Source organism: Thunnus thynnus, chromosome 1, assembly GCF_963924715.1.
Source record: "Thunnus thynnus chromosome 1, fThuThy2.1, whole genome shotgun sequence".
Taxonomy (NCBI): domain Eukaryota; kingdom Metazoa; phylum Chordata; class Actinopteri; order Scombriformes; family Scombridae; genus Thunnus; species Thunnus thynnus.
The window spans coordinates 23952771-24084219 of record NC_089517.1 but is presented as its reverse complement, the minus strand read 5'-3'; the positions used below and the strand labels follow the sequence as shown (position 1 = coordinate 24084219).

At 40.2% G+C, this 131449-nt stretch overlaps 8 protein-coding genes across 19 annotated transcripts; 4 read left to right on the top strand and 4 right to left on the bottom strand.

Annotated features, from left to right (window-relative positions):
* Positions 1-12643: 12643 nt before the first annotated feature.
* dld (deltaD) lies at positions 12644-21541 on the bottom strand. The gene is made up of 12 exons (XM_067591909.1): positions 20990-21541; positions 20517-20819; positions 19641-19701; positions 18439-18696; positions 16851-16911; positions 16588-16718; positions 16300-16469; positions 15968-16184; positions 15693-15866; positions 14852-15590; positions 14461-14692; positions 12644-14345 (listed from the first exon to the last, which is right to left on the bottom strand). The coding sequence occupies exons 1-12, from the start codon at positions 21041-21043 to the stop codon at positions 14340-14342; spliced, it is 2406 nt and encodes an 801-aa protein (XP_067448010.1). The 5' UTR covers positions 21044-21541; the 3' UTR covers positions 12644-14339.
* Positions 21542-24920: 3379 nt separating this feature from the next.
* On the top strand, positions 24921-45876 carry fam120b (family with sequence similarity 120 member B). Of its 3 annotated transcripts, XM_067591887.1 has the most exons (16): positions 24921-25026; positions 25138-25209; positions 29548-29667; positions 31468-31658; positions 32059-32192; positions 32288-32410; positions 32749-32940; positions 33481-33739; positions 33844-34027; positions 34373-34474; positions 34873-35045; positions 37238-37330; positions 40332-40538; positions 40700-40820; positions 44997-45285; positions 45380-45876. In XM_067591887.1, exons 3-16 carry the CDS (start codon positions 29550-29552, stop codon positions 45408-45410), a joined length of 2217 nt encoding a protein of 738 aa, XP_067447988.1. In that variant the 5' UTR covers positions 24921-25026; positions 25138-25209; positions 29548-29549; the 3' UTR covers positions 45411-45876. The 3 variants fall into 3 exon arrangements, with proteins under 3 accessions (XP_067447988.1, XP_067447979.1, XP_067447996.1); XM_067591878.1 differs by lacking the exons at positions 24921-25026; positions 25138-25209 and adding an exon at positions 29156-29244; XM_067591895.1 differs by lacking the exons at positions 24921-25026; positions 25138-25209 and adding an exon at positions 29249-29380.
* Positions 45877-66600: 20724 nt separating this feature from the next.
* Positions 66601-69231, top strand: LOC137184316 (uncharacterized). The gene is made up of 2 exons (XM_067591864.1): positions 66601-67049; positions 68085-69231. The coding sequence occupies exons 1-2, from the start codon at positions 66708-66710 to the stop codon at positions 68412-68414; spliced, it is 672 nt and encodes a 223-aa protein (XP_067447965.1). The 5' UTR covers positions 66601-66707; the 3' UTR covers positions 68415-69231.
* A 1026-nt stretch (positions 69232-70257) lies between these two features.
* On the top strand, positions 70258-92938 carry rufy2 (RUN and FYVE domain containing 2). 5 transcript variants are annotated; one of them, XM_067591807.1, is made up of 20 exons: positions 70258-70548; positions 72904-73201; positions 76979-77152; positions 77338-77455; positions 78933-79034; positions 79292-79415; positions 80405-80469; positions 80574-80639; positions 81583-81652; positions 81907-82008; positions 82193-82309; positions 82414-82506; positions 83518-83592; positions 83698-83795; positions 88123-88242; positions 88672-88801; positions 88901-88995; positions 89498-89546; positions 89814-89894; positions 90156-92938. In XM_067591807.1, the coding sequence occupies exons 2-20, from the start codon at positions 73126-73128 to the stop codon at positions 90297-90299; spliced, it is 1899 nt and encodes a 632-aa protein (XP_067447908.1). In that variant the 5' UTR covers positions 70258-70548; positions 72904-73125; the 3' UTR covers positions 90300-92938. The 5 variants fall into 5 exon arrangements, with proteins under 5 accessions (XP_067447908.1, XP_067447899.1, XP_067447917.1 ...); XM_067591798.1 differs by having other exon boundaries at positions 83518-83598; XM_067591780.1 differs by lacking the exons at positions 70258-70548; positions 72904-73201 and adding an exon at positions 74531-75262 and having other exon boundaries at positions 83518-83598.
* A 134-nt stretch (positions 92939-93072) lies between these two features.
* On the bottom strand, positions 93073-102571 carry hnrnph3 (heterogeneous nuclear ribonucleoprotein H3 (2H9)). 3 transcript variants are annotated; one of them, XR_010928651.1, is made up of 12 exons: positions 102433-102571; positions 100875-100967; positions 99474-99629; positions 98969-99112; positions 97505-97643; positions 96538-96737; positions 95801-95896; positions 95269-95384; positions 94860-94995; positions 94673-94758; positions 94426-94482; positions 94225-94246 (listed from the first exon to the last, which is right to left on the bottom strand). XR_010928651.1 is itself a non-coding variant. In XM_067591830.1 (11 exons), the coding sequence occupies exons 2-11, from the start codon at positions 100960-100962 to the stop codon at positions 94167-94169; spliced, it is 1212 nt and encodes a 403-aa protein (XP_067447931.1). In that variant the 5' UTR covers positions 100963-100967; positions 102433-102571; the 3' UTR covers positions 93073-94166. The 3 variants fall into 3 exon arrangements, 1 of the variants encoding a protein (XP_067447931.1); XR_010928652.1 differs by having other exon boundaries at positions 94673-94755; XM_067591830.1 differs by lacking the exon at positions 94673-94758 and having other exon boundaries at positions 93073-94246.
* Positions 102572-103517: 946 nt separating this feature from the next.
* On the top strand, positions 103518-109392 carry LOC137184311 (phenazine biosynthesis-like domain-containing protein 1). Its single transcript, XM_067591851.1, has 10 exons — positions 103518-103795; positions 104029-104128; positions 105852-105950; positions 106210-106319; positions 106528-106557; positions 106741-106829; positions 107144-107235; positions 107576-107659; positions 107942-108004; positions 108212-109392. Exons 1-10 carry the CDS (start codon positions 103712-103714, stop codon positions 108322-108324), a joined length of 864 nt encoding a protein of 287 aa, XP_067447952.1. The 5' UTR covers positions 103518-103711; the 3' UTR covers positions 108325-109392.
* On the bottom strand, positions 109114-121405 carry dna2 (DNA replication helicase/nuclease 2). Of its 4 annotated transcripts, none has more exons than XR_010928644.1 (26): positions 121036-121405; positions 120424-120480; positions 119186-120152; positions 118926-119043; positions 118454-118603; positions 118102-118285; positions 117638-117786; positions 117218-117340; positions 116692-116938; positions 116450-116564; positions 115908-116064; positions 115490-115681; positions 115134-115376; positions 114927-115040; positions 114611-114720; positions 114174-114283; positions 113889-114017; positions 113441-113533; positions 113028-113221; positions 112716-112805; positions 112217-112430; positions 111870-111959; positions 111568-111753; positions 111323-111469; positions 110611-110770; positions 109114-109540 (listed from the first exon to the last, which is right to left on the bottom strand). XR_010928644.1 is itself a non-coding variant. In XM_067591750.1 (25 exons), exons 1-25 carry the CDS (start codon positions 121063-121065, stop codon positions 110717-110719), a joined length of 4263 nt encoding a protein of 1420 aa, XP_067447851.1. In that variant the 5' UTR covers positions 121066-121405; the 3' UTR covers positions 109701-110716. The 4 variants fall into 4 exon arrangements, 2 of the variants coding, with proteins under 2 accessions (XP_067447851.1, XP_067447868.1); XR_010928645.1 differs by having other exon boundaries at positions 109114-109283; XM_067591750.1 differs by lacking the exon at positions 109114-109540 and having other exon boundaries at positions 109701-110770.
* Positions 121406-125586: 4181 nt separating this feature from the next.
* On the bottom strand, positions 125587-128764 carry LOC137184258 (zinc finger protein OZF-like). The gene is made up of 2 exons (XM_067591738.1): positions 128500-128764; positions 125587-126827 (listed from the first exon to the last, which is right to left on the bottom strand). The coding sequence occupies exons 1-2, from the start codon at positions 128660-128662 to the stop codon at positions 125878-125880; spliced, it is 1113 nt and encodes a 370-aa protein (XP_067447839.1). The 5' UTR covers positions 128663-128764; the 3' UTR covers positions 125587-125877.
* Between the last annotated feature and the right edge of the window lie 2685 nt (positions 128765-131449).

Below are 131449 nucleotides of genomic sequence, written 5' to 3'. Positions count from 1 at the left end.
CTGACCTCTCAGGATCACACGTACACAAAAGACAGAGAAGAGAGATACACACACACACACATAAACCCAGATACCTACACACACATACCCAGATATACATCCACACTCAGCCGGCAGCTGTCCTCACTGACTGACTGTCCCAGATAGAGACGGAGAGGAGAGAGGAGGAGAGAGTGACAGCCAGGCAGGCAGACAGGATTGTTTTCTCAGGCTGTGTGAGTAAGTCTGATTTTTTTAAAACCCACGTGTCACCCAGCAGGGAAACCAACACACCACAGCAGACCCTCTTTTCCCTTTTCAAACATCTTTTCCCACTGTAGATCATTGAGGAGGGAAGAACATCTCTTGTCTAAAACCGCTGTGAGGGCTGAAATATACCTTAAAGTGTCTTCCCTAAAGTCTGTTACATTTTTATTTTACTGGTGTGTCGTGTTAACCTTCATTAGTTATGTTTCCATCTAAATGCAGTGCACATTTTAGGAGAATTGCCAAAACAGTAGTGTTTTTTTCTCATTATCTACCCTCATGTAAATCTGGGAGAGGACATGACATCATCATGTAATCAAAAGAGGACCTGTAACTTTTTTAGTAAGAAATAATAGTCATTGCTGCCTCCAACCCAAAATGTTGCTTCTGTTTTTTGCTGTACTAGAGCTCCAACACTGCCAGAAAGACGAGAGGAAGATGCAAATTCCGCTTAGTGTCTGTTCTCAACACCTCTCTGAGTGTTTGAGGCCTTTTCTTGAGTTTCTGATCAGTTTTTATCATGTGAAAAGTTACGTATATTGTTGTGATGTTTTAAACAACGTACTTGTTTATGTGAAAATGCTTTAAACTCCATTACTGAGACATGTTTCAACTTTAATCACAGACAATAGCTGAAATTGCTGAAATTCCAAAACCACAAACATCAGCCAACAGTCGAGCGGCTTTCTGCTGTTTTTTGGTGGCATCGTTGGTTGTTTACAGAACAAAACATAAAAATGAACAGTGCCAGCGAGTCAAGATTCCCCAAAAAAAGGTCAAACGCCTGTGATCACATGACCGTCAAACCTCAGCATTTTTGCAAAGCCGTTTTTTTTTTTTTTCCCTTTTCCTCACTGCACTGCGGCAACAGACAACTGTTTTCAAGTTCATGACTTTGAAGAAGCATCTGGTTTTGGTTGTTGAAAATACCAGCTTAATATGGATGGAAAAAAAATAACATTGTTAATATTTCAAATGTATCTACATTTGTGTGGAAACAGCCTCACTTGGATTTTGCTTCCCTTTTTGTGTTATACTCAAATCTCAAGGTTTTAAAATTACATCACATTACAGGAAGCTTTTAACTTTTCAAGTCTGAAAATGTCACAAAAACGTGTTTAGCTGACATAAATGTCAGTTTTAAAAAACAGTCAGTCCAGTATTATATACAATACCAGCTGAAGAACATGTGTGGATATAGATTTGTCCTGTGACACCTGAATGCATCCAGTAACCCCCAGATGTCCTGAAAACAGCACACCTCCCTCCTCTCAGCTCAACTATTTGATCCTCTAAGTATCTTTTCAGTGAATGGCGGCTAAAAGTAGAGGACAAAAAGAGAAAAAAAAAAAGAGTAGTGAGAAGAAGAGAGAGGGAGAAAAGGAGAAGAGGAAGAGAAGAGAGAAAAGGAAAGAGTTGAGGTGAGAGGAGAAGGAAAAAGAAGAAAAGAGGTGAAGAGGAGCAGAGCAGCAGCTGGCAGGTGTCAGGAGTCACAAAGGACCATCTGTCCATCCAGTGCCATCTCCACACTCACACACACACACACACACACACATGCACACACACACTGCATTAAACTTTGCTCATCACAGAGCAACATGCCAACAGAAAGGAGCCACTTACTCTCATTTCACCTCATTTGTCTTTTTTAGGTTTTCATCTTTGTCTACAAATTAAAGTTTATTTACACAGTTTACTCTTTTTCACTGACAGATTGGCTGACGGTGTGAGTGTTAGTTGGATGTTTACAGTAACAAACAAACTATGAGTTCCAGTTTGAATACTTTTTGCATCTACTCTCTCATCTACCTGTCTTTAGAGACTGAGCGACAGCGGCGAGCAAGTCCAGAGAAGCTATGATGGTAGTGTGGCAGAACTGGACTCTGTGTTTTTGTGTGTGTGTGTGTGTGTGTGTGTGTGTGTGTGGTATATTGCTCTGAACTCAAACTTCCTCAACTACTTACCCAGACTGGCATGCATACAGGCAAACACACACACTCACTGTGCTGACCTCCGACCTTTCACCTCAAACGATCTCTCTCTTGGGAGTTTTTAAGAGTGTGAGGAGCGCCTGGATGACACATGTTAAGACCTCCATACATGTAGCAACTAAATTCTCAAGATGGAGATGACAGTGGAGCCTGAGAGTGCGGAGAGTGAACTGTACCTACATGTCTTTTTATACGCTTTGTAGTTTATAGTATACATGAACACCTGAACGTCACACCCATATGTGATCATTGAAGACCTGATTCCAAACACCTCTGTGTCTCTCAAAAAGACTCACAACACTGTAAAATGCTCCCTTAAAATATTCTTCTTCATTTCATATCAAAAACAGTGAAACGTTTCAAGCCTACATGGACTCTTCGTCAGGTATAGAGACATCAAATTGACTCAGGTGTGTGTCATTGAATACCTCCTAAAGGTGTGACTACAACCTTGGAGTTAGAGCCCATCTTCAAGCCAGATATACAAAGAAATAAGACAGAAAATGAGAAAGAAAATAAGAAAGAAAAGAAAGAAATAAAGTTAAAGAATTATAGAGATAAACAAAATCACTGAAAACATAATCAAAATATAAAGTCATACACAAATATTACACTAAACTCATAAAATCACATTTTCCACCAGTCCCTCTTTATTCATGGAGGCTTTGTTGGGTTAAAACAGGAAAGGTCTATCTATCTATCTATCTATCTATCTATCTATCTATCTATCTATCAGTCTTCTGCTTGACTAAACTCTATATGTGTGATGTTTAAGTTATTAATTCTGTCAAAGAGACTCTATTTAGGAGTTTGGTGTGTGAAAGGTAAATCAAGTGTCACAACAAGACAATGGATGATACACTTGTCAGACAGACAATGTAAAAGAAAACCTACCAAACTAGTTTAAAGAGGCAACCCCTCTGCTGAAGACAACAGTAGAGATCTGTTGTTTTTAGGGCAGCTCGGACGTCATTTGGATCATGCTCTGTTGCTCCCTCTCTTCTTCCTAAAACACATCTTTATTTCATTCTGTCTCTCTTCCTCTTTTTCACTCTCGCCACCAGCTCTCCCCCGCCTCTCTCCTTCCTTCCCCATCCAGCAGACAGAGGGCGGATGCTGGCAAACACTTCCTCTCTCCACGAAGTTACTTCCTGTCTCTGGAAATCCATTTCCTGTCCGCAGCTACTACAGCAGCACTTAAAGCATTCCTCAGGAGTCTCTCTATCACACACACACAATACATGCATTTAAAGATTGTGCCAAAGACTGGTTTGACCAGCTCACATTATATGTGTGTGTGTGAGTGTGATATGTTTTCCTTTGACTCAGGGTCATTAGTGTATGTTAGTGAGGGTCCTCTTGTCAGCAGTCTTCTCCTGTAACTCAGATATTTGTCTCACAGGCCAGTCTTTCATTATAAGCGTTTTTCTGCCATATGTAGGTTAATGTTTAGATCATTTTGAGCTGTCTGAGACACTCTAACATCATTTCATTTCAGTGTTTGTTGTGCTGTTCAGAGAACGATGCTGCACAGGTAAGCAGACCAGAGGGATTATCTACAGCTCATAGTCTTGCGGCCAGGGTCTGATTTGAAGAAAAACGCTGACAACAAAAAACTGACAGTGAAGGAGAGAGAAATTAAGAATTTGCAATGATGACATGAGGAGAATATGTGAGGATCATAAAAGAAAGAATGAAAAATAAAGAGTTCTTGGCAGGAAACAGGCATGGTTTCCTGTGGCGTTAATGCCGCTAGCCTGTATAACACATACACAAGGAGCTCCCCCAAAACACACACACACACACACATACACACACACACACACACACACACACACACACACACACACACAGTCTTGTTTCTAATCAGTGGCAGTATTATCTAGCCTTACAGGGGGGAAGTGTTTATATTTGTCTAGAAGGCTGGACCGCAACTCAGGGCTGGAAGTGACACACACACACACACACACACACACACACACACACACACACACACAAAGGTACTGTACATAGCCACAAACATACACACATTAACGTACACATACATCCAGACATACACATACAGTATCAAGTTAACAGCATCATAAATACACATACAGTCTTCCTCACATCGTGCTCTTCTTTCTCCCTCCTCCTCCTATTTTCTATTTTTTTCTCTTTTGTCTCTTTCTCTGGATCTTCTCTTCGCCATCCTACACACACACACACACACACACACACACACACACACACACACACACACATGCACTCGATTTATATCCAAGTTGTGTGAATAGATAGAGATTTTCCATAGCTGCACTTGAGTTTATTTGGCCTTGATGGTACAAAAAGCTAAACAAATATTTGGTTTGAATCTAAAGCTCAACTGAAGTGCAGCGTCAGACAGGAAACTGTCTCCTGTAGGGAATTATTACTCTGCCTCACTGACATTTTGGGGGATTCAGCAAAAAGAGTATGTGCATGCCATCATCTTTGTCTTTCCATTAAATCTAAAAAATAACAACATACTTGATAATGATTTTCTCAAGTCAACATTATGTTCAACATTTTAACTTTTTGACTTCTGTTGCCTATGTTCATTCTCTGCCATAAATTAGCAAACGTAAACAAATTCAGAATGTCAGAGGTCACTGTATAGTTTTATAGGCTACGGTAAGATCTACGAATGCAGAATTTTCTAAAATTAATTTGCATTAGGTATGGCAGGAAAGATTTGTTTTCACTGAACACCAAATGGAGAGAACATTTTGTGAACATTGGACCAAGCTTTTGTTTTTGCGTTGCATACAGACAAAAAATAATTGTGTAAAAAATATGTTTTTATCAACTGGAACAAATTGAGCAAGCCAAGGCTTGTACAAAAGGCTGGAAATATGTTGTTATAGACTGAAACTCTTTGCCTGAATGTTTCCCTCTGTCTGCCTCACTCTCTGGTTTCCAGGTTGCTCTGCTGCCGACTTATCTAAAGGATACACAGAGGATAAAACAGCATCAAAAACTGATCAGAGATGTATAATAACTTAATTTATACTTCATGTGACATGGCTATATGAAAACAGCCTCACAAGCTCCACAATACTTACAGAATATGTGATAGAAACTGAATTATCAACATATACCAACGTGCCATGATCGTGTCCAGGATAGAGTTGAAAGTATTCAGTGTTTACATGATCCAACTGACACGCAGAAAAGTGTAATATCAGAGTATTTGTGCGCAAGGAAACACACCCTACAGGAGGGTCTGTTTGGTCTTTCTAAGTTGTACGGCTGCTGGTGTGTTTGTTCATTGTTGGTCCAGCCTCCTCTCTCCCATCTGCTGCTACTCATTAGCATGGAAACAGGACCGGGAGCGTTTTCACACATACACACACTGGCCATTAATCAACCAGACCAGACCAGGGTCCATTCCCACACATACACACCACACAGATGAAGACAAAGACCATACACACAGACACAGCACCTAATCACAGAAACATACACACTTTACTAGATCTCGACCACACCTCTTGTCTCAGTGGATCAGACCTGGCAACCCAAATTTTTGTCTATCGACTCGTATGACTCTGAGGGATGACTGTTCCCCCCGTGGCACCGTCAGTGAACACAAGGAGATTTGTTCCCATCAGCTGTTCTCTTTTTTTATTGTGTGAATCTGGTGTCTAGTTGGTCTAGCCGTCATGAATGGCCACATTGAAGAGTAGAGGGTAACTACAAGAACTCACTACCTCATGTAAATGTGAGAAGGCTAACCAGAAAACCCTGATGGGGACGGTGCATAAGATACCAAATTACTTCCATGTTGCGAGGAAGGAACGAGATCTGACCCTGAATTTAATATAAAAACAAAACGTGGATTTGATTCATTACAGGAAGACGTGAAGATGATAATAGAGGGCATAAAACATGAAGCACAATCAAAAAGAAACTGATGAGAAAAAAAGCAACAAAAAGTTAAGACAAAAAGAGGTGACACTGGAAAAAATTACAAATATTAGATTATTTAAAAGTCTCAGCTTTTACTATCCAAAGTTTTCTCTGAGGTAAACTGTGATGTTTATCTTGTGAAGATCTCCGAGTTAGATGTGCATTAACCACGATCAATGTCATTTTACAATCTTATTGGTAAGCAGACAAAATGACATTGGTGATACAATATTTTTTTTGTCAGTTTCACAAGTTTTTTGTGGCATTTCATGTCTTTTCAGGATGTGAGGGAAGAAAAGAGATGAGCAGCAAAGATCCCTGTTTAGACTCAAACCGGGTTTATTGCAGTTCATGTCGACATGAACAGCAGTCTGGCCAGGAATAAATAAAAGCATAGATAACATACAACCAAATGCTTGAACATTGACATGTTCTTCTGTTGTGACAAGACTGAAAGTGTTTCTTTACCTGCTAACGGGGAAATTCAAGTCACTTTTTGCTTACACCTCTAATGTCAAACCAGCTCAGACAGAGTTAACACAGAGGAAACTCACTACATGAAGACAATGTGTTGGTTTACAAATGAGATATCACAAGCTCACTAACAATGTGAGCCTCTGATGTTAATATATCTATATTTGGATTAAGGTTGACAGATAGAGGACAGAAAAAGTAATGAGACAACAGAGACTGTGTGTCAAATCAGTTTCCAGTGATGTATAAGCACTTTACGGACCCTTATGGCTGGTGTGATGAAGAACCATCCCAGCTAAACGTCGCTCTGGGTAAAATCCATCAGGTGTCTGAGAAAGCAATGACATTTTTACTTTAGCTGCTGGCAGGTTCCATAAACTTCTCACTTTTCCATTTTAGAAGGTGAGTTATTATTTCATCTTCAGCCACATACCCATAAATCTTACTGATACTTCAATACAGTTTATGTGCCAAAGTGTGTGTACATTGTGAAAACACGTTTATCAAACTGAAAGCTTTTTCAACTGTGGAGAAGTGTTGCTCTCACATGCAGAACACAAAATTACACAAAAACTGATCGAGATGGATGACAAATGAAAGTAAAAATTAAAATAATGTGACTTAGCAACATGTTTGGGCACCGTGAGCCTCCAGAACAATATCAATGCTCCTTGTCATAGATTCTCCAAGTCTCTGCATCTCAAGTAGAGAGATGAAGAGCATTTTTTCAAAGATATTCCCTAATTTGGTGTTTTGATGATGGTGTTGGAGAGTCCTCTCTTTTACATCTGCTCACAATCTCCCACAGGTGTCACAGGTGAGTTGAGATGTGGTGACTGGGAAGGCCATAGCAAATGATCTTCAAACTCATCAATGCTGATGCATAAAACATCTGCATTTAACTCAGTTTTTCAGGTTTTTACTTTTGTCAACCATCTCTGTGTGATATTGCCATATAATGTGGTAAACCTGTTTTCTCTAATGTTGAAGGCACAAGAGGGACAGTTAATGGGGGAATCATGAGTGTAAGGGTCAATTTTAAAAAGGAAAATCAGAAACATTGTGGTTGTGAGGCAGAAGTCTGATCTCAACAGTGTCGGGAAATATCCCACACCACCGCACCAGAGAGACTGGACCACAATAGACAATAGAGAAGTGCAAAGGTCGGACAAACCTGCTGTGCTCTGGACTTTGTCCTACTGAACAAAGCAGCAGCATCATTCTGCCAAAAGCAGGTAAAGCTGTTGTGTCTTCTCACCTGCTGCTAAAGAGTAAAACACAAATCAAACCCATCCAGAGAGAGAGAGAGAGAGAGAGAGAGACATCTGCTGTCTCTGTCTCTCTCTCTCTCTCTCTCTTCTCCTGTGTGTCCTCTTTGGCAACATCTGCTTCCTCCACTGCTCTTTCCCATCATGCAGTGGGCGTGTCCTTTGTGTTGCCCCCAGCTTCATTGTTCTAGCCAATCATTGTCCTTGCCAAGCTGTTCCCACGATGCACCAGTAATGACCAGAAGGCACTGATGGGAGCTGGTGTCTCTGAAGGAATGACTCTGGCTTTACAACCACTTTAACCCCCAGGGAGAAATGACAATAAACAAAATAAAAACAAAAACAATGCTCAGACATCTTCTCGAAGAGAACCGAAAAATGTGCTCTGTTGTTATTGCATTTGACATCCAATAACAGCATCAAAACTATGATTTTAATAAAAGATATATATATACATTCATGGCAGAAAAGGACAAAGAAATTTAATCGAGTCATGTTCTGCAGATATTAAGGGTCAGAGGAAAGAGGAAGAAAGAGGAAAAGGGTAAAGGAGGGGGAGAACCAGAAAGTGAAAGAGAGAGATGGAGCTCTGGGAAAAGATCAGAGCCTGGTCCCTGGGGAGCTGCGACAGATGAAGTAGCTGAATAAGCTGTCTGTCATTGTGTGACTCGGGCTGCTGTGGTCACTTCGTTTGTTCAAACTCAACAATGGAGGATGGCTGAGAGAGAAATCTCTGTTTTCCCACAAGATTTAGCCCCAAAAATCTCTAGTCAGTGATGCTCTGTGTGGGGATTTGGACCCGGTGACAAATTGTAATGCTAATAAAATACAGAGTGGAAAGAGGTTTGGAGTCAGTGTTATGATGCTGTTTCTTTTGTTGTGACAGAAACGACGAATCAGCAAAAAAGGCCGAGGACAAGAAGCAAAGAAAAGGCTTGAAATTTACTCTGTGATTACACAAATTGAAAAAGACTTTCATTGAATTTGAATCTTAAACTTTGGTAAAGAAAGCAAATACAACACAGCCAATCAGACACTGAATCACATTTCTCTTGCAAAATCACAAATTAAACGGGGGAATAACATGCATACTGTTTACTGAGTTACACATTAAATAGATGTCTGTCTATATACAGTAATGCTGACACTGTGAACTGAAGCTATTGTACAGCAAACCTCCACTGACCCTGGTGGTTTGGTCAATAAAGTAAAGTGAGGTTAAAGTTTAAAAAGCTGCATTAAATACTTTGTTGTCATTTATTTAAAGTAGCAGGATGTCGATAAAATACTGTAGGAAGAAATGCTGCTGTGACACCTGATAGCCTGATGAAGTCCAACTTACTATAAACTCATACATACAGTAAACACAATCATTTCAGTAAACTTCATATAAGCATCTGTGTATATTTGGATGAAGTTGAGAATGAAATGCATTTTATTTTATACTGCCCTTTTTATCATGATCTTAAACTTTTCCTGAAAATGCCTGCTGGACATCTCAGTCTGTTTGACATGACATGATGATTACAGTACATGTTCAGTTGTGTGACATAGCTCAGTTGTTGTTGCAATAAATGCTACCGTCAACATATGAGAGCGTTGTATGTTTAATTTGTTAAGTTTATATCTGATATAATAAGTTTCACACATATGTGTACAAGTATCGACTAGCTTTCTTTTTGTTTAGTCTGTTGGTAAAGTTAGTGATGTCTTGTAAGCCCATGTGAGTTTGACACCTTTGGGTGTTTTACACTTGAATATTCCCACATGTCAACTGGATTTATTTCAAGTTCCCACAGTAAATGCTTTGTCATGTGCATATATGTGCATGTGTGTTTGACAGGTGACCAGTGTGTGGACAAAAGAAGGGTCAGTGGGGAAGTGTGAGCTCCTTTCTTTCCCCCTTGTTTCTCTCTCCCCAGCAAAATCTCTCTCTCTCTCTCACACACACACACACACATAGGAGGAGAGGAGAGGAGAGGAGAGGAGAGGAGAGGAGAGGAGAAGAGAGGAGAGGAGAGGAGAGGAGAGGAGAGGAGAGGAGAGGAGAGGAAAGGAGAGGAGAGGAGAGGAGAGGAGAGGAGAGGAGAGGAGAGGAACGTATGAATGGACAGATTAATCAGATTATAGCACAGACACACTTAAACAGCCTGTTCTCTGGATTAGCTACGGTCCTGCCTACTCCCTGTCAGAATAACAAGTGTGTGTGTGTAGAGGGAGAGAGGGGAAGAGAGTCAAAGAGACAACATATTTTCATCATATATATATACTACAAGTGGAAGTTGTGTTCACTGCTGATGTTGTTTCTATGTGCTGTTGTTAATATGAACACTATCTGTGTTTGCATCACCTTATAATGGGCATCTTAAATCCTGCAATAGAGGAGTATAATCAATGATGGAATGACTCAGATATTCTAAAAAGTTAACAACAGGATGGAAACAAAGTGTTTGGCTGAAATGTGTACAAAGAAGTATCATATGAAACAGAAAAGCAAGTCCATGTGAATATGTGACTGATCTAATATACACTTCTATATATATTTCACCATGAAGAAGTTTCGATTTCCCCCTCAGAAGTTCAAAGAGTGCTGTTCTTTATGTGCAGCAGGGAAGCATATGGCAGCCAGTGACCAGGGCTTTGTCTGACTATTGACACCAGAGAGATGCAGAAAGGGAGGATGCGAGTGTGTGCGACTGTTCGGGGCCGGAGGACAGCCTAACAACAACAAAGGACCAGCTTTAAGCCTGTCTCCTGTGATTTTCCAACTCAGCGAAAAGCTATTGTGGCGCTGAAAAAAAGTTAAGTTAAAAAGCTTAGCATGGTATGTGCTAACAACTGCCTGCCGCTTGTGTAATACAAGCAAATACTTTTTGAGCAGTCACAGTCGCAGTCTTTGGAGGGGCGACCGTCCCTCTGCTAACAACCACTGGGCAGGTCACTGCTTCTGTCTGATGGTCTGTGCAGATAATTTACATATAATGTGACTTAGCAATTAATAAATCAGTCAATTAATTTATCTAAAGTGTCTTTTCTAGCTGTATTTCTCATTATTTGACTCTAACTTGTGTGTGTGTGTGTGTGTGTGTGTGTGTGTGTAATGTGCCCCATGTTGACACTTAATACAGTTTGTTCTCTGTAATTGAAGTAAAATTTTGATCTGTCATCCGATTTCTCCCTCTTCTGTGTGTTTATATGAGACTGCAAACCAGATGAGTTTCTTTGATGACTACTTCTACACTCCCAGTGGTTGCTAAATGGAACACACACACACACACACACACACACACACACTCACACTCAACGTAGTCAGGCAGGGGTAACCGGGACTAAATCCAGACTGGTGGTTTTTCTCCCAAGCTATAAATACCCCTCTGCTTAAAACACGATCACACACACACAAAACACACACAAGCACTGATACTCATGTACAGAGGCTCATAAAAAAACATTCATTTGCTAACAGACTAATATATACACACATATGGAGTCGTGCACATATAGACTCTCTCTCTCTCACTCTCTCTCTCTCTCTCTCTCTCTCTCTCACACACACACACACACACACACACATAACACACACAAATACTCACACACAAAGAGATGGCTCTGGCCTCAGAGAAAGCTAGCTAAGCGGTCTATGATTATGGGGTGTGTCTTTGTCTCATTTAGTGGTTCCACAAGGAGACAGTCTTCTGCTGCGTCAGACGAACACACGCGCACACGCAAATACCAATACACTATCACTTAGCACAGATCCCTCAGCCTGAATTTGTTAGATTGTCCTTTAGAGGAACTGCAGATGTAAAAAAAAATGGCTGTGTATGAGAGTAATCTTTTGGCACAAGGCTTACTCTGTCAGCCACAACTTGTGCATTGTAGAAAACTAAATTCAGAACATCTATAAAGTGAAACAGTAAGTTAAATGAAGTGCCAATGTTGGCATAATCAATGTATTCCTTTCTTTAGTGCATGTGATCTTAAAGGATGACTCCATCTGCGTTTTTTTCTGGGTTGCTCAAATGGAAACGCCCACTCAGCTGTTAGCAAAAAGCAGTGACATAGGATAGAGGGTTAGAGCGTTGACGCCACCCCACACACACGCAGTTCGCTCACTTGCTGTAAGTTAGAGCACGAAAAATTTTCCAGATATACTACGAGTGATGTTGCAGCGTTGAGTCTGAGTGTGTGAGATGTTTATAAATGCACCAGACGGAGTGGAGGGACAGACAGCTGCTGAGTGCTCTGGAGGAGAGAGCCGGGAGCAGAGCCGGAGCTTCGGGACGAATAACATCCACGAGTCACGTCGGATTCTGCTCTGATGCAGAGCTGTTTACTGGCGGAAGGAGAGCTCACAGTTTATTTTTTAAACTTTGAGCAGCAGCAACTGTGAGAGCTCAGTCCATCTCTGTGGCTACTGGCTTGTTGGACTCAGGGGTTTACATTGGTTTATATGTAGCGACGTCATCATGCAGAAACCTACATCAGGTCACGAGGGAAAAAGTTTTTCGAGGGCTTAGGAAAATAGCATTTTGATGCTAAAACATATGTACTTCGACCAGAATTTGAATTTTTCGATTTGAATACATATGGAACACTAATGTGAAGCTACAAAATGATATAAAAACCTAAGACAAAAAAAAAACAAAAAACCTGCCCTTTAAGAAAAAAAACAACTAAATATGAATATCACTCAACACCAGATATTTCATTCCTCTTTATTTTGGAAAAATATTGCGCTGTTTTCCAGTAATAAAAATGACAGGCTCTGTACATACGACTTCTCTCTTAAATACAACACAGTCACAGTGGTCTCAAGTGCCTAACACATACATGCATACATACTTACATACATTATCTGCCAAATAAAAACAATCCAACTTAAATTATAACAGGTTTAACAAAAAAAATCACAACAAAATGGGAACACAAATAATTACATAATTAAGTTAAAAGAATACATCTTTCTTTAGATAACAAATAAAATAAAAACAGGAAACAAAATGATCCTAACCAATGGCAGGCAGGGTTATGGTGTCCTTCAATTGGCTAATAGTGGAAGACTGGGGGGGGTGGGGGGTGAAGGGAGCGGGAGTGGGCAGTGCATACATTGACACCACACACAGGCATCACCTCCTCTGTACACACACACTCATACACACTCATACACACACACACCTCCATAGTGCAATGATGTCTTGGCAGTTAAGACTAGTCCTTTATAGCTCAATTTGGAAACCCGACAGCATCAGAGGTTGGGACAGTTTTGCAAACTATGCAACGATTTAGACAATTTTGTCAAGCAATGGTTGGCAAGTTGGAGGAAAACTGAACTGATTTCAAACAATGAATCCAGGAAAGCCTGTAATTGGATAAGCAGCCGAAAAATGAACCTAAAATGACTGATAAATTCATAATTACACTTCCCTTACATTGTGTTTGATTAGTTTCACTAACTTCCCTGTTGTTTGCTCTCTAATGTTGAATGTTTCCCAAGTCGGCCTGCCCAAAACATTGCCCTGTGTATCACAACCTTCAGGGGTCAGGGGCCAGTATGGCCCAACAGGATCCATGTTGGATCGATCTGCAGTCACTACTGGAGTCTTCAGTTCTCTTATTTCTGCTGAGAACCAGCTCAGCCAAAACTGTCTCTGTCAGTGCTGCAGAGTTAAAGATGTATAGCTGCTGTCCAACTGTTTTTTTGTTTTTTTTTTTTAAATTTTCTTGTTTTGTTGGGAAAGCTCGAATTGAGATTTGAGGACTTCTACAGTTGCTTCATCCTCTACTCTGCAGCACTGCGCAGAACATGAACTGTCCAATACCTAAGACAGCTTTTACACTGCATTGTAAAACCACAGCACATAACAGTACTACAACAGTACTTGAAAAGTTCTCAGTACTCCAAAGGTACTACACTGTTCATTCAATCAGTACTCCATGGTACTACAATATCATCTGTCAATACTCCGTTGTTTATCAGGAGAGAAGAGTTCAAAGGATTTGAATCCATCCTGGTGCGAGCAGTAAGTCTTTCTGTTGTTCAGCTGACAGACATGAGCATCTGGAGCAATCATCATTTGACTGCATGAGTACTTGTTCAGCACTGTTTCTGTACAAAGTTTTGTACTAGTGCGAGTGCTAGTACTAAGTCTTCTGGTACTGGAGTCAGCATTAGACCTACATCCATCGAAGGTCAAAAATGTCCAGTATTCACCCGTAGTACTATTGTAGTACTAAGTCCGTGCCAAGAGGGTACTGACTCTGCGCTGGCTCAGTAGCACCTTGGCTCAAAGTCCTCCGGTAAATCCCAGGGAACAGCAGCAAACAGCAGGAGTAAAACCTCCCGGAGACAAGCTGAGCTCTACTGCTCAGGGCTGGTGGGGACCACCATCAACCAGAGGAAACTGGTCTGATCTGGTCTGGACTGGTATCATACCTGCAAAACAGAAAAAAAATGTCAGTATTTAGTGTGTTTTTATATGCATGTTCATTATTATTATATCCATGATATCAATATTATCAGGTAATTCTATTTATGAGTTGGTTCTCACCTCTGTGGCGATGATGCACTCATCTTTCTGGTCCGATATAACGTAGACGGACTGGTATTTGGTGTCGGTGGTACTCTGGTACCTGCTGTCACTGGGACAGTGGTATTCAGCATCACTGGTTGACTGGTATTTGAGATCACTCGCTGCGTGATAGTTCAACTCGCTGGATGACTGGTACTTTGCTTCGCTGCAGCTTGGTGACTCTTCTACTTGTTGCTTTTCTGATGCGTCACTGTGGAACAAAGAACACAAACTGATTCAGAAATGCTGTCCTGACAGTTGCTTACAATGCATTTAGGCCAATAAATGTGCATTTTTACACCTGCATTTCTCACTAGCTTACTTTCTAAGTAGTATAGCATTGTAAGAACATATTTTGACAGCTATGTACCTGTTTTGTCTCTTCCTGTATCTTTCCTCTGTGTCAGACTCATCCGGCATTTCACATTTAACCTCTGGCTCGTCGTGCTCCTCCTCTTTACACAGTGACAGCTCCTCTGGCCGCAGCTCATGGACCAGGTTATACTCCACGCTGGGGTAGCGAGTCTTAAAGCCGTTCTTTTCTGATCCGCTGAGTCCATTGAGCCCACTGATCCCACTCAGACCACCCAGTGACCCAGCGAGCTCCGAATGGTAATCCGCTTTCTTATTGGTGTTTTTAATTGACGTAGTCATCATAGCGCCCAGCTCCTTGTCGCTGCGGAGACAATTGTTGGTGGTCGTCAGGTTATTCATCGTCTCGTGGCTGTCACTATGGACGCTGTCACCATGGTGACTGTGCCGCTCCTGCAGTTTGACCCGAACGTAGACCACCAGCACGGAGCAGCCGATCAGGATCACAAGAACAAGGAAGACACCGGCGCACACAGCCGTCCAGGGGAATCCGCTATCATCATCTTCCTCATCTTCAACAATTTCACTGTCTGGGTAAGAATATCGCCTGTCCGGTCCATCCACCACTGGCTGACCCCTGGGGACCTCTGGCAAGAGGAACTGGCAGTTGCGACCGCCGTAGCCAGGCACACAGGCGCACACATAGCGGCCGCCACGCTCATGGCAGGTGGCTCCATTGTGGCAGGGGTTGTGAGAGCAGCGGGAGATGGGGGAGCTGCAGTTTTTGCCTGTATAACCTGCAGAGAGAGTAGAGTGTAAGAGTCTAGAAAAAAACTAATAGAAAAGTACAGAAATGATGCAAACATAATCCCAGAAGACTTTTTCCAGCGCTGTCATACCTGGAGGGCAGGTGCAGGTGTAGCTGTTTGCTCCCTCCTGACACGTCCCGCCGTTCTGACAAGGGAAGGACAGACAGTATCCAGAGATGCTGCTGCTGTCCTCACAGTTCTGACCTGAAAATCCAGTGGGACACTGACAGAGGTAGGAGTTCACCAGATCCACACATTCTGCGCCTGCAGAGGGAAAAGAAGGAGGACAGAGGGTTAGTCCCTGGATGTTTTGATTCTAGGTTTAGGTTTAATCGGTGAAGGTACAAACGCAGAGCACAACCTACCATTTAAACAGGGGTTGGAGGAGCAGTGGTCAATTTTCTTCTCGCAGTTGAAGCCAGCGTATCCCATCGGGCACTGACAGAAGTAGCCACCGTCAGGGTTGTCGACACAATGGCCGCCATTGAAGCAAGGCCCATCTGCACAAGTGTTGGCACTCAACTCACAGTTGTTGCCATAGAAACCAGGTGGGCAGGTGCACTTATAGCCGTTTTCATCGTCCTATATTGGAAAGAATGTAAACAGTGGTTACTTACAGGCTCGTCTCCGTGAACATAGTTTGTTTTTATTCACACCCCCCTTCTCTCTCACTCTTTATCTCCTGATTGATACTCACAATGCAGCTGCCTCCGTTGCGACAAGGGTTTCCAGAGCATTCATTGACCTGGATCTCACAGCTGGCACCTGTATATCCAGGTAGACAGGAGCAAGTGTAGCTGCCCTGGCCGGTGTTGGTGCAGGTGGCTCCATTAAGACAGGGTTTATGGTGTGTACAGTAGTTCAGATCTGGAAACAGCAACAATAAAGAATATCTAATAAAATATTACAACACACTTTAAATGTGAATATATGAAACAAAGAGGGCTAATTGAGTTGCAACAAAGTAGTAACACAGTAAACTCACCCTGGTTGCAGAAGAGCCCGCCCCATCCCTCCTGGCAGTTACACTGCCAGGGTTGTTGGCAGGTGCCATGGAGGCATCCTGGGTAACGGATACAGTCATCACAGTAACGCCCACTAAAGCCCACACGACACCTGGGAACACAACATTAAATAAGTCCTGTTAATAACAAAACCAAGGTATAAAGATCAGTAAAATTAATTTATGAACATATCTGAGCAACATGTAAGATGTGAAAAATGAATTTCCATTGTTTCATGACTTACTTGCACTCTCCGGGTTTATCACAGAAGCCGTGTTCTTCATCACAGCCAGGAAGACAGATTGCTGCAGAGAGGGAAAATAATGACAGGTGAATCATGGGAAAACTAGTGTTGGAAACATACGTTTGCCTTCCATCAGTTTCCCCATTCACACAGGGACTTTTCAAACTGCTACCTGCCTTTCAAGTTGGCGCCCCAGCCTCCTTATCTGTTTGTCTGACTTTCAGGCTGTCTGGTAGCTTTCCTATCTGTGCATTTTGTTCACCTGCCCACCTGTCTGTCTGTCTGCAGTCTGCATTCTCTATCTCCAGTGATATAGGCCCAATAAAACACAATTAATAGCACTTTTGATGTGTGGGCCCTCAACTAGGAGTCCTGTGACCCATGTTTGGTGCTTAAAGACACTCAGGGCCAAACTGGAAACTGATCAACTCTGGAGGATAATCAGGGTCATAAGGTCATTCCTGATTCTTATCAATACAACAGGCTGCAGTGTGTTGGTGTCTTCAGTGCTGCACATGTTGCTGGACTTTTTACCATCCAGATTTAGCAGCTACGGCAGCTTTGGACACCAAAGGGGGAACCAGCCAACAAGCCCTCTCCATTAACATGGTTGCTCTCCAACACAAAAGCGCCCCACACAAAGCCTCCTTTCTCCCCTTGACTGTGGGTCAGAAGTCCCTTTTCTCACCCTTGGCCCCTCTCCTCTTCTCCCCTCCTCCCTCTGATCCTCCTCTTCTCCCTTCCTCTTCCATCCTCCTATCTGCTCTCTGCTCCTCCTCTCCTCTTCACCATTTTCCTTTCCTCCCTTTCCCTCCTATGCTCCTCCCGTCTCTCCTCCCTCCCCTTCTCCCCCCCCCCCCCCAGGGCCAGCTGGTCTGTGTGGAGCTAACCACCAGACAGCTGCTCCATTGTCTCCTCTCACAGAGCAGCTGCCCCCTCCACAACAATACACAACCCCGCTCGGCCAATCACCAGCCCGAGTCACAACAATACAGGACCCCCACTTGGCCAATCGGGGAGGAGGTTTGGGGCGAGGAGGCCCTATAGGTCTAATGGAAGGCACGCGGCGTGTGAATTACTGAGGAGCCACTGCGGCTCATTAGAATGGAGGCCTCTGGTGCTATGGGATAACTAACTGACGCCTGTTGCACACGGGCCCCGCATTAGGAGGTGGAAAAAGTCCCTAAACAATAAAGATAGGCAAGTGACTGTTGGGGAAATTAACTTTGAAACTTCAAACTCTCTTTAGTTTTGACAGTTATATAATGACTTTTTAAATGGATAGTGACTCAACTCAAAAACTGATACAAAGCATGCATTATTATTGCTCATGTATTGAGGCAGTTCACTGGGATCAGATGCTCTATGTAAACATCAGCACCTATTACTCATGTGTTTCTCCTTTAGCTTATCTATCTCACAAGCAGCTGTCAGTGAATTTAAATATTAACTAGTGCAATACTTCTGAGGTGAAACAAGTGTGTTTTGCCCCTTTTATCTCCCATTTATGGCCCTTCCGCCCATTGCTCCATACAGCCTGAATGATAGTATTGGATCAATAAACAAAAACAAAAAAAAAACAACTTACGTTCAGTGCAGTACTGTCCCTTCCAGCCAGAGTTGCATATGATCTCTCCACGCTCGCCGCAGGTAAAGTGTCCGAAGGCATCGTCTCGGGGCCGACAGAAGACAGAGCATCCATCTCCGTAATAGTGCTCGTCACACAGAAAGCGGTAGGAGTAACGCAGCTCCGTCCTGCCAGCTGTCTGCATGTCCTTGGACCATTCTTCTCCCACAGTCAGGTGACGCTGAGTGGTGATCCTACTGATCAGACGCTCTGGATTGTCTGGAAAAGTCAATGACGTAGCTTGTTATAAATTGTGTGTTATTACTGTTGGTGTTGTACTGCAGAGTAAGGTGCACATGAGACCCTGTAATTGTCATAAACTATTAGATTTGTCCCTTTTTTTAACTTTGGATTTCAGATCTTTACATTCTTTCTGATGCTTGGCCTTCTATAAAAAGACAACACACACACACAGTGATATTTCTGGAGACATGTCACTGGGTAGAGACATAGAAGCCAAAAATATATAAAAAAAAAACTTTCCAATGGTTCCAATGCAAATCAGCCATGGATACTGCTGTCTGAATTAGAAAATAATAAATAAGTTTTGAAGTGTGCCCTTCCTCTAGAGGAGTTTATTTTAGCTTTTCCATTATCTCCACCACACACACAGATACAGACACACTCCCGTGTTGTGGTCAGTTAGTCATCGTTATAGCAGTGATAAAAGCAGGACATGCTGATAACAACAGCAAATATCTCACCACAGGGACAGATTTCAATTGGCACCTGTAAAACGTGTGGGTGGCCTTTTCCCCATTTCATGTTAAGGAAACCTGCAGGTGGTTTCTTTAGCATTGTGACAAACAGTACAGAGACTGTCTTTATCATCATGAGTCTCAAGTAAATCTGATAAATCTTAATGCCCAAATAATGACAGGTTGCTTGGATATTTTGAAGACCAGACACCTGAATGTAGAGATCAGTTAACATTGCATGTCTATGTGTGGAAAGGAAGTAACTATAATTTTCTCTTTATAAGAGCTTCAGCATAATTCACTAACACGCAAGACACTCAGTATACTCTGTGTTTCGTTGTTTAGCACTAATGACTGAGCACTAAGTGAAAAACATGCCACTGAAAGAAAACGAGGCCACCACTAGCCTTCTGGCCTGTGTTTGAGTTACACTGCTGTCTTTCTGCTTCTCTGGCTGTCACCCACCTGTTGTCAGGTCGTCCAGGGAGTCAGTGTGCAGAGCTTCAATGATCAGTGAAAACGTCCCCTGAGGAGAGACAGAGAGAGAGAGAGAGTCAACAGCTGCTGGGCCTGAAGGTTTCCCTCCCTCCGCAGGGCAGCAGAGGGCCATTAGGAGGCCTCCCAATAAACTTCACAGCCTAATTCCCGTGTTGATTAGGGGCCTAATAAGGGCTACTACCTGCTCCCTTTTCACACCCCTGCTACTATCACACTCTGACACCGCCGTAAAACCAAACGAGGCGGAATTTCACGCTGCGCTGCCAATGATGTGCCAACTCAGAGGATGTTAAATTTCCCACCACGCCTGGTCGGAGGAGAGAGGCGTTTGGTGAAAACACCCCCCTCCGTCCCTCCACCACACACACACACACACACACACACACACACACACACACACACACACACACACACACAAAACAGTCATACACACACACACACACACCCTCCTCCCCTCCCCGTTTTATCCTACCAAAGAGCACAGAAATACTACAATAGCCCCTCTCACACACTGCTGACAAAGACCCTCACAAGTGTTGAGTTTGGGAGCATCTGTTGCGTTTTGCACTCTTCAAAGCTAATATGTCCCACTGGAATAAGACTATAATAACTTCACAGTCTGCCCATGGTTTTCAGTAGCTATTCCTTAAAATGTGACATTAATCATAATACAGACCGCATGACACAATAACACAGTCAAACTATTAAACTATTAAATGCTTACAGAGCTTATATATGCACTTTTATTCATTTATTAAGTGGTGATTTATTAACTGGGAGATGTCATAAAATAAAGCATGATAATTAGTATTGCAGTTAATATATGTATATATGAACGCTTACCGGCCATGTGAAGCCGAAGTTAAAGCGGACTGGGTTGGTGAAGCTTTCCGCGTTGGTCTCCGGCACCTGGAAGGAGTTGGAGCCCAGGACGGGAGTCACAGCCCCGCCGTAGGTACAGGGGGGCTCGGGGGAGACGCTGGCCTGGTAATGCTTCAGACAGATCCGAAAGAAAGTCTTGCATTCGCACTGCTGGTGGCCCTGCGGATGAGCCGAGCCTCCCGGGCAGCAGTTGGCGTTCCCCGTCACCCCTTTCTTGTTAAGAAACTCCTGCAGCTTCAGCTCAAAGACTCCGGAGCACAAAACCTGTGGAGTGGAGGTGACACACAAACACAATCAGCCCCGTGTGTTTTCAGACCGGTAATTTTAGGATGTTTGTGGAAATATAAAGATAATTACAAAGTATTTGAAAAGTTTTTTTAAGTATAAAAACAGCGCGCGTTTTAATACACCCTATTTATAATAATTAGACCTACCTGGCAGGTGAGTAGAGAGAGAGTGACAACCAGGAGCAGACACAGGCGTCCCATTGTGTTGACAGCCCTTCAACAAGCAGTGAAAGCTCCACAGGTCCGTGTAAGCCCGACTCAAACAATCATGGAGAAAGTTTAAAAAGCTTTCCGTTATGTCACAGTCAAGGTGAATTATTGACGCGCAGGAGAGAAGATGGATTCACAGAGAGTTTTCCTTACAGGTCTTCTGCCCCTCTATTTTCCCATATACGAGGCACGGGTTTCTGACAGGATGGAGAAAAAAAAGTTTTACAGTGTAAAGTAATCCTCAACAGAAGGATCCCCTTTGAAGAAGCGTGAATGAAAATCCCCGATGGAAAGAAAGAAGAGTTAATTCCAATCAATCGGTGTATCAGTGCGCAGGAGGAGAAAGAGGCAGCTCTCGATGGCCTTGTTTATTTTTCCACTTGATTGATAATGATATGCTGATCCGAAAAACAGAAAACGAGTCTCCGTCTCTCTCTGCCTCTCTCAGTTTAACAGTGCGTATGTCTGATGGGTGTCCTGCCCTGCACAGGGTTTTATACCGGGCTAGCAGGCGAAGGGTAATAAGATGCAAATGAGCCCCTCTGCTCCTCTTCTTCCCCTCCCTCCACCACCACCACAAGTCCGCCCCGGGGCCATCACAAAGAAAGAGGAGGGGGGAGGAGGGAGGGAGGGGTGGTAGTGGGGGGGTGCGCACAACTTTTCTAAACCCCCCTCTCTTTCTCTCAAAGGGACAGACCAAATGGCTAGTGAGCTGTTAAATGTGCAACAACCCCTTGCTTCCCCTGATGCCTCCCTCCTCCACAGCACAACACGCAGGGCCCAAATTTACATTCCGACAAATTCTTTAACCTCTGCACGAAATCCTCCACATCGCAGCATCAAGTGATTTATATACGCCGCAGCCGGTGCGGACGGTGGCTTCTCATATTTGGGGTTAATGGTGAAAGCCTCGGCTGGCCTGCTCCCCTGTTCCCCAGCCGGCCGGCCAGCCGCCCCAACTGCGCTACAACGACCATCTGCTCCGCCACATTCCTATGGTGTTACCCCTGCCGTGGTTTTCACATGTTCACCCCCCTAAAACAAGTCGATCTGTTCGTATGACCTTATCTTTATTTCTTGGCTAATGTCCTACACCGCACCTCATGAAGTGCGCACTCATCATTAACATATTATGTCATCTAACATGATTGGAAATAACGTAATATAACTAAAGTCTGTCATGTCTGGCATAAAAATGCAAGACTTTTGATCACTCAGTTCATGCGTTTTCCCTTAAACATAGCACCCTATAACTTAATAACATCACTTTGACGTTAGTCGCATTAATATAGAGTCCACCCCATGTCCCATAAAACCGACTGTATGTTTATAAGGCGATCACTTCCCAAATTCCCATTGATGCTCTCTATTTTTACTCCTAAATTATATTTTGAACCACTTTAAGTAGATGAATCCCTGCTTTATGTGTTTGAGAGTAAAACATTATATTTACCAAACCAAGTGCGCAAAGACGCACCAAAATAACCCCACATGGCCACAGGCCAATACACCTACACCGTTTTCATTGCATGCCTGTGTATTTCCCTTACTCGCTCTTTGGTAGAGGCAGTAAAAAAGACTTGGTGGTGTGTCACTCGCGTGGCTGTCATTAAGGGACTTTGTGAGGAGAGGGAGGGGGAGGAGGATGAGGAGGAGGGAAGGCATAGAGGGAATAAAGTTTTTTTCTTTGTGCTTTCAGCTGTATGGTAATTGGGCCGGCAGCACCTGCTCTCCCACAATAATACAACACCAGAGAGAGAGAGAGAGAGAGAGAGAGAGAGAGAGAGAGAGAGAGAGAGAGAGAGAGAGAGAGAGAGAGAGAGAGCATGGCTTGTTGCGTAAACAGTAATCTTACAATATGTTTGATGATAAAGTATCTCAGTTCCCGCATACTGCATACAATCACAGCAGATAAAACGCGATAAACTGCAGCTACATTACACTGACACCACACATGGCTCCACCGTCTAATCTGCGTGTCTGTGTGTATCCGCAGAGAAATGTGGGCAAGAATTCGCACTTGTTGACACGATGTTAATATGAGTTTATCTCAGGCTGTGAAATAACTGCTGAAGAAGTTGGTATATGATTATTGTCCACCTTTCTCCAAACATAAACATCTGCCATGATCAAACCAATCATCTCCTCTTAATGTGATTATCTCTGCAGTTATGAGGTTATGATTTATAGCAGGTCCTGTCAATTAATTATAAATTGAAATCTAATAATTCACAAATCTAAAGCAGCTATTTTATAGTCTAGGCTTAAACACAATTATTTACAAACCATTGAATATATCACAATGGTAATGTGTTTATGTGACCTGTGGCTGTAACACTGCAACAAGTACTTGATCTATTTGTCTTCACAAAAAGGAAATGAAAGGCTAGAAGGGAGTTGCTGATTAGACAGGACAGTTAGCTGATTTGGTGCCACTTGTTGTCAGTCAAGTCAGCCACCACAACAGCTATTAGGACCCCATTTGATTTCTTTATTAATGTGTCGGTGAAGGCAGTGATGCTTAATGTGCTGCCTGAAAAACAAGAGGCTCTACTGCAGAATACCACAGATATTTTTATGTGTACACATTTAAACACGCGCGCGCACACACACACACACACACACACACACACACACACACACACGCCGTGGGGAGGGTGGGGGGGGGGTTCTTAATTAACAACTCTAATTGAAGCTGCTGCCTTGCATTATTTGGCCTGCTGCTGTCCCAAAACAAGGCCTTCATTCACAGCGCACAACTTTATTACTGCGGATAAACCTTCAATCCATATTATCCTCATAAACTGATGATTCACTGTGCTCATTTGTGCCTTGCTGTGTTTTACACCTGGTGTCACTGGAGACAGTTTGGTGACCAACAAGTTGGCTGTAATTCCTCTCTGGGTCAGAGTACAGATAAATGAGAGGCCTTTGCCTAATGTGTCTGCGTGTCCATGATGTGCTCTTTACACTCTTTGAGGCCGATTGAAGGACCTTAACCTTAAGCTTTAACACTATTATCCTTGGCTGCCACGGTCTTTCGAGATACCCGTATGTGTGTTTAGCTATAGGACGCTGCTCATTTCATTTAACCAGTTGATTTCAGCCCCCTTCTCAATAGCCGACAATGCTCCTATGTGGCGTGGCGTAAAATCCCTCTCTCGAAGCCTTTTATTAACACTCATCCCGACTTTCAGAGGTGCCCTGTGCTCTTTCTCTCCCTCTCTGTATTAGGCCAATATACTATCAGTCATTCATCACCATGACTTGGCACACATTTTCCGATTACGCCAGCAAAGCGTGACTGAAAGGCATGGTGAGATGGAAAGTAACCCCCCCCCCCCCCCACACACACACACACACACACAAACACACACCTCGTTCACCAGCATCAAGACGACATTTTTCCCTAAAACATAATTTATGCCACGAGATTCTCTAATTGTGTCTTAAAGGAAACAGCAGAAAGTAGGAACTCCTCCCCTCTGATCATTGTGCGTGTGTGTTTGTGTGTGTGCATGTGTGCGTACGTGCGCATGCGCGTGTATGAGGTTAAAAAATTGTTTAACTGGAGGTCGATTGTTTAACTGAAGTGCTTTCCTATTGTCTATGTGTGTATGTGTCTGCGTGTGTGCGCGTGATCGTGTGTGTGTGTATGTGTGTGTGTGTGTGTGCGTGTGTGTGTGTGTGTGTGTGTGTGTATGTGTGTGTGTGTGACCAGGAGCTCTGTGACACGCAGGGGGACAACAAAGGGAGAGGTCTCGCGCCCCGCCGCCCATTCATCCCTTTCTCTCGCGAAGTAATTCCCATTGATTCTTATTGAACGGCGAGTCGCGAGCCCCTCGGGGGAGAGCCGTGTGATTTGTGAAGGGTCGCGAGGACAAGACACGCCCCTCCTCGAGCCCCGGCCATCTGCTCACCAAACACCACAACACCAACCAACCTACCAAATGGCTTCCCTCATCTCTACCTATGTAAAGTCTCTTCATTTCTCTCTTTCTGTCTTCTTCTGTGTGTCTCAGTGAATCTGCTTCTGCTGACTGTCATCTCTTTTATTTCTCTCCATTCTGTCATTTCCAAACTAGAAGCCTTTGTAGGTGAAGCTACTAGTTGCTCGGTGGGTTCCTGGGCCAAATCACAGTGGAGGCATGCAACGGGTATGAGGTGGCCATATGGCCAGTGTGTGTGTGTGTGTGTTTGTGTGCGTGCCAAGAAATGGATGGATGGCCGTCGTGGGAACCTCCACATCATCACCATCACATCAACACACACACACACACTGGACACACACACTAACCATTGCACATAGCATGGCAGCCTTTGGTCTGGTCAGTTATAGCAATCAAAGTTCACAGGGAGCTGGAAAGAGGCACAACTCTGGATCATTCAATTTGAGCCAGAACAAATGTAACTCCTTCTATGCTGCAGGTTCCCACATGCACGGCAGGAGAACTGGTATGTTTTAATTAGCTCTGGTGCTCAATGAAATGTTTAATTTGTGCCTGGGCTGAAAGAGTTTTAGTACGGCTGAATAGAGACCAATATTCAATTAGTTGAAGCCCCTGAGCTAGTCAAATTTATTGGATTCATGCATTCGTTCCATCACATCATGTTGAGAGGAGCAGATAGATAGATAGATGGATAGATAGATAGATAGATAGATAGATAGGTGCAGGTGCAGATCCTGATGTGTTGAGGATCTTTCCTGTGCTGATTATAATGATAAAAGGAGAGTCGTGTGGCTTGATGGATCAGACTCCCCCAGCAACAACAACACTGTGATGTCAGAAACTTGAGACTCACGTGCCCCCCTTCCCAATCAGAGCCACAAAGACCCGGGGCCGCCTATACCTACCATCCCAGTCAGGAATGTAGCAGCTTATGCCACCTGTTAGCCTGAATGTGAGACACAAACTTAAATTACACCTGTGTTATGTTTTGGTGGTCCTGTGTGAGTCATTGTTTACCATTTTATGAAAGACAGAGGGTCCATTTAGTGGAAAAATATGGATGTAATCTGTAATAAGATGAGGTATTTTTACCTTTTGAGCTTCAGTATCTTCAATATTCCTTTTGAATTGTTTCAATGGTTTCAACACTAGATGAAAACATTTTTTACACTTGGACATCAGATATTCTGTATTTTCCAGTGCTTCATTTAAGTTTGTTTACATTGAGAAGAGCTTAAACTATTAGTCAGTTAGGCCTCATCAATTAGTTAATTGACAGAAAATTAATCGGCAACTTTACTTAGTTTTAGCTTCTCAAATGTGAGGATTTTCTGCTTTTATTTGTCTTTTGTGATATTACATTTTTGCATTTTGGACTGTCGCACTAAACAAGTAATTTGCTGATTCAACATTTATAGACTGATATCCTATAGGCTATTCATTGATTCATCAAGAAAATAGTAGGAAGATTAACTGATAATGTTGAGTGAAATATTAAAAATTAGATTTTTTGTTTCATGGCTGCACCATTACACTGAATGAAACATCTCTAGATGTTTTATGCATGGTATTATATTACATTTCCCTGAAATTCAGCATAAAATATTCTTGTTTGTGATTGGAGTTTAAATAAAGTTCTGTAGGTTTTAACAGTGCTTCGCCACATGGTGAATCTGCTTTTGAAGATGATGATGACCCGTGACGAACACAGAATTTGAAATTCCCATGAGACGTCCGGAGCATAATGTTTGATTTGAAACCAAAACAAGCAAACAAACAAACAACAACCCCTGTATTTTGAACAAATCACACTCTCCCTGCTCCCTGAGATCCCTGCCCTGTGGCCCCCTGGGGGTCCTTGGCCTTTAGTTTGAGAACCAGTGGCCTCCAGCAGCAGGATTAGCCAGGCCAGCTGCCCAGAGAGACCCTGGACGCTGACACCAGGCCTGACCCCAGGGTGGCTACTATCAGGGACACTGAGGGGATTTGGACAGCACTTGGTGCGTATATGTGTGTGTGTGTGTGTGTGTGTGTGTGTGTGTGTTGTTCATTCAGTCGGACAACTGTTGAGCCAGTACAGATTTGGGCAGCGGTGTTCTTTGTATGTGTGTGTGTGTGCTTGTATGGTCAATTCTTTCCGGGGGTTAACTGCTGATCCAGTACAAATGGGAGGTGCTGGGGGGTAGGGCTGAGGGCAGTCGTGTGCTCCTGGAACATCTGCCTCTGTTTCTCCTGAGTCAAGCTTTGGTCAGGAGAGGGGAGGGGTGGAGGAGGAGGAGGAGGAGGAGGAGGAGGAGGAGAAGGAGGCAACGGCTCCTGCTGATCACACATGCTCCTTCCTACTATTAGTTATTTGTGTCCACATAAAGAGGATATATGAAGGGACATGGATGTATATGTTGCTACATACAACAGTATATTTGTGTTTTTATGTATCTATCACTAGTGAGCACATTTGTGGGCACATTTTCATTTTGATATGCAACATGATAGCCTGGTTACAGACATCTAAATTGACGCCCACATCTATGATTTTATTCAGCAATTCAACTAAAGTGAAAACAAAATGAATTTCCAACACTTTCAGTTCAAAACCCTGATAATGCAAGTCAGAAACTAACTAGCTTAATGTCTTCGCTGCCCACAAACAATAGAGGATTATTTTCATGCTTTCTGGCTCTAAGGACGATACTTTTGGTCGGCGGTCATGAGCAGGCTATCCCCCTTTGTCCAACCACGTCACTCCTGGATGAACTCTCTAAACTTACATATCACACAGCATTTATTTTAATGTCAGTAACAGTAGCTAGGTGGTGGTGGCTGGTAAATTGGAAGATAGACCTAAATTATCCATCAAGTGCAGCTCCACTCTAGAAAACAACACCCTTTTTCTTCAGTACCTACCTCAATCCTGATCACCAGCCTTGAATTCAACACATAACTGTATAACACACAATAATCTACCTACAGTACAGTATGTGCCACTATGTGCTTGGATACGTTATAAAGTTATTATCATCTGTTCTGACCCTCTCATGCCTCTTTTTTGTCTTGTATTGTTACACACTAAAAATCACTTGGTCACGATTTGATTTTTAGTGTGTATTGTGTTGAAGTGTCTGTCATGTTGTTGTGCTATGTACAGTGTTGTTGTTTACGTAATTCAGTCTTATTATGGCGACATAGACCTAAATCTGAGAAATCACCTTCAGCTCCTCAGTTCATCAGTTTTAAACATAAATCTGTAGCTATAAGACAAGTGGGCGAAGAGAAGAATAGGTATTGCAGCTGTTGATTCAACATCTGCACACATCCAGGGCAGCTGTTTCCTAGAAGCATTCTTAAGGCTAAACAATGGAAGTATGGTCATTTTAGCCGTAGCCGCTATTGGGAAACATGGGCCAAATATGTTGGCCAAAATGTGGTCTTCATGAGTCCAGTGGCCATAACTTTCCGGTGCACACACAGGAGGCAGATTTACAACACAGCTCCTCCTCTCCTTGAAGATCAGTTGACTGGGAGGGGTGGATTGTCTTCCCAGTCCACAGAGCATCTGGCTGAGGAACGACAGATGCTGACAGCTGGACTGACAGCCAGCATATGTCCCTTTCTTTATTTAGCTCAGACAATAGAGTGGAAGGGACGGGGGTGCTTTGTGTTGAATGTAGACCTAATAGCTTGTGACTCCAGAAAAGAGAAGAGCCCCCATTCTCCAGGAGAGCCCAGAGAGCAATTAGCCAGTCTCTGATCCTGGCCTGGAGAGTTTATGGGAAGACTGAGCCTACAAAACCTCAATGGTCCATTCTTATTCATGCCATATTAAGGTGTTTATTTTTTAATTACAGCAGTATGACTAAACATTAAAACTTATATTAACGGTAAATGTTTTATTTTTGGTCCTCGTAGTCTTATATTTGAATGAATCACTAAGATGACTTCCTGAGACTACTATTATATATAACCTAAGATGATGGTCGTGGTGGCTCATGGATGTATCATAAGATGTATTATTATTATTATTATTATTATTATTATTATTATTATTATTATTACTAATAGTAGTAGTAGTAGTAGTAGTAGTGGTATTATAATACATCCATGGGTGGACTCCATGCGCCTACCAGCACGTGTGTTTTGTTTTGCAACGTGATGACGCCACGCGTAGATGACAGGAAGTAATTTGCATAACAACCCATGAACACAACCAGGATACAAGCCGCTCGATTATACCGAGAATTTAAAGTAAGTTGTTAGCTGTGTAAAGCAATATTTGGTAGTAAATGTATTTGCAGACACAACTTAATACATAACGTGATGGTTTGCAACGGCGAGACCCGGAGCTGTGCAGGAATCAATGAGTTTAGCTGTTAGCATTGAGGTTTGTTCTCACTGAAAACTGAATAACCAAACAGAGGGTGATAGGAAAGATATGAGGGAGCAGACACAATATTCTGGCATCATTTAGCATCCTGCCACCTTAAAAAGTTTATAATGAACGAGTCTGTGTCGTTGTCTCACCCTGTCTCTCTATTTCTGTTTCTGTAGATATGGGAGTGAAAGGTCTTCAGCAGTTTGTGGACTGCTGCTGTCCAGAGGCCCGTGTGACTGTGAACCTGAGAGAGATGGCCAGACAGCATGCTGCCCAAACCACAGATCACACTACCAGTTGAGTTTCTTCTGTGAAAACCGATTGTACTTTTCAAAAAACTGGGGAGGATATTGATCAAGCTGATATGAATGAATGTGTTTACCTCAAGCAGTTTAATCTCTACTGTACAAATGCAGGTATATACTACATTCAACTGACTACCAGTGTTTGTATGCCTTGTACTATTAATATTATAACATTACTAAGAGCATCTTTATATGTGCTTATTACTGTTAGTCAATGTTAAACTGTTTACTCATCGCAACGTCACTTTATATAACACACTGCATCAATGGCACAAATGTAAATCTGTATATCTACATCTTGTGTATCGTAAGCCTGTCATAGTAATTTACATCATACACATCAGCACTTAATGAAATCTGAGTATATTTCGAATTTATACTTAAATATTACTTTTGGTGATCAGCAGCAGTTTATTATATATACATATATATTTTCTAAAATAGCATCTCCCTGGACACAGACTCTTTGAACCTCTCCCCTCAGGAAAAAGACTGAGAGCCATAAAAACGTCATCCACCAGCAGACACAGGAACAGCTTCTTCCCAGAAGCTGTTGCTCTTCTAAACAACTGTGCTGTTATCAAACTGGACTTTACATTTCACAGCCCTCATTCAATCCCAGCATTGGTCACTTTAATATATTTAATCAAACTGGACTTTGTACATTGTACATTGCATTCAACCTCGACTGTCACATAATTAAGTATTTATTGCACATGACACATTTAATTTTTGCACTTGTCATCACTTCTTGGTTCGTAGCACAGTCCATATTTCCTTTGTACAGTCAGTATTTCGTTTCAAGTTTTATATCCCATTTCAAAACTATTACTTTTCCATTCTGTTTTCATTTACTTTTGGTACTACTTTGTTTATTTCATTATTATTATTACCTTACTCTTGTTCTATTTTTATTATTCTATGTTGCATTTGTTGGAGCAAACGCTAAGACACATTGTTTGTATGCTTGCACACTTGGCTAATAAACAGTTTCTGATTCTTATCAATAGTGGTAATATTTACCACCACTTTACATCCAGTATTCCTAATTATAAGCCTGGAAATCACATTTGCATGGCAATGATATGGGTAAAAGGACCAACCCTGCTGTTGATAACAGACAGACATACATCAGTAATTTTAGTAGTTTGATAGATTAAAGTTGTGCTAACATGGATGCAGATCAAAGTGAAACATTGAGAGGCAGGGCTAGCGGCCCAACATTAAAGGACAGGTTCACAATTTTTCAAGTCTAACACTGAAATAGTTTTTTCTTGCCATAATCTTTCATCCTGTTCATACTGACTGTTAGAAGATCCCTTCATAATGCACTTACAATGTTTATCTGAAGGTAATATGAAGCTTCAGTCATCCAAATTAGTCAAATCAAATAGACATCTTTCAACGTTACAGCCTTTTTAGTGTCAAAGTCCCTCTTTTTGTTACTATACTTCCACAGCAGCTCAACAGGGAAACACAAAGAAGGAATATGATGCTATAAAGACTGTAAATGTGGCAGATATCCATCTGATATGACTAACTCAGACTGCTGAAGCAGCAGTATGAACAGAGGAAAACCTCTTTCAGTGTTTATTTGGACACCTGACTGTTGTTTCAAGACAGACTTGAAAAACTGTGAACCTATCCTTTAAGGAAAAAAAAAGAAGTTTGATCAGCTGCACTTTGTTTAGCTCATTTGTTGAATTGATTAAGTAATTTATGGGATGTTCGTTGGCTCAGAGTGGGTTAACATGCAAGCCCACATTTGTATTTAACTCTCATGTACTGTAGGTCCTACACTCATTGTGGATGGTATGGCCTGCCTGCGCCACTGGTACTCATGTAAGGACTGGGTGTGTGGGGGGCAGTGGAGGGAGTACATGGACGCCCTGAAGAGCTGGGTGGAGAGCTTCACCTCAGCAGGTATTAGACTGGTCTTCTTCTTTGATGGAGTGGTTGAAGAGAAGAAGAGGCGGGAGTGGGTGAGGAAAGAAACACTTTCTTTAAGCATACATATTTAGATTTTTGTGTTTAACACGCCTTTAAATTGTGTCTACTGAAAGACTGTCAGCCCATTTCTGTCTTCAGTTACAGAGTTCTTTCTTTAAGCAGATTAAGCAGATTAAGCAGATTAAGATATCTCGATTGTATTTCACCTTTAATATAAGGTGCCTACTTGATGTCCTTGAGAACATGCCAGCTCTAACATTTTGGTCATGTTTTTCCGTATCTTCTTGCCCACTTGAATAGCACAAAGCAAAGTGAAGTCATACCCTGTGATTTCACATAGTGACCTTTGAATTAGTAGATTTTACGCAGCTAGTCTTGTGAGATTACATTCACAATCTCTTGTATACAAACAACATCTTTTCCCGTCTACAGGTGAAGAGGAGACGCAGAGTAAACGGGGAGGTGTGTAAGGTATTTCGTCACATTAAGGAACATGGAGAGCAGCCTGGTGGAAATCTCTTCGTTCTTCCTTCTGGCCTGGCAACATTCACACCCTTTGCCCTCAGGTCAAATTTTGGTTCTTGTTATTGGTGTTAATTGTCTCTAATAATGTCGCTCAATATTAATTTCTTCTTATTATAGATTTCATTATTGCTTGCAGGTCGCTGGGTCAGGAAGTGTTTTCCACAGTGCAGGAGGCTGACTATGAGATCGCCAGATATGCCTGTCGTCATGGCAGCATGGGCATTCTGGGACAGGACACAGACTTCCTCATATATGACAGGTTTGTTAAAGTTATTACGTTATAATGTCTTTTTAAATCAGAATAAGTAAAAGCAAGCTGTTACCAAAACTGAAGAGTGTCCTTCTTTAGGGATCAGAACTCTGATCTCTGTTACGGTAAATCTGCATGTTAAATTATACAGTCAAATACTTAAACCCTGTAGAACTGAGTTACCTGCAGAATGACTTATCCTACTTACTACTTACAGCTCAAGTGCTGAATTTGATTATAGATTGTGGTACTTCATAACATTGATAAGTCATGGAAAACTAATTAAATTAAATTGATAAAATGCGGATAAAATTCCTGATCCAAATGTGTAATTTTGTCTTTTGAAGTGCTCCTTACTTGTCAGTGGCAAATCTGCGGCTAGAAAGTCTCACCACTATCCTATACGACCGACAGAGGCTCTGCCGAGCCATTGGACTGTCTGTTACCCAGCTACCACTGCTGGCATGTCTCCTAGGAAACGATGTGGTGTCAGAGGAGCGGATGCAGCACATCAGGAACAATGCCATGGCAACATACAGGTGTCTGAGGTTTTGGTTTGATTTGCTCAATATTAATATTGTGTAATTGTAATAATGTGATCTCTGAATATTTAATTAAAAATGTAATTCCTCTTACCTTCCATGTAGATTTATAGATATACATATACACATACATATATACATACATATACATATATATATATATATATGTGTGTGTGTGTGTGTGTGTGTGTGTTTGTTTTCCTGCTGCTTGGGTGCTCAACCAAAAATAGCTGACTGAAATCATTTTCCGAGAACTTGTTTCAAACAAAACAAAAATTGTTTTTGATAGCCTTAATCAGAATACTTTAACTTATCTGTTTATGATCTGTGTAGTACTTAAGTCAGCTTTGTGCTCTGTCTTCATTTTTCATAGTTTAGGAAATAAGGAGTTGCTAAACCACAGTTGTTTACTTCGGTCTGCACTCTGCTGACTAAAATCACTGATCTCAGCTTAATGTGACGGTGAGCCAAGTTGGTTAAAGATCTGATGAGAACTTCTGTTGAATTCACAGTAAAGCTAAGTCTTCTGTCTCCCAGGGAAATGCATCCTGCTCCGCTCTCTGGAGCTCCTCGGGGGCAGATGGTGCTAGCTGTATCCCAGCTTGTGAGTTCTTTGTGGGGCAGGGAGGAAGAAGAGTCCAGACTTATTCCTCAGTCTCTGGACTTGTCAGATCCAGACAGAGAGCTCCTGGAGAGGGGCGTTCGCTCCTACTCACTGCCTGAACAGGAAGCTTTTCAGCGGGATGACAGCTTTCCCTCCGCCTTTGAGAAATATGTCAGTCCAGAAATATTAAAGGTATGTTCTGTACCACATACGTGTGTTGTTGAAATCTCTTCTGTTTTGAGAGAGTGCCAAATGCCAGATTGGCTAAATATGTCTTTCTTTGTGGTTTTCTCCAGGCGTGTAGAGAGAAGCATGTAGCGGCAGAGGGTTTCATGGTTTACAATGTTGTGTGTGAGGGAGTGGTTGAATGTAGCAACAGTCTGGAGGATGAAGAGGACAATGAACTGCTGCCTCAGGCCCTCGTCTACAAGTCCTGCAGACAACACATCTACAGTCTGCTGCTGCTGCACAGGCGTGATGGTAGGACAGCAGACATACAGGATGGGTCACACACACTCATACACAAACGTTTGTTGACATAAACGCACACATGCTGACACACACATTCTGGAAACCCCATATGCACAGTCAGAAAATCACAACACACATGTAAATGTAAACATACACTGCTGAGGAGAAAGTAAATTTCAGTTGATGGTATACAAGCCCTGCAGACTGTTCACATACACATGGACATACACATATATGCACACTTCGGAGGAAATACACGCTTGGCAGTGGAGTTTGTGTTGTCACCTTTTTATGTTGTGCAGTGAGGAGAAGTCAAACTAAGTGTAACCTTGACTGTTATGTGTGTGTTTTCAGACAGCATCGAGGAACCTCCAGCAATCAGGGAATGGTTTGTCTACCCTGGAAACCCTCTGAAGGAACCTGACTTGGTCCACCCCGTCCCAGTTAGCCTCCCATGTACTGTACCTGCTGGTTTCTCAATATACTAGTCTCTGTATTCTTAGGCTCAGGTTAGGATTTAACTCTAGTTAGGCCAGCTGATGCAAGTTAAAAAAATGAGGAAATAAGGTCTTTTTATACAATTTCCCTTGTTCGGATGATGATAAACTGTTCCAGTTTTGGGTAGTGCTCTGCAAGTTTACAATGCTCCAGGTAACGAGCAACAAAAGTAGTCATGTGGTTTCCCTGGAATGATGTATCCCTCTCTAATGAGCAAGTGGTTTCAGAATATTTGCCTCTGGATGGAAAAGACAGTGAAATCAAGCTTAATATGTTTAACACATTACAGACATCTGGTCATGTTAGTGTTTTCAAGGCCAAACACCAAAGTATTGTGTCTGTGTCTGAATTTGTAGGCCATCAGCCCAGTCTGGACTTGTTGTGGTTCGGCACTGGTCCTGACATTTCTACTCTTCGTCTGGTGTCCTTCTTTTCAATTTTTGACTGCCAGGAGTTCTCTGAGTTGTATGGAGCTGTGGAAGACTCTCTCCTGGCTGCTCTCTGTCTAGTCACCTACATAGCCCTCCAGGTAATGTTAACTTTTTATGGTTTGATATATTTTAGCACTTAATGATGAAAGAAAACAGATGTCATAAGTCAAACTCAAATGAATGCTGAGGAGAGCATTTATTGAACCAAAGTCACATTAATTAAACAGGAAAAGGTGGACACACTTTTTCTTAAGTCCTCATAAAGATGAGTAAGACGGATTCACATTCCCAATCAAAGATTTGTACATTCAGTCAAATGTTTTGATCATTAGACTTATTTCCTCTAACTAAATGTATAAAAACAATCACAAATGGCAAATTAATTTAGTTTTATTTTATTTTAATTGAAAAGACATACAAGTGATTTTCTCTGAAGTTACTAGTACTTATTTCACGTGCACAACCTTCTTTTGAGTGATATTTGATGTTCCAGTTGCAGAAAGCATGAAAACATCGTTAGTAACGGGCAAGTTGAAAATGATGACGTCTCCACTGTGTTTGATATGTCTCTCTTTTGGTTTTCATTTGCCCAGCTGCGTGTTTTGCTTCGGCACCAATGAATAAGTTAAGCTGTTAAATGAAACGGTTGAATACAATGCATTCAGTTTGTATTTAGGCATTTCAGCCAAGATAATGGCAGCATATGTGGAGTAAAGCTATACTTGGTGATTTATGTAAACAGAAAATGAAAGACCAAATGTTATTTGGTGACACTTAAACATACAAGTCAGCTTTTGATTTGGGATTAGCATCTATAACACATATACAACAATTATTCTGCTCTTTTGTCAACATGTGATGTGAAGTTAAACATCTCTTGTTGACGGTCTGTTCTGTGTTGTTTTGTCATGGCTTGATGGTAACCATTATCACCCACTGAGTGCCCAGTTTAGCCACAGACACCGGTCTTTGCAGCTGCAGCTCTTACGTCAACAACTGCTCTGATAACCACCCGAGGGCTTTGAACAGAGCCATTTCTTAATTCGCCTCACTACATTTCTGTTTTTATTTTGGGCGTAAATTTTAAGCTATAAACATTTTTGATGTGTGTAATCCTTATGTAACGCCTCATGATTGCTTTTCAGAGTATGTGAAAAAAGAGCTTTTGCTTTTGTGCGTTTTGCATGGACGTCATCTGAACTCCAAAACAACAGAGATCACAGGATCACTTGGACAAAAGTACATGCGTCATTTTGCTGAAGATAAACAAAAATTATACTTAGAGTTTATCCTCATTTAATCAACTTCGCTATGAACAATTTGAAAAGGAAATGTGAATGAAAATATTGTCTTGAGCTTTCAGACGTTTTGACTTTCTTTGCATATTTAACAAGAGTGCTTCAACTTAACTTTAACATCTTTGTGTTGGGAAATGTATAAAATGTGTTTGCTTAGTTTCTTTAGATTTCTTTTTACAATGTTAGTGCTGTCTCCTTCTGTAAATCCCATTTGTAAAAAAGGATGACAGTTCCTGCTTTCTGATGCTTGTTCTCTAAAATGAATAAGTGAATGAATGACGAGCAGAAAAACATCTCATTCACATTATCCTTCCCCGCTTAAAGATGTTTTAGCTACCAGTAGGCTACCAGAAATTTTTTAATCAAACAAATCTATTCGCCATTCAAAAGAAAAATTGTGAAATGGCTTATGAAATGACCACCTTTTCTTTAAATCAATGAAGTTATGCAAAGTACCTGATGAATTTGTTTGATTAAACACTCATTACAATTGAGTACACTATTAGCTTAAAGGCAAATTAGATAACTGCAGCTTCCAGACAGATTTTTGGACAAACTGTCAGACGGACACTTTTAACCGGTTGTTTAAATGGACGAAGGACCAACAGACAGGCTGAAGAGCAGCTTGTTAGATGGACCGTTAGACGAGTAGACAATCAAAGATGAGCAGACAGGCTGACAGACAACAGTAGCTGTTGTTGTCTGATCACTGCTGCATTCACATTCACTCGCCACTCTTCTATTTAAATAGCTTCAGGGTTTGTTTGTTTTGAACACACAACTGGGCAGCCTTGTTTCTGCAGTCAGCATTGTTTCTTTCTCTGTTGAATTGTTGCGCAGAGAGCAGACAAAACAAACTGACCCACATAGAAGACACACTGGGATGTGATTGAATTGGCTAACCATATATTTGCCTCTGTGTGTGTGTGTGTGTGTGTGTGTGTGTGTGTGCGCGCTTGTGCTTGTGTGTTTGTGTATTTGTGTGTGTCCAGGTACCAGCTCTGTCTTTAGAGGACGTGGATGCTTACCTGAGTCAGGCTGTGTGTCTGAGACTAAAATCCCCTCAGGAGCTTCAACAGATCAAGGTCAGCTACAAGCACAAACACACAACACATACTGTAAACAAGGTCAATCATTCTTTTATTTTTAGTGATTTCAATCAATCATAGCCAGATTTTGTAAGACAACCAGATTTCTTTTTTGTAATTTTCACCTCATTTTTATGTCCTAGTGCACCAAAAAAATGTTGTGTTCTCTGCTGTTTACAGTACAGCTCAGAAAATGTTTCCAGTAATTAGAAAGTGAAGAGAAAAATGGAGAGAAAACACAGTTAAGCTGCTGAATGAGAATCTGTTGAAGAAAACAAACAAACAAACAAACAATTTTGGTTTAACTGTGTGATGGTATTTTTGTATTATAGACTTTTCAAATATGATTTTCACCAAATTCTTTATATTTCAATATGAACATGGATAAATGTCCAGATTTTTTTAAAAATAAAGGCTAAAATAATGAGACCTTCACATATTTGTACAAACACAACCTCAGTGTTGATGTGGTTAAACAGATTGAAAGAATTTCTGTGTTAGAAAACATCACTGATGTAATTTATTAAAGCACATATGTGACTTTTAAAACAGATGTTTTCAATAATAGCTGATGGTTAAATAAATATAATCAACTGATTTAATTGTAATTAGAATTTCTTTGGGTTTGATTTATCAAAACAAGCAATTTGAAGACATCAACCTGAGCTCCGAGAACTTTTGATGAACATTTTGACATATTTGAAAAATGATTAATCAGTTATTCAGAAGAAATAACTGATTAATCAATAATGAAAATAATCATTAGTCGCAGCCCTGATCTAGACAGCGCGGTGACTGAAACCAGTGAGGCACCGATACTTCTATCTTCTCACGGTGAACTCGGCTGATGAGACTTGTGAGCTCCCAGTTACCAGAATCAGAGAGTCAGCTTTGCTTTTCCATTCTCTGGGAAAATGGCCGTGCTGCTTGCTGCCTTGTTGTAGCCCCATTTATTTTTACTGCTTAATTACCATACTTACGTCTAGTAATTTGTATTTTTGCTGCTCGTCTGTTTTCTACACAATAATTAGGGCTGGGCGTTGATTTGAATATCCTGTCTGGGAGAAGTTCAGTGCTGCAGGAGGGGAGTCAACTGAGTGACACATATATAAAACACATAATATACGCACATATGCACTGAGATGTGGGTTATCAAACTGTCAATTTTAGGTTTTTGATTGTGTTTTCATTTGCACATGCGTGTGTGTGTGTAGAACCTGCAGAGAGATACAGATTCACATATATACAAGAGCAACGTCCACACATCAGGATATCACAGTACAAATTGAAAATCTGCCTTTTTATTCCACCAAAATGCGCAAAATAGTTTTTTAAAAATGAAAGTTAATTTATTAGAATGCTGTGTATATGTGTGTGTGTGTGTGTGTGTGCTCAACTGAGTGAAAATGAGTCACAACATTTATTTGTGTGTGTTTAGGGGAAAGGGGTTGTGGGGAGGTTTTGGGATGCGTTGGTTTTGTTGCAACATTCCTCCCCATGGGACTGTGATTGTGGTGTGTGTGTGTGTGTGTGTGTGTGTGTGTGTGTGTGTGTGTGTGACAGAGAGAGTGTGCTGGCGACAGTCGCCTGTCTGACGCTCACCACACAGATCTATTTACATCAAACACACTCCGCCCCGCTGGACACACACACACACAAATTCTTGTGCGTCTGTGTTTCTGTCTTTTGTCTTTCTCTCACGTTGTGTGTACTCATATTCTACTACTTTTTACACTCAACCACTTTCTCTTTCTCAGTCTTTCTTCACGTTGCTCTTTATCTTTCTCTCTCTCTCTCTCTCTCTTTGTGTTGGTTTGTTTGTGTGCACCGTCAGGCTTTTGTGTCTCTGTCCAGTGGTTCATTGTTTTCAGAAGGTGAAGCTGTGTTTGACTGGAAGCAGGTGGCAGGCAGGGCTGTATGTGAGTGTGTGTGTGTGTGTGTACACGTAATCACTGTTATCAGTGCTATCTTCCAGAGAACAGGTGAGAGCAGATAGCACACACACACACGGAGAACAGCTGCCTGCTGTTAGCGACTGCTGTCATTACTTTAAGCTTGTATATCATCCTCTTTTTATTTGTCGATCTCATCCAGTTTCTTCTCTCTGTTCCTCCCCTTTATGGCCATTAACAGTTTCCTTTCCTTTTATCAATCAACTCATACTAACACAGCTGATCACTTCTGTCAGCTAAAGATAGCTAGTTAGATAGCTAGCTAGCGTAGAGTAAAGTGACGAGAGGTGACGTGAAGTGGGTGGTCTGACTCTTTTATAGCTCTGTTATTTATGTGTCAGTGCTGAGCAGATGATGTTGTGCAAATTTGTGTTGGGAAACACCAATTATTTCAGCAGCTGTGAATAGAAGTTTAAGAAATGTGTTCCAAGTGGTGACACTGAGCATATTGAAGAAACAGATGGTTTTCTACAGCAGAGCTCTTTCAATGATGCTGATATTTGTAGAGTGTTAATTGAAGTCAAAGTTACTATTAATACCTCAAGCATTATGTCTCAATTCAAGCTCTATTAATATGAATAGTATGATGATATTGCCACTTTGTCATCAAAATGATACATTTTATTTAAAGCTCAGGAAAAAAGCCAGCATGTGCATCTTGAGTTAAGTTTTTTTTAATCAAATCAAGATACATATCTTGTAATAATAGTGTACATTTATTGATTATATTTGTAAACTGGTCTGTCTCCATGGACAGTGCAGTGACTGCCTGTGTGGTCCGTTACTGTGGTGGACTGAGGATCTGTTTTTTAGTTTGTGAAAATTTGAGGTGAAGGAATTTATTGTCACATGTGGTGGAGTGAAGTGTGACTTGCTGGCAGCTCAGAAGAGTCACTACTGCTGCTGCTGCTGCTGCTGCTGTGTCATCTGCAAATTTAAAGTCCAACAATTTGTGACAGAAGATACAACAAAGCACCAGGCCTCGTAATAAAGATGTGCTACCAACCAAATGTGAACCCCAAACTTCTTTCTGTCTTGGCTCTCAGCTTCCTGTCCTCTCCAGTCGGGCAGTGCAGCTGGGATCGCTCTATGTTCGAGGACTGAGCCACCTGCTGGGTGCAAACTCTGCCAGCGGCTGCCCGCTGCCCAGCGCTGCCCTGCTGCCTTGGCACAGCTTCGACGGACGGCTGTTCCACTCAAAGTACCTGCTGGCACACAGCGGCGCAGAAGACACTGTGCTGTTGGACAGCGATGTGAGTGGAGACAGAAAAACAAAAAGGGGAATGTGTGTGTCAGAGAGAAAAGTGACAAAGTTGTCTTCTGTCTATTCTATCATACATGAATAAGATGATTTTGAGTCATGTGTCTTAATCATGAGTAAGTTAAGTGAGTTACTGTCTGCCTCTCCTTCCAGTCTTCCTGTCTGTCTCTGTTTCTCCACCTGAGAGAGAAACTTACAGAGGCTTGCAGGAGGAGAAGCAGAGTCCTGCAGTCCAGACCCAGCCCAGAAGCCAGATACAGAGACAGACACACAGGTGAGATATCTGACTGACCGACTGATACACATCACCCACTGACCACTTCAGCCACCTGCCAAGTGAACTCTCTCCTCCCGCTCGTGTCTGGTGTTTGTGAGCCATTATTTGTTCTGTGGGTCGCTGCTCGTATATATTTATCCGAAACAATTTACGGTTCTCCGTTGTTCCGGGTAGCATAATTATGCTGCCATTTTGGCGAGGGCTCTTTGAAGAAAGAGTGTTTGATCTTGAGACTGTCCCGGTTAAATAAAGGTCAGAGAGAGAAAAACATTTTGACCTGAATTAAGAAATTTTATGGTGTCTCTAGGGCGCCCTGGTGGACTAGTGGTTAAGATACAGACCATATAACCACAATAACCTCGGTGCAATTCCTGCTTGGGACCTTTATTGCATGTCATGACTTTCTCTCTTCCTATGTTTCCTGTCGTTATCTATACTGTGAACTATGCAGTACAAAAGAAAAATGCCAAGAGAAACATCATAACAGCAGAGTAATGATGTTTCTATTATTTTTAAGGCTCCAGTAGTTCAGTTTTTATTTTTTGGAGCCAGTCTTTGTTATTCAACACTGGCCAGAGCTCAGAGAACTGAAGAGAATCCAGTGATCTGAATGGCAGAAACACACTGTAGCTCATATAAAAAAAAAAAACTGATGAAAATACTCCTGGAGCCAAATGGAGAAGTACCATTTTAATCTGACAGTTGATCTGTGGTTGTAGTTCTCTGGTGCCCCTCACAGAACCACATTACCCAGAGGGCCGTGCTGTAACGAGCTCCATGTGTGCTGTGGCCTTAACACATACCACGCTGTGTGTGCACACACGCACACGTGCACGTTTGGATCCGAGACTTGCTTTGTCAGTGCGCTAGTAATAGTAGGTTTCTGTTTATAGGCTGGGAGAGCTCTATTTTAAGACACACAACAAGACTAACTGATTACAGGCTTCTCTCTCTGTCTCTCCCCTCTTTCTGCTCCCCTTCCCCTCAGTTGTTCCCCTCTGTTTTACTCTTCATCCTTTTATTTTCTCCGTCCTTCCCTCTCCCCCTCTCTTGATTCCCCTTTTCATGTTTTGCTGTTGTTCTCTGAGCCTTCAGAGTTCAGACTGGAGATACATGCAGTCTTCACCATCTAACACACCTACTGAACTGGTCATGTTGCCTGTCAATATACTGTACAAAGGTCTTCGCTGTAGTGTGCAGGATATTCTATAGTTTTCTTACTATCAGCAAATCCCTCCACAAGTCTGTCTCTCAATACTTTCCAATGACTCTACCTTCAGTCCCTCTCAGCTCCAAACAAACTGGTTTCTACTGAAGTTGTAAATCTTAACAAACAGTCACAAATATATATTTTAATTTCTAGAAAAAAGGCTCAGTAATTTCCTAAAGTAGCTGGACACTGTAGTTTTTAGCAAAAGTTACTCAGAAAGGAGTGAGTTGTGTATTTGCTTGGTACTTTCTCAGGATGCAGATTTGGTGTACTGACTAGTATTTATGGCAGCAGAACAGTGTGTGTTGGATTGACTCAAAATAAATGACAGTGCCCATGTTCACTGTAGTGAAGGAACATGTCACTTAGTGCAACAGTCTTAGTCACTGATGTGTTTTTAATCATTTTTGGACAGAAATGAAGTTCTACAGTGCAGAGGAATACACTATATCAGGTTTCAGCTACAGGATTTCAGAAAATACTGAAAATTGCCCATCACAAGATCGCATAGTCTAAGTTGACGGCTTCAAATGCCTTTTTTAATTCAACTGACAGTCCAAAACCCAAAGAAATTCAATTTGTTACCAGAGACAAGCAGCAAACATCCACATTTAAGAAGCTGGAACCAGTGAATTTTTGGCTCTTTTACTAAAAAGATTTCTTAAACAATTAATCAGTTACCAAAATCGTTGCAGATTTATTTTCACTGGATTCAATAATCAATCGATAAACTAACTGTTTCAGCTCCAGTCTTCACACAGGATTTGCTGACAATAAGAAAAATATAGAACATCACCAGATTTATCATTTAAGCAAAGCCCCGCTCCCTGTCGGTACAAGACTTTTCTGTAGTTTACAGACTCCATCCTGCTCAGTGGTCAATCAGCGAGGACGAGTCAGCAGTAGCTCATGAAATGTGAACCCGTAGTTTCTATTCAACCCAGTGACTTATAAACCTTTTATATCAACTGTTTCTAAAAAGCGACTGCATGCCATGTTGGCGCAGAGTCTTCGATTTGCGCCGAACTGTCTGCTTTTTGCCCAAGTCAACCCCTGTGGGTCTCATGAGGATGTTTCTGGTTTTATAGATGGAAGGCTATACACTCTTTATACCTCAGTGTTTCATTTCTGCCAGACGCAGACAGCAATCATTACTACAGAACTGTGGGGGATATGGAGTGTGTGTGTGTGTGTGTGTATGTGTGTGTGAGAGAGAGAGAGAGAGAGAGAGACAGAGAGAGAGTATGTGTGTGTGCGTGAGAGTAGTGGTGGCGCTATGTGGTATCGTTGAGGGCCCGGTTTGGTTTTTGTTTGGAATCAGGCCTGATGTTTAGTCTCCTCAGCAAATATCTCCTCTGCCTGCCTGCCCTCGCAATTACACTTGAACAGTGAATCCAGTGTAGTTGCTCTCCCATGTCTCTACAGTTTATTTCTGTCCAAAAAAGACACAAAGTAAATGAAAACAACCTCATTTTCAGATTTACTCACATTTTTTGGTGGAGTATATTTTACTCTGCTCTGACTGAGAGCGGTGATGTACCTCTAATCTGTCCTCCGATAAATTAACTGTTTACTCTATCATAGAAATCTAATCTCTCTAATCTTATTTGCCTCCCTCTTTTGGTTTAATCTGAATCTAAATCTTGAGTTTTCCAAAAGACATAACAACGACAGAAATAGACCTGGGTGCTTGTGGCCTGCTTGACACATCGCTGGCTTACGCATGGCATGCTTTCATCTGCTTTTTTTTCTGCATTTTCACACTCAGTCAGTGGGTTGATGGTAGGATGGCGGCCTGATTTGGCCTTGAAGGCTAGAGCTCCCTTCTGGTGAGATCTAAAGTTGGACTTGATGTCTTATTTCAAGCACTTTGTAATTGGCTAAAAATCTGCCACATCTGTCAAATCTCCTTAAGTGAAAAGTACATCAGGGGCGTTTCTGAATTTGGTGCAGCGGTTAAACAGGAGTCAAGAAACATTTCGCTCATTTTTATGACCCATAATTGAGCAAATGTTACCAACTACAATAATCTAAAACATCATTTTGGATGAAAACAATACAAAAATCTGTTTCATCTTAGTTTACATGACAGTTTGACAAGGAGATCTGATGGCATCCAGCTTCATGAGACTTTTTTTTCTTTCTTTGAATAATTCAGCTTTCAACACTGGCGACGTTTGTCAGACTCAATGACTGCATATGTCCTCTGTGATTGTTTTGTTTTTTGCTTTTCCGTGCGGGTAGCCTTGAAATGATTGTGGACAGACTTAAAAGGCAAGCTGTGTGTGTGTGTATAAAAGAAGAGGGAACAATTGCAATACTTTTTGCATTGCATCATGGAATGGGGCATTTAACCAAGATTGTTGATTGAAAAGTCAGTGCTGAAGTATCAAACATAATTTATCACTTATGGATTCCATCAAAGTTCATTTTCAAACATGAAAAGGTGATCTATAATTCAGCAGAAAAACTAACATCTTATGGATGGACGCTGTGTACCTGAGACTGAGAAACTGAATCCAAGTGATAGTTATATTAATATCACCTCTAAAAACCTGGTTCAAATGTGATTTTTTTTCTCTTTAACATTAAATATTCATGACTAAAAAGTGGCAATCAAAGTCACAGCTCAGACAAAAAAACATCCTTAGTTACAATTCATTAAGGAGTCAACACTCGGGTTGCACCCAAGATGTAGAGGTTAAGATGTCGACTATAAACCACAGCGTTCCTGCTTTGACTCCAACTGGGGATCTTTGTTGCACTTCTCTCTCTTTCCTCTCTTGACGTCTCGCTGTCTAAAAAAAAAACAGAAATACAGAAACCTCTCATAAAAAAATAGCCAAATTTGAGGTAATTCCAGCTGAAAGAGTGTGTTGATGTAGGAGTTATTGCTTATTGCAAGAATCTGGTTGATAAAATCATTTTTCAGGGCCTTTAAATATTACTTTTCTCACTTTTAGGTTGGTCTTCAGGTGGCGGCGAGAGCTGGAGGGAGATGACAGGAGGTCATCGAAGTGGAGGAGATTGGAGGGAGAGAGGAGAGTCAAGACAAGACCATGGATATGAAAACCGAGAGCACATGTGGGAGAGAGGAGGACACAGAGGACAAGGGATGAGAGGAGGTCAACATTTTCACCCTCAGTCTTATCCTTACTGCAATGATGGAGGTCTCCAGAGCACGAATCCTCCTCCGAAACAGTCCAGAGGCAGATCGTATCGCAGCAGAGGGAGATACCAGCTGGCTCCGAGGTAACACCAGTACCCTTTTCTGTTCTTCTCTCATGTTTCTCCTGTTCTTATGTGTTGTATAATGTCATGTTTCTTCTCTCTCCTCTCTCCTCAGATGGTCGCAGCCTCCTGGTCCCGGAACATAAACTCGACCCTGACAGAGAAGAGAGGAGTAGAGGATTAGAGGGGAGGACTTGAGGAGTTAAGAGGATGGGAAGGACCTGATGAAAGGAGTGAAGGAATCAAATTTCTCTGAACAAACTGATTAGTGAATTACCCGTCAAGAATAATGTTTGTCTAACGGATGCAGTAGATAGAAAAATGGGGATTAAGAGGAGGCAGAAAGAAGAGATTAAGAATACTTTGTGTCATTTGCTAGTTTTAACCCTAAATTTGTCTTTTTGTTCATCGTTTTAAGTCAGTCACAAGCCTCCTCCTTCATCTCAGGGAGACTACATTTCTCACTGTGACAGAAATGAACTGTACGAAGGAGAACCCACCAAACAAACACAACGACCCACTTCAAACATGCACTGAGAAGTGGATTAATGGTTAATCCTCAAGCCTGTTTTTTCCTCTTATCTTTCACAATAAAAAGCAAAGATCTTAAGAGCTGTGTGTATCCAGTGCCATAATCCTTTTAAAGTAATGGTTTTAACTAGAGAAACAGTCATGCTGGTATCGAATATCGGCTGAAACAGGACAGCAGCACCAGAGATTTATACACTTCTATAATCTGATACCAGGAGTCATGAATGACATGTCAAAAATTAAGTAAAGCAACCGAAGTTTCTGTTTATTCAGATACAAAAGAAAGTTGTCAGTAATGGACTCTAATGGGGTTATACTTGAAACACTTTGTTTTGTGCTTTGTGCCGACCAGCCCTGCATAAATAAACAATACTATCCTTGTTTATAGAGGCCTGGGGCCTGTTTCAGAAAGCAGGTTCAGCAAACTCTGATTCTAACCCTGAACTCTGAGTTGATGAACCTCAAGATAACTCAGAGTTTTCACTAAACCTGCTTCCTGAAACAGGCCCCTTGAGTTGCAAAAATGTTATTCTGATAATAGATTTTACTCTTCGGTAACGTTTGATACTATTTTTAAGTGTCTTTCAAAAGTCAACATATGTTTTTAGCCAGAAAAAATCCCCAAAATATCACACATGTCACCCTGAATTACAGTAATATAGATCAATAGGTCAGTTTCACAATACTACAGTTGTATTTGTTGTTGGTAAACTCAAAAGACAGGAGTGCTTTCTTTTGTTGTCGACTCATCCTTTCTAATGTGAGCAACCAATATTTTACACACAATAAAACTTTGATCTTAAAGACCTGAGTCCAGTAAACATGACTAATAGAAGCAGATTCCAACATTTTACTCCAACAACGCATTTGAAACATCACTGCAGTTTGAAGCTGACCTGAAGTTAGCACTCATTTTCACCACCTGTGATAATAGCTTAAATTATTTTCACACTCAGTGAGGACAACACCGACCGTATTTAGTGAGTGGGGGTCAAATTGCTATGGCATCTGTGTGTGTGTTGATAAGGAACGTGTAGCCCATGTATCCAGGCTGACTGCCTTCCTGTAGCACCGTGAACGTTGTAAAACCCACCAGAGAGGAAAAGGATGCAGAGAAAGTTCCTCCGTCTGAGTGTTCTCATTCCTCTGTGTGTGTGTTTGCTTATACGCAGAGCAGAAAGACATTTTAGGGATTTTCTCAACAAATGGAAACTAATAGGGGGAAATCAGAGTGTTGATACAGTGACGGTGAGACTGTGTGTAGTTCAGTTGTCAACTCATCACTAAGAGCTACATACAGGCTCATCACAGATTCAGATCCGCTGTCGTCATTATTCCATCGGTGAATGCTTGATTTTAAAAGAAAATAAAAACCATTGAGGCTGCTTGTTTTTGCAAAATATGAAGGATGCATCAGCTGGTGACTTCTCACAGTAAGCTTGAGATGTACATGTTCATCAGCTGAAGGTTCCTGCTGTTCACACTTTGTTTTTCAAGTAACACTTCAGGGTTTTGCAGGTTTTGCAGCCCTCAGACGTCTTAAACTTACTCGGCACATGGTCAGTGTTTATCGTAATAATCTGTCATGTAGTGTTCCTGTGTTGTAGTGTTTTCTACTGTACTGTTTTGGCCCTTTTATAGTTTTTATAGCCTAATTGTACATTTACTTACAGACTGAAATAAATGCAGCATTTTGAATTTCAATTTAACAACGATTAAAAACATCAGTATGCAGCAAGTGCTTTATTTATGGAACCAAACAAACCTGCATTAATACTTTGAACTAAAATTGTCAGCAGAAAAATGCACCACTACCTTGTGGAAGGAGAAAAAAACATTCTCCCTCTTTAGACTTTTTTAAACATAAAACCCGCAACACTTTGTGTAAAGCAGAGTGTTTATTTTAGCCAGTGAAGAATGAAAGTTGAATGTTTAGGCCAACTTAGATACTTAAAAGATGTTTACATATTCATACATTTCTATGTCTAAGAATATCTTAACCTTGAGTGAGCTGTATCTGTTAATGTGACTGCATTATATTCACCCTTTAACTGCAGGAGAAGAATTATAGAAATGTTATTAGTGTGCTTGAAGGCAGATTGCCAGAGTGCCTTTTACAGAGACATGACTTGAAGTTGTTGTCAAACATGCCAACATGTAAAACTGCCAGTTTCTTTTCAGAGTACATACATGTGTGGAAAGAGTTGTTGATTCATTACTCAGGGTATGACTTAAAATAAAATTGCTGAAGTTTTAAAGGGTTAGAGAGACAAGACATTAAACAGCACAGTGATTCTTAGAGTCACATGTAAAAACCTTTTGTAAAGGGATGTGACCACACCGTCCACTCCCCGTCTTTCCTCTTAGTCCACTCGCAGCAGAGCCTCAGAAGAAACAACAGCCAGTGTGTGTGTGTGTAGTTTTTGGGTTTGTAATTGTGGTTAGTAGATTGGCTGTGTGTGTGTGTGTGTGTGTGTGTGTATGTGTGTGTGTGTGAGGAGGGGGATAAGGGTGGGGCACGCAACACACATCCATAACTTGAGTCCACTTGTCCCTTCCAGATAATAACAATAACAGGAGGAGGGATGTTTTCTGTGGTGAAGAGGAAGCGAGGGATGGAAGGTTAAAAAGAGAGGAAGAGGGGGAAAAAAGAAAATGGAAGATGGAAGTGGAGGAGTGTAAAGGAGAGATTAGAAATAAACATTAAAAAGGTGGGTGAAGGGGAGGGAGGGAGGAGCGGGTGATGGAGGACTAAGAATAGAAAAACAGGATGAGAGGGAAGAAAGCGCAGAAAAGAGAGGAGGGGAAGTTAGGAGAGGAGAAGATGGAGGAGTTAAGAACCCAAGCGTTTTGAGTCGGGAGTCTTGCCTCAACCACAGGAAACACTGCTGGCTGCCTAACAGATCAGTTTCCTGCATGTGTGTGTGTGTGTGTGTGTGTGTGTGTGGTGGAGGTCTGGGCGTGGTCCCTCCAGCAGCAGGGAGACAAACAGACAGTCAAACCCCCTTTCGAGGCCTCCTCCCTGGGATTGGCTCAGGCGTCTTTCCTCTCCGGTGGCGGTCGTTCAACAGGCTGGCTACTGTTATTTGTCTCACGTTCTGTCTTATCTAAACTTTCTGAGGCTTTTCTCACACCATGGTCGGTAAACCAGGCACCCATAAACATGTTGGACCAACAGGATTCGATTTAAATTCTTGTGGTGGCCACAATAGGCGGCACCAAAACAGATCCCATTCTAGACCACAAAACCACATCAACAGACGTTATCCCAAACAAATATCCTCTTCAAGGCAAACAGGTGTCACATGGGAGCAGCGCTGTGTTGTACTGGAGGAAGGCGTGCTCATTTCTGTCAGATGTGTTGCTTTTTTCTGTAGGAATTTGTCCTCTAGATTATTTTTGCAATCAGTGTTTATTCGTCTCAAGCAGCCAAAATACACAGATGTTAGCTGTAACTGTTACATTAGCACTGACTGTGTGTGTTTGGTCACAATTCAGACTCTTAAAATAATATCAAAACCTTCCAGTTGGACCCTGTTTTCTTCTTACTTTGTACGTTCATGAAGAGCAGTCAAAGTTAACAGAGTTAGTGGAGATGCGTCTTCACCTTAATATAAAGTTCAAATACTAAAATTCACCTCTATTCATTTTAACACAACATTAAACTTGCATTATATGATTGTTTTCACCACTCTTGGGCAGCAGAAACAAGGTGTGCTTATTATACTGATAGATTTAGTTTATTTGTCCAACTTAAGTTTTTTTTTTACACTTCCACCAGACACAGATCAACATTATCATTCATTCAGAGTTGTGTCTCTGGCTACCTGCTGAATATAAGTCCAATAGTCTCTCTCCTTTTAGCTCTGTTTTTGGTCTCCACCCACTCCTGAGGGAAATATGTGAGTGAACCAAAACAATAAACTTGTGGGCCATAAATCCAAAACAATGAGCTGAAAATGATGAAATGCTCCGTAGAGCTGAGGGGAAATACAGATGTATTCATCACTACTAAGTGGCACCTGTCACATACACATCGCCATTTGATCTATTGTTGATATAAAAATGTTGATTATAGTAACTTTAAGGCTGTTTATTATGAACAAAAATGCATCAGCTCCTGTGAGGTGTATGTATGTATTATCTAGTACTACACCAGAGATGAGAATACGTTTAGTCATAAATTTAGTTTAATCCTTCTCACATCCTGTAAGTGTCAACTACAGCACTGGAAAAAATCTTAAGTTAATATTTCACTGTGAAAAAGCATCACACAGCGCTTTAGAGTCTTACGTGTAGACCTCTTACCTCTCATCACATTGACTGATATGATATGTTTGCTCATGATATGTATACTCTCTTTAAAAGCAGGGTTGTCAGAGTGAGTGACGTGAGAAGGATGAGGTGGATGACCCTCCCTTGTTTGTTCAAATACTGTTTAACATCCAATTACAGTATTTTCAGAGCAAATGTGAGACACCAATTTGTCTCAACCACAACACCACTTGTTAACACATGAGCAAACCAGCTGTTATAGAGGGTAATTCTTATTATTAGATGGTGAATAACACGTGCTTTAGTAAGTTAACAAGTACTTCCAGACAAAGTGCTGTTATGTACAAACCTCCAAATTGGTGTTTTGATGTCCTCACTGTTACTTACAGAGTCAGCGACACGATCACAAGGGAAGAAATGGTTAAAATATATCACCAATAAAATGCCTCTTCAGTATGCCAAACTGTAGTTGCATTCAGATACACATCCGAAGAATGAATGGCCGTTTGTTTTCTTGTCGGTGTGTGTGTGTGTGTGTGGGGTGTGTGTGTGTGTGTGTGTGTGTGTGTGTGTGTGTGTGTGTGTACACAAAGAAATAATCTTGGCGACAGAAACGGCTCTGTTATTCTGTTGTTGTTGTAGTCGATTTTACAGAGGCACGCACCAAAGTGTCACAAGAGTCCAAAAATACACAGAGAGCCATAGTGACCAAATATAACTCTTCTGTATTTACAGCACAGTCTATAAATATGAACTGCTTTCTTTAGCTGAGGCCAATACACAGAGGGAACAACTCCCAGACTGTGTGTGTGTGTGTGTGTAACCAACCAATACTAGCACTCCAGGCTCCAGTCTAATGGCATGTAGTTAGTGGAGTTGGATGGAGAGAGAGGAGGTGATTATAAAAGGAAGACTGTAACAGAAAAGGAGAAAACTGAACAAACACACACTGACAATAGAGAGCAGATGAGAGAAACTGGACTGAATAACTTCATCAGCTTCCGTTACTGAAAATGTGTTGGGGATTAATCTTATCTTCTCTCTGTTTCTCCCTGCTACCTTCTTTCTTTATTCTACTTCTTGCCCAGAGAAGCTCCAAACTGAACCACCAAGCGAGTACGAGGCTGACCATGAAGGCTAACCTTTCACACTGTCACTTTTTTCTAGGTTCCTAGAGTTTGTAATCACAGCTGATGGTACTTTATCAGACAAGAATGAAAACAATTACTAAAATTATGTATTGTTTTTTGTTTTGATGCCATTCTACACACGCACCATCTTGACAGGGTCTATCAATACTCACCATGTGTGTTGTATCCTATCCATACTGGCTGTGAAGAAAAACCTTTCAACTCCATTTAAATCTGATATTCTCATGTATGTTTGTTCATCCCAGCAACAAACCTGCATGATCTCTCCTCCTTTGACGAAGCAAGGAAACACAGTCTTTGGAAATGGAAAGAGATACTTTGGACAATACTAACATGATTTGGCTAACTATAGGTAAAGTAGGAATAATTGCTGTAACCTTTCAGCATACATGGTATGTTGTGTATTGTATTAAAGGAATACTTACTCTAATTCGTTTTCTACACCTACCAGCACATCTACAGCTTACTAGTTAACACATTTATACATTAACAAATATGTGGAAACAACAGTTTGTGGTTTTAGAGGGAGTTTGGTGCCAAAAATATTTCCTGGTGATCAACATCTTTGTCTTTTTTATCACAGTGTGGTTACCAGGCAACCAACGGAGATTCTGCACAAGACTACCGGGTGGATAGATGACCGGACAGTTTGTTTCAAAATATACTTGAAAAAAAAAAACCATATCTTTTGATACCTGCAGGAGGACTCTGCTCTGATCACTGTGTTGCTTTAGCAGAAAGCACAGTAGATAACTATCAACAGTGCCATGTGTTCAAAGCTCAATATTTTCCATATTTTATGTTTCTGTTAATTGTATGAGCTCTTGTAAATGCTTTGTGGGATTGATCGATCAGGTTGAAGAGCAGTTTTATCTCTTGTAACCACAAGCAGCCTTCAGGAGCTTCTCTTCTGTTCGACAGCTGAGTTTAACTTAAGATAATGAATCCCTGGATGCTGATTCAGGATTCATACCCAAACCTGAATCTAAGCAAAAGACAAAGGTCAACATCAGCACTGAGTTTGGCTCCAGTGGTGTCCTGTCCCTCCCTCTTCCTCTCCTCCAATCAGCTTCCTCCCTCTCTTTTCTCATCCTCCTTTATCTCTTTTCACCTCCGTCCATCCCTCCCTCGCTCTTTTGCTTTTCGCCTATCTCTGTCTCTCTCCTGCACAGCCCCCTCCTCCCTCTGCTCTCTCCTCTGTCTGTCCTTGAATGAATGCTCTCTGACTAGTGGAACATATGCCGCTGGTTGTTCAATACCCTCCCTCTGAGCGGAGGCGCATCCATGCGTGTGTGTGTGTGTGTGTGTGTATGTGTGTGTGTGTGTGTGTGTGTTCATTGAAACATATGCCTCCTGTTGCACATCGGCCATCTGTTCCTTGAATGGACTGATGGAGTGCTGCTGTAACCATGGCAATAGGCCATTCAGTCAAATAGCCCGTCAAACAACCCCTGGCTCTGTGTGTGTGTGTGTGTGTGTGTTTATGTTTAGGAATTGACGGGCAGAGTGGAGGAATTCCCACATGTTGATGAAATGAGGTTGACCTTCCAGGACGACCTGCTCCTCCGTTATCCAATCTCTTACCCAATTCTCCTTTGGTCCCCAAATTCACACAGATTTTTTTTATACTGTAGCTGACTGAGGACATTGTCTCCAAGAGACCTGCTGACCCAGTCAGACCATTTACAAACCAGGAGGAAAACATTGTGGAATTTAGTCAATGGGCAAAGTTGGATACATGTATGCAGGTTTTAAATTTTGAATAAAGATAAGTGAGAAGAAAAGAGCCATGATTTAACCAGTTGTAGTTTTGAAAATTTGTGCTGCTCTGCTTTTTTCAAATGAGCTTTAATACAAACTCTATAACAATATAGTTTTATGTTATTGTTTGTGTGAAAATGTGTTGCCTGTTGCAAGTGTGTGTTCTTTGAAATGTGCCTCCTGTAGCTCTTACTGAAATCTCTTTTTTTGTTTGTTTGTTATTTTTATATTGAGGAATAAATATTTCTGATAAGTATCAGTCTGAAACAAACTTGAGAAATTAATGTGGTGGCTAAAAATGTTGAGTCACAACTGACTTGAAAAACGTTTTTTTTTTTTTTTTTTTTAAATTTGATTCTTTTGTGTACTTGAAAGGAGTTTAGGAGAGTTTAGAGGATGTTGGAACATACACACACACACACACACACACACACACACATTTAAACAGCAGCAGGGCAACAGTGAAAATGAATATTGAGTTTAAGTGTCTCTAACCACTGGTCTATTCATCTGAACCCTCAGTCAGACCATTCAGCAGCCCCACCCTCATACACACATACACACACACACAGGCCCCACCCACTCACTATACACACCCTGCTCCACCCAGTGCAGTGGTCTGCTGGCCATATGTCAGCCCATCTCCTCTGAGACACCTCTCCTGAGACCCCCACTTCTTTTGTATATGTGTGTGTGTGTGTGTGTGTGTGTGTGTGTGTCCCATTTCTCCCCACTGTAGTCTGTAAAAGTAAAAGAAAGTGTTTCAGTCCAGCTCACCACATAACATCTGTGCAGATTCAATATTTTGGGGAAGACAAAGACTGTTTTCTGCTTCAACTTTCAACAGTAAAACCAGTAGATGTGTTTTAATTTGAACCTGCTGAAACCAGCGGTGGACCCCTGTGGCTTGTTTGCCTGCAGAGCATCGATGACCGTGACAGTGATTTCCTGAGACATGATGGTAAACTCAGAATTTGTATTTCAGCGAGTTGTCATAGTGGCGTCTGTGTGTGTCTGTGTGTATCTGACTGTAGGCACATTAATGTGGACACAATAACTCAAAAACAACATAGTATAGAAATGGCCTTCCCACCACAAAGCAGTATCCCAAACAACGTATTCTCAACTATGGGGACAATTCTTTCTGGTAGTGGCGCTGCAGCAACTATCTAAAGGTCTAAACTCTTAAAGTTAACTCAAAAACATGACATAAGTAATACGGTTTTAACCAAAATGATAAGTCCAGCTCTCCAGAGGAAACAATCAAGTCAATGAGTGACTTTGGACAAGTAGTTGTTCCTTGTAATTAGTAAATATATGAAAATGTGTGTCTGTAAACACTACTGTAGACATTTTTCTTCACATTTAAAGGATAGGTTCACATTTTTCCAACTCTTTCTTAAGACAGTAGTCAGGTGAACAAATGAACAGTGAAAGAGGTTTTACTCGCTGTAATTGTTCCTCCTGTTCATTAGAAGATCCTGATGGGGGACAAAATCCACAGTATTTGTTTTAAGCAAAAACCTATTAAAAAGTTTATCTGAAGCTAATATGAAGCTTCAGCATTCAGTTAGTCAAGTTAAATGGATATCTTCCACATTTAAAGTCTTTTTAGCATCAAATTTCCTCTTTGTGTTTCCTCGGACAGTGTTTCCCTGTTGAGCTGCGGTGGAAGTATAGTAACAAAAAGAGGAACTTTGGCACTAAAGACTGAAACGTTGAGTGATTTCTACTTGATTTGACTACTTTGGACAGCTGAAACCCCATATTAGCTTCAGATAAACTTTTAAATACATGATTTGCACAGATGGAGACTTGTGGATTTTGGCCCCCATCACTTACATTGAAAGTTCATTATGAAGAGATCTGCTAATGACCAGTATGAACAGGAGGAATGATTACAGCAAGAAAAACATGTTTCAGTCTTCATGTGGGCATCTGACTATTGTTTTAGGACAGACTTGAACAATTGTGAATCCGTCCTTTAACGTATCAGGATGATCATGGTGGGACATTACACAGCTCAGGTGCCCCTCATTAGACTCACTTCTCATGCTGCCAGGAGATGTTTTACAAACAAGTATAAAAAGTGTGTGTGTAAAAACATCTGAAGACATTTCAAGGTAACAGTCAGTGTCTCTGTAGTAAAAAAAAAAAAACAGGGATCCCCCTCTAACACAACAGTATGGGACTAACTGGAGCATCCTTGGTGTTTGGCAGGCTGAGGCTCATTCCATGTTGTGGTGTTTTGTTTTCAAGTCCAAATTATAATCTTGGTTTAATGTCTACCACCTAAATTCTTTCCCATTTTGTTGGTCTCTCACCACTGTCTCCACTATCTAGTAACTCAGACGTGCCTTAAATATACTATTACATTTTCCTACGTTATACGTTTGTTGTTATTAATGTTAATGCTGATTGGTTCTTATTGAGAACAGCCATGCCGTGTGTTGCTGATCCCACAAGACGAAAGACAATTGTTTCCTGATTCCTGAGAATGAATTCTTTAAGAAAGACTGAATTCTCAGTTTCTCCCATCAACAGCAGAGCAAAACAAATAGATGTTTAAATAGATTTTAAAAAGAGCCAAGTCTGATTTTAGGGTCAGAAAACACTGTAACTATTGGCTTTATAAGTGATTATTAAACCATTTACTTATGATGTGTAGATTGATGTCAAAAACTGTTGATGTTTATGCTCCTCCAGTATGACACTTGCTTTGTCCTTTATCTTACAGAAGACCACACCAGTGGACCCAATCAACCAATTACCTTTGTAAAAAGGGATTCAGCACATCTGGATGAAAAATGATGTATCAATTTATTTATACTTACAACTTATAAACCACTTATAAAGAGTGCTTTATTAGAAAGCAGTATTAAAAAACATATTTTCTCACACAAACTTAGTGGTGTCTATGCAGAAAAGTTTCAATGGTGTGTGAGAAATCCACCTTGGAAACCTTTTCATTTGTACTCCCCAAAGCAATGAAAATGTTATTTCAAGAACTCAACTCTGGATAATCCACAGACCTCACTGTCAATGGCTTTTATAAGGACTATTCATTCAGTAGAGTGTCATTCCTGTCATTTTATCCTTCTATAGTTCAGGATTTGCAGTTTGCTAGTTGGCTGGTGAAATTGCAACAGTGCACTCCTCCTATGACTAACCTGCTAAGAGACAAAATGAGCTGCTGGGCATCTGTTAACCGCCTGTTCCTTGCAGTCTCTGTGAAATATGTGAGCTGGATCCCTACCTGGCTCAAGATTTTCTGCTTGGTAATTTGACCAAACTGACTATTTTAGGATTATGCAACATGTGAGTACACAATTGAAATGATGAAAGTCTTAAATTGTGATTTTGACCCATTTTAAGGCCTTTATCAGTTGACATAGTACTTTAGTAGTGTATACTCCCAAATATTCAATAAATTAGCAGACACACAGTAAACCTGGAGCTTTTGGGACCTCGGAGCAGTCGGCTGCGTTGCCCTGTTGGTAATCCAACCTTCATACATACTGTAGTTGTGCATGAAAACAGAGTTGCTGCACTCATTTCAGGTTTGCTCATTTTCATTTTTCCTCCAAATGAGTTTCTTGCCCCACCAAACTATGCTGTAGTAATGTTGGTGTGTTCCCTGATCTCAGTTACTTTGGTGTTTACTATGTTATAATAACCAAGAGTAATGATGGCCATAAGTACAAAATAAAGCCAAAGTTATAATAAACCGGAATTATCCTTAAGACAAATCAAGAAGAGCACTTACATACACACATACCCACAATGACTGCAGCTTCTCCTGAGCCTCAGCAAAATTAGACTCATTTTCAGATTCTGAAGCTTCTGCTTTTTGGTTTCTTGGCTCCGTCTCGAGCAGTTGTAAAGTTATCTTGGTTGACAGATGCAGAAAAAAATGCAAGCAGACATGATGAACACAATATATGTCTGTGTATGCGGGATGTAATAATGTACAACAACAATTGAATCACAGAAAATATTCAGCAAACACAGCATTACTGACCACAGTATCATCAACTAGTTATGGTTGACCAAGACGTCTTTCTGCATTCTGTTCGTAAGCATGCACACTATAGTTGTGTACCACATCTGCTTGTGTGTGTTGGTGAGTGTTTCAGCTGCGTACTCTTGTAGCCCCAGACCGCTATCCAACTTTCTTGTTTATTTCTTTCTTTGTCTCTTTATGTCTTCCTTTGTTTTGTTTGATCTTTTCTGAGATCAATCTTACCACTTTCTCTTCATCCTCTTTCTACTTTTCTTTTTTTTCTTCCGTCTGTATTAAGCAGAACTCTGTGGGGTTTTGTGGAATTTAGCTGTACAGTCCTATCAACTGTGCAGAGACATCTGTCCTCCCTCCCTACACCTAAAAAGATTAAAGGTTCTGCTCAGAGCAAAGAGGTCTAGATAATTTATTCTCCACTGGGTCAGGATAGGAATGTTTGTCAATGTGTACCTGTCTGTCTGCTAGTATACTGTCACTTGGACAGCCACAAAAACCTATAACGCTCTTAACACGTGTTATAGCGCTCAGTGTCTACACACACACATACACACCACACACATTCTTTCCACACCTTTAATTTCACTTTAGCAATTCTTCTACCTGTGTTTACTTCTGTCTTTTAATGTTCTTTAAACAGTGAGCCACAGTGTGCGTGCAGAACTACGTCGACACACTGACTGCTCCCATCTGCAGCTATTTTGTGTTCGTCCTAATGATGAAAAAAAAATCCATTGTTTTGTCTTACTGTGAGACAGACATCTTCACAGATGTCTGTGGGTTTTTGCTCCCACAAGTGTAATCCACAATATATGTGAGTGTGGTGGGTAGTATCTTTTGGCAATGGTGAAAAAAATGATTAAAATCTGTAACTTAAAATTGGCTGAGCTGAGTGCAGAATTCAACATTTTCCTCAGGTGAAAGTAAAGCATTGGGGGTTAGCAAGTGAATGTGTTTAAATATCAAAAGTAGAAGTATTTCTCACGAACATCCTCTTTCAGAGTGTTAAATCATTGGTTAAATTAATGCATAATTTAATTTATAGATGCCCAAGGTTTGTCTAATCACTCTATAAACTGTAGTTTAACAACGCAGCATATTAATGTATTATTTTAATGCAAAACCTAACTCACAACTAGAACTCTTAGATAAATTATGCAGAGTAAAATGTCTCAATATCATTGTGCCTTTACCTCCAAATAGCACTTAAATATAATTAATGTAGCATCCAAGAATTTTCTAAATTCTATCCATCACATTAGTTTCCACAGGTGAGTTACAAAATGGTCTCCATTTGATCTAAACAAAGATTTTTTGTCTGTAACGTTCAATAAAAGTAATAAACCTGGGTATTTACTATCAGTCAATACATAAATAGGCTTGAATCTTTACCAAAGTGCCATAAACCAAGACTTTAAAAAAAATACACAAGACCCCAGATTTGAATTAAGAAGCTGTTTTGCACCGTAAATTAAGCACATTCACAATAAAAAAGAAAACATTCATGTTTTAAGTTGTTTTCTCTTCATTAGTATTTGTAATATTGTTGCTGCACTGCAATATGGTTTCATTTACTTTTTGTTTTTCTGAACCTTATAAGATCAGAGGAACAACAGCACACATGGATTTTGTTTTGCTGCGGATTCTCCCTTTAACTAGATCATCGGTTGCATGCTCGTGCTGGCCCCCCGCCCCCCTCCTGCTGCTGGAAACTGCTGCTTCTGTTCCACTTCTCAATGGCATTCCTGTGTTAATGCATGAATCATGACACTTCTTTCTTCCTTTCCCCTCGCTCTCATTCATATCTCTTTCTCACTCTCTCCGCCTCGGTAACGGTCTAACCCTCCACAGATGACTTTCTGCTGGGACTTCCTCTGAAGTGCTGATGGGTCACATGCATGACGACCAGGTTAACAAGCAGGCAGGTTTGAGAGGTGGGGATAGAGGGTCATGGTCAAAGGTCGGGATAACAGGGAAATCCCAGAGCTCAGTGCGCGGCCACTGATCCTCCTGTGGGATGATTACTGCAGAAATCTGCTTTGATCTGCATCTCGTCCACCGAACGTCTTCTTCAACAGGTGACAAAGGACCATTGTCTGCATATTCTGCTATTTTGCCACTATGTTATCCTATTTTCTTTCTATTTGGCTATTACCTCTGTTGGTGATGTTTCATTTAAACTTAGATATACGGTATTTGCAACTACAATATATACAGCACACTTTCATCCAGTTTAAAAACCTCAGTAAAGATATGCTCTGCTTTATATGCAAAGAATGTCTGAATAGAAGATTACAAATAATACAGTTCATAACATGTGAACAATGATTTTATGTATTCTGAAGGACATCAAAACAAAAAAGCACTAATTTCCTTATTTCCTTGTCTTATTGTTACAAATGAGATCTGATACAAGCTGAGAAGAAATGACTGAATTTCTATTGATTTGACTGCTTCTCTGACTCCTCACTTGTGATTCTAAAATAAGGTTTCAAATGTTCCTGTGAGTTAAATGAAAGCTTACAATTGCTTCTAAAATCACTTTGAAATGCATCACTGTCAGAGGAAAAAGAAAATGGAAAAGCAGAAGTTTAACTGACCTGTCTGTCACACAACAGTGGCGTCTTCCTCTGTGTAAATCACAGTCATGGCTGTAAATGCCTGACTGGAAACTCTTTGATCACAGTGAAAAAAATGAGAGAGACACACACAAAGAGGATGCCTACATTTCACTGGTGAGGTGCACCCCAGGTGTTGCCAGGTCATCTACTTCTAACTGGACACTTTTTTTTTCTTTTTCTTTCATGACAGTGAGTGTCAAAGAGTTTATCACTGACTTAATTCAATAGTTCGCTGAATACTCTGGGGCGAGCAGCACACTTAGGTACACTGTAACTCCAGGTCTGATGAATGGCATCCATGCCAGATGAAGGAACTTCCAAGAGATGGAGGGAGCAGACACTACTTGTAGGTTACACAAATTAAAAAACAAACATGGTGATATACTAAATGTTGTATAGCTTTACTGTATATAGGACTCCTTGCAGGTGATGCCCACAATGGGCGGTGAAATCGGGGGGGCGGGGGGGTAACAGTCCCGTAAAAGAAGCTGATAGCTCTTCAGCAGGTACATGTCACCTCATCCTGCTCTTTGATAAGCACAGACACTTCCCTTTAGCATGGCACTGACAAACACACACACACACACACACACACACACACACACACACACACACACACACACACACACACACACACACACACAATCTCCCTCTCTTTTGTCCTGCCACAAAGTTTAAGTTTGTAGCTATATCTAAACTAAGCTTGCAAACTTACCATTGCAATCTTTTGGATTTTCATCCATATTAAGCTGGTGTCTCCAAAAATTGAGCAATTCAAAAACACTCTCCAGGTTCCTGTTGCCTCAAACTCTCCCTGTGATCACTCATTTTAAATGTCAGTGTAGTCAAACACACAGTACAGGTGTTGTCACTGATATGTATTTAAGTTTATGTTACCAGAAGGCTTTGCAAGCATTAAATAGTGATTTTATCAGTGTTCTTGGTTCAGCAGCACAGTAATTACTGTTCACTTCAATGTACAGGGATCAATTCATTGTTTTATATTTTTTCACTTGACTGAGGGAGTAAATTGTGAGTTTGGCGATATTGACACACAATGTAAGTGATCATGGAGAGCAAGAGGCGACATATCAGAGGGTATAACCATCTGAGACCCAACAGAGTAACCGATCTTACAGATGTTGGCTGTCATGCACAGTTTTATTTGCGGTTCAAAAGAGGAGGAAGAATAAGAGATTTAGCTGTTTTCTTATTGTTTTGATGCAGATGGCAAAGTTTTCATTGTATATCTATAGTCTCTCACACTCTGTGTGATTGTGAGTGTGTGTGCAGGAGAATGAGAGAGGAGAAATTTCTCACTATACAAACACCTGGGAGATGAGAAAGATGCTAAACAAGACACAGCAAGAAAGGAAGAAAGAGCTCTCACAGAAGCCTTAAATAGTACAAATGAGTCCAAGTCTCTATTTAGCATGTAACTGTCAAAAGGAACAGGATGTCTGTGTGTGTGTGTGTGTGTGTGTGTGTGTGTATGTGTGTGTGTGTGTGTGTGTGTGTGTGAGAGAGAGAGAGAGAGAGAGAGAGAGAGAGAGGCAGATTGGCATGTTGACAGTATGGAGCCTCATTTCTCTGCTGGGGGGTCGACAGTTTAACTGTCCCTCCTGACCTCCTCTGGGGTGTCCTGATCATTATGAAACATGTCTGATATTTAGCAGTAGTACTAGCAGAGTGAGTGTTTCAATCAGGCTGTTTTGTCACTGGCCCCCACGTCAAGACAGAAATAATGATAAAGGTCGAGTAATGTGAGATTCCCCATAATAAACTGGGGAAAACTCCAGCTCCAGCTTTAGAAAGCCTGTAGAACATAAATACATAAATAATAATAATAATACATTTAATTAGTACTGCACTTTTCATTAATAATGAAACTCAAAGTGTTACATAGAACACACAACATAAAGAAAATAATAAGAGTTAAGATGAATAGAAAGGTTTTTAGGCCTTTTTTTAAAAAAGAGTCTGGGGTCTGTGCTGCTCTCAGATGGTTGGTAAGACTGTCCCACCAGTGTGGTGCAGTAGAGGAGAAGACTCAATCCCCCCATGGTAGATAAATGAATCTAAACTGGTGCACACAATGACGTATCCTACTAGCTCAGTGTGTGTGTGTGTGTGTTTGATGAAATAATTGCTGCCATGACAGTGAAAGCGTCATTCCTGTGGTTCTTCATGTTTTAGCCCATTGGCTATGAATCTCATGTAATTTGCATGAGTGCTGAACATTTTCCAAAGCATACCGTAAGTTTCCGACTGACTTCCCACCTTCCAGGCAGCCATCAGTTTCCATTGACTTGGGAAGAAAATCCACTTAAAGGGATTTGAAACTTGCTCAAAATCCATCAAAGGGAGTATTTTGTCTGTTCAAAACAATTCCTGCTCACAACTGTTTCCATGTGGTGACAATGTATTTCAACTTAGCTTGAATTAAACTAAAGTGGACTAAAAGCTAAACTAATCTTCATACATAAACAACCGAAAACTATTGGCTGCTGATCTGAAAATTTATGAAGCACAAGAATTCTTTAATGGGCTGAAACACGTAAAGTCACCACCGTATTCCTTTAATGTGCGCTCCAGATCTCTAGTATGAGAGTGTGTGTTTGTGTGTGTATTAGGAGGTTAGTTACAGGATCATCTCCTACCGTCAATGAGGTGTGAACCCCAGACTTCTCACGTCCCCCCAAACCCCCCTCCCTTTACACTAGGTGTCAAAGCCCCCACTGAGGTGACACTTTTCACTGGTCTGGGAAAGGGCTGCTCTGCAACAACGCACGCACACACACACACACAGATACCAGAAGATGGCTCGGGTTGGAAAATGTCTCCCCTTCTCACCAGATATTGAGGTCTATAGATTATCAGGTCTAGACAAGAATGATAAAACCACTGAGTTTCCTTGACAACGCAGAATCTTGGCAACTGTGAGACCTGCACTGGGACCAGAACTGTCTTTAAGGTCTTTAAATGATCTCAAATCTGTCCATTAACAGATCTTGGATCTATACTGTTCACTGATCAAAATGATCTGGCTCACAGCCGACTCAGCATCGTCTCAAACACTAACACACACATTTACAGATTTATCTATGACTACCTGACTGGTGTCTGTTTTTAGGCCGTGTATCTTGCTCTGTTCTCCCTCCTCCTTTCCTCTGAAGATAAATATGTCGCTCAGACTGCTGAGGATGTGTGTGTGTGTGTGTGTGTGTGTGTTTGGCTGAGAGACAATTTGGGATGTTGAGTCATGCAGTATAGGGCAGATAGCACTGCCAACAGTCAAACTCTTTGGTATTAAGAATCAGGATCATAGTAAATTGTTATTATAAATTTGTTATTATAAACTCAAAAGAAACTTTTCTGCACGTCATGAAAACAAAGAATACAAACAACAGGTTACAGAATGTAAACGTGCAGAGGACTGTAGCCAAATGGTTGCAGAAGTGACCTCTTGACCAGAGGGTCAGCGGTTCAGATTCCTGGACTGCCTGGTAAGGAAAGCGACTGGGACACAACAACTTGAGCAGCTTGGGGTACATAATCACTGCAGACAAATATACAGCAAACTGTAACAGTTTACATAACATATATATATATATATAAAGTACAGCTTGAAAATGCCCACGTACTAATTTTAAAACCCTATGAAATGATATTTTATGTTTACATTTAATTAAGTGATCCTTGGCTCTGATAATCAGCATCCCAGTCTGTGCAGATGATTGCTGCTCCTCGTCTTGGTGTGCTGGTCTGTCTGATTGAGTCCCTGGGGCTCTCTCTAGGCAACAGTTTGCACACATGTTGGCACATGATCAATATGTACATAATAAGTTACATAACAATAGTATAAGGTTATTTCAGAGTCAATGTTCTGCCCTCTTGACTTCAAGCTTTATCCTGATGATTTGTTTCCCCCTCAAACTGGTTTCTATCATTTACATTCACCTAACAAATAAATACCATGAAGCTTTCATGTGTTTATTCTGTCAAATGGTTTTTATGAGCTCTTAACTCACAGGCAGGAAAGTTGCTGTTGCTGCTTGTGCAGGAAGACGAAGGCTCCACTGCTCTCTTGTGGTTCTGGACTCCCCACTGACAGGCAGTCTGCCATCATCACTGCAGGAGTGAGATGCTGGTCTGCTGAAAATGTTCATGCATTAGTGGGTTTAGTTGCCTCATACTGCCAAAACTCTCAAAGAGGGAACGCACACTGAAGACTTTTTACAGACGGAACTGGAAAGATCTTTGTGCAAAGATGGATGTTTTTTTACTATTACTATCCCTCCATTTGTAAATTTTTGCACCAGAGCGTGATGCAAGTTTTCCTGTTCTTCTCTTCAGGTTCAGGTCTTCATCCCAGTTTCTGTCATTTAGTTTCCTCAAACGTTCCACTAAATATGTCATTAAGCTTTGATCATAAGGTTTCTTAAATAACCTTTTCAGGTCCATCAACTAAATTTTAGGCCTCAGAATTGTTGTTGTCACTCTGTCATGTGAATTAAAGTACTGAGTATAGTTGGAGCTTCAGGGAAACTATGCAGAAATTGCGATAATGTATTTTTAATTAATGTATTTTAAAATTAGAAACAAATTAAACAAATATAAACACATCAATCGAGATGTCCCATTACTCTGTATGCACATAAAGCATAAAAAAGGTCAGACAGGATGAACCTTTGTGTGTTTGACTCTGTCAACAACAACAACAACAACAACAATTCTCCATGTCTATTAGCCAAAATGGAATAACTATCACTTGTTCTTTCTATATAATTTGTGCTGTCCCTTTAAATGAAGGTATCTTGACTTTCTGGATCCCAGTAATAACAGGTTGCCACCTCTTGAGGACCCTATGGAGGTAGTCTAGTCAGTTAATTGTTGCTGTAACTGGGGGTGCAATCACATGTGACATCCCTATGATAGTATGTCCTCATAATTGGTGTTGTCCATTGTGCTGTCCCTGTAATCTGTACTGTCCCACATGAGGAACCTTCTTGGCGACACTTAGACTGCCTCCAACAGTGACAATGTTTGATCTGTTACAACCTGGCATCATGGCCTTCACATGTAAATGAAATTTAATGCAGTGGTGTAAACATTCATCACACCTGCCTGGAGTCTTGATGTGGTTACCATTTAAAAACTATTTAAATTAGCCTTCATTTAAATTCTGGCCTTTGATAATCATATGTTATCCCAAACTTAAGGGTCCAAACCCTTGTGTAAAAAAAAATCTACATATAAAAAAAGACTACGGGTTAGTAAAAGAAGCATTTACATGCTTTATTTCATAACTTCCACATAAATCCACATAAAATAAGCATTTACATCAAATCAACTACATTTATAAGAAGGATATTCTTGACAACAGCTTACACATACAGTAGGATAAACTTTAAATGCACAATCTACTCTAATGATTTATTATGATGTTTTGACAAACAATTTCATTTTTCAAGCATATTTCTTTATGTATAGAAAACATGTACTTAAAAACCCCTTTACCACCTGATAGCAATTATGTTAATTATGAAGTTTGTACTGTAACCAGCACTTTTGGTGTGTGTTTACCACTACTAAGTTACAGTAGCATAGATTAAAGTATTTTAAACCCTAAAGACACACACAAAAAAGAATAAAACATAATGAGATACACTTAGCCACATGCATCGTTTCTACTCCCTTAACAGTGTTTTCAAAGGAGAAGTCAATTAAAATTATTTTAAGCCCAAAGACAAGGGGTCTACTTTTCAGTCATTACAGTAGTAATGAAAACAACAGCTATAGGTCTAAAGAAAAGAGTAAATACGCCATCTAGTGCATGCAGGCAAGAAGCACAGTACACTGATGAATGAAAGTCAAGTAGAGAGAATTGCAGGATTTGTAAGATTGTTGCTTCTATCTTATGACTGTTCTTATAGATCCTAATGAAACATTTTCAAACAGAGACTAATGGTGACAACAAGTGAAAACTATAGATACTTTTCAAAGTTTTTATTATAGATAGTTTTCCATACAGGATTTAATATTACTATTACTACTGTAGTAATATTACTACTTACTGTTATATAGGTTATGGAGGGTATGATGTGAATATTTAAAATGAGACAGACCAACAATGGTCAAGTGAATAACATCCTTTCAAGCAGTTTGTGTGTTTGATTTGTACCATTGTACATGTTCAGCTGTTCATTTGAGCCTCTGTGGCCATAAGGAATGTTAATTTGTTTGTTTAACAGTGGCATGAGTGTCATGTTTAATTAATGTAATTATTACAGACCACTTTCTGTTTTAATTTATGTGCTGCTACTTTCAACAAGGAAATCCTATATATTGAATTGATATGTTGATGTATGGAAATTTAAAAAAAAAATCATATTTTCCTTTCCAAACAAAATTAGATATTTTATTCAACGACAACATAATTTTAAAAAGCTTAAAGTCCCCCTCCACTCGAAAATGTGTTTTTCTGCATGTTTCAGCTTCACTGTGCAGAATGATGTATGTGCAGAGTTTGACACTAGAAGGCTGTTTTCATATTTATCTGCTGAAAGTGGAAATTTTCTCTGTGCTCATTGAAAAATAGGCTCAGCCTATGAGCAGGATTTGTGACATCACAAATAGTTTGGAGCCAATTCTGGTCCAAAATACAACTTACACAGGTGTGATGTGGAAACATGAAGTCTGCAGTGCACGTAAATTAAGAATGGACTTTAAAGTGAAGTATGAGACATCTTGTGTCAGGAAAACTTTAGAAATGAGAAATATCTGCATATTTATAGATTCTGGAGTTTTTAACGAGGGAGGAGGAACAGATGCCATTTTGAGGATTTTAACGAGGTAATTATACATTTTTTTTTTGTGGAAAAGCACAAATTATTAATCAAAGTAGAATATTTTATATACATCTAAAAACATGTCTGGAGGGATCTTTAATGACAACACTTTTATTTTGAATCCATTGACATCTAACTTCCTTCTGCCGACTCGAACCTGGCGAGGAAGACGAACCTCGGTCGTTGTCTGCGGACGAAAGGACTTCGCGGTGAGACGCACAGACAAAAAACAACAATGAACACTTTTGAAAAGAAGCTGGCGGACATGATACATGAACACCCAAATCTCTACGACCAATCCCGGCGGGACTACAAAGACAATCTGAAGGCGCACGTGTCGTGGAAAGAAATCGCAGAGTCCATGGGAAAGTCTGAGGAAGCGGTGAAGCTGAAATGGAAAAATCTACGCGACAAGTTCTGTAAAGCGAAGAAGCGAATGGCGAAGAGAAACGTCCCCCCGCTAACAGACGACGAGAACCCGGTGGAGAGGCCCGTCCCGGTGCTGTACAACCAGCTGGCCTGGCTCACTGCCTACGTTAAACCCAGAGTAACCGCTGGCATGGGAGACACCGACGAGGTGTGTGTCCACCTGTCAGTCCTGTATTAATTAAAAAATGTATTCACATCCTCGATTTTAAATTAGTTATTATCTAACTACTGTTAACTTAGGCCCATGGAAACATAGCCACTGTTAACATGACTGGCTACCGATGTCGTCTCTATTCTGTGACGGTTCTGTATTCATATAGTTATCTTTGTACATAGCTGTCTGTCACTATATGTCATTAACTTCATTTTCAAAACCATGGAAACGTCCAGCCACATCATGACAGACGCCTCATTTTATTTCCACACCCGTATTCCGGGAAGACCCGCCCTACTCTGTCTCTGATTGGCTCTGACTCTGATTTTCTAACCCTAAACTAATCATCTCACTCTTCATGCCTGAAGCCAACCAACCTAACCAACGAAGGCAACGAGTATTAGCCAATCAGAGGCAGGGTAGGACGGGTCTTCGCGGAAAGCGGGTGGGGGAATGATGCGCAACGTCACAGAATATCCGGGTTTAGCTTTTCAAAGTAAAAGCAGTTGGCGGAAAACCGACAGTTGACACACAGGTGGGACAGAGTAAAACATTAAAAAACTGTCGAACACTTTATAATAAGGTTACAAATCATATACTTAAAATCTAGACATATACCTTAAGTCGAGATGAAATGAAAACTGCCTTTTTAATCCTTAAAAAACAAAATCAATTTCTTTGTATTCTTATATCAAAATTCAATCATGTTTTCTTGCTTATGTAGGCCTGAACCAACCCATTTCAACCAATAATATCATGACATCCACCCACACTTATTTTTTATATATATTATTTAAACAGTAATATATACTAATAATCATAATGATATCAACATATTTTATTTTCCTCTGTAAACTTCCAAGCAAGTAGAAACCCAATCAAAGCAAACCTGTCTTGTTCCCTGCAGGAGGTGTAGGTTGAACAGACTTTGATATGTTTGGTTGTGATCACCCAAGAAAAAGAAGCATGCATGAGAGAAGCTGCTGTTATCAGGGTTGTTGTTTACTTCTCTCATCACTCTCATCATAGGCAGCTGGAAGTGGAGATGACATGGAGAAAGAGCGAGATAAAGACGAGAAAGAGCAGCATGTTCCCCTGCCTGTTGTCAGCACTAGTTTCCCTCTCGTGGAGTCCTGCCCAACCAACCATGAAGAGATGGGAGTCTCTCTCAAACGTAAAAGGCAAACAACCACAGAAACTGAGATAAGTTCTGCAGATGCCCTTACCAGCCTCAGAGATGAAGACGAACTGTTTCTGCTCAGCCTTCTGCCTTCACTGAAGAGGCTCACCATTAAAAAAAGAATGGAGGTGCGGATGAAATTCCAGCAAGTGCTTTATGCTGCAGAGTTTGAGGACTGAAGAGCTCGTTCAAAGGAAATTTACAATGATTGTTTGAGTATTCAACCTGTAAATAGATTTTTCGAACCATTATAACTCCTTAATATTTATTTTTGCACACCTACCCCTATAAGACATCAAAATATAATGTAAATATAATGAGCTTTATCCTTTGAAAACAGAGAAAAGAGTCTCTCTTTCTGGATGTTGGCAGTAGAGCCGCCCATTTGTTACCAATAAAAAAATGAGAGTAAGCATATAATTATTAGTTAATTTGGTGCACTTTACAGTAAAATATAGTGCAATCAAAAACAACAGCCCCAGAATAAATCATTTTGAAGCAGGTTTGGTTGACACTGTATCAGATCCAACTAATTTTGTCCACATCCATTTATGTAATTGTTTTGTGTAGAGGTATTGGTTGATTGATCTGATTAATGTGTCATATGTTTTGTATGAAAGGCTCTCTACACAACAATGTAACAACTTTAAACTCCTTGTCTAGCTCTGCTCGTTGGCTTACGGTTTCCAGGTAAACCCTGATGACTGACTAACAGCACTATGCCAGCTCACAACATAATGAATTCTGGTATAATTTGAAATGACTGCAGTAATTTTGTTTAACGTATAAGCTACAAAGTTAGGAAACAGTCAGTTCCATACAATTTAGTTCCAAAAACTGTTCTGCTTTCTAACGCTGCCTGATTCATTTCACACATTTTTGTAGATTAGACAGAGACACTGACTGTGAACAAATATCTCCTCTGTATCTTTCTGAAGGGAATCGTTTCTACTGTATATATTTTGCAAATAAACATGTTGTTGCTTCTGAAAAACATTTTTTCCTTCATATTTTTGCTTTCCAGAGATTTTAAAAAGTACTCTATTCAAATTTAAGAGGTGTTGCTGCTGAAATGAACCAGTTTCATAGATGAAAGGCGCAATGTCTGATGCAGATATACACAAATGGTCACCCTATGCCGAAAATTCTGCTATTACTGCCTAATTGTTTGATGGGTCTTAATAAAACACACTCTAACAATTTTTTTTTCATTTATAACTCTTAAACTATACAATGCAGATATTTTATGGACAAAATCTACTGATTGGGCCTTAAAATATTTGTATTTTTATCGTCCCTCCAAGAGTGTAAAAATCTCATCTTTCATCTTGCTGCTTATTTGTTTCCCTTTGTTGGTTTATGGTAAAGTAGTGACAGAATTAGCCTCGTCTTACATTTCAGTGAGAAGTCTTTCCAGCTGCAGTGATAGCATTTCATTCTATTAGCTGCAAAGTCATTCACTCCCACAAAACACAAGACCGATTTCTTTTCTGTCTCAACAAGGTCCGGCCTCTCCATTGAGTCCACATTCAGGGATTGGTCTGTAACAACAGGCTTGACCCTCCTCGCTTCAACATTTGGGTGTTTTCATTCACATCTTAATATATTTCATTCACATGAACAGTATATGCTAATGTGTGGGTGTGTATCTCTTCCTGTTGTGTGTATATTTTCTCTCTGTCATTCCTTTGCTACCCCCTCTCCTCTCCTCTCCTCTCCTCTCCTCTCCTCTCCTCTCCTCTCCTCTCTCCTGTGTTTATGCCCCTTCGAGCTTCCTCCCTCATCTCGCTTCCTTCTCCTCCCTTTGCTGTTTTACTCCTCAACCCCTCCCCCTCTCTCACTCTCCCTGCTCTCTTGTCATTGGGTGCTGTGTGGGGTGATGGTTGTGGTTTCTGTCGGTGATGTCTCCACAGCATGTACCGGTTTACCGCTTCAGAGCTACAGAAGCTTGTTCTGATTTAACTGCCTTGCAGCACCTCCAGATTAGAGATAGATAGATAGGTAGATAGATAGATAGATAGATAGATAGATAGATAGATAGATAGATAGATAGATGTTCATAATTGCTGTGGAAGTATGGTACTATCTATCATGGGAAGTCACATGGGAGCCACTAACTGCTGCCTGTAGCTGCTGCGACTGGACTGGGACGACCACACTGAAGCTCTTGCTGTGCGTTTTGCCAGGAAGTAACAGTTTCCACCGAGTCATTGCCTCTGAGTTGACCTACAGGTATAGACCTATCCCATGTTTGGACCAGACTGCTGATTTCTGAAGAACCAACGATCAACTCTCAGTTTCATACTGCCTGAGGTGAGACACAATAATCACATGATAACATACATGTTTACATTAGTATAGCACATAAGGGATGATGGTGTGAAGCATATTGTGTAGTTGGTATATTGCACAAATTCTATTGGAAACAATGACTTTTATCCCCTGCCTTGTAACATTTACACTTTTATCTCCTCTGATATTACAAAACAGTATAACTACTGTTTTTGTTCTCTGTTAATCAAAAGTAATACGAATGAATTACTGTATCAGAATCTGTCAGCATACAGTAGCACCCTCCAATTCCAGCACTGCTGCAGAGAGAGAGGCAGGCTACTACGATGAAACAGCATCACATTCCTATTGGTGGAAAAAACATCCACTGAAGAACACCGATTGGTTGAATCAGCTGTCTTTCATGAGGAAGGGTGTGTCCATATAGTAATTTATATGATCATATGGTACAAACATATCACCCTGGAAGTGTGTGTTTGTTTAGGTGTGGTTCAGAGATGAGACAGGCAGAGCAGAGGAGGAAGGTGGATGCAGCGAGGGAGGAAAGAGATGGAAAAGGAAGCAGCAATAGACTGAGAGTGCTTTTGTTATGTACTTTTGCTGTAGGAAGGGCGTTTACTCAGCTCAAATCAGAATGAACGCCTTTATTTAATGCCATATATTTGATTTACTGTTGATTTCTGACCCTTTTTGAATATTGACATGATTGCAGAGCTGAAACAATGAATTGGTCAAATCAGAAAATGAATCATAAACTATTTTAATGATCAATTATTCATTCAAGCAAAAAAGCATTTGAAGATGTCAGCCTGGGCTCTGGGAACTTGAGAAAGACCAAATCATTAACTGATTAATTGAGAAAATCATAAGCTGATTAACAGGGAATTGAAATAATCAGTAGTTGCAGCCTGACATGATCAAACATTTTTCCCTTGCATGAGAATGAAAATTAATTGTTGTATTCAATTCCAATACATTTCAGTCCAAATGCAAAGCTCTGTGTTGTTATTGTTGGTACATTTTTATATGTGTTACAGTGTTAAACATAGTTACCTATAGACAAACAGACAGACAGTGTCACAACAAGACAGGAAGACAAATCTGCAGGAAGACAAAATGATGAGGAAATTCACACATTTACTGATACTGACTCTTGTGTTATTGACAGGAAGCAAACAGGTGGAAGAGTAAAACAAAAATAGTCAAGTCAAACACTAAGTCAAACAGTCAGAGGATATAAAGACAGATTAGGCAGAAAACAGTGCGGTCAACAGAGAAAGAAACATGGAGAAAAGAAATGGACAACATAATCAATATCAACATAAAAGCATCAGCCTCCTGAATTATGCATTACTGCAGACTGGACTGAGAAGCAGCCATTCAGAGAATTAACACAGGCAGTATACAAACAGCTAAAGAGTGCACGGATCTGCAAGAAAGCAGTCATATGATCCCTGATCAGCCCTGAGCTATTAGAGAGAGAGAGAGAGAGACAGAGAGAGCATGGCATACAGAGAAAGAGAGACAGAGCAAGAGAAAACAACAAAAGAGGGAAAAAAGCAATGGTTCTTGTAATTCATTTTACTGTAGTCTCAGTGCTACTCCAGTTTCTTGTGCTGTGTGTTGTAATGGATCCAAAGTTGTGTAGTTGGTGTGGTTGGAAGCTTTTACATCCATTCTCTGGTGAGGTGGAGGCCCACTGGACGAATACCTCATAAGCTGCTACTCGGTGGAGAAAAGGTAAAACTCCTATTTGATAAAGAATGTACATTTTAGTAATGACTGTACTATTATCACATTAAATCAAGATTAATTAGTAAAATATCTGAAGAAAGAATCTTTTGGTATGTTTTGTTTATGTGTGACAGTTGAAGGGTTTCATCCTGTGTTGTGTGTGATTTAGTGAGAAGAAAGTAAAGTGGCGATGGTCTGTAAGAGAAAGCCACTGGCCGTACAGGGACTACACCTTGTGTCTCTAATACACAAGTAGATTTAGAGGAAATGTAGGAGCCTGATAATCAGACGTTTAGCCATTTTGTTTCATTTATTTTCTTCATTTTGGGTCTGGAACCAGGCTAGCAACATGGATGACTTGTTCTTTATGAAAACAATGATTCTTGATGTGCATCTGTGCATCCTGTTGAGCCGAAGGTCACATACAAACATTCCAGCCAGGAATGTTTTGATATTTGATAAAGTTGTGATGTCTAGCAATGCAACACTTGAAGTTATCCTTGTAAAGTAGAGAAGAGCATATACGTGTACTAAAAACATTTGCGTTCCTTGAGACGTGTGCCGATGATGGAAACTGTTTATACACTCCTCTCTAATCATCTTCTAAAATCTTGATTGCATCGACTGTCTGCTCTGCCCCAGGCTGCAGTTCAGAAGAAGACCAAGACTGATCTGAAGTCAAAACAGAGAGGGTCATCTGGTGTCATTGTCCTTCTGGGGATCAGAAAATCAAAGGAAACTTGACTGGAAAATACCAGGTCAGCAGAAACCAGACCACAGAGAGCCACTTCAGGACTCAGGGATCTGCTCGGTTCGCAATCCTCTCTGCACCAAGACACTGGGGAGAGGAGGCTCCCACTCACTATGTACTCCCCTCAGAGTCTCCACCGTTGGGGCATCACTCATACCGAGAGTATGGAGCGGTTAGCCTACAGCCAAGGTAGGCTAGCAAGTGGTTTTTGAATTTATGACCCTGTCTGTTATATAATGATAACTCCTGTCTACTGCCACTGCAATGTGGTCTCAGACTGTTTTCATGTCTTATGAAAAACAGTGTTATAGCAATCGTTTGAGTCATTCAAATGTCATTGCACCACAACTAATTAGGTTTAAAGTGGGCTGGTAAAGTAAAATACAGCAAAAGTAAGAAACAATTTGGTCACAGTTTTGGGGAAAACATGCACTGAAAATGGCAACTAATTTCACAATAGATAATACTTTTCTAAGAGTCAAGAATGAGCCAGAGTCACCAGAGATGACGAGAAATGCATTAAGAACCAAAAACATCTCTCCTGGCTATTCTAATACATTAAAGCTGATTTTGCATATTATAACCTTTACAGTTGCCACTCTGACCCTAACACTTATTCTTAGGAAGTAAATCGACTGGCCCTATGATTATGTGAAACATAATTTTATTTATGTCTATGTACTGAAGTCCTACAGCTGATCAGTATCAGCGAACTCTTACAATCACCAATAACATTTAAACAAGTCACCAATCAAAGTAGACTCTAAAGTGGCCTTTATAGTCTGACAAACGTTGGTATAATCCATGACAACACTGACGGTCACAAATTATTTGTATATTGCAAGTTAGAAAAGAAAAGTCAAATTTCTCCAGCAAAACCCCACCTACCTGACACTTGCAACCAACAAAAAAAGTATTTAAAGAAATCACAACATTACATATTTTATTAATTCATCAAATTAATTACTTAATTAATTAATCCAGTCATATTTAATGTGAACTCTCTCGCTGGGCATCCTGGTAGCTTAGGGCTGAAGGTGCTGACCATGGACCACGACATCCTGGTTTGTGTCCAGCTGAGGATTTTTGTTTCATGTCATGTCATTTTACTGTCAGCTATCTAATAAAGGCATAAAATGCTCATAATGTTCAACTTTACACCGCCAGATGTAATTGTAGTTTAGAATCCTAAATATCTTTTATTCTAATTTATCTTTAAAATATCAGACTTAGCCTAAAAACGTTTAATATATGTGTCTAATCATTGAATGACCAGAAATATCACTAAGTTCGTCAGTGGTGGCTACGGCCCTGACACTAACTGTATATGTTAGACTGTTTTCTTTCTTTTTTCTTTGCTTTTCTCCTCACATATCTGAAAATAGCTCTCTCCGGGTCCTCTGTATCCATGCATCTCTGCCCCCCTACACATAGTCACCATCATGCATGCAGCCGTGCAGTTCTTTCTTCCAGCAGCAGGGGGCGGCAGCTCAGCAGCGCAGCAGCGCTGAGATCATTACGTAGTGGTGCTGTCTTTTGTGTGTGTGTGTGTCTTGTGAGCAGCCTTTTGACACCGCCCCTCCGCAGGGTGCAGAGGGAGCCGTCAGGGGCCAACTATCGGTTACGTCTGCAGGCTGTAAACAAATCTCTACAACACCACGATGTACGGAAAAGACACATTTCCTGGGCAGCTGCTGTCACCGCCGGTGCTAACGTTCACCATGTAACCGCCGCCTAGCTACGCTTTCCAGTCCGAGGACGTTACGACGGTTGGTTTTTGACACCAGTGAGACCTGTCGTTGTTTTGACCGGTGGTATCACAGGTATTTTATGCTATTGTCACGGAATTACACACCCAAGTTAGCTCGTTAACGGTTCGCAACCCGTATGAATCTGGCTGTTTTCGCACCGACCAGCGTTCACCAGCTAAGTTATAATCAGTTCAGAGGTACGTGAACATGGCATCGCCCGCAGAGCACGACCTGGCTCTGTCTGAAGCGGACGGCAGCAAGGAGAAAGCTCAGGTGTTTGGGATATTGAGGTTGCAAGAGGAGAAATCTGGTGCCGGGGAGAAAGCTAACAGTACAGCGAGAGGAGGAGGAGGAGGAGGAGGAGGAGGAGACGGGCGATGGCAGGCTCCTATCTTCGCTTTAGCTAGGAAAGCATCCGAGACCATTTCAGGGAGCATTCACGTTCTGCCCAAAGTGTCGGAGCACAGGACGTCTCTGCCCGGGGACTGGAGCGTCCAAGGTAGAGTATAAATCATACGGGGCGTTAATGGAGGTAGTTGATAATAACACGATTGATGACACCCAGCACCTGATTGTTTTAAGAACACAGGAGTAAATGTCACCTAACCCTGTGCTTATCAGCCTGTCTACACTGAAGGGTTCCCCCCTGAGATGTTCACGAACAATCAATAATTCAGTTAGATGCTAATTGGAGCACAGTTAATAGTTTCAGCTGGTGTGGATAAGTGTGACAAACTAACTTCTCTCTCCTCCTCTCTCTCTCTGTTATGTCCGACATTACCTCACCACCCTCTGTCTGTGTGGCCAATTGATTTTTCATAGATCAGTGCTGCTTTCATGCTTTGATGGTGTAGCATCATCTGTTAGTGGTGCTGTAGCTGTGCTGCTGGGTTTTATACCACCACACAGCTTTACGGCCTGAAGCATCAAATGCTACACTGATACAAATGTTTAAAAAAACGTCTGTCTCTCTTTCTTCTTGGTGTTATCACAGTGCTTTGTACGCAGCTTTGGCTGGTCACATGATGATAAAACTAGTCAAAGGGTTACTTTTTTCCCGTCAGTATCCTCAGGGCCAGCTGCCCAAGGGCCCCTAACAGTGATGCAGCCCCCAAGATGTTTTCTGTTGATCTGTCAGTGTCTCTGCCTCTGGGCTAACCTGCTTGGGCAATTAAAGCTCTTCCACATTGCTCGGCAACATAGGTGTGCATTTTCACCTGACACTGTTTTGTCCTCTTCTGGTGTTTGGCTACACATTAACCTGGAGGGAGGGTCACGTGTAAAGCATACCTGCGTAGGAGGTCATAAATCCAGGCCCTTGAAGGTCTTCCATAATGAAAATATTAAATACCATGTTTGTTTGTTTTTTTTTTAGGTCAGATGCAGTTAATGCCAAAGTTATAGATGCTGTGTAGACATAATGGGTTTGCTACACTAAGACACAGATAGTAATATCAACACCAGCAAAGATTACAAACATGTCAATTGTAGAAGAGTTGGACAACTAAGCATTAAATGTATTTTGCCATAAAACCCCTAAATACAATAAAATAAACCAGGAAGCTGCTTTTTTACATTTAAATTGATAATGAATTTAATGTAAAAGCAAGACTTTCACCTGACTGACTTAGTTTTTTATCCTTCAGATAAGAGACTAATCATGTTTTCAAGATTTAATATGCTTGTTCATATTCTTTAATTAAAAGAAGAAAAAGAAAAAAAGACATACAGTCTTATAAATAGTATAAATATCGAACATTTGCAGATATTATATTGAGACCACCCTTTGAATCTTGACTTAAGTATTTTAAGTATTGTGTCAGGATTCTCTTGTCTGTTGTCCAGGGTTGGGAGTGTCTTCCTCTGTTCCACAGCTTCAGTTTAACAGACGGTATCACTGCAGTCAAACAACTGGCTAAACATTTCCATAGAGTTACAGGTTTCTACTTGGGTATTTGACGTAGCATTCTCACATTTTGAGTAGTTACACAGTGACTTGGTACCCTGCAACTGAGTATTTTGACATCCATGAATCATCAATTTGAAGACCCTTTAGTGTCTGTGTGCCTTCCTGCCGTCTCTTTGAGCTGAACTTCTCCACGCATTCATCTCATGGACGTACAGTATGCTCCATTGGCATATTATGACGTCTGCATTAACACAGCAGCTACACTGGTGAACATATTGTGTCTTGTGTGTGGCTTTCGTCCCACAGCCCTGCGAGACCCCATGGCCATGGAGCGAGCCAACCTGCTGAACATGGCCAAGCTGAGTATTAAAGGGCTGATCGAGTCGGCTCTGAGCTTTGGAAGAACGTTGGACTCAGACTACCCACCTCTCCAGCAGTTCTTTGTCGTCATGGAGCACTGTCTCAAGCATGGCCTCAGAGGTGAGAGGCTGAGGGGGGTTTAAAATGCTGTCTGGTGTGGATGTATCTGCAACCTCCCTACTTATTAAGATTGAATGTCTAGGCTGCAAAATTCCCGTACCTTTTTCAGAGAAGATGTCATTCCAACATTTTTATTCTCTCGTGCGTGTCTGACTGAGAAGAATCTCTTTCTCTCGTCTCTCCAGTGAAGAAGTCCTTCCTGGGCTTTAATAAGTCTCTGTGGGGTCCTTTGGAGCTGGTGGAAAAACTGTGTCCTGAAGCAGCAGAGATCTCGGCCTCAGTACGAGACCTGCCTGGACTTAAGTAAGGAAAACATTTATGTACACACACATGCTCACACAGAACTTAAACTAACATCTTGCTGGAAGAACATGAAACACAACACAACCACACATACACGTGCACGAGAACATAACCTGAGCCAGAGCAGGGAAGTACCTGAGTGTCATTTACTTTCACTTCACCTTTCCTCTCACTGCTGCCTCACTTCTGCCTTTTCCTTATTACTCTACTTCTTTATTATTATTTTTTTCATTTTTTAGAAACTGTTAGATACATTGTAGATACTACACTATGATGTGACAAACAGTTAACGGTTAAAATCGAGCTTGAAATTAGTTGTGATACTATCAGCTGTTGGGCAATAGGCATGAGTCACTGATGGCGCAGTAATATTTCTGTTGCCTGTTTCTTGCATCTGGCTGACGGTGTAATTGGCATTTATATTTCTTACTACAACTATCAAATTATCAGCTGAATCAAAGTTCCTTTATTTTACTCTAATAACAATATCAGTATCTTAAGAAATGTGTGTCTGAAAAGTGTCCAGGCTGCACACAGGGTAACGTGCACAGGAGTCGCTTGGAGACAGTCACGTGGCTGTTCTTTGCATGTAGTATGTTTATGTTAATTACCAATTAATTTGCTTAGCATGCAGGTCTGCACAATGTGTTGTTTAGATTTGGAGGGTGTACGCATTGGCTCCTCTGTGTGCCTCTGAGACTTATGGTTGCCCATAACACCCTTCTTTGCATAGGTTTGCAGAGACATTTGTATCCTCAGAGAAACCTAATTCTGGTTTTAGTGGTGCATCCCATACAGTATTAATGTTAAGGTTTTGTCCTCTAGTGGCTGTAGTAAGCAAACTTTTGCTAAATCTCATCTGTGCTCATGATTCCCATGTCATACGTAACGCTAGCATTCAGTTATCAGTCACTAAAGAGCAGTCCCTCCAGGCAAGGAAGCAGTTTTTTCATTAAACTGAGTAATATTCAGTTCTCGTCTGGTCCAGTGAAATGAGGAACAGTTGTGTTGTTTATATGGAGAAGAGAGTCAGTTTCCTTTGGTGGTGCTGAGTCAGACCAACAGACACATAGCAGAGCTGCGCTTTTGCAACAACAAGTTTGGACCCAATTGTTAGATACTGTAGTGCAAACTGTGCCTGTCCCAGTGTTTTTCAGGAGATTAATGCTCTTCTAATTCACAGGTTAACATTCAGATTATGGTTGAATATCTTTTTTAACATGTTATTGTCATAAAGTAAATGTAGAATCAGTAGTTTGGTCTGACTCAAAGCTGAAATCCAGAATATTTTTATAAAATGAATAACATTTGTCCAGTTGGCCACAGTTTTTGCAGAGAATAAAATAAATAGACAAAACCACAATAGGATGCAAAAGACTAATCCCATTATGTGTCTGTGCCACCAGTCCTAGACCCTTAAAACCTCCTAAAAATGCAACTGTATCACTGATGTGTGTATGTTTTTTTTTTTAACCAGGACTCCGTTAGGAAGGGCCAGGGCGTGGCTGCGTCTGGCTCTCATGCAGAAGCGGCTGGCCGACTATCTGCGACTCCTCATCACCAGAAAAGACCTGCTCAGGTACACACACATATGCACACAGACTCTCTCACGCAGTAATAAGATACATTTGACCTGTTTTGGAGAATATAAATGTTAAAGTTACCCAAAGTACCCCAAACATCCCAATATTGCCGGAAAATTCATTAAACACAGCCTGTCGTCTGACACACTAATAACCCTCTAGAGCTACAACATCTAAACAATTTCACTGTCTGTTTGCTTGATAGTTGTAGATCCTTGCAGCATATGAGAATCTTTTGTATCTTCCTCCACAGCGATTTCTACGAGAATTCAGCGCTGATGCTAGAGGAGGAGGGAGCAGTGATCGTGGGCCTGCTGGTGGGCCTGAACGTCATCGATGCCAACCTGTGCGTCAAAGGGGAAGACCTGGACTCTCAGGTAACCACCGCCCTCAACCGGTATTCTACCACTTGACTCAAAGACAACGATCTGACCATGTGGTTGTATTTACAGCTCTCCACTCTGTCGTCACTATGATTAGACCTGATTGTCTACTTGCATCATGCTAAGCAAAGGAGGAAATTGGTCTTATGTCATTAAAAAAAAAGAGCGTAACTGTACTTCCTGTGCCCTCTAGACCATTGACATGAAACAGTTCTTCATTGATTTTTGGTTCGGGAAGCAGAAATACAGATAAGAATTGTCTGTTTCATTCATTATCTTGGCATCTGGCAGATGGAGAGCAGAGACTGTGGTGTCATGTTTGTACTCCACGGCTGGAGACTTTGTCCTGAGTGCAAACACATTTTCTCACTAATGCAAACACCTTGTGCAGGCTGTATTCACACATGACTGGATGTGTCTGTGATACATTTGTAATGTGAAGTCATCTGGAAATTTGTTTGTTCAGATCCAGTCATATTCTGATTACATGGTCAGGATTACACCTTGCATCATGATTATAGAGCCGCACAGATTTTATTTTTAATGCCAAAACTCTTGTTAGAAGTTAAATAATTCAGTAATTTGTCCACTCTTACCAATAGTATTGGGTTACTACATGTCTTTATGATTTGTTTCAATTCTTTGCAGTGTTGTTAGCCTGCTCTGCATGTGTGCAGGAGGCAGAAATTGGTTATTTTAGCCAATGCAGACACAGTAGCATTAGGATTAATATTAGCTTATTAGATATTCATCGCTTTATCACTTTCATGCATGAAGTTAGGGTTTTGTTGGCTCTGTCTGAGTTTTTATTTGTGTAACCAAGTACCTGCATAATTATAAACATACCTGTTTGGTTGCAACGGCTTTCCCGATGACTCATTTACCCAATTAATGATTTTGCAAACTCTGCTTCTCAGTCTGCTCTCCCTCAGTGAATTATATTGGCTGAGTTTTTACACAGCTTCTTATATTTATTCTTCTAGGTTGGGGTGATTGACTTCTCCATGTACTTGAAGAACGACATTGATGATTACAGGAGTGAAGAGAGGTACAGTCTGTTTGTCTCTCCACTCTGTTTTGTACAGTACTGTCTTTTAAACCGCCTCCAAATGTGATGCAGAGCTGATTTTATGTCTGTTTCCATGACAACAGGAATAGCCAGATAGCATCCATCTTGGATCAGAAGAACTATGTAGAGGAACTGAACCGACAACTCAAGTAAGACATTTGTTTTTTTAGTGGAGACAGACCGGTCTGTATGGTTTTCACCAAACTTCCTGGTTATGATGGTTCAAAGAAAGGAAGTCCTTTGTTCTTAATGCTGTGTGTTTAGAGCATAAACAGTGGTGGTTTAAGTCAGCCTTTCTTTTTCATATGCCGTTTATGATGCCTTCAATCAGAGGCAGACACTGTGCATGGCTGGTTGCATGTTAAAAATAGACCCTTTCTTGTTTTAATCAGTCAGTTTGTGTTTGAACAACTCTGCTTGTTTCAGAAGTGCAATTCTGTCTTGTCTGTCCTCACAGACAGATGCATTCAAAAACAGATTGTCTGTCACATTCAATCTTTAAAATGTTTTTCTTCTAACAAACATGACATCGCTGATGTTGTAACATTTATTCTTAATGAACTCACTCATCTTCATCACTCATAAACCTGCATTAATCTGCTGCCTTTGAGACTTCTGTACTTGAGATAAAGCTAAAGAAACAGCTTGTTCATGAATTAGGAAGGTTATTGCAAACAAACTTCTACATGTGTGACATGACATTAAATCACATTTTCCTTCAGTGTCCTTGGTGAATTGTATGAGCAGTCTCCTTTCTGAACATAGGCTAACTGTGGCACTCCTGTTATGGCACTGTGGCCATCAAAAGTCAAATTCAGGTCTGGTGAGACAGTTGAGAATGCAATCATCAAACATCATGAACATGACAACAGCACTTAGGAAAATACATTTTCTATTTTCTAATCAAAGGAATGCAAAGTTCTGATAAAGTTCATAATTTTAAGACCTTACCTGTGAATTATAACACATTACTTAAGTACAATGTCATTGTGACAAATTATGAGAAAAAAATGTTGCCCCTATAAATTCAGAAAGTCAGCCAAATTATCAGATATATTGATAATTTCTCTCTGTGTGCTTTTCTACATCCAGCTCCACAGTCCATGGTTTACAGGGCAGAGTGGACTCTCTGGAGAAGTCAAACTCTAAACTCATAGAGGAGGTGAGATGATATTGTTTATCACATTAGGTGCATTGTTGTATTTTAAATGTAAAAGTGTGCTGGAGAAAAGAACCAACATAACAAAAATGTATCACTACCCTCATGACTGAGCTGTACAGAACATGGCTGAGGTGCATTTATGTTTAACTATCCAGAAAAGGACCACAATATAATTTGGATTCATCTGCTGTTGCTGGCATGATTGATCACCTGAGATAATCTTTGTGCATGTCCACATGTTTTTGTGTGTGTAGTTAGCCATAGCCAAGAACAACATCATCAAACTGCAAGAAGAAAACCAGCAACTGAGGAGCGAAAACAGCCTTATTCTACTGAAGGCACAGCAGCATTTAGAGGTACACTGTACATACATACAGTCACAAAATGGTTGTCCAATAAAGTTTGAGTTGCAGCCCACATTTGAACCAAAACTGACGCCACAATTGTGGATTTAAAACTCAATATTCCAGCACCACAGGCTGGTAAAACTGATGCATGTTGTGGCTCATATATTCTTCTTACTGTTGATATTTACTCCAGACAACCCAAGGTGATGTGTCAGTGGAGAGAGACACCTACAAACAGTCTAGTCAGGGTCTGGATGAGATGTACAACGAGGCTCGAAGACAACTGAAGGAGGAGTGTCAGCTCAGACAGGTCAGACTGTAACTCCCTTTGTCTAAAATATGCATCTAAAATGTGTGTAGTATATTTTTGTGTGTAATTACATGAAAAAAATATGTGGATGTGGTTTCTTTTAGGATGTGGAGAATGAGTTGGTAGTCCAGGTGTCGATGAAGCAGGAAATGGAGCTGGCCATGAAACTTCTCGAGAAAGATATTCATGAAAAACAGGTCAACATACACTTTTGTGTATCTTTTCTCTGTCTTCCTTTTTGACCACTTGATTTATTTACAAAAGATTTTAAGAGCTGAGTGTACACAAAAGGAAAAACACTTCTCCACAGTGATTTACTGTAAATGCACCGATTGAATAAAATCACAAAACATGCAGATTCAACAATATACAATACATAAATTTACAAGCGTTGTGGGCGTTGTTAATAGTGACTTTTCAAAGATTGAAAGCCGAATCAGTAATTTTTTAGATATATTTAGACATAAACAGTTAAAGATGGTGACGTGGTTGCTCCTCAGACAGATGATAACAAGCCCTTTGGGGGCACAAGCTAAAAATATGGCAGCTGCCTGTACTTACTCACATGGCGCAAATAATACCTCGTGCCTGTCGCTTTAGTATTCCTGTCAGTGTCACACTTCTCATCACCAACCTGTGAACTCTGCAACATAAACACCACCAGCTGACATTTGTAGCCAAGCTGTGAGATACAGTAGCTGCCATGGCATCATCATCATCATCATAATAATAATAATAATAATAATCATCATCATCACAGCTTTGTAAGGAGGCTGCTGGGATCATTAACAATAGCAGCCTCAGGTGGATCAGCTGTCAGACTGGAGAATACTGTCAGCATCGTTATTACACAGGTTGAATATGGAGGGTATGACATGGGAATATTTGTGTCGTGCAATGCTACATATAGTTTGCTCTATTTATATTTCAACTCTCTTAGTACTTTTCCTTAAATAACGCACACAAATCAGTGCGCATGTAGAGTTTTAATCTTGTACTGACCCCCAGTGAAATGAGTGGATAAGTACACAAATAAATAAATAATGCCCTGTGATAAATGAATAATTAAAGAATAAATGGGCAAATGATAAAATCAAGAAAGAGGATCATAATAAATTACAGTAAAACCGCTGTAGTAAAACAGAAGCAGACATATGACAGCGATACTGGACCACAACACAACTGAAGATTTTGCTTTTGATCATCAGGACACACTGATTGGTCTCAGAACACAACTGGATGAGGTCAAAGCCATCAATGTAGAGATGTACCAGAAGATGCAGGTACAGGTACACACATGCAGCTCTACACCTTCTTATATCATCCACAAGATAAAAAGAATGAAGTAGAAATATCTGGTACTTATGACAGTGATTCTCATTTCTCAGTCATCCGATGAAGAGATGAAGAAGAAAAACGATATGATCACTCGTCTGGAGGAGAAGACCAATCAGATCACCGCCACCATGAAGCAGCTGGAGCAAAGGTGAGATACACTGTCTGAGAAGGCACAGCACATACTGATCAAAAGAGGAAGATCACTTTCTCCCTCATGTCTCCTCAGTTCCTCCAGCAGTCTAAACCAGATTCTTTACAGTTTTTCTCTGACTCTGAGGCAAAGTAAATCACTCTTTGTATTTATCTGCAAGAAAGTTTCAGAGTGAAACATAACACAGTCAAGAGTGCCAGTGGACCAGTTATGTTTTATTTTGTTAAAAGTACATAATTGTCTTCGTAAAATGTTCTGCATGGATCTGGTTGGAGCTTTGCAGAAGAGAACTGGAGGGAAACATGGGGGAAAATGGTTTCAGTGCTCAGGTTTTTACTGGAGGATATAGGTCAGGAGGTGGTAAGCCTTGTTTTTGCTCTCCTATTTGTCCTGCAGACAAATATCTCCACAGTAAAAAAAAAACATACCGAAGTGATTTGATTGTGGTGTTTATCAGTGCAACATGTAGTGTAAAATCAAGTCATCTACAGTTCCCACAGAACCCGACAGTATCTCATCTTTTGTGATCAATTTAGTAACCAGATGACAGTTTAAACAATATATCTATATTTATACTTTGTTTTCCTCCTCTGCTCTTTTTCCCTGAAGACTTGTACGGTTTTACTGAACAAAAGACGTTAGCGGAGGCAGTCCACCTCTATTATAAACAGCTGTGGGAAACCCTGGTGCCTATAAAACAGCAAATAGATGCAGTAAAAAGTGTTTGGACAGTGTGTTAATAATGAATAGATTTTGAAGTTGAGGCAAAACAACACATTTGGAGATTAAGTAAAAATGTATCTCCAAAATGCCAAACAGTTTTGATAACACAAAACCCTTTTTTAGCTGCGTTCAAATATGGTCTCAACCTCCGGAGCAGCTTGGGTTAGGGTTCAACAAAAGCAGGCTAAAATTTGAGATACTTGACGGTGATAATATATAATATATAATATATATATATATATCTTAGAGAGGTCACCTCCACTAACATCATTAAAAAATGAATGAATACATATAAATGAAATAGACTTTCAGGGAAAACAGAGCAGAAGCACTATGTCACAGAAAATGCCATATATTTAATGCGTGTGGGTATTGTTCAGGCTATCATCTACTAATTAAATTGATCAAAATGAGATGCATCCGTGTAGCTTACCACCTCTTATTAACAACTTCCTGTGGGAAACCCTGTAAGCGTAATTTATTATGTCTATTAAAATCTACCGCAGATATTTTCATGCATGATACCTTTTCTCGGTCACTATTGCACCTTCGATGTATAAGTGCTCCATACTTGCATCAGTCATGATGGAAGCTTGTAGCTGTTTGTTGGTTCATTGATGCCTTATGATCCCTCCTCACCCCATCAGCTCCCAGTCAACACAGTCCATCATTCCCCTCGCCTCGCCTGTTGGTTTAAATCTGTTCCATCCTGTTTGTGATTGGTTGTGAATGTTTTTTGCTGCTCTAAATGTTTATGTAGGCTGGTAGGATACAGACCCCGGTTACACGTCTTATATTCAGTTTTTTTTTTTTTGTTGATCTGTTCGATTCGATGGAGCAACAGTCAGACCAAGCTGTGTTAACGTTGCTGAAAAGTCAAAGCGGGTAATTAAGAAGATGAAAATGGTCTGATCAGAGCCAACGATTAAAAGAAAATGAATTAACAGCTAATCAGAAATCATCCCCTCAGAGTTTAACTTTACTTTCCAAGGATCAAAATAGTTTTACCTCCTGCAGATGTTGCTGTAACATAGAGCTCGCTTGCTTCACCTGAAAACGCCAGTTTCTGTCTGCTATGGTTATATTCATCTATCTGTCCACCACATTACCTTTCCCTGCTTTTCCTCTCCACCTCTTCACATCACTCATACGCTCATTGTGAAGTGAAATATATCCAGACTGTAGAAATCTGATGACAGTGTGAACCTGGCAACCTGACATCAGATTTCTGTGTGTTAATGCCTTTCATTTACACTCGCTGCTGTGTTTACGATGAATAAAATCACTCAAAGTGTTCAGTGTAACCGGGGCCACTTAGAATACTGATGTATTGACATCCTTTCTTCCTCCCTTCCTTTCTTCCCTCCTTCCTTCCTCCCTTCTGTTATCTCTTTTATACCATCCATTCAATCATTCATTCATCCATTTTTGCTCCCTTGAAACCTCCGTGTTTCTTCATTTTTTCCCTCCCCTGATTTTATCCCTGCTCCTGTGTGCAGTGACAAGGATCTGTTAAGTCAGACCAGAACGCTTGCTATGTCATTTGTAAAGTGTGCCAGCACAGACACAGAGCACCAGTACAAGCTAGTCAAGGACATCTCCTTCTGAGGACAAACATGCACATAACGCGCACATATGCAGACACACGGCTGCTTATGACAGAGTGAATAAATGGACTCAACTTAATGGAACATTCCTGTTTTATTTGCACACAATATTCAGATGGTTTTTACGGCCTGAGAGCAGCCAGAGAATCAGGAGAAACTGGAACGCATGGTTTGTTTCCTCAGTAACTGAAACATTATCATCAGCAGAGTGCTGGGATTCATACCGACCACTGCAACGTGTTTCATGGTCTTTGGTTAAATTACATACAGATAACTTTTAACAGCTGTGCTAAATGAAGATTAAGTTTCCTCTGAATGTCTTTTTCTCATTGAGCATCATCAGCAGCAGCAGCTGTGTTTAGCCGCTCAGAGAACTGTCTGAATATTACATCAGTTATACTTTAATAGATGCTGAATTAATCATATACTACTTCTATTCCATCTATTCTCACATGCTCCGGCGTGCACACACATACACACAAATACACACACACACGCTACACATTCTTCCTGTCTCCAGTAGTCAGTTTATATGCAGTAACACTGAGATTAAGATGAATGAAATTCATGCTGGTTTGGGCTCTGAGGTGTAATTATAGTGTCCTTTCTATTGTTCTCGTTCACATTGAGTTAGAATGAGTACAGTGGGCTTCTCGCTCATATCACAACTACTGAGGAACCAGAGCCACCGATGAGCAAAGATGGTGTCACTGTAGTTTTTAGTGGCATCCATGTTGGCTCCGTGGAGATTGTTGAGTAACTTCAGCTGACTGTTTGCTGTCATGATCCCAACGTTAGAGGGGAAACGCACCTCATTGCCAGCCGACACTGTGTGGGTGTAAAGAAGAAGCAGTAACATGAAAACTATAATCAACATACAGCTGCCTGCGTGTCTTGTGCAGCCTCCTGCTTTTAATCTGTTGCCAGTTTGCTCTGCATGTGTCGCACCTCCTCACCTGCCCCCGACTAGCTGTGATGATCCTGTCTCCTCCTTGCTCTTCATCCTCCTGAAGGTTCACCTAAACTGAGAATTATAAGGTTGAGACTTGCAGCTTTAGCTCAATTCACTTGGTTTTGGGTTGTTTTTTTGTTTTTTTTTGCAAAACAGACAGCTGAACCCAGTTTAAATGGATTCTAGTTACACTGCTGTAAACATCTGGAGCTTCTGCCAAGGGACGTTGAATGTGTAGTTGTGTGTCGTCGTCTTGGCATATTTATTGAATTTTGTGATAGATCAGGAAGTAATCATTCTACCTATTCTAACTCCATGTTCATAGTACTGTAACTCCTTTCAATTTGTAGAAGAATGAACACTCAGTACAGCTGTTTAAAACTCACAACTACTGTCTTTTACCACCGTGAGTAAATAAAGTTAGATGTTTTGAAAGCGCTGGGTGTGGTTTGAGTCTTTGGTCACGTTCTGTGTAGGTAGACACGGGTACATTTTATTTCCTGATTTCTCAGAGTCATGAATACTTCTCACATCCTGAAGTATTTGCTTTTTTATTAAGTTACCTTCCTGTTTTCAAAATTAAAATGTTGTGATTATGTAAAAGAAGAAAGAAAACATGGTAATGCTGCCCACCAGTTTACTCCGTCTGAGTTGCACACTGCATCTGGTTCGTCATCCTCTTTATTTATTGTCCATTCAGTTTGCTTTAAGGCGTTGTCTCTCATTGTATCATCACAAGTTTTTATTTTGACTCATTAGCCCTCCGTACTCCTTACTGTTTTCTGTTTTGACCCTCCACAACTCAAATCTCATCCCTGGTTGCATTCTTTTAAGTTTGTTGTAATAAAGCAAATTACATCATCATCCTTCTTCATTTACCCTCAGCCATCCCTCCTCCATCTTCCCACCCTTAACCTTGCTCCTTACCCGTCATCCTCCCTGCCGTCCCCCTCAGTTATTTTCTCCCTCCCTCCCCCGCCATCGTCCCCCTCAGTTTTTTCTCTCCATGGTCCTGAGTTTGTCCCTGGTTATAATGGTGCAGATTACAGGAGGCAGAGAGGCACCGCACCTCGGCCGAGGAGGGAACCAGACGTTTCAAGTTGGACTTTGCCAACAAGGCCGACAGCCTGCAGCGGCAAATCGAGCACAGAGAAAGACAACTGTAAGCAAAACACCTGCAGACAAACGCTGGCTCATTTACACATATACATGAACACTAACCTAAAGATGCTGCAGAGAGAAACAACACAATATTTACACCTTTAGCTTTACACTAAAACTTCTCTCGGTCCTAATTCATGAACCTAGGAAACAATAAATCATATTTATGACATTATTTAAAACACGCACATGTGCCATAGCAACAAACATATGACTTGTGTTGCATGTAACTTCATTGCTCAGGAGACGTCAGATTTCTTTCAACCCAGTTCATGTTGATCATGATTTTTAAAAAAGCAAAGCATAAAGACAAAATATACAGTAAACCAGTGCTGGAACAGTCTCTCACCCCCCTCTCTCTCTGTTTCTGTTTGTCATTGTTACTTTGTTTTGATGTTGTATGTACATGTCGGTGGTGTTTTTCCTGTAGCCAGCAGCTGGAGATGGACTTGAAGATAGAGAGAGAGTGGAGGCAGACATTACAAAATGATCTGGGCAGAGAGAGAGAGACGGTGGCTCAGCTCAGCACAGAGGCGCTGCAGATCAATGGCCTAAAAAGGGTAAAAAAGACAGAAGCATACATGTAGCAAATTCTGTATGACATAAAATATGATCCGATTTGATGCATGTCGCCTGTTGTGTGTTTATTATTTTTCCAGGAGTTCCATCGCCTCCAGGACGAAAACATTCAGCTGAAGACGATCTGTGAAGACCAAGAACAAGCTCTCGAGGAACTAGGCTCCAAACTCAGCGAGTATGTATGCTTTCATTAATAAATGCTCTTTTTGTACTGTAATCAAGTGGTTTTTTATATTGCAGCAACCCAACTTATGTTCATAGTCCCAAGGATAGACTGAACTCAAATGTAATGTGAGATTTGATTCAGTTTTTGAAGTCAGACAAATGTTTCATTGGTTAATTGCATTTTAACATGTATTCTGATAGGAGTACAGTTGTTTTCATTATCATGTTTAGTTCAGCTAAAAAAATCAATTTTATATTCATACTAGTGTTGTATGTTTTAATTCATTTTCAACAAATCACATGTAATTAAAATTTCTGCAAATTAATAGATTACAGTTAATGAGAAAGCCACACAAGCTTTTGAGACCCTTTAAAATGAAACCAAAAAGAAACCCTCACTGTTTTTTTTTAACAATTTATTAAGAAGTAAAGATGAAAAAAGGTTGATTACCTGTAGCGGTTAATTTATTTGTTTGATTTAACTCTCATTCACTTATTGTTTTCACAATCAGATCCAAAATGAAGATTGAGGACATCAAAGAGGCCAACAAAGCTCTTCAGGTAAAACTGTAGTTAATCACATAAAAATAGCAGAATGTCTTAAATCTAAATCTTCATCACTAAGATGTTAAATTAGGTGATTAGATTAGATATATATTAGAATAAGATAAAGGAGTAAAGTAAAGGAGTAGTGTATAAGCCCTGCATCGTTGGTCATGTGTGATTGTGGATCATTGAAGTATACCGTAGTATCTAGTGATTGTTTGTAATGTGTGTGTGATGTAGAGTTTGGTTGGAAAGGAGATGAACTGTGTCGTGTCGTTGCAGGGGGGTCAGGTTTGGTTGAAGGACAAGGAAGCCAGCCACTGCAAGCTGTGCGAGAAGGAGTTTTCCATCTCAAGACGAAAGGTCAGTCATCAAATAAACAAGTCTGTGTCAAAAATCTCAGACATGGTTAAAATTAGCTCTCGAAATAATCTGAGGGCTCCGGATTTCTTTCTGAGGTAGTAGTCCACATCTTTTAAACATCAATTTTACACTCTATCTTTCCTGTGAAAAATCATCAGGTGCGCAGAAGAACTTACAGTCGACAGAAAGTGAATCAACAATTTTGTTATAGCTCCACTGCTGATTTATTGTGGTTCTACCTCTGTGTGTATTCGCCTCCAGCACCACTGTAGGAACTGTGGGGAGATTTTCTGTAACAGCTGCTCTGACAACGAGCTTCCACTACCTGCGTCTCCAAAACCAGTCAGAGTCTGTGACACCTGCCACGCCCTGCTTCTGCAGCGATGCTCCTCCAACCCCACTTGAAGGAAGTCCCACACTGCTGCCATGGCTGTTTCAAACAATCTGAGATCAGACTCGTAAATACCCGCCCTCCTGTCCTCCGCAAGATCCACACCCGCCCCTCCCCAACTTATCTCAACAGTGTTTGCTGCTAAGAATGGACAGTGTGCATGAACAGTTAGTGCATTTGATTCGTCTTATTCACAGTTTGGAGAAAAAAAAAGTCCCTCACTGACAAAATGAGGGACGTCTGCATCAATCTGTTTTACGTCACTACATTTTCTGCAGAAGTTCTGCAAAGTAAAAAACAAACATCAAACATCTCTTATCATCAGACACAGACTAGAAGGCAGGGGCCAAAATGTCTTACTTGTTGACGGACAAGTTGGAAATTGAAGAAGTGAGAGTCTGTGGTCTGCTTTATCATAAAGAATCATGACATGTCAAATCAGCTGTCTAAATATGCATCAGTGACCTCTTAAGGGTGTCATGCAAGACAGCATGAAATCTCTTCTGCTTTAGTTCCCCTTGTTTCATGTGTTGTCCTGCACCAAAAGGACAAACATTACAAGATACGTTTTCCAAAACTTAATACATCATAATCAATAAATAATAAAGCAACATTTTGAGACAGTACAGCAGAATCAAATAGCTGGACTGTTTGGGTGATAAAGTTCAGGAAGCTTTAAGCTCTTAAACCATCGGCCCCTTCATCGCTCCATCTGACTAGCACTCACATTAAAACCAACCAGACTCCAACAGGCACAACAGGTGTGACTATATCAAGGTGAACTGCAGGCCTGCTATGTTGCCTGCAAACACTAACGCTGATCAGCAGGTCAGGTTTTGGCAAATCCCTTTCTAAAGTTTAGGAGGAGGAGCAGCTTAACTATGAACTGATAGTGAAAGTGCACTAACTGTGAGCAGCTAAATGCAGATTCTTTCCTCAACCAAACCTTCAGTCTTATGTAGTATTACATCATTACAATGTTTGTATGGAGCCTCAAATGATATACAGTAGCTCTGTAGCCAAACAGGTGAGATACATCATTTATACATACAGTAAGAGTCTTACTGTCGGACGTCCGGTGGCCTTAATGTTGTTGAGTCTAACTCCAAAGCACCCTCTTCTGAGGTGCCGTAAAACACAAAGTAAAGGCAGCTTTTACACAGGCACAGGTTCAATCAAACTGCCTAATGAGAAACTAAACTAGATGTATTTCAGGCTGTGAGAAGATCAGAAGTGTGCCAGTTTTTTCACGTTTTCTGACCCCTTTTAAATGTCATTGTTTCACAGGAGCATTCGAATATTTTGGCTCTGCCATCATCAAAGATTTGTCCAGACAGAGGCACCAATTTGATCTGCTCTCCTCAGAATATTCAGTTTGAAATCTTCACTGAAACAAAGTCTTCCCTGCAAACTAATTCCAGGAAAGTTTACTGCTTCAGGTTTTTCTGTGTTGACACTATGACTAGACTTGTTCCCCGTGAGGATGTAGCTTTCAAAGGAACTGAAAATCTTTTTTTTTTTTTTAAATTAAACAGCATTTGTGCCTGTGTAAATGCTATGGAAATCACCTACTTGTGCTTCTCTTGTTGCCAAAATGAGCCCTATATTTCAACAGGATCTCTACAGAGAGGATCTCTGTAGAGAGAATCTGAAATAACGGCCCAAGATGTTTCAAAGTAGCAACACTAGCCTGTACTAGCCAAGCAAGCACTCGATTGAAGGCACATTTCACTGTTTCTTTGAGACACTAACGCAGTGGATGCTGCTTCACGGACCAAGAAGATTTAAATTAGAGTTGGTCAAACTGGCTCTTGTGTTGTTGAACCACTGACGGCTAACTGACAACACAACCACTTCACTGACGAGTTAGCGGCTGCTGAGAAGAGATGAGTGTTATTTCTGAAAACAACCACAAAGTATGTTTGAAAATTTGCCAATCCATGATTACCTGTAATGCAGATTAATTTGATAGTATTTATATTTAATTTTGTGTTTTATGCACATTATTTACTTTTGCGCTTTCCCGGTTCACTTGAAGTTAGTTGTAATGTGTGAAGATGGAAAAGACCCACATTTTACTGCTGCTCCATTCCTGAGAGGGGAAGTTTGAAACTTTGAACCAGTTTTTTTTTTTTTTTTTTTTGAAACAGATGCAGGTATACAGACATCTGTTTTTTTGTTATCATCAAACTAATGCTGATGACTGTGAAGTCTACAAGTCTTCAGTGACGGGTTCCTCTGCACATTCTGGTTTTGTATTTGTATACAATGTTTTGCAATTTGTGATTTTTTCAAAGAACTGGAAATATTCATTCCCATGAAGAGATAAAACAGGCCTGAGTTCATTTCAGGGAGTGTTTTTTTTCCAGATATGTAAGAGCTTCATAAAAGTTTATCATATCTTAGTAAAACAGGTAGAATGTTTCTGAATTGCACCCAGGCCTGAAACAGTTTTTGTACAGTGTCACTCTTATAAATCTCCCAGCTTTCAATGGGACTTGTACAGTGTTGATACTACTGTATGTTTTATGTACATAATGTTGTTAATCACTGTGGCCCTTTAGCTTACTAAATCATGACATTAACTCTATGGCCAACAGTACGTTGCCTTCACTGTGTAGCAGTTTCTGATTAAATCAAGTTACACACAGAATGGTTCATGTTTACTGCAGGTGATTTTTTCCCCTCTGATTTCACAACTCAAAAGTGGATCCACTTCTTTTCTTGTCTATCAAGATGCCTTCTCAAACCAACAACTCATCATAGATGATGTCAGGGACACAGAAAGAGAATTAAATATAAAATTTATTAGGCAAAATGTACAACAGCTGCATAAGCTATTTTACAGCTCAAATATAGAGACTCAATTTTACTTCCACTCTTTGAGAGTGGAATATAATATTCAACTTACTTTTAAATTCTGTAATGAACTGTGAAAACATTCATAAAAAACACACATTGGCTCACATTTATCAAACTTTTCAAAGAGCAAAGCTGATCTAAAATCACATTCAAATCAGTGTGGCAGGACGGCTAAAAGATCTGATGAAAACAAGTTAAACCAGAATAGATTTAATGTTCCTCATGTTTTAATAAAAGATTAAAAATTAATTTCTCACCAAAAGTTGCTTGTATTGTTTTGACACTGCCGATTGTCACCGCTTCACCTCATAAACACATCATCCAAATCAAAGCAGCGTTATCATCAAGTGACAAGATGAGACCAGAACAGGTCCCGACAGCACAGCGCCAATCAACACACATTTGTTTTGGGGTATTGTGGTCCTAATCCGTGTCCAGCAAAGTTCTGTCTCCCTGCTGTGTCTGTACTGACTGACATCAGCTGCAGTACAGTGAGATAAGATGAATAAAGGGGCAGTAAAAACTTTAACATTCACTTTCTGCCTGTTCAATCTTTTCAAAACTCTGCAAGATAAACAGATGCTCTGACTTCTCTCAAATGGATCTCCAACACTTTGCAACAATACAAATTTTGATATTTATAGGGCATAAACTTGTATTGGTGTGAATCAGGACAAACTATATCTCGATATCCAACTGTTAAACGATATCTGATCTGTTTAAAAAATATAAGAAAACGTTTTAAAACATATAAACTAGAAGTTTCCATCAGTGATGTTGTGCCCATAAGAGCTCCAACATTTTACTTTTGTCAGATTTGATTTGTTCTTCATGTGCTTTTAGGAACGATAGAACATGTAAAGTTTATATCTTGTCTGTTATCGTATCTGAGGTTATAGTTTGACCCTGCAATAAATTGACTTCAGATCAGCTCTCCTGCGTAAAAACACTTGAGTAAATGTGGCCTCAAGAAAAGTGAGACAAACGTCAGGATGGATTGGAAGAGTGGGATGACATCATCAGTATGCACCTCGCAGCCCGCTGCTCCGTGAGCCTCCGCCCCCTCCTGAGTTACTATAGTAACCGCCGCCGCCACGACCTAAAGGACAAACACCCAACTTTTATTACACAAATGTTCAGAATGAAAGTGGCTGTGTACACATCTTTATCAGTCATCTGTACAAACTTCAGTGTTTTTTTTTGAATAAATACATCTGCAAAAAGTGACAATTGTCAAACTTAATTTCACATTAATAAAGAAAGTTGATGAAAACTCACTCATTTCAGCTGCCCCACTTGCTGTTGAGTTGAGAAACAGCTCAATATAACGATGCTCTGTGGAGAAAACAGCAATCATCACTCAGCCTGTTAGAGAACCTGGATTTCTTCTATTGAAATCCATCTATTGACTCTTCAGATTGACCTGAAATTCTGTCATGAAAAATAGTGATTTCACAGTGTTTTGAGTATCTTTCCTAAGCAAACAGATTCTTAAAAGGTTTTTTTGTTCCTGCATGAAACTTGCCTCACTGACCAAACACTAATATCTCAGGGACACCTGGGCTGCCAGAAGCATTCTCCTTCTGTAGGTACAACTGGTCTCCTCGTCTGCTGTCAGTCAAAAAGTGATTCTCCATCATAAATATAACTAACTGTAGCATGAAAAATGTGAGAACCAAAGTGAGGCCGGAGAAGAAAAAGAGAGGACATACGCATGTGGTTCTTGTCTTTGGACATGGCTGCCACAGCGTCTTCATGGGAGCGGAACTCCACATCGGCCTCTCCAGTCGACTTGCCGTTTGGTGCCACGTCAATGTGGACCCTCAGTGGGTTCAATGGAGAGAAGAACTTAAAAAAAGAAGAAAAACACAATGTATACACACAGGTACAGATTGTGTTTTTCATGACTAACATTCAGTGTTTATCTAAATGTAGTTGCTGTTTTTTATTGAGCTTTCTAACCAACATCATGCAACATGAACAGAGATCACAGCCACAGAAACATCAAGGATCTGAATTGTTAGTGACGTCTTTAATCTGGTTCTATGATGCCTAATTGCTTGAAATCTTTCAAGAGAAATAATCAAAGTAACCGGTCTGTGTGTGTGTGTGTTTTCTTACTTTAGCGATGTCTCCCTCTGTGGCACGGAAAGGCAAACCCCTCATGTGAACAAAATGGCCACTGTGGAAACCTGAGCCACTTTCACTTTGACCGCCGTAACCGTGGCCTCCCATCCCTGAAATCACACAAACACATCCACAGATCACAAACACAACCTCTGCAAATGTAGGAGAGAGAAGTAATATGATACATTCCAACTTATCATCAAAACATACTGTAAAAATATATACATTATTAAGAAGTGTGAAATCTTCATGAAGCCTTCTACAAGATGTCTTCAAATATCTTCAATTTCAAAAGTTAAACTTAAACATGTTTAGGTGTAAAATACTTTGAAATGAATCACATTTTGGCACATATCTTAGAGTGATAAAATCTAAAATGAAGAGTAATAAAAACGTGAACAATTTAATAATTGGGAGACATGTTGACAGGGGCGCTAAACTGCAAGTACAAATGGAGTTTCTGTGACATGAATCAGTGTTTCTAAATGCCAGACTCTTTAGGGGAAAAAAAAAAATTGGACTTTACCTCTTCCTCCCCTCTCTCCTCTCACCCGCTCATCAAACATGCCGTTGCCAAAACCGTAGTTGTTGAAACCATTGTAGTTGTCAAAGCTGCCATAACCTGGACACAGACACCCACACACAGCGAGAAAACCTCAGACTGTAATTTAACACAGAATGAAGCAGCAACAACTGCTCCACAACACAGTAGACAGATCTGAATAACAGACTGACTGGATAGTAAAACTTTTCTGTTGGTTCAGATAAAGGAACTAATGACATGATCTACACAGGACAACAATTAGATCACTGATTAACCTGAAAAATAACCATAATATATCACCATAAAACACACCCTCATGTGGCTGCACTACATACGTTTGACAATAAATAATAAAGGTCCAATTTCTTTATACATCTGACTGTTAACAGTTTAAGCTTTGCTCTGATGGTTTTGTAAAATTAATCAATGAGTGCTGAGTATTGTCTTCGTATGAGTATTTACTGCAAATATGGTTTAGAGACCTGGTTTTGTAAACGAGTAAACTGAAAACATAACTCCTGAGTGAGACTTATTTAACGAATACTGAAGTCTTTGGTTCAAACTTGACATTATTATCCTGTTTTCATCTCATGTTACTGTTTGCCTATAAACATGCTCACATGACACATTACATAATGAAAAATACTTAGTATTGCCTTGCTGCTGAATACTAAATTGCTTTCTGCTGCGTCAGATTACCACTTTTCCTGTATGCTTACCTCCTCCGTAGCCACCTCCACTCCTCATGGTGTCCATCAGAGCTGCACCACGGCCAGGCCCGGGCCCAAAAAACCCTCCCCTGGGTCCCGCCATCATGGGTCTATCATACGGCCCTGGTCTCTGGCCTCCCATCCCCCGCCGGGGCACCTCGTAGTAGGCTCTGATTTCGTTACGACTGCTCTTAAAAATCTCTATATACCTGCAATATGAAAGGCCCGTGGGGTGAGGGGGGGGCAGAGGAGACAGTTAAGGTGAAGAAATGGCTTAGCTCGGGTAACATACATAGATATGATTTACAGAGAGAGAAGATTAACACACAAGAGACAAATATTCTATATAATGGTCTAAGTTGTTTTAGCCTGGAGCTGAAGTGTCTGAGTGACAGAACAACCTGGTCCAAAGCTCATCATTAACTGGGCTTAGGGCTGTAGTAAAGAATCTTTACCTCACCAAGCTGCCTTGACTGTCCTCTGTTACACTTCTATGCTTAATCCCCACATTAAATTATGTGTATAATAAATATATGAAAGGATACAAAGAAAGTGCCAAAATAATTATCTAATACACCCACATTCTGTTCTAACAGAGTTAAAAAGAGCTCCCAGGTCTTAAATGGCCACCAATAAACTGTCTATGACATAAAATCATCACACCACCTTTAACTTAAAGATTAGATACATGATCTTTCATCCTAATATTCAACATGTCACCATAATTACAATGCATAAACCCATTAAACCCCATCCCATTAGCATTTTAATAAATATTATGACACACCCAATTAATTTACCCATTTTACCATAATTATTCTAGCAGACCAACCCATGCTTATCATTCAACCGTAAGTGTAATAGAAACCATCCCGTTAATCATAATTATACCATAATTAATCTAATATGACCACCCAGTAAGTACTACAATAGAAGCCCAACCCAGTCCAGCCCGTCCCTTTCCCGTCTGTCCCACCTGTGCCCTATTCTTTCCTTGTGTTTCCCCAGAGCCTTTTCTGCTATCTCCTTTGAGGCAAACTGCACGAAGGCTTCCCCTGTGCTCCTCCCCTGGTAGTCCACTGGCAGAGTAATCCCATTTGGCACGATTCTCAACCCTTCAACCCAAGCACACATAAATACATAGGTCGGTAGGTAGACTGATAGATAGTTATAGATAGAACAACACCCACTGCATCACTGGAGCTTTCAGGATTAATTAAGGTCATGACAGCGAATAAATAGCAGCTGCAGTATCTGATAAGACTGGATTAAATAAAGGGGCATCTCAGAGGACTGAAGTCACACTTGTAATGTGCCCAGCAGAGGAATGAAACACACACTGGCCTGGAGTCAGCTTATACCACATAATTAGAGGGATGTAGAGGATTTTTTTTTCTCTGATGCACTATCGAATTTTGGTCACCAGCTTAATTATTATTCATTATTGCTGAGTGACATTACTCCATAATAATTATTTAGTGTTGATCTTCCTACATAAAGGCTGCTAATAAGCAGAATCACAGTACTGACCCCAGATCAGTGTCATGGGACTGTCTCCTCTCAGCCAAACCAGCCCAGCCCATTCTATAGTTAAACCTCCTAATGCATGACATCTAGATCATACAGGACAAACATGCTAGATAATATGCTTACATTACACTAACATGGTAATATTCATACTAACAATTTATAACAAGGACAAGTTAGTCAACACAGTATGACTATACTACAAGAACAAACATATATCAGGCCTTTGGGCCATGACACACACACACACACTTGTATGCAGATATGTAATCCTGCCTACCACAGGAACAGGAAATAGTGATGTGAAATTAACAGTGTGTAATATGAGAAATGTGAAAACATCAAGTGTTGGCAAAACCGTCCATCTACATTGAATGTTACTGTACGTTGATGTTGCAGTGTTCAGCTGAGTGGAAAGCACTTTATAAAGTGCAGTTGGGATTTCCTTTGGATTTTTCATGATACAATCAGCCACATTTGTGTTTAAGAAAGGACCTGTAAATGTTTAGCAGTACTAAATTAAATTTGCCATTAAAATTGGAGGCATATTGTTTAATTATAACCCTGTTGTATTTTTTAATATATTGTATTATCACTAACTGTGAAGCCTAGGAGGGCATTTTATGTGATACAGGTTGATACATAAATACTGAATAAGAGATTCAGAGTCTCATTTGATACGTTGCACGGCAGGTCTAGATGCTCTTTTGCACATTTAAAAGCTAGCTGCAGTTCTGCCAGCTCCCTAACACCCTTACACTGTGGTGTCGACAGTGACAAAAACTGCAAACAGCCTGTGTCTGTAAAAACTATCCCTGAGGTTGACATAAAATAAAATATGCAATATCAGGACAATTTAACTGTAATTAGACAAAGGTTTATACAAAGCTTGTAAGTGTATGTGATCATGTACCTGAAAAGAACTGAACAATCTCTTCCTTGCTGCAGCCAAAGGGCAGGCCTCTAAGTCTCAGCATGCAGCCACTGCAGCTATCATAGTCAGCAGGGCCGCTACGTTTCAGCACCCAGTCCATCTCACTACGGTTTGACTTGAACACTGAGTCAGACACACACACAGATGGACAGACACAAACACATCACATGTCATCTGAAAGTCAACCTCAAAAAATACATAATTTTCAGTAGAGTATTATTCAAAGCTTATCACACACAAAATAAGCTGAAAAAAAGTATATTTGTACAACAGGAGATATAAGATTTATCTCTTCTTGATGTAGGAGAGCCATGAAACAAGCTTTTACATGTGTAGCAAACAACAAGCGACAACAGCTCCACATTAAACTGATGAGATACCAGAGGAATTTGCATTTATGTAAAAACAAAATCAACACAGAAGAAGATCAGAACAACATCTCTCACTTGTCAGTCAGTCTGTTATACCAGTTTTCATTGCTTACCCTCGATGTATCGGTGCCCCATGTATTTACGGTCTTTGGCAAGGGCATTCTTGAAATCCTCAGCTGTTTTCAGCTCAATAAATGCCTCTCCACTGGGGCGGCCTTCTTTGGAGTAGGTGAAACACACTCCGTTTACCTTCCCCACAATGTCACAGTCTGCACAAAAAAATTTATCAGATTTCTTTAAAAGAATGACTACTCAGACATTTTTGCCTGTCAAAAGAAAAACACACCATTGAGGATAAAATTGAAATCTTTCTAATTTGAAGACGTGGATTGTTTGTAAAAGGAATTTTTCCCCATATTTAAAGGCTTGATATACAATATATTGTTGTTTCTGGAAAATGGAACGTAAAAATATACCATGCTGAGATTCACATGAGACCTTGACAGCTTTCTTAACTACTGGGGTCATGTAAACTGTGAAGCATAAAAATCGGTTGACTGGCTGGAAAAGGTCATCTAGTCTAGTTGTTTGTAAAATGTTGTAGTAGGTGGAGAAGACTTGTGCACAGACTTAAATCAAACATCCATCTGACCAGCGAGATTCCACTTGCACTGGTGTTACAAATGAAATACTGTTGGGTGTGACATTAGCTACTTTGACCTCCCCAATTAATAAAATTTTACTGGGTGTGATACTGTGGTGTTTATTTCCTTTGATGCTATTTCCATAACAGTGTTTTTCTAGAGGACTAGGTTTTTAGCCCTGTGCCCAACTCCCACCCTGGAGGACCAGTGGATTGCAATTTGTCAGGCCTCTACCCTTGACCTGACTGACTTGGATGTCCCTACCAGGAGACTAAGCTCCTGCTGGTATAGTTCTTGGGATCATTAAGGCACACAAGCCCGTGACCAAAACAAAGTGGCAATCCTTCAGGCAGACACATCATGCGAAGAAAGCAAGATGACATCAGCAAGTATTGCCCTACACTGGACACCAGAAGGAAGGCATAAGAGAGGAAGACCCAAAGAAACCTGGCATTGAACAGTGGAGAGAGAACTGAAAGCCCTGAAGCAGACCTAGGGTACCATCCAAAAGTTCACCCTAAACAGACAGGAGTGGGGCTCCTTTGTTGCTGTCCTACATGCCAGTAGGCATAAAGGGCAGTAAGTCAGTAAGTAAGGGTGTGATACTGATGCTTTGATTTTACATGTATTTTAGACTCAGTGTAAAGATGAAGACAGTTTTCTGTCAACTTAGAATGCTCAATTGCATTACAAATATCATAATCCTTGCAAGAAAGATTAACAGCTGTGATAACTAATAAAAAATGTTATCAAAAATGGAAAATAGTCATGTTTATAGTTTTATCATTTTAGCCATGGTTTCACAATCTTACAGTTTTTAACTCTGTTCAGCCTCAGGCTGTAAAGATGTGTGTGTGTATATGTTCTCACCAGAGAAGAAACCAGCAACCTCTTCCTGTGTGCAGGACCAGGGAAGTCCTCTGATCCTAACCACGTAACCCTCTTCGTTCAAAGACATCCTCGCTGCCAGAGAAAGCAAAACACCACAGTAACACATTAATAAATAATAAAACACACTATAATGTAGTTATAGGCAGATGTAAGTTAATTAATGTATTTGTCATAAACTATAACTCCTCCTGTGGGCCACCATAAGTGCAGATTGGTGTATAAACAGATAATGAATGACATTATAGTATTAAACAGTTGTGATAATATAACATATGTCTCAATAGGAGAAACAAGTTATTACATTTTTATATAGTGTTAAATAGGATGACTTCTATAAAATACTTTTGTAAAATACAGATACTTGGCCTAAAGCCATTATAGCATCACTGTTACTGTCATTTTAATTCAGCCATGACTTATATGTGCTTTCATTATTTATACTTACTAATATTTAATTTGTTTGACATCTGTTTGCTCTGTTATAATTATAAACAGAGCAGGAGCTGTTGTGGACCTATGAAACATACATATCATTCTCAGATATCTTTAATATCTTCAGACTCTGTAATAATACAATGCACAACATCCTTTCTGCAGGAGGCATACTGCCTAATGGTGTTATAAACAACTCAAACTGTTTTGTAATCAAATCAATAGGACCAAAGGATTGCTTGACATGGATAAATGAGTTAATCAATGAGCTTTTTTTGTTGTTTGATTGCTTTATTTATTTATTTATTTTCTTTTTTGTGTGTGCATGTGTGTAGGTATGTACAGATGTGTATGTATATACAGTATGTGTGTGTATGCATGTATATGTATATATGAATGTGTGCGTATATGTATATGCATCATCATACTAGCCACTTTATTCTCTTTCTTATCCTCTCTATATAAGCAAACCTACGTAAAATGCACTCTTGCGATAAAGTATAAAATAAAATTTTAAAAAACTGTTTAGTATCCTGAAGAAAACTAAACAATTGCCAGAGACTACAACGGTGTACCGGTAATTATGAATAGTATCTAACAACAAAACCTTGTGAGAAAGACTTCTTCATGATTAACGGTGTAATACAAAACTGTGCAGTTGTCATAGTAACTTTAATACGCCAATGTTTGTTACTTCCTCCTTTCAGCTGTCACAAAGTGTTGATGAATAAACCAAGAGGTTTGTAAGCTAACGTAATTATAGCCCAACTTCAAGCCACCAAGACACTACCAAACATTATTTAACTGCAAGTAAAGTTACCTCTTTACTTAAAGTTATCAACAGGCGAATATGTCACAGACAGGATGCTGGACTAGCTAATGAAGCTAACGTAGCCTGACGTGCTAATGTTAGCTTTTATAACATTAGCGGTTAGCAGTTAGCTGCTAAGGCTAACTCCAGGACACTGACAGCGGTCAAACGTACACGGCAGAATAGTTCAACTCCTAACGGCCGTGCGCTGTCACCGGGTGTAAATATGCATACAAAGACAGAAATACATCAGTCGTAAGTGACAAATGTCTGAAAACAGTGAAATTGTCTCACAATCTCCTCTTGTCCCCGGTCTCGAGCCTCAGGTGACTCCTGTCTCCTGCCAGCAAACACGCTCAGGTATGTTGTCGCGAGACTTGCAAAGCATGAACTAAATTACATTTGAGCCGTTTGTCTGTAATAAAACAAAAACAAATACATCTTAAAAAACTGATTTCGTACAAGACTTCATGTAGTGAGTAAATGCATGCAAATAGAGTGTTATTTCATTATTGCTGTGCATTACTGTCCCATAAGATTAACCTTTTAATAGTGCGTTTTGTTGAAACTTTTTTCTGGGGATGTCTTTGAATCAGTTTAAGGAGTATCAGGGCCACACTGAGAGGAAAACACCTCTGAGATTTCGAGAACAAACTCATAATATTACGAGAAAAAAAAGTCGTAATATTACAAGAATAAAGTAGTAATATTATGATAAAAAGTCGTAACTTTATGAGAAGTTATTCTTTAGTGTAGGTTTCACAAAGAAAGAACCACATGGACTTAATTGGAGCCTTATACATGCCTGTTCAGTAATTGAATTCATTGATAACCTCTAGATCCATTCAGCACTTTGATTGATGGACAAATAAACAGTCGAGCATATTTGTCATTTCAAGTCAACATTGTGGGTGTGTGTGATGTGCTGCTGTGTATAATTGTGTAGGCTATTATGTGCCCTGTGTGGTTTTGTACTGCTGTAATTGTGCTGTTATATGATTTAATTGTAACCTGCCAAGATGAACATTAGCTGTCAAATAACTCTGGTACATCAGATGGTAACATCTATGTTTAACACTGTACAAATAAAGGAAAATATATTTTCCTTTATTTGTACAGTGTTAAACATACTTACAATGACTATTTATAAATAGTCATTGTAAGTAATCTGCAGACCAAAAACACTTGTATGGACACGTTATTAATATGCGAGTGCCTTTATAAAGCTTAAATAAAGCACGAGATTAAGGGATTATAGGATAAATGTATCCCTGAATATCTTATCCATGTGAGACAAGCAGGTTTTGGCTTTGAACTAACACGTGTATAATAATTTTAGCTGCACATATGACAAACTGGCCTCCCACACAAAGCGTCTGAACACTGGACAGTCATGCTGCTGAAAACATGGTTTGAAAATCTGGCAACCCGGACAGTGAAAGCGCTGTTTGGTTTCAGCTGAGGGGAAAACTGCTGAAACCAAACAGACTGGGTCGAAAGTCCATCGAGGCCAACTGTGTCAAACCCCACCGTCCCTACTGAACACTGCGTTACATTTTCAGCCATTTTCAGAATGGAGATCCCAGTATTTACGCTTGACGCTTTTACCAATTTACCGTTCAAGGGAAACCCGGCTGCAGTTTGTCCGCTGATGCATGTGAGTAAGATTTTAAAGGGTTAACGACAGATACAGTAGGCGACATGACGGCCCGCGTTAGGCCATGCACTGAAAAAGTCATCTACCTGCGTGTGTTGGTTGTTTGTTCAAACATCATATTATAGGGAATCAGTCAGCAAAGTTTTGGTTGTGTCACATGTTGCATTTATGTGTATGTACCAAAGTGTATGATTATACGTCACAAAGATTTCTGTATCATGTGTTTCTAACAGGAGCTGAGTGATGAACTGTATCAGAAGATAGCAACAGAGATTAACCTGTCAGAAACTGCTTTCGTCACCAGGATCAACACCTCTGACGATTTCTCCAAGGGTCAGATAAGATACCATATAGACCTATATTATTACCATTATTTCATTTATTCAATAGAACCATCAGTGTAGATTTGTCACAAGGATTTCTGGGACAGGTTAGCATTTCATTTAGAGATTACCCCAATGCTGACCGCCACCTTTATCTATGCATTGCTCATGTATTATTGTTGATTAAAATGAGGAAAGTAGACTGCTGCAATACAGTTAACTATGTGTTAACTATAAAATACAAGAAGAAATATCCATGTACCTACTAGTGACCTATGTATGTTGCAACACTGACTATACCTGACATTATTAAAGTGCTGGATGGAACAAACAACATGATTTTACTATTATTAGAGCCTTCACACTAATGGGGCTAAAATTTACATTTTGGCATTAGGACGGCATTACAGAGCAAACAATTAAATCACTAAATTCAAAATTGCTATTAGGGTTATTTTTTAAAAATTGCATTGATGATGCTGGAGGAAAGATAATGTGGTCACCAAAAAACATTGTGATTATTGATGATGATATGATTATAAATATTATGATTCTCTGGGGACCATTATTAGTCACAGGAAATTTAAAAAGATAAAGATAAAAAGAATATAGAAAATATGCTAAATGTGTTGTGTGTACAGTACACAAGCACAGCTGCTGTTTAAACAGGTACACAACTAAAATAAGGAATACTAACAAAAGAAAGCGCAGGTCATATCTGCCTGGAAGAAGAAGAAAACTTACACTTACTATGTCTTCACAATAGAAACTGGAGCATCCAGATGCACTGATGAGACTCAAACATCTACTGACTAAACTGATACTGCTGACTGAAGCAGTTATTTAAATAAGAGTCAAAATACACACGAAAGTTATTGCAGGTAATAAAGGGTCTATAAAGGAATAAAAGGTGGAATAACAAGTCAGATACTGTGGTTGCGGATGAAAGGACACAGCCGTGTGCCTCTGTGTGTTGTTCTAAAGCCATGTGGGCACAGGCTGAAAAAACACGTCCTCAGCAGTCTGACAGGTAACAACACACAGCTAAGACTTGCATTGTTGGGAACGTCAAGAACAATGACATTAGCTGTCACAGATAAAAATAGCAGTGTGCAGTCACCCAGTGTTTCACAAGTACAGCTGCACAGAGCAGTGTCCATGTCATTTACACACAGCTGAAGAATCTCTTATATGTATGTTGATATTTTAACCAAGCTAACTATATACAACTTAAATAAACTTTAAATAATTTTATGATGAAATTATTGTCACACTGTTTATACACTCTGGAAGAGAACAGTAACCTGCTGTCTCACACTGTATATGCAATCCAATAAACCCCTCTAAATAAAGAAAAAAGGTAAATTTCCTATCAAGCAAACTGAAAATAATTGAATTGCAAACATGGCATTTGTCTTTAATTTAATTAACCAGGATAAACTGTATGCGTCCTAATAACAAATAGGATTACTTTGCATTTATACCAAAAAAACTGATCTCATGCAGTCACCCCAGAATCAGGATTATTTAGACTTAATTAAATATAACTTCTTTGGTAGACACTTTGCTTGCAGCTATAGAATTACAGATTGTACACTTTAACACAACACACAGGTTTTTTAGTTCAATGTGAGAACTGGTGGTATAAACTTCCCTTTATAGGTCAAGGTTTTTTAAAAAAAATTCTTAAAGTGTTATGAGTGTTAAAGTGCCTGTTGTGACACCATCAACAGCATCGAGGTTCTGCCTTCGATGGTTCACACCGACCACTGAGGTGAACCTGTGCGGTCACGCCACTCTGGCCTCTGCAGCAGTGCTGTTCCAGTATAAGAGTAAGAAGCAATACACCCACCCACACATCACTTTTATTCAACTGGAAGCCACTTGTAAATATTTTTGTAATTGTATCTGAACATAAGCTGCCCTGATACTGTGAAGCCTTTACATGTAATACACAATGCAGCTTAATACAAGGGTGAATAAAGTACCGTTACACAAATACACCCACACTAGTCAGTAACATCTTAATAATTGAGTAAACCTGTTTTATTAGCCTCTGTGCATAACGTGTGTATATTTTAAATTTGTTAGATAACATCAATCCTACAGTGGTGTTTGAGACTAGGAGTGGAGATCTGCTCGTCACCCATCACAGGGAAGGCTTTGTCATGGATTTTCCTCTCAACTCACCCACCCAGGAGGTACAATATACAGTCAGATAAACACAACTGGACAATGTTGCAGGACCAGGCAATCCTGGCAGTTATTTGTCTCAAAATGTGTATTCATGCCAAAGAGTGACAGCAAGATTTTCCAAAAGAAGTTTTTTTTAGAAACTTTGCAAATATTGAAGAAGAATACAAAATGCTCTCACTCTTAAATCTTTCTTTCTGAACCTCGTTTGCTCAGGATCCCAGTGGGTTCAGAGACATCATCAAGGTCAGTAAAACAAATTATAAAATAGACACCTCCTCTCTCTGCGGGCGTCGTCATGTTTTACAGCAATGACTCCTGCTTTGCTGCTCATATGAACTCGTCTATATGTACAATATGTGCCAGTGTGATTATATTCTTGTGTTTACATGTGCACACCATGTCTCTGCCTTTGCATGTGTGATACAGACTGCAGTAGGAGATCACCCAGTCCAGGATGTTTATCTGAACTCCAACACTAAGAAACTGCTGGTTAGACTGGCTGACAGCTGTGACAGGTTACAATACACACACACACACACACACACACACACACACACAGAGAAGAGGTTATTACTTGCTAACTGATTATTCAAATGATAAGTTAAGACTAAGGACAGTCAAGAATGGATCAAATGTACAGTATGTTAGAGGTAACATCTATTCAGTTACACACCGTCACACTTGGGTATTGCTGAGTCTCATATTGGTCCTTGAGCAGCACCACAGGATAAAACAGGGACATAGTGCCGGTTGCTCCCTCAGCCGACCTTCCAGACACAAACTTGTCTATTTTCTAAATCCATATGTGCTGCATGTATGTTGTCTCCAGGTCAGTGCTAACCAGTCTGAAAGTCGACCCTGTCGCTCTTCAAAGCAGTGAGAAGAGTGGAAGAGTGAAAGGACTAATCATCACCATGAAAGGTAACCCAAGCTAAAAAAACAAACAAACAAACAAACAAACAAAAAAGATTGCCTAGCTAGACCAGGGTGGTTGTTGATGTTTGTGGCGTAAGTAAGTAAGTATCACTGAAACGTGAACCATGAAGAATCTTTAAGAAAGATGTAACAGCTTTTTGTTGCTTGGATGCTAAAGCCTTCATTAGTTAAGCTATTTCTTGCATTTCAATGCCCACTGAGGGTTTGTACGGCAAATCTTGCATGTTAACAGACCTCTGTTGAGAACAGCCCATGATGAAAACTACAAGCCACAGTCAATCAATCAAACTTCCTCTCCTTAAAATGATTGTATGTCTGACTTCAGGATCTCCAGAATGCCAGCCAGGATATGACTTCTACTCCAGATATTTTGCTCCATGGGCTGGAATTCCAGAGGATCCTGTCACTGGTAGGATGAATGCTTTCCCCTCAAATAACAATTATAATCATGTTTCTGACAAAATGACTTTTTTTTTTTTTTTTTTTTTTACAATTTTTACATAAAATTGTACTGTGTTTGTGTAATTTGGGTTATACATTTAGGTATTAGGAAATAGGTCCAAACACATAAAAATCATTTCAGATGTCTAGCACTCATGTCATGTAGTTGCTCAATGTTCAGTGTGTTATTTGAGATTTACCTGTAAATTGTGCAACAAATTTCCAGTCTTATGTCCTTTCTGTCCTGCAGGTTCTGCCCACACTGTCCTTGGTGGCTACTGGTCTAAGAAACTTGGAAAGAAGAAAATGTTGGGTAATTAATAAAACTAATTCCACATTGTTGACATTACCACAACTCTTAAGACAGTAAAATTTAACCAGGTTACAGAGGCAAAGTCTCTTACTAAACCCTAAAAACATGTAGTTTAGAGGTCAGCATGTTGTTTCCCACTACTGTACATATACCCATTACTACTAAACTATGCTGACACTCATGTTATTCCCCTGTGTGTTTATGCAGCTTACCAGTGCTCCAGTCGAGGTGGGGAGCTGGAACTAGAAGTGAGGGACGATGGAAGAATCAACATAGCGGGACAGGTTGTCACTGTACTGAAGGGAACAATCACAGTGTAGCCGAAGACACATGTAAACCAGTGGGGACAGTCACTATGTACCAGCAGAGAAGCAGACAGAGGCTTTGCATCATTTGATAAAAACAAAATGGTTTACATAAAGGGGAAAAAAAAATAGACTTCAGTTCATAGCGGTTAATCTGATAATGAAACATGACTCAGTGTGAAAACAAACTACAGGATGGAAAGAACATCTCACACTTTGTCAGGATTTTTATTATTATTCGTTCACGTAAGACAAAACATAAGGCAAAATTACAATACATAAAAGTACAAAATATTTAAAAAAAAATTAAAAAAAAAACCCACACAAAAAGTCAAATCAAAGGTTGTGTTAAGTTAAACAGATGGTAGACAGACATAAAGTTAGCCTGGTGGCGTTAACGGACACACTCGGGTCATTAGGGCTGCAACTAACAATTATTTTCATTGTCAATTAATGTGACAATTATTTTCTCAATTAGTCGATTAATTGTTTATGAAATGTGAAAAAACGGCATTCTCAATTTCTCAAAGGCCACAGTGAAGTCTTCAAACTGCTTGTTTTGTCTGACTGACAGTCTAAAATATTAAGATATTCAATCAATGGTCATATATGAAAAAGGAAAAACAGCAAATCTTCACATCTGAGAAGCCGGAACAGTCAAATATTTGTTTTTGTTTGAAAAATGTCTGAAACAATGAATCAATTATCAAAATAGTTGCAGATTGATTTCGACAATCTATAAATCAATTAATTGTAGCTCTACCGGTCACAGTAATGAATTTAAATTTAAAAAATAGTCATCAATTAATCAGCATACTGTAATTTATTAGCAGGAGATTACATTTCCAAATTATTTGAGCAGAATATTGTTTCTAGTGGTTGCCTGTAAAGAGTTTTAACTGGTTATCATGATACCAGGTAGTTTCCTCTGTAATTGTTCTGCCTCAGTGCAGCTTTAGGTCTGTTGGCCTGTTCTGCAAAAACACAAAGGAATAAGACAGATGACTCAAAGCACTGAGTTTTTTTTGCTGTTACACACAATATGATGCTCTTAAACCAGAAATAAATAATTTATACACCATATCCCAGCTTGCCGTTTCCATTTCCTTCAATTTCCATCTTTGTTGTTGTTGGTCAGTGTAGTTTCTTTTCCACAGGTTGGGATCAAGTACTGTTGATGTGCTAAGAAATGTCTCTTTTTCTCATGGTCCAGTCATCTACAGCCAGTCTACTAAATAAATGACACACTTCAGCTGTCACCTCATTCTTTATAAAAACAAAGTTGAGGTTTGAGGTGGAAAATATGCAATACAGATATAGTGATATAATCATTTTGGATTGTAGTTATTGTGATATACAGTACCAGTCAAAAGTTTGGACACACTTTCTCATTCAAGTGATGATTTTATTTTATTTGTCTTAAAGTCTGTATTACAGTTAAGAGACACAACTTTGAGCTTATCTGACTGTTACTATTGTTTCAGCTGAGTGAAATGAACAACGGATAAATCTACCTGTTTGGGCTCCATAGTCACATTACTGATGACTTGCGGTTTTGTGTGCGCAAGACTTGTGAAAGTATCAATAATCATACCCAACATAACATATTGTCACAGTGTGTTGACAGAGGTATTTGGTCTAACTTTGTGAAGAGAGACCAGTCTAAGTTGAGGTTTGATGCTCTGTGCCATAATCCATCAGTGTCAGTTCAACACATTTCAGCTGTGTGATTGTACCCTAAATATGACCACCTGATGGACACAGTTCAGGTTTGTGTAGTTTAGCAGTTTAGCATCTCACTTCCTTCTTCTTTTCAGTGTTTCACAGCATACACATTAATTACTAATACCTTTACAACTGGAACGTTTCAAGTGTTGTGGCCTCAATAATGGCTTACAAAGCTTGTTGAGGTCTAGATTTTCAGCTTCAAACTCCTCTCTACTTGTGTCTGTATAAATACTTTTCAATAAATACAGTAGGACCCAAAATGTCCATTGAGCAATCTGACAAAATGTTCTGTTGAATTATACTGAATGGCATGTGCTTATTTTCAGTATCATAACACACAAAGACACATTCATTTACAAGTGCTTTGTATAATAGAAGCTCTCCTGTATAATTACTCTATTATAAAAACCCACAATGTTTCAACAGTGTAGTACAGATCAGAAGTAGGGCCCCTATCTTAGACCCTAGTCCTGTATAACTAATGTAATCCAGTTACACAATATACATATGACAGATTAACGATGGACAGGACTGCAACGGCTAGATTCTGAACAGATGCCTGCTGTGTTGTACCTCAGGCTGGGATACAAGTATTTTGCAGCTTCTGTTTGATCACAGCCTCCTGACAGATCATGTGGTGCCCAGTTGAGTGGTCCACAGCCACTGGCACGGACTTCTATCACAGGTGCATGCTGGGCAAGGCCTTGTGGGCAGCTAAAGGGAGCTGGATAATGTGAAGTCAGGGTTCAGGAAAAAGAGATTTGTAGATCTAGAAGATATGAAACATACAGAAAATATGCCACAAGAACAAAGGTGAAGTGTTCATTAAAAAAAAACAAACAAAAAAAAAAACTGACTGCATACAAGCAGTGTTTTAGCCTCCATCATTCGTTTGGAAGAAGGATGACATTACATAAACTTCGGACTGTGCAGAACTTATTAAGAATCTTCTGCATCAGCCTGTGAAGTAACTATGATTTAAATATGATAAATCCACAAAGATAGACACTATATAAATTAACTCTGTAAATAAAAGATTCATTGAATTGACTTCATTTAAAAAGTAGAGGATGTTTTCTTAAAGTGTAATATTATATTAGTAATGGCTCTCTTACCTGCAGTTGCATTTGTGACTGCTAAAGGATATATTAACACTGTTTTTTATGTGTTCAACATCCTGGCACTGATGTACCGGGATAGAGTCAAGCAAGAATATCTAATTTTCTGGTTGCAAATGAAAGAAATTCTCTGTGGTATGACAAAGTTGTATTTTTAAAAAGGATATCATGTTCTCTTTCTGGAGATGATCGAGTAGTTTCTCCACAGGTGCGTAGCGTCGTAGCGTAGAGGCAGAGCCCACCATCAACAGTTTGTGTTTAGCCCTGGTAATGGCTACATTCAGGCGACGCCAGTCCTTCAAAAGCTCTCCTAGCTATGAATCGAGATGCAGGAGAGAATCAGATCAGGTTTCTACTCACTTGTTCAGGAAAAAGTGTGTCAAAACGGGGAGAAAGGAAGAGAAACACTTACATTTCCTTCCTCTGCAGTGCTCCTGACAAAAGACAACACAATTACACTCTTGTCCCGTCCTTGGTATCTGTCCACTGTATTCACCTCTACACCGCTGAAAGCAGAGGACTGCAGCAGAGCAGTAATACTCTTTAACTGCTGTCTGTAGGGGGCAATAACACCTATATCACTGGGCTTACAGCCTGCCTAAAGAAAAAAAAAAGAAATATAAACAGCAATTAGTATAAACAACATTAACAGAACCTAAAAACTCATTGCATCATGTCACAAATACTTGAGCATTAGGCAGGCAACAGGTGTACCTTTATCAGCAGTGAAAGTAGCATGTGTACGAGGGCAGCTTCAGTGTGATTGCTTACACCTCCCTGCTCCACTGACTCCAATGCTGACATCTTAAGGAGAAAAAAAAAAACACTCTTAAGCAAAACAATCTTGCTTCAATTAAACCACTTTCATCGATAATTACAGCAGCTAATTTCAGCTCTTTAACCCTCTACTAAAAAGCACTGGGGACTAATATAGTCTTAATGCTTTAAAAAGGTGTAGATGGCCCACGTGGAGCATCAACTATCTGTTCTCTTGACTCATTTCTATCCAAACAACACATTTCTAAAACTACAGCTTGACGTGTACTGTATATTCTACCAACCATTGAGCAATCCAGGAAGCAAACGGGGTTGCTAGGCAACAGCGTGGCCTGTATCCATGCTAGGTCCTGCTGGGGATGAATCTCAGAAAAGGAACTAAGCTCCGACTGGACAGAGGGCAGGAAGGGCAGAGTGAGCAGGGCTGTTGCCGTCCTCTCTGATCCGCACTCCAGCCGGCCTTCATACATCAGACAGTTACTGAGAGACATTATCTGTCTGAAAACACAGAGCAAACATCTGTCATGAAGCAGGAATCCTTTTGTTTGTCCAACTATTTCCATACTGCTCTGTAGTTATAGTGTGTTTTCTGCAATGCTAAAGTACGACAGAGCAGCTATAAACATTTCTCTCTAAAGATCAAAGTAAATTCAGATTTTATTCACTGCAGGTTCATAATGTAGTTTACTGTAATCATATTAATTCTGACAAAATGGTTTTAAGCTCCATTAATTTGCATAAATATTGTTAGCAGTTAAGAGTTATCTGTGTATGTAAGTTTACCTGTTCATCCGGTACTGTACATTGAGTTGAACCACTGCTTCACTATGAAACTCTAGTCGCTTAAAAAGACTTTCATCCATCCCAAGAGACCTGGAGAAAAAATAAATAAAAGGGATTCAGTGAGTGAAATTTCTATGGATATTCTATTCTTTATTCTTTTTTTGGATTAATTAATTGATTACATGCTGAACCCTCACTTTTAAATAATCTATTTTAATGTGAAGACTGACAGTGTGTTGTTTTTAACCTGATGAAGACAATAATGACAATAGGTCCACTTAAGGCAACAGTTTTTTTATTTTTCCCCTTTACCTTGCTTCCTGGTTTTGTACTATTGGTGGCAGTTGTTGGTGATCTCCAACCAGAACAAATCTCTTGGTGTAGAACAGCGGTCCCAGACAGATAGGCTGGCTGATCTGTGACGCCTCATCGACGATGCAGAAATCGAATCGGCGACGTGAAAAAATGGGGTGCTTGATTCCCATACAGGTAGTTCCCACTACCAGCTAATAGAAGAGAGAGAGAAAAAAAGAGTTGAATGATAAAACATTAACTTATTTTAATGTTTTAAGGCAAATTACATAATCTGTGATGAAAACAAGTGAAATATCTTATAGCAGGAAAAACTTTTGAACAAAAAGTAAATATTCTAAATACGTAATGCTGATTTAAGTGTAAAAGTAATACATTTGTAGTTGTTATATCCAACAAAACAAACTCCTCACCTCCTTGTTATAAAGCTGCTCCAGCTCTGATAGAGTGTGAACTCCTTTCCTCCTGATACTTTCCTCTGTGTACGGCAGGATGTCTGGATGTATCTGGAGAAAGTGGTGGAAAATTAAAAAAAAAAACAAGAAATAAAGACAGATGAGAGAGAACAAGGACATCTTGTAAGAAGGGAACAATATAAGAGAGCCCTCCTCTAAGCTTCTCTTAGAATTTTCAGTTTGGGGTCAACTATTACTTTAACATTTCAAAAATTCAGATTACAGACTATTGCATAACATAATAAAGCACAGATTTGTCCATCCTCCATATATTACTATTTTGTCAGAAACCGTGATTTTATCTCTAAGGAATGACAGTGTGGATTTAACTCTATAAAATAAAAGTAGGCCAGTAGACTAATTATTTACTGTACTTTACACACAATGATGTCAAACTAGGACGCACCTTCTGTCCCTGCCCCAGACGCAGAAATCCGACCCGGAAACGCTTGAGCTTCAACAGGATGTTGTCAACCGCAGAGTGAGTGTAGCTGGTCAGCAGCACGCTGAACCCGCATGCATGTAGGATGCGAACCTGAGAGGAAAAGTGAGGAAGAGTCAAAGAGCAAGAAGGAAAGAGATAACAGAGAATTAGTAAGAGGAAGGTGGTGGGTGAAAGAGATGGATAGAGGATAATGTTGGTTTGTGGTTAAAGTATGGTTACAACAGGTCGTCATGGTTACAAGTTTACCAGGGTGCAGATGGTTGTGGTTTTGCCTGTGCCGGGCATGCCGACAATCAGCGTGTAGTCTTTAGACAACAACACCTTCTTCATGGCCTGCTTCTGGGGCTTGTTGAGACCTAAACACACACACACACACACACACACACACACACAGAGAAAAGATTTGTTACCTGAGGAGGACTTCAGTTATGAAATGTTTAACAGCATAGATGTTTGAGTAGCAATGAAATAAAAGAAAACTGCAACTCCAGTGTCTACTAAAACATTTTCCAGGGATGTGTGGAGGTATGCATCATGCTGACTCATCAAGTTGCTTATTCATAGTGTTTTTCTCTGTTAATAAGCAGTAGAGTGTAGAGTAGAGCGAAGCTGAAAAAAAGAAGAGGACAAAGGAAAGGACACGAGGCAGGCAGAATAGAGTAACAGCAGAGTGGCACTGTCACCTTTGAGGATGTTGGCCACAGTGTCTTTGGCTTCTCTGGGCAGAACAGAACTGAGGTTGGAAATAAACTCTGGAGGACGAAGGTCAACGACCAACTCCCTCAGTCGATCACTGCACAGACAGACATGCATTAAATAAAACCTGAAATACTTTCAGGAACAACATCAATAGTGAATTTCACACAAGAAACACCTAACATAGAATATGTAAGGCTGTTGTTTAGACTGTCATCTTGTTAACTTGCAAGGGATAAGCCCGTTTTACAGTTACATGCATATAATATCATCATAACTTAATACTGTATACTATAGTACCACCTGTCCTGACAGCTTTCCATCAGTCTGGAGACATTGCTGAGGTGAGTACTGAGGCCCACCACACCTTCATCACCGTCCACCCGAAAGGAAACACCACTGAACTTAGACAGGTCTCTGTAACAGACATCAAAACAGCAAAATAAATGAAAATACTGTTCATATGTTGTTATTTGGGTGGAAAACTTCAAATGGCAGATTTGTTCTCACCTGTCCAGAGCGCAGCTGATCAATGTCTTGCTGACCTCACACAGGAATCCTGTTGCCAGGCCAACAAAACGACCTTTCTGGTCGCTAAGAACAATGCGATCCCCGCTGGCCAGACCGCCGCTGGCCATACCCTGCTGAGAGACTACACTACCTCGCTGGAAACGATGGAGGAAAACCCCTTCAGACTGGACGATCACTGAGCCACTGAGGCGCAGATTCCCCACACAGCTTCCATTCTTCTCGCTGGAAACACAGGTCAGAGCAAATACTGTGAACTAAGGATCTGGAACTATCAATGTAAGCCAAAGACTATATCCGTGTTTACAAGGTCTAGATTTGTGAGTCACGCCTCGTACCTCTCCTCGACCGTCTGAAGCCACACACGCTTTCGGCCGTTCTTAGTCTCCATGGTGGCAGCCTCAAGGCAGCAGAGCAACAGCCAATGAGAAAAATAGTTCAGCTGTAAGGGAGTCAGGTGACCAGTCTCCTGCTGCAGGAAGTCACGCACAACATCCTCTGAGGTGTCTGCAGAGCTACTATCCAGAGCCCTGGTGTAACGGTGAAGGAAGATATCGAGACAGAAGACAAGAGAAGAAGAGGAGAAGATAGAAGAGGAATTAATAGCCTGACGAGACAATGATTTAAACTCATCATCTCCCATCTAGTCCTCCTCAAAACTGCAATTAGCCTCACTCAAAAAGTGTCCCTTGCTTGCTGATGATTAAGAGATTTCAGTGACTGAAAAAAAAAAAAAACAGTCTTAAAAAGGTTTACCTCTCATATAAGGCACAGTTTCTCCTCTGAGGACAATACTGGCAGGTTTTTCTGTCTGTCAGGATGTCTGGAAGTCTAGCCAAACGGCTTCGCTCAGCCTCTTTCGTCACACAGTTGTGAATGTAATGGACCAAGGTGTTCCTCAACTTCAGCAGCTCTGAGATAAACAAAGAGTTTAAAGAAATTAAGTTGATTGAAAGAGTTAAAGAAGACCTGGTGTTGTTGAAGCAGACACCATTTAGTGTACGCTATAATCAGTGCAAACACAGCTTTTATACATCTCTGCTGTATGGGATTTTAACAAAATATGAAATTAAGTAAGTCTACTTTTTGCTAAATAAACAGCTTTCGTCCATTAAGTTCTGTGCAACTACAGCTGCTCATCAATTTCTTTCAAGTTAAATTTTAAATATTGTTTAGCATGTTTGCAAAATATTCCAAAATTCAACAATTATTATTATTAATGATGATTAAAAAAAAAAAAAAAAACATATTTTGCAGTAATTTTTCACAACTGGTGTTGGGTAGGTTGGTTTAAGCACCTCTGCGGTCCATGTGGCTGGCCACTACAGGGTGCAGGTTGCCAGTCTTGAGGTAAAGTAGGAAGCCAGCTGCAGGATTATATCTCTCCAAACTCATCATAGTGTACAGAATCACCTAGAAAAAAAACATATGTATATGAACATTTTGATTAAATTTTGCCAGGAACAATGTAAACCTGCTGTTTCATCTGACCTAACTATTCTACATCGTGTGTGTCTGCCTAGCTGAGCGGTCCACCAACCTGACTGCGATGCTCTATTGAGTTTGACTCTCTTCCAGTCTTCAGCTCCAGGGGGACGGTCTTCTCCTCTGGGGTTTTGTGACTGCCGTTTCGTGGTCTTTGGATTCGAACCTGTGCTGTCACATCAATTTTCCCTTTCAGACCAAATCGTGGTGACCACACGTTCTCTTCTATGTCTGCCAGCTCTGTAACCGTGACAACAGTTGCCGGGTCCTGCCACCTGCTTGGAGCTCCACCGTTGCTAGGGCTGAGGTCATGGAGACAGAGAAGGACATAAAATCAGCTCTTTAAGCTGACAAAACCCTTTTTCACAATGGTTTTAGGTCATTAAGTTTTAAACTGTGATCAAAAATATCCTCAGTATAACAAGTCTCACCTTTGACAGCTTTTTAGTCAAGAATAGAGAAAACAAAAATGAGATAGCACATTTATTACACCGATTAATATGACATATGGACACAAAACAATCAGACTCCTGCAGAGCTTAAGTTTGTTAATAAATCTGCAGCACTGTGTGTGCTCATACATTTTGAGGCTGATGGCTTTTGGTGTTGGTGAGCTGAGGTATTCCTTTGCCCAATGCTCCAGTGGTGGCAGGTAATCATGCAGCTCCTGCTTCATCTCTTCCTGACATACACCCAAACTGTACCTAGAGACACACGGATGAAACACAAAGATAACTGAGCGAGGCAAATAATATGTGTACAAACAAGTGAAAAGGTGATACTCATGATGCAAAATAATGTTTGGTGTCCTGCCATCAATTCCTAGAAATGTCATTACAAACCAACTGTGCGGTGCTTTCCTGCCATTTTTTTCATTTAAGTGCTGTTTTTCTAAATTTAAAATCATTACAGTCATGAAAAAGGTCTGCAGCACCTGCTGTGAGACAACACTACAGACAGACATGAGTATGGATGGATTCAGAATATAATCTAACACTTACATGTCTCCCAGGTGCTGAGGACTGCACAGGACCTGGTCAGCCAGCTTAGACAGGGTCTCCAGAGAGAAATCTTTAGCTGTAGCTGCTCTCTGGAAGACTTCATGGACCATGGTGCCGTTCAGCATCTGCTTTGAGCCACCGTCAAAACTCTGCATCACAGCAAACACAGATTTAGTTTAAAGGCATCATGTTATGTTATTAGGGTGTGTGTATAATGTGTTACATAAACACACACACACCATATTTTGTCATTTACGGTTACCACAGAGTTACATCAAAACTTCAGTCATTTTACATTTTGACATTTTTTATTGCAGGGCTATTGCATAATGTTAGCTTAATGCCTTTTAAGTACTGTGTGCTTCAAAACATAGATTTTAATGAAAAATACGCAAAAATAAACACATCCTAATGTAACAGTTACACCGTCAATCAAAAGGAGAAAAAAAAGGTCGTAAACGTACCTTGAACATATCTCCCAGTACTGCACGCCTCATACAGCGGATGGAGCTCGAGATACTGGTGCCTGAGATTAGGCTATCAGGAAGTAAAACCAGGAAGCCTTGCTCCCTGTCCACTAACCAAGATCCATCATCAGAGTGGCCCTCCAGATGCACCACACTGCCACGGCTAACGGGTGTCATCTCCCTGGAAACACAGTGGAGGAATTATCATGTTACATGCAGGATCCCCAACCACTACAGACAAACATCCATGTAAAAGCACATCATCCATGTGTGATAAAAGACATGAAGAAAATAAGGAACTGAATAAAACAATGTGACCGGGTCAGACGGCCCAACCACACATTATTACCATCCATCTCTCAGCAGACATGTCTCAGTCGGATGCAGAGATTTAGAGCATGAGATAGTCAGTATTTTGTGACCCGGCCTCTCCTCCGAATCCAAAACCCAGTAGCGGTTGTTAGGGCCTCCAGAAAGGATCACATGGTCTGGTACTCTGCTGCAGGAACAAAGAGGAGTTTTATCATATCATATTTTTTTTTTCCTCCAATCATCTGTCACACATAATTTTTATAAAATCTGACTGAATTTTTTAACCTAGAAAAATAATCATATGCCTTGGTGTCATTATCATTTTCCAGTTTCTCATTTTTTTATACAATGAAGCTAATGTCTTCCCATAGAGTGATAAACTGACACTGTAATATAGAAAGCTTATCAGCATGCACCACCTTGGCATGCTGTTGAAATTAAACCAAATCACCTGACCTGATCAAACTCCACAGTAACACCACCAGCCAGCAGGTTCATGTGTATCTTACCGGGTTTTTTTGGATTTATCCTCCATGTTGAGACCTTCACTGGTATCCATCTGCTCTGCAAACCAGTTCTCGTCCATCATCTCTTCTACATGACACGCTGACGCCACTCCTGCGTTTCCTTGTTTGGGGAGGGGGATAGCATAGCATATTGTAATATTTGACATAATAATCACAATAATTATATCATGATCAATTATCATAATTATAACATGGCAGGTGGCAGTTCGAACCCCAGCTTTGATCCTTGTGCACCACTGTACCTCCAGTTTTCTCTTGATCCGATGATGTCACATTGCCTCTGTCTCCTTTTGATGATATCACAGCTGTTATTGCAGCCCCTTTCTCGTTTAGGTCGTCCTCTCTCTCCTCTGTACTCCTCTCCGGTGCAGGTGTGACTGCTTGTGCACTGGGTTTGTGCATGTTGGCAGTTAGAGTGTGAGTGTCCTTATCCAGACGAGCGTATGGCCTTTCACTGGCGCTCCCTTCAGCCGCCTTCTGCTCCGTAATCACAGTGAAACCAGAATCTCTCTCATCTTTATCTCTTTCCTCCTGTTGTTGTGTCTGCGCCCTCAAAGAGTGCAGAGACTTGTTGTGCAATGTCGTGTTCTTTCTGTTGTCATTAAAGACCACTTCACTGCCTCTGGAGGGACCGAGCCCCAAGCTTTGACCCTCCGACCTCTTAGACTTGTCACTGGAAAACTGAGGTTTCTTCACAGGCCCAATCACAGGCCTTGTTACTTTTATGCCGTTAGCTATGGGACTCAGAATTCTTTGTGCCGGTGGATTGGCAGTCCTTGGTCTCTTGGCATTTTGGGACTCTTCAGGAGGGCTGAAGAGTCTTTTCAAGGAGCCAGAACATCCCTCTTCCCTCTTGGCTCTTCCTCCCTCCTCAGTAATTACTCTCCGTACATTTGACCCTTTGGAGCGGGGACTTCGACAGATGGGGGACAGTTGGCCGAGCTTCCCCTGGCTCGCCACCTCTCTGCTGGGCTGGGGGCTCAGTTGACCTGGTTCTCTGGAGGAAGAGAGCCTAATCTGACTGTTGGGGGTCTCAGGCACAGAGAGGAGGAGATCTGGTGAGGAGGGAAGGATGTTCTCAAGGCTCCCAAGGATACTCCTCTTTAAGGGAGAATGGGCTCTGAACATAAAGACTTCCTCATCTTTGATTTGTGGCTCAGTCTTGGCAAGAGCAACGCCAGTTACTGACAGTTTTGTGGAAGATAAGTCCTGAAAGCATCAAAGCAAACATGCAAAACATATTGAGCAAAGAAATTGGAGGTAGAAGAGTCAATGTAACAGTATTGTGACATATGACTATATATATCTCAGTTTTTTTATATAACAATATGTTAATATATCTTAAGTGTAATTTTCTGCTCCAGTCAAAAACATTGTAATCTGATTTCTGTCCAGCCGTCTTACAAGAAAAGAGAAAGATACACAAAGGAACAAGATGCAGCAAAGAGAAGAACTAATTGAAATAAATAGTTGTACCTACCTTCTGGTTTTGAGTGGAAAAGAAGGTTGAGATGTTCTTCTGCCCTCCTGGGGTCACCTGAAAAAAACCACAAAGCAGAGATTAACCAGAATTCAACAATCACTAAGTTTCTGTAGCTTTTCACAGGTGGTATGTGTTTATTTTCCACCACAGTTGCATGTTAAAACAGAGCATAATGATTTAAACGGCAGCACATTCGCTCAACATTAACATCTTGGTGGGTTTCAGATTTAATAGAGGGTCTTGATATAATCAACATTACCTCCTAAAACCGACAACTAAGCACGTTTGTGGTTAACTGGTAACTGCGATATATAACCTCTGCTCTTCATTTACAGGAGTTGGTGGTTAAACTGCTCTGCACATGAATGAATGAATGAATGAATGAACACTAATATTACCTGATAAGCCATACACAATGTTGTTCACATAATACTGCTGCCCAGAAAAACAAAAGATGACTGCACATGAGAGATCAAGTGAAACCCATCAAACCAGTCAGACGCACAGCTGAGTTAATAACGATGACAGGTGCGTCACATTTAGCGGGAGACATTACTCTGCCTCATTAGAGGCTGGTGTGTCAATTAACAACTCTCTTACTGAACTCACCTTGGGTTTCCTCAGTTTGGTCCTGTGCATGGTGGCTCAGGTTAAAACACAGGTAGGTGTGTGGAATTATATATGTTTGTTTATCAACGGATCACCGGCATCAGCTACAGCTAGCTGAAGAGAGTTTATTCTGTTTAATTTCAAACGACTCCGCATCTCCACAAGCAGGAGACTGTTCACTAACTGTCCGGCGTTAGCTACCGTTACTCTCCCGTTAAAACCACCGGGCTTGTACTCATTTTGATCATCATTCAGCTCTTTTCTCTTCCAGTGTTTGGAGGCAGTTTAAAAGTCTGAGGCGCCAAATTTTCTACTTCCCGCAATGGAAATGACGTCAGGAGTACATCCGCTGACAGACTGTTTTCGGGGCGTTTTACGGGCGTTATCAATTGTGCGAAGACCCGCCCTACTCTGCCTCTGATTGGCTCTGACCGACGTAACCTACCCAACCAAACCGAACCAAACCAACAATGGCAACGAGTACTAGCCAATCAGAGGCAGAGTAGGGCGGGTCTTCATGGAATGTCCAGATGGTAATCCTAGATTTGCGAATAACTATCGCGAGATTTGTACGCCTTATTCCTTTATTGTGTGCTTTGTTTTAAATTGAACAAAATAATTGTGTTTTATGACGTGGTAATGCAGCGGCTAGGCACAAAAAACACTCAGTTAGGGTTAGGGAAAGATCATGTTTTGGGTTAAACGATCGCTCTCGCGAGATCCTACGCAGATCCAGGGTTACCTCTAGACTCGACCCATTTTTAAGAGGGCGAGGAATGCAGCCATCATGTCGCCCTCTGTTGGTTAACAGCATGACCGACTGTAGATAAACATGACCATAGCACTATGATCACAGTGAAATCTCTAAAAGGTTATCTGACGAGTCAAAAGTATAACTGCATATACTGATAATACAATAAATGGATTGTGATCATCAGACAGTTAGGCTAACTTTTTTTCATTAAGTAGTGACACTATAATTCCTATTTGCATGTAAAACAGGTTTTATAGCTTACGGGATTCATTCTTGACCATGGAAATAACAGTTTGACAAAAGATAAATAATTAAATAAATTACAGTCCCTTACTGTTGTTTTTTTTTTGTTTGTTTTTTTTTGTGGAAGTTTTCAGTGACACCTCTTGGCCTTCATCAGCAGATTAACTTTGCACAATGATATTAATAAGTAAACAAAATAATGTCAAATGAAATCTTGTCAGTGACAGCCTACTGAGCCTACTGAGCAAAGTCTGTCTCTTAACAATGACTGACATAGTAGCAGACCTGAATAAAAAAATATTTAAAAGTGTGATGAAATTAAAATCCTTTAGCTGTTTAAATTCCCTCTTGTTGTTAGCAAGAGGAGTCGGTATATTCATGTTTTATTATTAAATGTTTTAGGGATAGTTTGGAGGTGAAGAAGAGAACAGACTAGAAACTATTTGTCAGTTGGGAAAAGTGGTTATAAAATCTAATGATGCAGTTCTGCACCTCGTTGTTTTTCTTAGTTGAGCCATCAGTGCACCTTGATGTGGCCCTGTGGAGATTAAATGCTACATGTGATGATGATGATATGCTACATATGAAAAACAACAAAAAAAACAATTTTCATCACTTGTTTGATGTTGTTGAAACAGCCTCAGGTGCCTCCGGGAAGCAGTAGCCCATCATCCGAGACGAACAGAACCACTATCATGCTACTGATGGCTTTTGTGTTTTCTGGCACCACAGCGTCTCTCGGGGGTTCATTATGTCAGAAAACGTATTCTACTCCATAACAGAGCTACTGATTGTAAAATGTGCTTTCTTCAAGCCCACATTACTTGGGTCATCTTAAATGCCTCACTGATCAGCCCTCTCCCCCAGACATTAAGCAAACATCTTATCTTTGAGGCATAGTATCCAAAAGAAAGTAATAATAACTTTCTGATAAGTCACCCTTCATAAAGGCATTAGAAACTGTCACCTTGTTAATGGTTGACAATTAATTTATTAATCGTTTGACTGGTTATACATCTGACCACTTATTTCTAGAAAAGGGCTGCAAATGATCTGCATATTTTATTTTATTACTCAATAAACCCAAGAAGTAATTACAACTTAAAACCCTTTATTAATGGTGCTGTATTAGAGAGTGGTACCATAATTTTGAGCTGAGTAAATCCAGTTTTTAAATACCTTCAACTTAATTGAATAATGAGGGCTCGTTTGCTTTAGAGAATTGGAGTCATTAAACATGATTAAACACTGCTTACTCATGGCCAACCTATTTTTATCTACAGCCTGTGAAATATTACACACATCAGGTCATAGTCTATGAGACCTGATGCTCACTAAAACATATATTATGTTTCTTCAGGTTTCACTAGAAAGCAACTATTTAACACATTCACTTAAGTTTACAGAAATTAACATAGTGTACAGAAAATAGAATAAACCATACTATTTATAAAGCCACAATAAACTTGGAAAATTTAAACTGCAGATTTATTAACCCACTGGAGCCTGTTGAGGCTCTCTGCAGCTTCAGCGAACAAATAAATACTACTGCAGTATGATGAGGACATTAGGAAGTTATTGCGTCTTCATAAAAGGATGTGTTGTGCTATTTCGGTTCAATGTAGAGTGTTTACTAATCGTATTTCCTCAGGTAGGTGAGGATGTCTGTGATCTTTCTCTCATGTAAAAAAATAAAAATAAAAAAGTATCTGAGACAATTGCTGTAGATGCTCAAGTTCCAGAGTTCTGACTGAAAATCCCAAATCACTTTGTCTTTAATGTGAACCAGGAAATACTTTGGTAAGAGGATAAAGTTTGTAATTAAGGAAATAAAATGTTTATGTGTGATTAATATGGTTTGAAGTTGAACAGCCCTCACACCTTTCTGTGCTCTGACCTTTGCCCTTGGAGGGTCATGATAGAGAGAGCTGGTTCCTTTTAAAACTTATATGGCTGTCCTATCTACTTAAAAGAGTTAATTATTCACTATAAACATAATGGTTTATGGATTTCTGTTTGTACTGATGTTTTTTATGATCAGCTTCACACACACACTAACAAACTATTGTCGCTTTGTCGTACATTTAAAATACAAAAATAGGGAAACAGTTGACAGAAAAAAAGCCAGTTCTGCCACTCAAGATCATAGACTGTATATAAAGAGCATATGTATATTTATATACAGTCTATGCTGTCAAAATGTCATAACATTTGTTATTACATTAAAATCTGGTGTAATTAACTTGATCTGTATCCAGGGAATGTTTACCTGGACAAAATCGTAGGAAAACTGTGATAACTTTATGTCTCTTTCTTAGACAGTGTGTAAAGCTACACGTCACACACAAAAGTCAAAGTCAAAAGTACTAACTTTCCTGTTATTTCAGGCCCTGCCACTCTCACCTGCCCTGCAGTTACGCTCTGCGTTCCTGCCGTTCCCCATCACCTGCACACCTGCTCCCACTGTCCCATTCAGCCTACCAGCATATATATCAGCCCATTTCCTTTAAATAAAGTTTAAATCGCCAAATCGTCTATTTGCCTTTTACATTAGCAGCCATTTTCTCTGCCTCCCAGCCTTTTGGCCTCCAGCTCTCTGGCCTGATTCATTTTGGACAAGTTTGTCTGATCTCCACTGCCTGCTTGACTTTTGTCTTGTCCTTTGGTTCCAAGTAAACTTGAACTTTCTATTTTAACTGTTCTGAGTGACAGCTTTTGCTGAACCTTTACATTAGAAATCAACACATATGACAAAGATAAAAACAAACATATGATCAAAAATGCCAACTCAATCTAAACAAATCAAAGCTCCAAACAGACACCAGGAGTATGTTTGATGTCATTGCTTGAACATCACTGCCAGGAGTGACGCTGATAAAACCACATTTAACTTGCTACTCAAGCGTAGGCTCTCTGTGATGTTTTATTACATCTGACAGTTTGTGCCTTAGAGAAGTGTCTGTTATATTTCCTGCCTGTCTGAACTTTATGTTTAAAGCCTGTTATTTAACATGTACCACCTTCTGATTAGAGCTGCAATTAGTCAATTAATTCATTAGTCGATTGACAGAAAATTAACTGGGAACTCTTTGGATAATCGATTAATCATTTTGAGTCATTTTTTTAAAGAAAAAATGCTAAAATTATCTGGTTCCGGGTTCTTAAATGTGAATATTTGCCGGTTTCTTTAGTCTATCTAGTTTATGACAGTATACTGAATATCTTTGAGTTGTGGACTGTTGGTTGGGACATAACAAGACATTTTAGGTTGCATCTTGGACTTTGGGAAATGGAATTGATCATTTTCATTATAGTTTTTCAAAATTTAATTTTTTCATCAACCATCTCTATGGATTCATAATGACCTCCATCATTGTGAAAAGACGTGAAGAATGGGGGAAGACACTGTTTTGCTTTGTGAACAATAAGAGATATAGAAAAATATTGCCAGCCTTATCCTTTAAAACTTTACATAAATGATAGTAAAACCATGTGATCATCCATTAATTTGAAAAAGGGCAACTACTAACAAACTGGAACCACTACAAGTAGAATGAGTCATGATGATAAAAATTGCTCCCTTTCTTTATTTCTTGAGTGTATTTGTATGACTGGTTCATCTAAGGGCCACATTTAACACAAATCAATAAGCCACCTGGAGAAAGATACAGTATTACAACTTGTTGATAAAGTGTTTGACTCTATAGTATAAAAACTGTACAGCAGTGACATTAAAAAATGGTTTGTACAACATTTATTTCATTACTAAACTGTAACAAACTGATACGTGCATGTAAAATAATAAAATAAACAGCACAGAACAGTCATAAATATTTAACCAGAGTCTAGAGACTCTCCCCTGTGTGAGTCTTCATGTGAATAATTAAATGCGAGCGCCGAATGAATCTTTTCCCACAAACAGTACAACTGTATGGCCTCTCCCCTGAATGAGTCTTCATGTGGCGCGTTAGATTAGACTGAGTGCTGAATTTCATACTGCATACGGAGCAACTGTACGGTTTCTCACCAGTATGAATGATGGTGTGCTTGATGAGATCTGCTTTCTCTCTAAAACTTTTTCCACAGTCGCCACAGCTGTGAGGTTTCTCTCCCGTGTGGATTCGCATGTGGGCGTTCATGTTTCCAGCCTGCGTGAATCCTCGGCCACAGAAACTACAAGTGTACGGTTTCTGTCCAGAGTGAGAGTTCATGTGCGTTTGCAGATAGGAACGCTGAATGAAGCTTTTACCGCAGACGCTGCAGATGTAGGGTTTCTCTCCTGTGTGTGTCTTCATGTGGCGAGTCAGAATGGATTTAATCCTGAAATTCTTGCTGCAAACGCTGCAGGTGTACGGTCTGTCTACCATCTCGCCAGCTCCCTGCGGTTTCTTGCTGTTTACACCTGAGTGAAGTCCTCCGCTGTCCCTGCAGTCATCGTCGCTATCAACATCTTCACTCATCTGGCAGTCACTGGTTGCTTCTTTATCCGGTTCTGCTTTGAGATGTTCAGATGAGCTGCTGGGCAAAGCGTCTCCCTCTTTATGTTCAACATGGTGGCTTTCATGTGAGGACTGTCTTCCGTCTTTGTCACTTCTGTGCACATAAATTATATTGAACATTGAGTCTTTGGTATCAGCCTCTTCCAGCTTTTCACACGACTGAGTGGTCCACAGTTCCTCCTGTTCTTCTTTGATCTGCTGAGGCTCCTGGTCATCATCTCCCAGATCGGTCCTTTTCTCACAGTGCTGCTGCTCAGAGGGAGCGTCCACTTCCTTGACAGAGAGCTGCATGGAGGCTGGACAGTATCACACAGGAGAAAAGAAATGTAGGCATTATTTTTTATCAAATACAAATTTTGACTTGTATATACTTAACAGGGAGCTTGACAAAGGTATGTTATTCTTAAAATAGTATTATAATATGCAATATAGACGAACTTGGGATGGTTTTTCTTTGCACAGCACAACATTTATCTTTTGACAGCTGCCTATTTGTGATATGAAAGGGTCTATTGTGAGTGTTTCTTTGTAATGCTGTTCTGTGCACATAAATGCATAAAAACTGTTCTGGGTTTTCATGGTTTGATATGTACATCAGTCTTGGGGTTGTGGTTCATTACGTTTTTGATACAGTGGAGAAGATAAAAAGTCTCTTGTTTCCACAAGGATTCAACATTTCATGTTCAATTGTCTCTCTGAGGCTCAATCACAGTTGATCATACAGATGTTCAGAGTCTCTGTTAACAACCCACAGCTCCAAAATTCCCTCATCTTTTCCTCCATCGCTTTCTTCTTTTGCTGCCCCAACAGTGAAGGTGAGGAAAGCAGCTTGACATGATGAGAGGTTAACTCCCCTGTGATCATGCCTTAAAACAAAAATCATTCACAAAATCTGAGAAAGCATGCCACAAGCTTATTTGTGTGACATAATGTTTACTCACTGTGTTACCCACTGTTTATTATTAGTAGTAACACCAGCAAAATATGGTACACTTGTCTTAATTGGTAACATCATCATAATAATTAATTCATAATTAAGAGTAATTTGTATTTGGTGGTATTTTTATGACATTTTATATAAAGGGTGGTGAAGAAACAGAAAAAAGTGTGAAGTTGGTTTAGTTGGTAAGTAGCCATTCATTATATTTGGGTTCATACATAGCTGTTAATTCTTAATAAAGTAGACAAATGCTTTCATATCAGCTAATTCACTATACAAGTAGCTTTGTGTCAAACTACATATTAACATATCAGATTCTTTCTTAAAAACTGAGTGACCACTTACCAACAAAACCAACTTAACACTTTTTTTCCTTATGATTTGTACCAAATTGCACCACCCTCTCTATAAAATGTCTGTAAAATTAACCTGCATATTACTCAGAAAAATTCCAGGAATTTCATTCATTTCCAGTGAATGAAATTAAGGGATCTGTAGAAAGAAAGGATCAATTCATAATAAAAAAGATATCTTTTATAAGATAGTTGTTCCACATGACTTTTGCTTCCCTGTCCTCTTTTACTCCATTCATCCCTTTGTCCTCTCTTACCTGACTGATCCACATGAGGAGTAGCAGAGAGGAAAAGAAAATGTGGAAAAGCTTTGAACCTCCTGGTATCATGTGAGATAAATATGTAGACATAGTTGTACTTATTCGTACAACACACTGTACTCATATACATATAAAATCATAGTCTTTACAGTATATTCAGTAGTTTCTAATATGTAACATGAAAACTGTTCTGTGGCTCAATTTTGCGACAGCCATTTTGCATCCCCTTCCTGATACGTTCAGGGATGCAAAATGGCGCTACTTCTCTCCCGTGTAACGGGCTGAGAGTTGAGGGAGTGGACCAGAGGACTGAAGGCTGCAGACATCCTCACACAGTGGTGAAAGTAGGAGTGTGTCTCCTCAGCTTCAGCGCTGTTTAGTGGTTAAAGTTAACCTGAGTGTGCTGCGTCGTTACCTGTCCTCCCAGCCAGCTGTCGGTGTTGCTCCATCTCCCGCTTGGAGCGGAAAACTTCCTCCTCATAGTCTTTAATAGTTTTTTCAAAGAGGCTAAATATTTCCTCAGCAGCGGCTTTCAGTCGCTCATTGACCAGCGCTTTAAGTTGCTCTGTCTTGAACATTTCCGCGGTTGAAAGCAGATCTCCAGTCCGGATCCTGATCCTGACGGGCTGACTGCAGGCCGGCTGCTCGCTGGGTTGCCAGATGTCGCGAGAAGAGCGAGCAGTCGTCAAAATCAGACCCCAAAGAGATCCAAAAAGACTCTCACCCGCTCTCTCTGTGAAATTATATGAGATTATTTGCCAGTAATGAAAACATTGATCAAGCTTTATTCGTAGGCCTGTTACCATCGATATCCTACTGAATGAGCCAGGTGATTCACATTTATGACTGCTGGTAGGACTGTGCTCCACTGTCCTTTTATTTTCCCTTATTTTTATTTTATTTCCGAAGTAAGACTGTATGGGTTAAATATGCAAATATGATCGGGCATGCGGAAGAAAATGCCATTTAATGTAAAATCCACTCGCAGACATGTGCGCAGGGTAATTTTTCTTTTTACTAAAGATAGAAACGCAGCATGTGGGTGAAACTGTCAGGAAGTTTGACAGTTTCATATGTGCGCCTTCGTGCGCTATTTAGTAGTCAGACAGAGGCCCAAATAAAGCAATGACAACTTCACAAGAATGTGGTGAACACAATCTGTTAAACATACAAGAAAACCGCGGCCTGCGGGATGACTTGATGAAAAAGCTTAGTTCCGTATAATGAACGGACATGGCAACACAGGCTGTAAACACAAACTGAGGCGCACAATGGACCGAGTCCTTCTGCATGATGCAGCTTTTCTGCCATCTACTGGTCATGAAACAAAACACTGAAACATTTATTTATTCCATGTTTGTTTAGCATGAACCAATGACACATATTCACAGCATTTATAGCCCTATGCCAGAAGTTTTCAAAGTTGTTCCTCTTTAGAATTAGGTTTCACTTTGGCAGACAGACCGTGTTTAAACCCATTGCTAACCTGCTTTTGTTCTCCCCAGGGAGGCTCCAAACAGTTTCAGGGGAGGCTCAGTGAATGGAAGTGAAAAAATATTACATTAGTTATTACATTAGTTATCAAAAAGAGATCACATAGAATAGCCTAAATGTGTGTGATTAGTTTTGGGGAATTTTACTGATTTTCCCAATTTCCCAGAGTCAGAAACAAATAAATGCCTCAAGACAGACATTTTTTATGTATTCGGTGCCTTGATTTGCAGTTTGCATTTGCTGCAGCTGACCAGGAGATGACAGCAGATATCTAGAAAAAAATGGAGAGTCTAAGGGTAAAACTCAATAAATTTGATAATTTAGAGCTGACATAAGACAGTCAACTGCCTCTACGATATGACTGCTACACTTCCATTTGACACTTTAACATTATGAATGATGTCCTGTTTGCTTCAGTTAGAGCTGCAGCCAGAAAGTGTTGATACTCGACCTTGTTTTTACATCATCTATTCTGTTAAATCTGATAAACAGACTAACTGGTACTTTCAGTAAATGGGATACATGTTTTTTTTTTTTTTTGGCCAAATTTCACCTTTCCCTTTTTTCTTCATTTCCCCCTCAAGTCCCCAGTGGATACTCTCATCAATGCTGTCACTCACAGCTGGCCCAAACATTCTCAATGTTTACTGTCATCAATTAGCTTAAGTCTTATGCAATTTTGATGATTATCTTTATTTTATTATCATTTACTATCATATTTGATTTTACTTAATTTTCACTATTTGTTTCTATTTACTTGGTCCTCTGTGTCCCTGTCAGGGCTTCGAAAAATAGCAGAAATACCTTTCATGGTATTGTTAGTTCAAACGTGAGGATTAAAGTCTGCTGTTTCAGTACGGTCAGACAATAACATACCAGTGGGGGGCCCACACACACACACACACACACACACACACAACACACACACACACACACACACACACAGCAGAGCAGAGATCATGTAAACTTTGCATGCCAACATGACAGGTTCATGCCAGCTCATTCTGTACAGACCTCACACCTCTATTCTCAAAGTAAAAATAAAAATACATACTGTTTTTTTTGTTTGTTTTTTTGGCACAGCAATAGAGTTTCACATCTGCTTTGTGTTCTCAACTGTTTGTTAAATGTAAAATTAAAACAAGGAAGTAAAATAAAGCGTTTAAAGTGGATATGTCACAATCTGGCTCAGTTCTCCACCAGATGCCACAAGACTCTCTTTGTTAAGACTGGACTGACTCGGAGAAAGACAGATAAGCGAGGCTGCAGATTATATTGTAGACCACTTGAGATACTTTCGCTCGCCACACATGGACCCTCATAGAAACTAAGTGCAAATGTGTTACTCGGAGCAACAGTTGTCTTTCAATCCAATTCATGTCGTTACATGCAGCCTTAATATTTAAGCCACTCCGCTTGACAGACTTGTTGGTTCATGTTTATGTCAACAGTAATGTATGTTTCAAGTCTTTAAGGTAAAAGTCTCAAGGTTGGCAATGTAATGAAGTTTATTTGCTGCATTTGCTCAGTGTGACTTGTTTAAGTTTGATGAATGAGGGTTTATATATGGAGAGGACTGTTCATGATTACATTGCGGACTTTAACTCATGGATGAAGTTCTGTTTTTCATTTGTCCTCAGCCCAGAGCAGCTATTGCCTTTGTTTTCTCTTTTTCCCCCTCAGCTGCTCCCTCCACACCTCATTAGTCTTGTCTGCATTTAAGTCCTAACCTCTAATAAGTTATTCAGTTCCTGCATTTGGGTCCACCTGCTCCTCTCCATTGTGACAGAATATGTTCACAGGCAATGCTCCTGTGAATACTTCTGTTGTGTATATACAGAGATATATACATCCTGACACTCTGTGTGCTG

Coding starts and splice junctions, on each gene's coding strand:
- dld (XM_067591909.1), bottom strand. CDS start 21,043: ATGGGACGCCTGTGTCTGCTCCTGGTTGTCACTCTCTCTCTACTCACC. Junction 18,697..19,640: donor CCTGGACGACCTGACAACAG/GTGGGTGACAGC, acceptor TGACTTTTCCAG/ACAATCCAGAGCGTCTGATC. Junction 16,470..16,587: donor CGGGCTCTTCTGCAACCAGG/GTGAGTTTACTG, acceptor TGCTGTTTCCAG/ATCTGAACTACTGTACACAC.
- fam120b (XM_067591887.1), top strand. CDS start 29,550: ATGGGAGTGAAAGGTCTTCAGCAGTTTGTGGACTGCTGCTGTCCAGAG. Junction 33,740..33,843: donor TCAGTCCAGAAATATTAAAG/GTATGTTCTGTA, acceptor GGTTTTCTCCAG/GCGTGTAGAGAGAAGCATGT. Junction 34,475..34,872: donor CGTCCCAGTTAGCCTCCCAT/GTACTGTACCTG, acceptor CTGAATTTGTAG/GCCATCAGCCCAGTCTGGAC.
- LOC137184316 (XM_067591864.1), top strand. CDS start 66,708: ATGAACACTTTTGAAAAGAAGCTGGCGGACATGATACATGAACACCCA. Junction 67,050..68,084: donor GCATGGGAGACACCGACGAG/GTGTGTGTCCAC, acceptor CTCTCATCATAG/GCAGCTGGAAGTGGAGATGA.
- rufy2 (XM_067591780.1), top strand. CDS start 74,971: ATGGCATCGCCCGCAGAGCACGACCTGGCTCTGTCTGAAGCGGACGGC. Junction 79,416..80,404: donor GGGAAGACCTGGACTCTCAG/GTAACCACCGCC, acceptor TTATTCTTCTAG/GTTGGGGTGATTGACTTCTC. Junction 81,653..81,906: donor ACTCTAAACTCATAGAGGAG/GTGAGATGATAT, acceptor TTGTGTGTGTAG/TTAGCCATAGCCAAGAACAA.
- hnrnph3 (XM_067591830.1), bottom strand. CDS start 100,962: ATGTCTTTGAACGAAGAGGGTTACGTGGTTAGGATCAGAGGACTTCCC. Junction 95,385..95,800: donor AGGAGAGAGGGGAGGAAGAG/GTAAAGTCCAAT, acceptor GTGTGATTTCAG/GGATGGGAGGCCACGGTTAC. Junction 94,483..94,859: donor CAAAGACAAGAACCACATGC/GTATGTCCTCTC, acceptor TTTTCTCCACAG/AGCATCGTTATATTGAGCTG.
- LOC137184311 (XM_067591851.1), top strand. CDS start 103,712: ATGGAGATCCCAGTATTTACGCTTGACGCTTTTACCAATTTACCGTTC. Junction 106,320..106,527: donor TCAACTCACCCACCCAGGAG/GTACAATATACA, acceptor TCGTTTGCTCAG/GATCCCAGTGGGTTCAGAGA. Junction 107,660..107,941: donor TCCAGAGGATCCTGTCACTG/GTAGGATGAATG, acceptor TCTGTCCTGCAG/GTTCTGCCCACACTGTCCTT.
- dna2 (XM_067591750.1), bottom strand. CDS start 121,065: ATGCACAGGACCAAACTGAGGAAACCCAAG. Junction 118,286..118,453: donor TGTCTGCTGAGAGATGGATG/GTAATAATGTGT, acceptor CTGTGTTTCCAG/GGAGATGACACCCGTTAGCC. Junction 115,682..115,907: donor AACTGTGCCTTATATGAGAG/GTAAACCTTTTT, acceptor CCGTTACACCAG/GGCTCTGGATAGTAGCTCTG.
- LOC137184258 (XM_067591738.1), bottom strand. CDS start 128,662: ATGTTCAAGACAGAGCAACTTAAAGCGCTGGTCAATGAGCGACTGAAA. Junction 126,828..128,499: donor ACAGCTGGCTGGGAGGACAG/GTAACGACGCAG, acceptor GATACTGTCCAG/CCTCCATGCAGCTCTCTGTC.